Source organism: Sesamum indicum, linkage group LG4 (genome assembly GCF_026168435.1).
Source record: "Sesamum indicum cultivar Baizhima isolate 11 linkage group LG4, ASM2616843v1, whole genome shotgun sequence".
NCBI classification, from domain to species: domain Eukaryota; kingdom Viridiplantae; phylum Streptophyta; class Magnoliopsida; order Lamiales; family Pedaliaceae; genus Sesamum; species Sesamum indicum.
In genome coordinates, this window is record NC_142660.1 from 16,004,370 (window position 1) to 16,148,548 (window position 144,179).

The 144,179-nt window shown below is 31.7% G+C and overlaps 12 protein-coding genes, 1 long non-coding RNA gene and 3 other non-coding genes across 26 annotated transcripts in view; 9 read left to right on the forward strand and 7 right to left on the reverse strand.

Moving 5' to 3' along the window:
* Positions 1 to 1,733: 1,733 nt before the first annotated feature.
* Positions 1,734 to 4,527, forward strand: LOC105160984 (putative pectinesterase/pectinesterase inhibitor 59). Its single transcript, XM_011078532.3, has 2 exons — positions 1,734 to 2,740; positions 3,706 to 4,527. The coding sequence occupies exons 1-2, from the start codon at positions 1,858 to 1,860 to the stop codon at positions 4,398 to 4,400; spliced, it is 1,578 nt and encodes a 525-aa protein (XP_011076834.1). The 5' UTR covers positions 1,734 to 1,857; the 3' UTR covers positions 4,401 to 4,527.
* Positions 4,528 to 8,762: 4,235 nt separating this feature from the next.
* SKIP (chromatin protein family) lies at positions 8,763 to 11,332 on the forward strand. Of its 3 annotated transcripts, none has more exons than XM_011078425.3 (2): positions 8,763 to 8,921; positions 9,284 to 11,332. In XM_011078425.3, the coding sequence occupies exon 2, from the start codon at positions 9,323 to 9,325 to the stop codon at positions 11,120 to 11,122; it is 1,800 nt and encodes a 599-aa protein (XP_011076727.1). In that variant the 5' UTR covers positions 8,763 to 8,921; positions 9,284 to 9,322; the 3' UTR covers positions 11,123 to 11,332. The 3 variants fall into 3 exon arrangements, with proteins under 3 accessions (XP_011076727.1, XP_011076728.1, XP_088735682.1); XM_011078426.3 differs by having other exon boundaries at positions 8,806 to 8,955; XM_088879556.1 differs by lacking the exon at positions 8,763 to 8,921 and adding an exon at positions 8,958 to 9,062.
* A 1,390-nt stretch (positions 11,333 to 12,722) lies between these two features.
* On the forward strand, positions 12,723 to 18,398 carry LOC105160908 (26S proteasome non-ATPase regulatory subunit 7 homolog A). Its single transcript, XM_011078428.3, has 10 exons — positions 12,723 to 13,061; positions 14,073 to 14,165; positions 14,248 to 14,329; positions 15,758 to 15,854; positions 16,062 to 16,137; positions 16,280 to 16,338; positions 16,734 to 16,856; positions 17,032 to 17,089; positions 17,195 to 17,280; positions 17,937 to 18,398. The coding sequence occupies exons 1-10, from the start codon at positions 12,875 to 12,877 to the stop codon at positions 18,006 to 18,008; spliced, it is 933 nt and encodes a 310-aa protein (XP_011076730.1). The 5' UTR covers positions 12,723 to 12,874; the 3' UTR covers positions 18,009 to 18,398.
* Positions 18,399 to 24,737: 6,339 nt separating this feature from the next.
* LOC105160909 (putative acetyltransferase At3g50280) lies at positions 24,738 to 26,406 on the reverse strand. Its single transcript, XM_088879377.1, has one exon. The coding sequence runs from the start codon at positions 26,271 to 26,273 to the stop codon at positions 24,831 to 24,833; it is 1,443 nt and encodes a 480-aa protein (XP_088735503.1). The 5' UTR covers positions 26,274 to 26,406; the 3' UTR covers positions 24,738 to 24,830.
* An 8,372-nt stretch (positions 26,407 to 34,778) lies between these two features.
* Positions 34,779 to 36,539, reverse strand: LOC105160910 (putative acetyltransferase At3g50280). The gene has a single exon (XM_011078429.3). It carries the CDS (start codon positions 36,469 to 36,471, stop codon positions 35,029 to 35,031), a length of 1,443 nt encoding a protein of 480 aa, XP_011076731.2. The 5' UTR covers positions 36,472 to 36,539; the 3' UTR covers positions 34,779 to 35,028.
* A 12,763-nt stretch (positions 36,540 to 49,302) lies between these two features.
* Positions 49,303 to 49,884, reverse strand: LOC148788509 (uncharacterized). Its single transcript, XR_016065234.1, has 3 exons — positions 49,759 to 49,884; positions 49,556 to 49,674; positions 49,303 to 49,448 (listed from the first exon to the last, which is right to left on the reverse strand). It is a non-coding gene; the product is annotated as an uncharacterized LOC148788509 (long non-coding RNA).
* Positions 49,885 to 60,375: 10,491 nt separating this feature from the next.
* Positions 60,376 to 61,600, reverse strand: LOC105160911 (Calcium-dependent lipid-binding (CaLB domain) family protein). Its single transcript, XM_011078431.3, has one exon. It carries the CDS (start codon positions 61,476 to 61,478, stop codon positions 60,537 to 60,539), a length of 942 nt encoding a protein of 313 aa, XP_011076733.1. The 5' UTR covers positions 61,479 to 61,600; the 3' UTR covers positions 60,376 to 60,536.
* Positions 61,601 to 68,044: 6,444 nt separating this feature from the next.
* Positions 68,045 to 70,525, reverse strand: LOC148788510 (uncharacterized). Its single transcript, XM_088880111.1, has 2 exons — positions 69,290 to 70,525; positions 68,045 to 69,235 (listed from the first exon to the last, which is right to left on the reverse strand). The coding sequence occupies exons 1-2, from the start codon at positions 70,523 to 70,525 to the stop codon at positions 68,045 to 68,047; spliced, it is 2,427 nt and encodes an 808-aa protein (XP_088736237.1).
* A 3,032-nt stretch (positions 70,526 to 73,557) lies between these two features.
* On the forward strand, positions 73,558 to 78,599 carry LOC105160912 (uncharacterized). Of its 4 annotated transcripts, XM_088879807.1 has the most exons (5): positions 74,142 to 74,167; positions 74,557 to 74,672; positions 75,546 to 75,632; positions 76,054 to 77,037; positions 77,122 to 78,599. In XM_088879807.1, exons 4-5 carry the CDS (start codon positions 76,687 to 76,689, stop codon positions 78,442 to 78,444), a joined length of 1,674 nt encoding a protein of 557 aa, XP_088735933.1. In that variant the 5' UTR covers positions 74,142 to 74,167; positions 74,557 to 74,672; positions 75,546 to 75,632; positions 76,054 to 76,686; the 3' UTR covers positions 78,445 to 78,599. The 4 variants fall into 4 exon arrangements, with proteins under 4 accessions (XP_011076734.1, XP_088735933.1, XP_088735932.1 ...); XM_011078432.3 differs by lacking the exon at positions 75,546 to 75,632 and having other exon boundaries at positions 73,558 to 74,167; positions 76,797 to 77,037; XM_088879806.1 differs by having other exon boundaries at positions 75,546 to 77,037.
* Positions 78,600 to 100,759: 22,160 nt separating this feature from the next.
* On the forward strand, positions 100,760 to 106,722 carry COI1 (RNI-like superfamily protein). The gene is made up of 3 exons (XM_011078433.3): positions 100,760 to 101,595; positions 103,798 to 104,305; positions 105,539 to 106,722. The coding sequence occupies exons 1-3, from the start codon at positions 101,051 to 101,053 to the stop codon at positions 106,349 to 106,351; spliced, it is 1,866 nt and encodes a 621-aa protein (XP_011076735.1). The 5' UTR covers positions 100,760 to 101,050; the 3' UTR covers positions 106,352 to 106,722.
* Positions 106,723 to 116,784: 10,062 nt separating this feature from the next.
* Positions 116,785 to 119,109, reverse strand: LOC105160914 (transcription factor DIVARICATA). Of its 2 annotated transcripts, none has more exons than XM_011078436.3 (3): positions 118,865 to 119,109; positions 118,198 to 118,571; positions 116,785 to 117,397 (listed from the first exon to the last, which is right to left on the reverse strand). In XM_011078436.3, exons 2-3 carry the CDS (start codon positions 118,566 to 118,568, stop codon positions 116,938 to 116,940), a joined length of 831 nt encoding a protein of 276 aa, XP_011076738.1. In that variant the 5' UTR covers positions 118,569 to 118,571; positions 118,865 to 119,109; the 3' UTR covers positions 116,785 to 116,937. The 2 variants fall into 2 exon arrangements, with proteins under 2 accessions (XP_011076738.1, XP_011076737.1); XM_011078435.3 differs by having other exon boundaries at positions 118,198 to 118,585.
* A 5,803-nt stretch (positions 119,110 to 124,912) lies between these two features.
* On the forward strand, positions 124,913 to 124,985 carry TRNAR-CCU (transfer RNA arginine (anticodon CCU)). The gene has a single exon. It is a non-coding gene; the product is annotated as a tRNA-Arg (tRNA).
* A 1,919-nt stretch (positions 124,986 to 126,904) lies between these two features.
* Positions 126,905 to 126,977, forward strand: TRNAR-CCU (transfer RNA arginine (anticodon CCU)). The gene has a single exon. It is a non-coding gene; the product is annotated as a tRNA-Arg (tRNA).
* A 2,709-nt stretch (positions 126,978 to 129,686) lies between these two features.
* Positions 129,687 to 132,301, reverse strand: LOC105160915 (sedoheptulose-1,7-bisphosphatase, chloroplastic). Its single transcript, XM_011078437.3, has 8 exons — positions 132,115 to 132,301; positions 131,890 to 132,012; positions 131,587 to 131,772; positions 131,197 to 131,278; positions 130,895 to 131,116; positions 130,450 to 130,550; positions 130,298 to 130,369; positions 129,687 to 130,192 (listed from the first exon to the last, which is right to left on the reverse strand). Exons 1-8 carry the CDS (start codon positions 132,238 to 132,240, stop codon positions 129,911 to 129,913), a joined length of 1,194 nt encoding a protein of 397 aa, XP_011076739.1. The 5' UTR covers positions 132,241 to 132,301; the 3' UTR covers positions 129,687 to 129,910.
* Positions 132,302 to 134,207: 1,906 nt separating this feature from the next.
* On the forward strand, positions 134,208 to 134,279 carry TRNAE-UUC (transfer RNA glutamic acid (anticodon UUC)). Its single transcript has one exon. It is a non-coding gene; the product is annotated as a tRNA-Glu (tRNA).
* A 5,632-nt stretch (positions 134,280 to 139,911) lies between these two features.
* Positions 139,912 to 144,179, forward strand: part of LOC105160916 (uncharacterized protein At2g39920) — a 4,759-nt gene continuing 491 nt past the window's right edge. For 2 of the 5 annotated variants that reach the window (XM_011078438.3, XM_011078443.3), the window contains exons 1-4: positions 140,314 to 140,496; positions 140,594 to 140,747; positions 141,170 to 141,611; positions 142,041 to 142,241. In XM_011078438.3, coding sequence (XP_011076740.1) covers positions 140,678 to 140,747; positions 141,170 to 141,611; positions 142,041 to 142,241 — 713 coding nt within the window. In that variant the 5' untranslated portion in view covers positions 140,314 to 140,496; positions 140,594 to 140,677. The other 3 variants (XM_011078442.3, XM_011078440.3, XM_011078441.3) reach the window with 3 other exon arrangements.

Sequence of the window (144,179 nt, forward strand, 5' to 3'; positions counted from 1 at the left end):
TTTATTTTAGGGTGAATTTCAACATACTAGATCTCCTGATATTTATTATAATAATAAATATTTTTTCTCTTGTTTAAAAATTATAAATATATTCCTAAAATTAACGCCGGTCTAACAAAATTATTATTCCGTTCTCAAAATTATATTTGAATTTGATTTATTTATTAATTTAATTGAGCTCAAATGGGCTTTAATTAAATCAAACATGAGTCGAACTTGAAAGTTTATCAACCAAAATTTTTTATTTAGTTTTCAATTGTTAAGTTAAATAAATCAAATTTAAGCAAACTTGTATTACTCTATTTGAATTGAATATCAAATAGTTTAATTTTTATTTTTTATTTTTAGATACCACAGATGGAATAGATGTAGTAATTAGCAAGTGGGTATTATTCACCAAAAATAGAGAGAAATAATAAGGTGCAAAGTCAACCCAACAACATTTAAGCAAATCCCAATTGGATAAAAGTAGGGCGGCAGACACAAATTTCCAATTTTCCATCACACTCACGTAAAGTGTCATTAGTTTAGGATGTTAGTGCTTGTAAAATACGTAATAAATTTTAACTCCACTCGCTTTCAGACATAGAACTACTCGACTCAAATAACGTTTTTTTTCCCCTTCTAATTTTCATTAAGTATTTTAATAAAAATAATTAATTACATCACTCAATATATTAACCATCAGATGTACTAATGCATATTGGTGTTCAACTGTTAAGAACGAATCACTTGTAAAATTATTCCCCCTTTCCTCGAGCCTGATTTAGAGATAAAAGAAAAAAAAATCACATTCGACTAGAAGACGATAGGTCGATTAATCTTTTATGTCGGGGAGTAATATGTGAGTACCGTATAATCAATATCTGATAATATATATACATTAAATGCTAATTAAATACAAATTCTAATTAAATATTTAAATAGCATATTATTAAATTTTTTGTAACTATAAGATTCTAATCTTACAACTTAATTAGGATTCAGGGCGTGTTCGATATTAATCCAATGCTAGATGGTGGCTAACCAACAGGAATTCTAATTTAAATTGAATTTAATGTGATCTGACTGAATCAATTATATGACAAGTGTAATATACTTACAATGTGATTGATGTATAATTTAAAAAAAAAAGATATAATCATATATAAATAAGTATGCTACACTTGTTCAACAATTGATTTGGTTGGATGAAACCAACTTTGATTAAACCCAACCATCAAATTAAATGGTTGGTTTGAGACATGAACCTGGTTGAACTAATTATGAGTGTAGTTAAGCATGGTGGATCATTGAGCCGCTTACTTCAACAACACATGATTAACAGGTTGGTATGTATCTTGGGTACCAAGCCATGCATGCACATTGACAATTCCTAGCTCAGTAATACAACCAGCAACCATCACGTTAGCTGCCTTGTTTCTGTATGTATTTAAATTATTATTTTTTGCAGTGCACAATGGGTGAAGCCCCCCTCAGGGATGGGCCATGGGTGGTCGCCCTAGGCGGCCCAACCCTGAGAGCGACCCTGTTGATATTGCTTCAAATAAACGGCTCTTGACCCGACCGAGATACAGCAAAATCCGTGTGTGTCCGTCACACGGCCCAGCCCCCATGATGAGTGCGATGGCCGTGATCCCATACATAAAACAATCATCTCTTCATTTTCAAGACAAAGTAATCACACTTCTCCATTTTAAACTCTTACCACTATATTTTTATCAAATCTTTCTTTCACTACTCCACAGGTGTTTATATAAACCCAAAAACCCTGCCCAAATTCGTTCAAGAATCTTACCCCTAATTCATATCCGTGGCTAATACATTAAACCCTTCAAGACTATAACAACTACTATAATGTCCAAATTCTTCTTCTTTTTCTTTGTTTTCTTCGTTTTGGCTGATGGTGAAATTACGAATAAGGGCATTCGTTGGTGGTGCAGCACCGTCCCGCACCCGGAGCCCTGCAACTACTTCATGGGTCGAGACCCTGGGCGATTCGACCCCAAAACCCTCGAGGATTTCCGGGCCATGACGATCCAAGCAGCCATGGAGCGAGCCGTGGAGTTGAAAAGCCACGTCGAGAAGCTTGGCTCCACGGGAAAGAGCAGAAGAAAGAAGATCGTGTTTAGAGACTGCGAAAATCTCATTGACAGCACCATCGTCCAATTAAACACCACTTTGCACAGCATAAAAACGAACTCGAGCTTCACGGATTCCGACGCGCAAACATGGCTCAGCTCAGCCTTGACCAACATCGAAATCTGCCGGTCAGGTTCCGACGAGCTGAAAGTCTGGAAATTCAGCTCCCCGATTTTGTCGGGTAATCTTTCAGAGCTGATAAGCAATAGCCTCGCGGTAAATGGGGCTCTCTCGGGCAACTCCTCAACGAATTACGACACGAATAATCATGGGTTTCCGGGTTGGGTGTCGCCAGGTGACCGTAAACTTTTGCAGGATGTGGGTCTGGCTACGGCGTCGAAGGCGAATGTCATCGTGTCGAAGGACGGACCAGGCGATTTCAGGTCCATTCAGGAGGCAATAAACTACGCGGTAGAAAATCGGGTCGGGGACGGGCGGGTGGTTGTGTACGTGAAGAAGGGGGTTTACGAGGAGAATATATTGATAAACCGGACGATGAATAAGGTGACGCTGGTGGGTGATGGAGTGAGGTATACCGTGATCACCGGCAACCGGAGCGTCTCCGCCGGTTTCACGACGTACAGCTCTGCTACTGTGGGTATGACTGATCAGCACTTTCCATTTTGTGATTATATTTGAAATTTTGCATGAGACCAAAAATTGAATTTTTAAGTATTTTCAATGACATAAAAAATATATGTTTAATTAATTTTTTTATATCTCATGGAATTGAATAATATATTGCTAAAGGATTAGAAAAATGCTCAGCCGTTGATTCATAATCTTTCTATGAACATGTTAGAGAATCAAGGGGAGGAGTTAATTAGGATTAATGAAGAAAGAAAATTAAATTTCGAAAGTTTTCAAATGAAGAGTTGACATATTCTTTCACTATTTTTCTTTTATTCTTTTTTTTTTGGTATTTTATTTCGTATAATGACTCTTAAGGCATATATATTCAGTGCATCTTAACATTTTTATGAACGTATATACAATTAAATTAAACTACAAATGCAATCATCAAGTACTAGTTTTCGCTTGAATTTTATAAAATTTTAAAAGGAAATTTTTCATTTTATGTCCCAAAAATTAGTGATTTTGTGATTTTAATTACATTATTTTTTAACTCACCGAATTGCATTCAATAACTCTAAAATTCTTATTCAATTCCATTAAATTGTTTTGGAAATAATACGTGCATAGCACAACTTTCATTAAGTTTTGAAGAGAATTAATTAATGTTGTTTTCCTAAAAAAAATTAAAAGAATTAAGATTGAGATAAAACTATAAATTTCTTTGAGTCATGGGACACAATTTGATGAATTAAAAAATAATAAAGATTAAAATTACAAAAATATTAACTTATAGGATGTAAAATGCAATCTCCTGCATGCCAAACTTGATATCCACATATATTAATAAATAAATATTTTATGACGATGAAGTTCACTTCTTGTTATATAGTCACAAAATTTCAATCAATTTAGTTTTTTTTTTTTCAAAAATGAAAAACAATAAATGAATGAATTGATTAATCAGTCCCTTTATATGGGCTTTTCCAGGGGTTGATGGCTCCGAATTCATGGCCCGTGGAATCACATTTCGGAACACCGCCGGGCCAGAAGGCGGGCAGGCAGTAGCCCTCCGGTCAGCCTCTGACCTCTCCCTCTTCTACGCCTGTAGCTTCGAAGGCTACCAGGACACCATTTTCGCTCAATCCCAGCGCCAGTTCTATAAGTTGTGTTACATATACGGCACCATCGACTTCATCTTTGGAAACGCCGCCGTCGTGTTCCAGAGCTGCGTCATCTACGTCAGAAAGCCTTTATTCGGTCAGGCTAACATCATCACCGCCCAGGGCCGGGGAGACCCGTTTCAAAACACGGGAATCTCGATCCAGTACTGCCGGATCCTTGCTGCCCCGGACCTTAAACCCGTTTTGGGTTCGTTTAAGACTTATTTGGGCCGACCCTGGCAGGAGTTCTCCCGGACCGTAATCATGAAGACTTATCTTGATGATTTGGTCGACCCGGAGGGCTGGTCAAGGTGGGCCAGCTCTGACTTCGCATTGAGTACCTTGTATTACGGGGAGTACCAAAACTTCGGGCCAGCGGCTCCTACGAATAATCGGGTTAAGTGGCCTGGTTACCATATTATAACGAGCCCGAATGAGGCAGCCCCATTCACAGTTACGGGTCTAATATCGGGTCGGGGATGGCTGCCTGGCACGGGTGTACCGTTCATTGCGGGGTTGTGAGTGTGCGTACGTACCTGTTGATGTGGAATTTTTTTATTTGTTAATTAATTTGTAAATACAATGAAAAGTTTTCTCAATATCCGACAACGGATCAAGCATCAAGATTTGACTTCTTTCATTATTAAAACTTTCATGCAGCCCCATAAGAAACTACATCACATGAATAGATGAAGTAAGATTGTCAATTGCTTTATTAATTCCACAGGAACAGCCTCCATATTTGCATTTAGGCACAAACGCTAAACAACTAAACTCATTCCACAACTTCGTAACTTTCATAAGGTATGCTACTATAAGTGTTAAATCTTACTACGAAATTGAAAAAATCTCCCTTTGTAACTGATAAATCATAGGGTCATTACTTCGGACATACCTAGCTTGTATCGCGAACCATAACTCTCACGAAGTAGCACAGAACATAAACGATTCCACTATATCTTTAGACATAAAATTCCGAATCCAGGAGGTGACCGTTAAATCAACACCCCTGCATTGCTCGAAATTTGATGAACTAAGAGCTAGTCGTGGAAAACCTCCGTCTATGAAGCTTGGCTTCATCTTCGTGCGGAGAGATATATACGACACATTGCCATGCTAGGAAATTGGTACCATCTAATGGGGAAGATGTTAATGCAAGACGACAATGTTCAGATGGATGAGTGAATAGAATATCTGTTTCATATGGATTTGCAACTTCCGCATGTTTTTGTGTCGTCATTGTTGAGGAGACAGTTTCCGTCATAATTGCACCAATAATTGTCTGCTCTATCACATATAGATTCGATACAATGCTAGTATGCAGAGACCTTCACAACGAACACTCTAATACCACGTAAAATTTGCAAGAAGAAGAAACAAAGGAAAAACCATTGGTAAATGTTCTCTGCTCTCAATTATGAAAATATCTCAAGTTACAGAAAGGGGTTTTGAACCCCAGCTTAAATACACAACCAAAGCAGTAAAACAAAATGCTAACAAAATAACTGCCCAAACCAGCTACGTGACCAATCCCCCAACGAATAAATGACTCAACAGCCACATTGGCAAATCGGCTAAAGCTATACGTACAAAATGAATCAAAGGCACAATTCAAACATACGACTACACTATCCGGCATCAAGAACAACAGCTTCGTCATCTTCATCCTGAAGCTCCAAGTCGGCAACAACGGTAGAAGATTGTGATGGATATTCAACACATTTATATTCTTGATTAAATAATTTTAAATATTCTATTTTTTTCAAAGGTGACACCACATCATTTTAAAATTATTATACTATTTTTTTGTTATATCGATAATACCTTAAATTTATTTTCTTTTCTTTCTTTCTTTTTTTTTTTTGAAATATGATTTGTTGATTATATATTTATTTTTATTTATAAAATATTTTAAAATATGAAAGATTATTTATTATATGTATGTAAGGACGATACTTTACAACGATTAGTATATATAAAAAATATAAAAAGTGAATAACCAAATTAAGAATTATATAAAAATAATATCTAAGTAGATATATTAACATATGCTAGAACAAATATGTTTCTACACATAAAATAATATTACATATATATACATACTTATATATATGACAGAGAAGGCGAATTAGGGTGGGGTGAGGTGGCAGACGATAGCGGCCGAGATGGTGATTATGGGGGTCTGAGGGGGAGGGAGCGGTTAGAAATGAAGGGGGGTGTATATGACGGTGGCGAGTTGCAGCCAAGAAGCGCAAATTTGGTTTATGGAGAAGGGCGAGTGACTAGAGAGAAGAAAAAATCAGGTTAGCAGCGCAAGTGGTGGAGGCTAAAATATTATCTAGGCAAAATTACATATTGGGTTAAAAATGGGTCGGGTACAAAATGGATCCAAGTGAGTGGGTCTAAGACGATTTGGGTTGTGAATGGGTTGGGTCGGATTAGTATAAACTATTTTATCAATTTGAATTAAAATATTTCAAAATTTCACACAACGAAAAGAAAAAAGAATTATAATTGAACTACTAAAAAAGGTAACTACGACTAAACTTGTATCACACGTCATTTCTGACTATGATATGTATGTCAAGATTCAATTGCTAAATCATAAAGTAAAAAAATCTTCTAATATCTAGCAAAATACTAAATTTTATCAAAATAATTCATAAAATTTTAGATGTTCATCTTGAATGAATACCAAGTCGTGCAACCAAATTCTCTATACTTGTTGAGAGGCAATTTTCATTTTCATCACCTTCAGAATCATAAGTTGTAATATGAAATAAAAAAGTCACATAAAAATATTATAATTTAATTACAACGACCTCCCTTGAGGTTTGACATAATTACAAATACCCTTTAGTTATTTAAAAAATTACAAATACTGCCTTGATGTTTGATGAAATTATGTAATCCGTGGATGTAGGTATGAAATTGTTAACTATACCCTTACTGTATTTTTTTTTAGAAAAAAAATAAAAAAATTTGTAAAAAGATCTAACTGGTGGATAAAAAAATTAAAAAAAAATTATTCCGCAAGGGTATTTTGATTAGTTCACCACAAAAAAATAGATAAAAACTAACAAAAACTCATGAAATGGGATAATTAAAATCAGAGGGGTATTGATAACTTTTCAAACAATAAAGGAGTATTCGTAATTATGTCAAATTTCAAGAGGGATCGTTGTAATTTATCCAAAATATAAAGTATATGGAGAAAGAGAGTTGTGAGTGTGTGTGTCTAGAGAATGAGGGTTGTGTGTGTGTGTGTGTGGAGGATAAGGGTGTTTACAATTCAATTAAACTGGCCGAAATTGAACCGAACCAAAAATTAGGTTCGAACTAAAAAATCAAACCGAATTTATTAAAAAAAGTTAGTTTTTTTGTTGGTTTTTTTCCTTGTTCGGTGGCAGAACCAAATCGAAAAACTAAATTTTTTTATATATTTTTTAATTTTATTAATTACATATAATATATTCTGTATTATATAATATATTATATTTATATTTATATTATATAAATAAATATATTTAAATTGAGTCAAAATTAAGAAAGTACTTGAGTTGACTTGGCTTTAAAATATATGAGAAGTGAGAACCCTCTCTCTCTCCTCTAACTCTCTCTCTCTCACCATTGAAAGCTAGAAAAGAAAAAAAAATGAAATCATTTTTATTTATTTATTTTTTTAAAATCGGTTTTTCGTTTTTAAATTGAAAAAACAAAAAAAAAATCGATTATAACCAAAATTGAACTGAGGCATTTTGTTTTATGATTTTGGGGGAATCAGTTCAATTCGATTAAGTGAACTGAACACCCTTAGTAGAGAAAATGGACTTGTCAGTGCAGCTAATTGAGAAGACAAGATCGTGGGTTTGTTTTAGTTTTTTTTTTTTTGTAGTTTATGGGTTGAATCCATTAAGAACCCATTAATAACCCATATTTAATCCATACAAAATATAATTTTATTTTTAATTCAACTCGTATCAACTGATTTGAAAATATGACTATCCAGCCCAACCCAAAACTAGTTGGTTGGGTTGAACCCATGGATTTCAAACCATCTTGTCACTCCTAGTCCTAACTGATATAATGCATTGGTGGATAATATATAAATGTCTATATAAATGATTTAGGTTGGAGCGATACGTACCAACACATTTTAGATGGTGTTTATTTATTTAAAATTAATTATCATGGCACGTTGTATTGTGTGTGTATAATAAATAATCTTTCACGTTGTAAGATATATTATAAATACAATAAAATATACAAATCAACAAATCTCATTTCAGGAAAAGAAAGAAACAAACAATTCAAACAAAAGAAAACCAACTTAAGACATATATAACACGAGAAAAAAATAGTTTGGTGGTGTTAAAATAACGTAGAGTCATTTTTATAAAAAAATATAATTAATTTTTAAAATTAAATCATCATACTTAAAATTGGTGCAACGTATCATTAACAACTTTTTGTGAGTTTAGAGGCCTTTTTTCCAAAATTAATTATTGTACCACACCTTTTCTGTATTCATATAATAAACAATCATTCACGCTTTTAAATATATTATAAATATTAAAAATATATAAACCAACATATTAAGTTTCAAAAGAAAGAAAAAAAAAGGGAAAGAACAAGAAGAAAAACTAACTTAGATGTGTCATCGTTGTAATAAAAAATTAGTGTCGTGGTGTTATAAACTGATATTCAAGAAGTAGAAAGAACCCTTGTTTTATATATATATATTTATATATATATATATATTTATATATATATATATATTTATATATATATATATATTTATATATATATATATATTTATATATATATTAGTAAAAATTAGTAGATAGGTAATAATAATTGAGTTTGCACCCGGACCAATTTTAGAAGCCGCCTTATATTGATGAAACCAAAACCTGTTTTATATAATTCCTGTGTCCAAACATTATCTTTCACTCTGCACCCTTTTTGTATCGCCGCCTGATTATCCTCCAACTCAAAGGCTGAAGGTATTCTTGGACCTGTGTTTCTCTGTTCAAATCCCAGGTCGGTTTCTTGCCTTCTCTATACATCAATATGTGTAAGTTTTGACGGGTTTTCTTCTCGTATGATTATGGAGTTCGTTTGGGGATTCGAATCTTTGATCGGATAATCGAAACCGAATGTAGATCTTTGTTAGGGTTTGAGGTAGCTAAAATCTTTGAACTTTTCTTGTTAACGCGTGAACGTGTTAGATACTGTGATTTGGGCTTAGGGTTGTCGTTGATTTTATGCATTACGCGCTTCTATGTCTCTTGATTTTTTGGTTTTCTTCTTGGTTCAATTTTGGATCCCGGTAGGTATACATCTGTTATCAGCAATTAGTGTTATTGTTTTGCCTGTTATGACATTTTCTGGGATTTTTGTAGGGGTTAGGTAGTAGCTTATATTGAGATCGGAGTTTGAAGATGGTGGCCTTGACAGATATTCTTCCGAAGGCAAAGTCATCGGTGAACACTAATTATGATCATTCTAACGATCCATGGTTCAAAAGTAGGTATAGTTTGTCTGAGGATGGAGATACTGAGGCCCCAAAGGCTAAGCCAGTGCCTCCTTACTTGAAACGCGCGGGGTTCAAGCCGTCAAAGCCTGAGGACTTTGGGGATGGAGGGGCGTTCCCTGAAATTCACTATGCACAGTACCCGCTTGGCATGGGGCGAAGTACGAATCAGAAACCAGGTGGGAAGACTTTGCCTCTCACAGTGGATGAGCGTGGGAACTTGAGATATGATGCTATTGTGAGGCAGAATGAAAATGCGAAGAAGATTGTGTATTCTCAGCACTCTGACCTTGTTCCGATCTTTGCGAAGGATAATGAGGAAGAAGAAGATATGGAGGTGGATGAGAAGCAGAAAGAGATTGATGAGACGACCCAAGAGACTAAGGCTGCACTTGAGAAGATTGTGAATGTCAGGTTGAGTGCTGCACAGCCAAAAAATGTTCCTACACAGTCTTCAGACTCTAAGTTTATTAAGTACAAGCCATCTCAACAGTCAGCTGCCTTTAATTCTGGGGCTAAAGAGAGAATTATTCGCATGGTGGAGATGCCAGTGGATCCATTGGAGCCGCCGAAGTTTAAGCACAAGAGGGTTCCAAAAGCTTCTGGCTCTCCACCGGTGCCTGTTATGCATTCTCCACCTCGGCCTGTGACTGTTAAAGACCAGCAAGACTGGAAGATCCCACCTTGCATCTCTAACTGGAAGAACCCAAAGGGATATACAATACCACTGGACAAGCGTCTGGCGGCGGATGGTCGGGGGCTTCAGGACGTTCAGATTAATGACAATTTTGCCAAGTTATCTGAGGCTCTATATGTTGCTGAACAGAAAGCTAGAGAGGCTGTTGCAATGCGATCAAAGGTTCAGAAGGAGATGATGATGAAGGAAAAGGAGAAGAAAGAGATGGAACTGCGGGAGCTGGCCCGGAAGGCAAGATCTGAGAGAACTGGTGTTGCTCCAGCAGCTGCTGTGCCAATGCCTTCTGAGAGGGGCGGTGTTAGTGATGGTGATATGAATATTGATTATGAACGTGTCAGAGATGCACCCAAGGAAACAAAAGAAGAGAGAGAGGAAAGGTTGCAAAGGGAAAAAATTCGTGAGGAGAGGCGCAAAGAGAGGGAGAGGGAAAGAAGACTGGAGGCAAAAGATGCCGCTATGGGGAAGAAGAGCAAAATTACCAGGGATAGAGATCGTGATATCAGTGAGAAAGTCGCTCTCGGAATGGCCTCCACTGGAACGAGAGGTGGTGAAGTTATGTATGATCAGAGGTTGTTTAACCAAGAGAAAGGGATGGATTCTGGTTTTGCCACCGATGATGCTTACAACATCTATGACAAGGGCTTGTTTACTACTCAATCTACAATGAGTACTCTGTATAGGCCTAAGAAAGATGCGGATGATGAGATGTATGGTGGTGCTGATGAGCAGCTGGAGAAGCTGATGAAGACTGAGCGCTTTAAGCCTGACAGGGCATTTGCAGGCACATCTGAGAGGACTGGTCCAAGGGACAGGCCTGTTGAGTTTGATAAAGACCAGCCACCTGAAGAAGACCCATTTGGTCTGGATCAATTCTTGACAGAGGTTAAGACAGGTAAGAAAGCAATGGACAAAGTTGGGAGCGGAGGTACCTTGAAGGCTAGTGCTGGATCCATGAGAGATGGCTTCGAGGGGTCAGGTAGATCACGAATTGCATTTGACAAGGGGCGCTGAGTTTCCATTTGCTTCGATTGGCCCCCCAAGCTTCCAACTTTTGTTGCTTTGACACTTCAGGCTATGTTTTAAATGGAAACTGGATTCGAGATTGTACCTTGTCTTGCTGCCTTCAATGAGACAAGTGATGCTAATCGCATGCTGTATTTGATATGAACCATGACTTTGTTTTATAGTATGACCAACGAGTCTGTTTGTGCTTTTGCTTAATTGAATTTAATGTCTTTTTAAGTGTTATTCCTGATATTACTATATACTTGCTGGTAATTCCTTTCAGTTGAGAGTAGAATAATGAGATTATTTGAAGAATAGTGAACCCCTGATTATCCACTATAGTAATACATTGGCATTAAGGTTATTGGTTGATCTTGTTATGTCATACTACAAATTTGAAGAGTGATACTCCCATTTCCCCAACTTGTATGGTGGGTGCGTCGCCCCCTTTCTCTGTGTTGGGTTGCCAGAAAGCCTCCAACATATTCTCCTTTTCCCATTTTAGAAGTCAGTTGCCTTTGCTGCTGTCTGTCTTTATGCTGGCCTGCAGATAGGTTATCATGCTGAATTCTGTGGAAATGCTATTACCCAGTCATGGGGCCGAAGTTGTCGAGATGGTAGCACAGTTTGATTTCTACTTGGAACAAGTAGAAAGTTTTACAATTCAACTGATAAATAACATCAGCTGCCAATTTACGTTTTGTTAAAAAAAGAAGTCATTGATTCAGTTGCTGTTTTCTTAAGAACACAAAAATGTACGGAAACACGCACTTGCATTTTGTATTCACCTCCTTGTGACATGTACTTAGGGTTGGGAAATTCTCAGCATGTCCAAAGATTTCAGTGTTCATGTTTCTATCAAGAATGATTACTTCCATGGAGCCTCTACCCTCAATCCTTGTCCTTCAGTTAGACCAAATCACCACTTTTTTTTAGTTTGTACTAAAGATTGACAGCAACAAGAAACCAAGAAAAAAGCAGTTCAGTTATTAGCTTTCCCTCTTCACAATTCTTTCTTCCTTGAGGTACTGATGAACTTCCTAAAATTGCAGAAGCATTTTGCATTGTGTTATTGTTTTCCTCAAACTTTAATGATTATTCCAAACAAATTTCATATCATTCTTCCTTTGAGGTACGGAATTACTGATGAACTTCATCACCAATTATGCGTTGTATTTACCTTCTGATGCTCGACAGTCAGAAATCACAGGATGGATCAAGCCGAATTTATAAGCAATATGATATACGCAGCTGAAAAGGAATCAAACTTTTTGAACACTCAGACTGCAAAATACATGCTAACTGTAAGTATAATGAACATATTCAACTGGTAATTGAGTTATATGTCCGACCAATTACCGTAGTTTAGTGATCAAGGTCGACTGTTACTGCATTCACAATGCGGATGCACGTTGTGGTTGATTTTTTTATGTAGTTAAGTCACTGGAAGACAACTGTTGGAATTCTGACCTGGAGCTGACGCGTTCATGTATGTGGAGTCTTAGATGGCCTATTCTGGAACTGGGCCTATTGGGCTTAGCAAAATTCTTCCAAGGATTTTGTGAAATACAGAGCAAAAAGACTGCTGCTTTCTCAACTCTAATTGCTGAAATTGAAGTTCAAAAAGATATATAAACAGAAAAATACCAAATATCAGAATTTAATTTCCCTTTCCGCCCAAGAAATTGAAACTAAAATCCCCGAAAACCCCAGAAAGGAATAAGAAAACGAGAGGAAAACACAAGAATTGGAAGGAAAATGGACGTGATAAAGTCGCAGCAGATATCCTCGCGGCCGATCGAGAAGGTGGTGGTGCACCCGCTTGTACTGCTGAGCATCGTCGACCACTATAATCGGGTGGCGCGTGACACCAGAAAGCGCGTCGTGGGTGTGCTTCTGGGAACTTCCTTTAAGGGTACCGTTGACGTTACCAACAGCTATGCTGGTCAGTATTTCAGATCTGATCATTTCTCCATTTTTTGAGGGTTTTTTTTGGTATATTCTAGAGTTTTAGAGTTCATTGTATCTAATTATATGTGGAGTGACTCTACAATTTCGTGTTAAGAGTTTCTCATGTAAAGCCCTTGTTTTGGATCTTTTAGGGACGGAATTCGATTGGTTTTTATTGGATGGTCTAGGAGGGAATGAATTTCGGCAGTAGCAATTATAGTCTTTGTCGTTTACTTTTAGGGTGTAATAATTATGGAATGAGCAATATTTATGAGCGAATGAGTACCGTTCGTGTTTATTGTAATGTTCATACTAAGAAATTCGTAGTTCACTCAGCTAAATGTTGGATTCTATTTACAAATAATTTTTCAGAACTAGCAAAAAAGTGGAGTTTGCTTCACTTTACACAGATAAAAGCCTGGAACTGAAATTCTTAATATGTTGGTGCTATATGTTTTGCATCAGTAGGCGCATTTCCTTAAGAACTCGGCCTTTTGGCCTCCCTTTTACGTGTCTATTTCAACAAGATAGAATCAATTTACTAATTAATCCAATTTAACCCAATGGCATGCAGCAAATTATAATTGAGACCTTGTTCTTGAGTACTTCAGTGAGTTCTCTTTCATTTGGAAACTTCTCCTGTGGATTGCTTTTCACCTTCTATGTCTATACATGAGTGTTTTTTTTTATAGAAATTTGTAGTGGTTCATCTATGGTTATGATATAAGTACCTTGTTCTAAGTGTGCTTCAGAAGTTTGGTAATTTTGTAACACCTTGTTGATATATGTTCATTTGCTTCAAGCAATGCTATGAAATAATAATTTTTTGGAAGGCATGACCAAATTTAATAACGTATTTCATCTTGAGATTTCTTATTCTATTAATTATTGCATTATTTTTTCTTTTTGGACCTTTTGGAAATGTGTCTTTCAACTCTTGAATCTCTAGTTGTTTATGAGATGCATAGATTGTGCTTTCTCTAACATATTTGCCTGGTGTAAGCAGTGCCTTTTGAAGAAGATGATAAGGATCCAAGTATCTGGTTTCTCGATCATAACTACCACGAAGCGATGTTCTCCATGTTCAGAAGAATAAATGGTTTGCAATTTTCTGCAGACTAGATTCTGACTAAATATTGATCGAAGTTCGGGTATAATTTGATGTGTATAAATTGTGTCAGCGAAGGAGCATGTCGTGGGGTGGTATAGCACTGGTCCAAAACTGAGGGAGAACGACCTAAATATTCATGGACTTTTCAATGAGTAAGATCTCTGTCTTCATAAAGAAAAGAAATTTCTTTTTCATCTGTCCGTGGGAATTGATTGGATGTGTTTCTTTAAGCGGACAAGTGCTACTTTTGTCCTTGTTCCGGAATCACATGCAGTTCATTTTAAAAGTTTCCTGTCAAGCATTCTGTAATATGGAGCTTATTGTGAGGGTTTACTTGATCATTACTGAACTGGTGTTGTTTTCATGTTTCCACATTCCTTTGTATTTGAAATATTAAGATTGTTGCCTTCTTCATGAGGATAGGTCCCTTGAAGTTTATTTAATGAACAATGCTAATAGCATAGAAGTGGAAATACTGGATTTCTGTTGGTATGCCATCATTGAGAGACAGAATTAAGTACAAAAGATGATGTATATCTAAATGGAAGACTTGATTATGAAGAGTTTTGACTTTTCCATTATGTTGTACCCAGTGGTTTCATATTATGTTCACATTATTTAAGATCTTTATTATTCCTTTACCATCCTGAAGCAATTATCACTTTCTGAAATCACTTGTGTTCCTAGACAACTATGAGGTCTCTGTCCTGAATTTTTTTCATGCTTGAGCAGATGTTTCTGTGGAAAGTTGTTTGCTTGTCCTTATATAAATTTAACACTTGAGGAATCTCAGACTGCCGGGTCATATGCATTAGAACCAACAATATCGTCTGTCCTTGGAGTAGAAGTGATTTGTTGAGCGATCCTATTTGATCATTATTGTCCTCTGAGTGGTTTCAGTAGGTTCCTTGTTTCTTAAAAGGATCACTAGTACATAATTGAATTTTACTTTTGATAGGATTGATGGGGAGATGGTTTTGAGACATCTTAGTGAAATTCAGGCATCATCTCAAGCTGAGTTATTGATGGAAATATTGTGTATTCTCTAGAAATATATAGGCACTGTATCTTAGCATCCTAGGTTAGAAACAAATGAAATCTTCACATGGATTGCTTCGTTTCTTCTCGATGAATTGTTATTTCCAAATAAACAATATTCTATAATATTTTGGAGCTTATCGATCTCTGGAAATGTCATGGGTTGGTTTCAACGATTCAATTGCTTTTTGTATTTGTCATCAGTTCTTGTCCTAGTCTTTTGACTATAATATTATTTTTTTTTCCTTTCTTTTTCTACTTCTTTTTGTGCTCAAGACATGTCCAAGTGAGAAGTTGTCCCTTCTTTCTCACTGTTGCCATCTGCTTGATAGGTTATTCATATTTTCTGGAACTGGCCACACTTTGAGTAACATTTGTACAGTTCCAATTCTGAGCATGTCATGTCCTTCTGATACCACAACCAATGCCTTTCTTTAACCTCCCTGCTCCTTCTAGTTTCTTTTGCGAATTATGTCTAATTGAGTTATCATCTAACAGCATTTCGTCAAACCATGACAATTCAATCTTTCATGCTATTGCAGTTATGTTCCAACTCCGGTGCTGGTCATTATTGATGTCCAGCCAAAAGAGCTTGGTATACCCACGAAAGCATATTACGCTGTTGAGGAGGTTAAAGAGGTATGATAAGATTATATTGTTGAGTCTTATTTATGTAACACGTCCTATTCTTGTCACCTTGTCTTTGAAATTCTACTTGCTCAATGGTAACTATGTTTTCTTTCTTTTTTTTCACGTGTATGTACTGTGAAGAGGAACACCCTGAATACTACTTCAGCAGAACCCACTATAAGAAGATATTGTCTAACATTTTGAATGAATTTGCAGAATGCAACTCAGAAAAGCCAGAAAGTATTTGTGCATGTTCCTTCAGAAATTGCTGCTCATGAAGTTGAAGAAATAGGTATGCTTTGCACGGGAATTTGCGTTGGTGCTTGCTTTTGTTGTTTATCCAATGAATATTGTGTTTACATCAATTTTTTGGGTTCTCTGTTTGTTTCTCTTCTATAGAAACTTATAATTCTGGTTAATCCTGTTTATTATAGGAGTTGAACACTTGCTAAGGGATGTGAAGGACACGACTGTCAGCACCCTTGCAACGGAGGTTCCTTCTTACATCTTCACCCCTTTAAAGTGTACAGATGATTATTGGGCCTGCTATCCCATCTTAAGTTATATAGTTTCACTCAGCATGGAGATTTGAATCTGCCATATGTTTGAGCATTTGTCATATGTTAACATTACCGAGTTTGCCACATATGTTAACAATATTGCCCTGAGAAATGGCAAGTCATACTATTTTATGTGAGGTATTCTTCGGAAAAAAAATATTTTCATTTTAGGGAGTGGAGTCTTAGTTTGAATATCCGATAAAGTAGATAAATTAAATAGGAGGTGCATAAAAGTAGATTCTATGCTACCAACTGTGTACTGATGTCCCTTCAATGAAAACTGTGTACTGATGAAGAATAATAAACTTATTTTCTTGATTTGCCTTAGGTGACTGGAAAACTGGCTGCTTTGAAAGGATTGGATGCACGACTAAAAGAGATTAGGAGTTATCTTGACCTGGTTATTGATGGGAAGCTCCCCTTAAATCATGAAATCCTCTACCATCTCCAGGTATCATTTTTCATGTCTATTAGTAGTAATTTAACCTTAATTATATCATTAGGAATCATGTTTCCTTGTGGTTGTTATTCTTGATAAATCATTATCTGTTCATGAGATATAGTTCTCAATAAATAACAGAAATTATTTTGCACTCGATGCTGAAATATTAGCTGGCTTCTTTCAGGATGTGTTCAACCTACTCCCAAACTTGAATGTATCCGAACTTGTTAAAGCTTTTGCAGGTAAATCAGCTCAAAATTAAATGTTGGTTGTTATTTGCTTTAGTAATCAACTTTATCAGCGTTTAGGCTTCTCTTTGATAAAATTATTATCTACCTCCTGTACAGTGAAAACAAATGATATGATGTTGGTCATATATCTGTCATCCCTCATTAGAAGTGTGATTGCTCTCCATAATTTGATCAATAATAAGGTAAGATTTTCTTGTGTTTTCTTGTTCCTCTTGTTTCTAAAAGGAGTAACTTCAGAATCATTTAGATCTTCTGTGATCCTAGTGATACTGATCCAGAGACTTTCCTGGCTAGACTTGTAAATAGATGGTGGTTATTGTTGGTTTATAGTCAAGCACGAATCTTATACATGGCTCTATGACAAAAACAATTGACAAGCAATATGGCAAGGAGTTGCATTAAATTATTTTTCTTATTCTTATATGGTGAAAGACGTGTGTGAAAGTAATATTGAAGTTCTTTATCTTTTTAACATATCTGGTAGGGGATTGTAGCTTAAAAGCAGGTTTTGGAATTTTTTGTTAGCATTCGGCAAAATGAATGAACATTATGATTCAGGAAAATTGCAAAATGATGGCACATTGTGGTGTATGCTGCTGCATGAGCAGTCAGTCATAATAGAGCTTTTATTATCTTGTGTCCTTGAGTTGACTAGGCATGCATTAGATTTATGGTCACTCCATTACAATTTTGCAAGCATAGTGGCATATACTCTATCAACATGGCTTTCGGGATATGCACTGTAATTTTGTGATTAAATGATGTATTTGCAATCAGTCGACTTACTGTACAAATTTTTCTGAATCTGTGGGTTTGGCGTCTTTGACAACAATATCAGATGCTTAACAAAGAACATGAGAAGGCAGAAGATTCCAAGCCGGTTGCGGTGCCTACTGCTGCTGGTAGCTAAAGACGAAAATTTTATTGGAAATGTTTGCTTCCATGTGATATTCCAATCTCATGATGGAAGGTGATTTCGAACTCGGACTTTTGGCAATGCTGGAAAGGAAGATCGTCTGATGCTGTGATCAAGTCCTGACGCTCCTCATTGATTTCTTCCAATATTTCTTCCTTTGGATAGCTCAACACTGGAAAATCATCGGCTATCAAAACTTCAGCTGGGATTCATATGGACCGTATCACTTTTTCCAGCTGTACTTGAATAGGAATTACTTCTGTCTGAATTAGATATGAATTCTGGTTCATGGAAAAGACGGGCTTCAACGATAGACGGAATGTTCTTGATTAGATTATGTCTTCTTTCTCCTGTGATTAATGTACTCAAAATTCGATTGCATCACTTCCTTTGTGATCACTACTTCTTAACCCCCAATCTAAATTCCATCAGTCTGCTCCCAACTTGGAAAGTGTATTTAGTTCGAGATTTGCCTTCTCTGGGTTTACAGTATATTAACCCTTTCAGATCCACCTGCTCTTCTATAATTACATCGCCCACTGATGAATGAAACCGGACAGTGTCCTGAAGTTTTACTGCTTTCTTTTTTTCTCACTTCTCTTCAATTTTCTCAAACGTAGCCCTCTCTCCTCTCTCGTTTCACCTCCTTAATCTTTAAAATTTTGGTGCTTTTTTTTCTCTTCTAATTTTCTTTTTTCAATTATAATATTCTATTTTATTTAAATTTATCCTTTCATTTATTCACTATAAATTTCAATATATACATTTAAATAGTTATAAAAAGTTACATTTATTTTATCTAAAAGCACAAGCATCGAGCGCCCGAATGTAGTAACAAATGCACTAACTATTGAGTGAAGCCTAAGAGAAATGTGTGTCAGAGAATTGTCATCTGATATGTCGTTTACATGCATTTAATTTTAGAATTTTGATGAGATCCGATGCATTAGAAATTTAGAACTGATATGATTGCCCCCTTTTCTTCGATATGATGGGAAGTGTGTGCAATAATGATTAATATTATTTGGAAGGTAGGGCACAAAACATGATAATCCATAGAGTGAGACTGATTATTTGGACAGGATGGGATAAGTCTGTGAGGGGATGATATCATTCACAGGTAAAATGGTAATTTGATCAAAAGATGTTTTACAATATTGAAATTGATGGATTTTAATTTGAAAAAAAATATTTAAAAAGTAATAATTCAAATAATTCTATATTAGAACACTTTGAAATTTACCAATGTGAAGCAAATATAGTTCAAATTTATATCAAAATTCGATAAAATATAATTTAAATTACTGCAAAAAAGAAAAAGAATTACTCTGCTCATTGTAAATGACTAAACTTCAAAATTATAGTAAATAAATATTATCTAGCTTGGTTAAACACATTTGATATAGAAAATAGAATTTCGACCACCAGTTAATTAATATTAGCTATTATTTTAACTATAATTAAATATTTACTATGATTTTTAATTGTTAATGTTTTCATCTCACTTGTAGAGATAATGATTAATAGTTGTTCCACAGCTGTAGCTTAGCGTTTGCCTCATTTTTCACTTGTAACCGTAGTAATTAGTCGTTTCTAAAAGGGTCAATTAATATTCCTGAAACTTGAGCAAAATACACAAATATTTTTTGTTGTTTTGTAAAATTACAACTACACTCCTTTAGTTTATGTTGTAATTATAACTATATTCCCTATTTAAATACAGAGTTTACTCGAGCCGTTTATCATTACGATAGGTGTCAAGTGGAAGTGCAGTGATGTATGCAGCTGAGGCATCCTAACAGACTGGTAGACTTGAACATTTCTGAAACAACCCTAAAAAACATTACACTAACAACCCCTATGAGATGTAGCCGTAATTTTACAAAAGACATTGGAGTGCTTCTGTAATTTGACCTAATTTCAAGAAATGTTGATGTAATTTACCCTTAATAAAAGTAATATCTTTTCTATTGAATTTAGAATTACATATTAATATTCAACAATATGTAGTTCAAATTTGGAGTTATTCAAATAAATTCAAAAGATTTAGTACTGGGAATTTAAAATCCATAACTTTAAATCCATTAATTCAAATATAACCTTTTCTTGTGCGCGAAAGAATTTAAATTTGAACAAAGAATTTAAAAACTAATTCTCAATAACTCCACATAAAAAAGATTTAAAATCTCTCAAAAAATTCAATAAAATACAATTTAAAAATAGAGATAAAGAATTATGAGATCCTATCTAATATGAACCACTCAAACAAATGAAAGAAAATATAACAAAGAATTAAAAAATTTTGCTTTAAAATCCATCAATTTGGACGAAAATGAAAGCAAATTCTAGATGCAATGTTTGGTTACAGAATTTTGAAATGGAAATGAATCTATATGTGATGAAATAAATGGCTTGCATTGAATTTGGAGGCTGTCAGTGTCGTGCTTCTGGACACAAGTTACAATGGAGTTGTAGATCACGGACAGACTTTTCAGGTGAGGCCCTCCATCCTCAGTACTGCAATAGTGATATAACCATCAATTTTTCTACTATTTTTAAATACTGATTCAAGTTTATTACATGAGTTTTTTTCTATGTTATGCAATTTATTCAATATTATTTATTTAACAGTGATAAATAAAAAAATTTTACCACAGTTTTTAATCCATATTATTAAAATTATAGTCAATTATAATCATTTTTTTTAGTAATCTTTGGGCTAGAGCTAGTAATTTGGAGTATAAATAATCACTCCTAAACTATGTGAAAGTTATTTTGGATATAATTTTTCACTCATATATAATTTCCAATAAACTCTTAAAAAATCATTTGAAATTCAACGGCGGACAAGAGAAGTTTTTCGTCAGAATATTACAATTATCGGGTCACGTTTACATAGAAATATACAATATGTAAATGCAATAATGAATTTTCTACCTATTGTTCCAAAAAAATATAGCTAGGGCAACTTTTATTTGAAGAATTGCTACTCCAACTTAAATGGGCTTGCCTTAAATTTTCATACAATACCTATAGAACACGCAGTTGTCAGAACCGCGTTAGAGATGTCATATTCATGATATTTCGATACTTAAGTTAGTCCATAATTAGAGTAGATAATAAATAAAATTAAAAAGAGTAGGGAGCCTACACTTATACATGTCATGAGGGCTAATATTTATAAGGGAACCTAATTGTACGATTTTACATAGACTTTTGGAGGTTCATACGTATTAGGGTTTTTAGAGATCTTTAAGGTTTCTGTTATTGAGATGATAATTTTGTATTAAACCTTTAATACTTGGCCTGGATTGTATTATAAATAAAGTCTTTATTGGAGACCTTGATAAGATGTAAACTCAAGAAAGTCTTTGAAAAGCGACCTTGATAAGATATTATCTAATTAATAAATATAACCACTGGAAGGTCTTTGAAAAACTAGATAAAATATTCCCACATCACTACCTACTATTTTATCAATCTTTTTTCATAAACTCAAAAGGAATATATAAAGTTCTTTTTATCAGTATAATTACATGCGATAAATATTACTTAGATGCTATGATGTATGGACATAAACACTGCGATATGGATACGACACGATACTGACACAATTATGTAGAAAATTCTAAAAAAAATTAGGATACGACATGGCAATACATAACTATATATATTTATTTTATATATTATTAATTTTTATAAAATTAAAGTGTATATGAAATATAAAAATATCAAGATAATAATAAAACATAAAGTAGGGGCTTATTATTTTTTTCTTTTTTATACCGTCTTAGCTCCAAATTTTTTAAATTACAAAGAAACTCTAAACGTGTTTCAAAATGTGCCAGATATTGTGTTCTTTTTTTTTATTTTATATTTTGGAACACGTAATGCCGTGTCCGGCACATGTCCCTAATAATTTTTGAAGTGCGTGGGCTCATAAATATTTAGGTGAAAACGTTCTGAGCTGAAATTCATCCTTATCCTTCTCGTCTTCTTTCTCACTAATATTGGAATATAATAGATGATTAGTGCCTTAATCATTACACCAACCTATATAGAGAGTGGCGGACAATTTATATTCTTGAATTAGTAAAAGTCAAGCTGTATTAAATATTGAGATCACACAACAAAAATGTTGTGAGCTCGAATTTCATAAAAGTGGGTATATATTTATTTTTATAGTATTTTTTGTTTTATAAAAATATATTTATTAATTTAAATTATTAATATATTAACTCAATATATAAATTAAATATATTAAATGATATAATAACTCGTGGCAATGAAAAAATGTCAATCAACACCAACTTCTTTAACGGAAATACTCCGACCACAGTACCCAAATTGTTTATTCCCATCTGTCCCAAAATTTATTGATTTTGTCATTATTTCCATTACTTTTAAAGATAATGTTAAAACTGACCCAAAAACTTTTGCCTTTTAAGTTAATGTCTAAAAGTGCCTATGTCCAAAAAAACTAATATCTATGTATTTGAGAAAAAGGTATTAAGCACATACCTTATATCATAATTAAATTAAGAAATAAATTTATAGTAACCATCGATTGGTATATACACATAATTTAAAATTTTGTTATACTTTTTTATCTAATTAAAATAAATAAATAATTGACCAAATTTGACAAATTAAAGGAAATAGCATTATACAAAATTATTGAGAGAGTTAATTAATTTTAAAAATGGATATCATGTAAATAAATAAGTATGTTTAGAGATATTTTTGTTAATAGATATTTTAATATTCAAATTAATTACTCTGCTATCATATTTTTAAGGAAAAATTATAATTTTAGTCCTATAATTTAGGGAATAGCATTTTTAGTCCTGTATAAATTAATCTTCACATTTAGTCCTATAACTTTATAATTTTAAAAATTTTAGTCTTTTTTCGGCCAATTTGATTGAAAATTGCAAATTATTTGCAATTTTAGTCCTGTAAATAAATTCATGCAGGACCAAAAATACCAACTATTTCAAGTTTTAGGACTCAAAATGTCCACGCTCTCTAAGTTACAGAAATAAAATTGCTTTTTAATTGCATCATATGTGCAAGTCACATGCAATTTTTTGGCTAAATTGATCGAAAAAGAATGAAATTTGACAAACTTTTAAAATTACAGAATTAAATTATAAAAATTAATTTATTCAGAAGAAAAATTACCAATCTCCATAAATTATAGGACTAAAATTGTATTTTTACCCATTTTTAATAATAGTATACATAGATGTACCCAAATTGAGTATCTATACTCTTTTCCTAATCACTAAAACAAGGTTGCGCTCTTCAACTTTCATCTTCCCGTCCACGATTTCCAATTAAAAAAATAAAATAAAATAAGTTTTTAGTAACCCATTTGTATTTATTTAATTATTGTTTTTTATTCTCATCTATTCAAATTTTTTATTTTATCTTTTAAAATTATTTACTATAATCTCAAAACATTATATTTTTCTCTTTTGTTTTTCTCTCAAATGCATAATTCTTACCCAAAGTCATATTTAATTATTTAATTATTTAAATATTTTTACACATACATACATCGATTTTTCCAAATTGAGGAGAAATCAGCTCGTGCAAAATTGAGTCACCATCCAATTTTAGTGGGCTATATAAGAACAATTGATTTGGACATTCTTGATACCTTATCTGGATCATTCTTGCTTTCAAGTGCAATTTGTTTGGTATTTCAATTATTTTATGCATATAATATTCTTACATCAGCAAAGTCAACTCATAAACACTTCTTTTTAAGACATCCAAAATTTTTTAAAATTACAAAAAAAATCCTAATGTGTCCAAAACGTGTTAGACATACCAATAGGTGTGTCCGACACTGTGTCCTATTTTTTCTTTTTTATTTTATACGCGGAGGCCGTGTTCGAGTCATGTCTATATCCAACAATACATCCAGTAATTTTGGAGTTTTGCTAAATTATGGGGGGAAGTTAATAATTGTGTTGAGGGCTCAACATAATTGTGTTGAGGATCTGAATGCCTGATTGATGCAATATCGTAATCTATATCTATATTATATATAATTGAAAAGGTGGTTTTTATGTCCTATAGTTTTTTAGTTTGTCATTTTTATTTTTATTTTAAAATTTATTTATTTATTTTATTTTTTCACTTTCACATTTAAGTTACTACTTCTCCCCTACTTATTTTTCGGCATCCATATTTTTCTTTATATATGATTTTTTTAATCCATCTCTTCTCTTTATTTTATTTAATTCAATTGCATTTTGATAATAAATTATTAATTTAATAAAAAAACTATTTTCAAACACATCGAGTTTTGACTCGTTGTATTATTAAATCAAAATATTTTTTTGATCTCTCACTTAATTTTGAACTGTCATTTATGTTTAAAATTTTTTGGTTTCTCGCACATTATTTTTTTTTTTTCAATATTAATTTATAAATCAAAATAAGAATATATTCTTCTAGGTACTTTTCTATTCTACAAAAATTAATAAGACAATTTATATAAGTATTTTATTTTTTAAAAAATTATACGCATACATGAAATATACCATACTTAGTCTTCTATTGTTACACATTTTTTGAATTATTATAATATGTAAAATCTTCAATTTTGCCCTAAAAAAGAAAAAATAATTCACATACTACCTAAATTTTATACGCATAAACACATGTAGATAATATAATAAAAATACAATAGAAAATGAGAAATGCAACTTCGTCAAACCAGAATCTTTATATCAAACTCTCCTTCACTATTGGACTCAAATTAAACACCCAATATTATATTAGATACATGCTTTTAATTAACTAATAAACGGACACATATTGCATGAATTCCGGGTCGGACTCTAGACCCGCCATAGTTTCGGGCGCCAAGATCACCTCAAGATCAACACACCCGCCTCCTTCCCTACCCGGAAACGCGGAAATCTTGCCGTCAAATTTATTAGCCTGCCCGCTCCGAACTGCAACGGGTCGGCCCCACCCGAAATCGTTCTCGAACATTGGGAACCTCGGAGAGCTACCCATAGTGATCATCGCGCCATCAAAATTCCCCAATGGGAAGCACCGTGGGTCCCGCTCCCAATCCTCTATGTATTCCCTCACTGCACCGTTACCGTGCGCCGCCACGCTTGTGTTCAGCTGCTCCGCGCACCACCGTAGGCTCTTAGCCAGCACGTCGCCAGCCAATGCGTATGTAGGGATGCTCTGTATCGCGTTTCCGAAGTACAATGGGTCAAGCTTCGGCTCCAGCCTGTGGCGGCAATTAATAGCCATCCTGAACGTCGTCGTTTTCGAGGCTGGTAACTTCCTCGCGCGTGTGATGCCGCGCCACAGCAGCGCGCAGAGTGACTGGAAGGATGAGATCTCGACCGTTGGGTTTGTATGGCTCGTCTCCCTGGAAATGGCATTTCTCAGCCAGGTTAACGGTGTCAACTTGCCGTCCGGAAATTTCAAAGTGTCGTTGCTGTGCTTGCCCATTAGCTCAGCGACGTCAATCCCGTCGTTATCTTCCCAATTACTGTTATTAACTTTGGCTTTGAGCTTCAGAATTGATTCTCTGCTGAACTTGAAAATCCTCTCTCTTATCGGAGCCTCGCCGGAGAAGGTAACCTGTGGGCCACCGTCCGGCAGTTTGAGCACTGCCGCAGAAATCAGAACTGAATCACGGCTGAAATCCGGGGTCCGCGAAATCTTCGTCACCCCTCTGCTGAACTCCGCAAAAGTGTTAAAGAAGTTCCAGAACGAAGTCCCGTCCACTACGGCGTGGTTGACGGAGCAGCCAATAAAGATACCATCAGCCAGCTCCGTCACCTGAACGGCAAGAATAGGCCTGAAATGCCCTTCATAACTCACCGTTTCGTCAAACGCGAAGCAGCCCTTCACCGCTTCCGGCACATCATCATCAGCCGACCCCAACAAATCGGCGACGTGGATGTGGGAGCCATCAGCGTGAATGAAATCGACTCCGGCGTCATTGCAGGTGATATAAATGTAGCCGTCAGCATCAGTGACGAGGCGGCCGGCGAGAGGCGGGAAATGGGCCAAGGTCTGAGAGAGGCTGCCTTTGAGCAAAGAAACAAGTTGAGAAATCGGAAATGGTGGATTGGTGAACAAGATTCCTTTCTGAATGTAGTGGCAGGAGAGCATGGGGAGATCAGAAACAGAGAGCTTCAGCTCTCCTAAGGTGGATTCTTTATCAGGGAAAACAGTAAACTTTGATACCACAGGTACAGATTTGGAAACCATTGTTGATAAGCTGATGATGATGAGATCAGCGTTGAAGGTAATGAGAGGTGATTATGGGAAGTGGGATGTCTCACTTGAGGGGAGAGGGGGAAGTGATGAGGAGTGAGAGTGAGAGAGAATGGGGAGGGAGAGTGGGGGGTATATATAGGAGTTAGGGTTCATGCATTTGGGGAATGTGTGATCGTGTTGTCATTCAGATGATTGGGGTTGAGTTGACTGTGGGGAACATGTTGTGTGTAATATTTTCGTTGAAGGGATGTCCAAAATATATATGATTGGAGGGCACGTGGACTCTTTGGCTCCTTGTAATTTTTTTTGCCAACAAACAGGGAATAGTAATTTTATGCAATTTGCAAGAACATCAAATGTGTACAGGGGATCACAAAATATCACCACGCATTATATCGATTTGCGTTAATCAATTACAAGAAACTATCCACATTTATTTTTCAAACATAATTCGACAAAATTATAGTTTTTATTCATAGAATAAGGGTTTAATATTTTTAATTTTTTGTTTGATGGGATCTTTAAAATAATTTAAAATTAAAAAAATTGACATATTTAATCTTTTCCTTTACGAAATTTGTGGAATTAAATATATTGAGTCTTTCAATTTTTTAAATTATTTTGAAATTTCTATAAAACATAGGACTAAATACTTCGATTTTTTTTAATTTTTGAACCATTTTAAAAATATGACTAAAAGTGTTGAACCTCTATACTATGAGATTAAAAAGTATAATTTTGTCATTATATTCCTATGGTTTTATAAAGATAATAATAATAACATAATTATTAAATTAGTATTTCAAAAATTCGGTCAATATATATATTCATCAATAATTAACAACCAAACTACAGAAGAAAAAAAATAATTTAACAATTAATTCATATATATAAAATTAGACAAATATTATACACCTCTAATGTGACGCAAGTGCCTTTCAATTTGCTCGTACCAATAGTTACGGTCAAGGTCCGGGTCGCTTCGTTAGGTCCTATGAATATAAGGGTAGAAAATAATTCACAGAATTCGTTCTTCCCATTTCTCCAATATTTTTTTTTATATATATTTTTCTCCCCAAAGCAAACGTAATAGATATATAGATTAAAGTTTGGAAATAGAGTTCATACAAAGAGTGTAAATAATTCTACTAGTTTCAAAATACATATCATTTTCCAAAATATCCTTCAAAAACGGCCGGGCAAGATTCATAGTACTCGTCAACTATGTTAGCAACTGCATTTTGAGCCAAAAGGTCGGCCAGCCGATTACATTTTCCCTGTAAGCTAACTGTAGTGTCATACTTTTAGACTTAGTCAAGTTACTCCCGACGAGCCTCCTTCCTACTGAAAATATCGTTGATCATAGGTTTAAATTTAAAATGCACGTGAAATCGTACAATGCTATCAGCATTTATTAATACGGGCACTCTACCATCAAGTATAACTTTTGTCACCCCAGCTATTGCTTTCTCTTTGACTAAAATCTTGAATCGGAACTAACTTAAATATCGGAGCGTTTTTGCTGGAACCCCTTCTAGCCCAGCACTAACCTTATATATATTTTGCAAGTCTTGCTCGTATCATTGATAATTTACTAAAAGCATTTTGAATGGTAGAATGCCTTCAAGCTCGCACTAAATAACTTAAACACGTGCTATACCAATATTTTTCGAAAAACGAGATATGAACTTACAAGATTGCCTTCTGCTTCAGCGTCTAATAGGTCAAAATTAGGTAAAAGGAAACAACGAAGTTGGGTAAAGATGAGGATCTCTTGAGGGTTGGGAAGTAGCAGGTTGCATGGGTATATCTAAATTGATGAGATTAAGGTGGATCCTTTGGGATTTTGCTGCAAATCTCAGTCAGGAGATTCAGCAGACTGTTAGTCAGCTTATAAGATTTTCCTTGGATTACTCAATGCATAAACAAGATCACTGGCTAGCTACTTGCGTGATTCCTTCAATCATATTGATATAAGATCTGTTTAAGAATTTATATAAGATAAAAGAGTTAGATCTTTATTATGATTAATTATCATGATTAAAAATAAATAATTATGATAAGTATTAATTAGTTAATTATGATTGCGTAAATTATTTTTAGAAGCGATGTCAAAACATTAGATCTACAGCTAAAAGTTATTGCAAGTATTTTTAATATAGGTAAAACTACGATGAATGTTGATTAATTAATCGGGTCAAACTAAGTTTTTACATCAATTTTATTTGAAAGTGGTAGATAATATTAATTTATCATGATTTTTAACCTGTGATGAATTATAGCGTAGGGAATAGTTAATCCTGTTTTTGTGGTAATCTTTGAAAAATCAAGAATTGCTTTCATTAATAATAGGGTTTAATGCAATTTACACCCCCTCTGAGATTGAAAAATGAACAAATTATTTTCTTATACAAAGAATAACGTTTTACACCCCTGTGTTTTTTAAAATGAAGCGATTTACCTTCCTGTCTAAGGAGCTAATTAAATTGCTTCAATTTTAAAAACATGGGAGGTAAATTACTGCATTTTAAAAAATATAAAAAATTATAAATTGCTATTTAATTTTTTATAGGAAGCTAATTTGTACATTTATAATATCACAGGGGTGTTGCTTAAATTTTTTTCATTAACAATAATTATTTTTTTAGTATGTACCGATTATGACAAAGCAGTGTTAAATTAGAATCCTTGTATTATCGAAGGGAGAATATATGTGTTCTTAATTTTGTATAAGTTTTCGTGTGCAATATGAATACATTTGAATTAATTAATGAGATTGTGTTTTATATTAAATCGCAATGTCAAAATCAATATTTTTTTAATAAGAATATATAAATTATCTTGGGTGCTGTCGCAAATCGATGAATTTCTTATAACAATTCTTATTACATCTCCTATTTTATTTTATATATACACGATCAATATGTCGTACGTTATGTCATACCTATGATCTGTATATAAAAAATAAATTAAAGAAACATATGATCTGTATATAAAAAATAAATTAAAAGATACAATACAAATTGAAATAAAAAATCCAATCTAGTGAGAGTGTTTTAAACTTTCGGACAAAAACGCTTTTTTGCACCTTAATGTTCCCAAAAGTATGCTTCCTGGATTTATGAATTAAAAAGTTAACAAAAATAATCTCTCAAATAAATTGATAATAGAGAATCAATACATACATTGCAAAACTCAAAACTTGTTATCCAATATTCCAAAAAAGAGCTATATATATATATCCAAAATCTAGCTCGAATAATATCTTAATTTCATCCTTGAATTGGGGAAAATTGCATGCCAATTGCCACATGCACATTTTTTTTTATCATTTTTGTTTTAATGTGCTAAATTAGAGAAATAATATTTTTTGTTCTGTAATTTAGGATATTTTTACTTTTAGTCCAATTAGTTATCGAATTCTTGCATTTACTTTCATAATTTTTAAAATATAGTACTTTTGGTCTTATGGCGAATTTTTATTAGATATTTTAACGAAAAATATCACGGGCTTTGCATGTGGCTGTTAGGACCTTTACACTTTTAATCTCACTGATTACAGAATTCTCACTTTTGACCCTCATACTTTAAAAAAATAGCACTTTTGGTCACATGCACTTAACGGCCACGTGACCTTTCTATTAATTAAGTATCTAATGTAGAGGTGCGCTATCGGACCAACCATGCTAATCTTTTAAAGGTGTTGGACTAAAATTAAAAATTTCATAATCAATAATTTTAAAAGTCGGAAGACCCTAAGTTACATGAGATAAAAATGCTTTTTTCTTACAGGATTTTAAGATTATAAGAAGAAATTGTCAAATTATATTCGTATGAAACCAAAATGATCGATTCTTATATTTATTGGGCTAAAATGATAATATTCCATCGAATAATCTCCCGAATCCAAGAATTACTGTTTTCACAATTTAGTACTGCCATTAGAAGAATTCAACTAAAGTCACCACCAAATTAAAATAAAACGCAAGTTGGTCATGTTTATAATGTACTTATGTTTAATTTAATTTGCATGCAACTCTCTCTCTCTCTCTCTCTCTCTCTCTATATATATATATATATATATATGTTAGTCAGGCAGATTGAGGATCCCCATGCAGATACATACAATGAAGCAGAAGTTGAATATTGCGCCGACTATTTACATTCTATGAGTTGGCTGTCATTCCTCTAATAATCTTCCCCCTCTCGAGTCGTCGTGCATGGAATCTCTGAAGTTCTTATGTTTAAGGTTACCAGCTGGTTGGAGAAATCTCAGTATAATAATAATGACAAAAATTAGATAGTGTAACCGTCTTTTCTGATTTGTCGGCGGGCAGCCAATCATTTAAAATGCAAGAATAGTTAAATAGAAATATAATTTAACTAATATGGTTTAGCACGACTGCTCGATTGCTGGTATGATTAATATAGTCAAATCTATACGTATTTATTTGGTTTTACTTAATAACAAGTCCATTTGCTCCTTTGGCTCTTCAATATTTTTTAATAGGGATTTTTAATTAATTAGTCTTTGGTAACTGATACGGCTTGTGACTCAAGAGGTGTTTGGGAGGGGCACATGACCTCTTTCCCCACAGACAACGCCAAATGATGTGGTTTGTGACTCGATTGATGCTCCGTTATACGAGATATTGTTCACTCTAATTTTGTTCGAGCTTCAACGTTTATCTTGAAAAAGCACCTCGTTAGGGAGAGAGGTCCTGGAACTTATAAGTCGCTCATACTTCCCGTTCGCAATCAATATGGGATGCTTACTAATATCCAGATGAGAGACTTGAGAGGGGCACATGTCCTCGTACCCACAAACGGCGCCAAAATTTATCTTATTAACTGATCTTAGACCCCAACTTATACTAAAAATATATATATCAAAGTAAGTACCTTGGTAACTCAATTGTCCAAAATTCATAATAAAGTTAGTATTCCGCTATATATCCATATCATCGATTTGATTTGCCTTTTATTATAATTTGTCTACAAACAAATACTTGTGAGTAAAATTTTGGAGAATTTATCCGAAAGTGCCAGACAAAGGCATGTTTGGAAAGGCAGAAGATGCTCTGATGAAACATGATTTCATGAAAATACTTGCCATCGAATTACAGCCTTACAGCTCATGATAACAAGCAAGCATTTAGCATTTCATGAGGATATCAGATACCCCTTCATCACAAACCATTAATTGGCAATTCTAACTCAGATTCCTTATCTGAATGAGAAAATTAAGAAATGAATGAGACTACCACATCGTCATCATCATCTTCAACATCATTTCCACTCAAATCCCTCATTTTTGCGAGTAACTGCTGTCTGAATTATAGCTAGCTAGTTAAAATTCCATCACTTTCTACCAACTGGATTTTAATTTTTAATTTTATTTAATATGTACATATTATGCATACGTATGAAAATTACGTACGTTATTTATTTTATTTTATTAAAAAAAGTTACATACAAACGCCTGTATATATCATATAATATAGAAAATACAAAAAAAAAAAAAAAAAAAAAGGCACACAAACGTCCGTGAATAGGAAATTTGAGTTTGTAAGATCAATTTTACTTCACATTTTTAAGGGGTGTTAGTGTAATATATATATATATACTTTTAAGAAGTGTTTTGTATAAACTTTTGCCTCCGAATATGAGATGTATTGTTTTAATTACAATATTTAAACTCAGGAGGTGTCAATATAATATATTCGAGTTTAATGCAATTTAGCTCCCTATCATATTGCAAATAAGCAAATTACCCCTTATGAAAAAAAAATAACAATTAACCCCCCATATTTTTTAAAATAAAACAGTTTAACCCCTATCTAGACAAAATAACTCGATTTTATGGAGTGGATAATTATTCCTAAAAAACTACCCACTTACCGAGTTTAGAATCGCACGAGCAACTATAGTCCAAAAATTTAAAGAAATCAAAAGTATTATACATCTTTTTTATCAAACTTCTAATGATATTTTTGTTTTTTTTCTTTTCTTTTCTTTTTTTTTTGTTTTATAAAAATGATACTTATATGATTATATTAATGTTTCAATAGATGAAGCGCAATTGAATAATATATCAATTCAATTAATACATGCATTAACATAATTAAGAATTATGAAATAATAAATTTATTTAAAGTGACACAAATATCCACGCCTCCATAGAGATTCAAATCAATGACATTAAACTAGTTCATGAGACCTCAATCTTAACCATCATGCTAAGAAGTCATTGGTATGAACCTTTTTGAATTATTGCAAATGTAAACATGAATATATTTTTTAGTTGATGTAGTACCTTAAATAAATTTATAAGAAACTACACAATAATTTGATTACATTGCTTTATATGTTTAATGATGTTATGATTTTTTTTAGCATTTAATTAAAGAAAGAAAGAAAGTATAGGCGGTTATATATATATATATATATTATGCGATTCATTACATCATTTAATACATTTAAATTTAAATGCTGATTCAATACATCAATAATTCAAATCAATAAATACATGTAAACGAAACAAAACAGAAGCATACACACCCACATTTATAAGATTCAAACTCACAACTTTTCGATTGTGAGATCTCAACCAAATCAATCAAACGAAGCTCCATTGGTGAAATTGGAGGAGTTTTGAAGAAGCTCAAGGGCCAAAAGCAGAAGGAATCAAAACATAATCATCATCTTCTTCAATTTTTTAGAAGAAAGGACACATTCATGCGTGAATAATATTCATCATCCTCATGTATAGTGGGATATTTTTCAAGAGCCCAAATAAAAAGAAAAAAAGAAAATATTGATTAGGGCATGCAAAAGATTAATAAAATTAGGAAATTATATTTTAAAGTATATATATATATAGCTAGAGTTCCCCTTTTCTTGGAGAAATGCATTGCACAGCATCTAGTAGTTGTTGCCGTAATGATATCGAGGGCAATGATAGCCATATTCCAACACTTGACAAGAAAGAAATATATATATAAGAGAAGAGACAACTGAAATAAAAGCATAAAGTTCATGTTATCTAGTGCGAATCTAAGACAAAACAAATTTTGGTTAAGTGCAGTGTCGACGATCCCATGAAAATGTTTTGATAGTTAGATTCGGAAAGAATGATGAAATCTACTTTAGTCAATGCATTTTCAGTGGTGGGCATTGTTTTGTGTGAATGTATGTATGTATATGTATTGCTTCAAATAAAGATATTGGAGAAGTATTTAAATTTTTATATCAATATTAATTAAAGTGATTGTGCTTATTATATATATACACGAAGAAACGGGTGAATAACAATTTATCCTATGTGATATTGAAAATGAGCACATTACCTTTCTACAAAAAAAATATAGCAATTTACCTCTCTATACTTTTTAAAATGAAACAATTTACCTCTCTATACTTTTTAAAATGAAGCAATTTACCTCCTTATATAGGGAGGTAAAATTGTTTCATTTTGGAAAACATAGAGAGGTAAATTATTGTATTTTAAAAATTACAGGGAGGTAAATCGCTATACATTTTTTCATAAGAGAGTAATTTGCTCATTTGCAATATCACAAAGAGGGTTGTTTGCATTTTTACTAAAAAAGAAACTTTTGCCTCATCTTGTGCTATTTATTTATTTATATAGTTTCTTTTATGGGATTAGATGCAAGAGGACTTCATGTGAAGACAAGAACGGGCCTATAAAGAAAGAAGGAAAAAAAAGAAAAAAGCGCAGTGTGATCCTTTGAACGGTTACTAAGAGAGCAAAGCAACTCTTTGATTTGGGACGTAGTGAACTTCTTTTTTCTAAAACTCAGGAGTTGGATTTTGTAATTTCTTTTTTCTTCGTTCGGATGAGTTTATGTCTATTATTGTTTTCATAAGGGTTTGAGTAAAAGATAAATTAATTCTTTTTATATATTGTAATTCGAAATGGAAAAAAGTGATCGTTCTGCTCATGACTACACATCTGGGTTGTGGACTATATCTCCTTCCCATTATTACATGTATAAATGAAAAAAAATGCAAGCAACGGTCTTGTGATATTCTAGATGAGAAAATTGTCTTTTTATAAAAAAATAAATATCAATTTATCTCTCTGTGTTTTTAAAAATATAACAATTATTATCTTGTATTTTTAAAAATAAAGCAATTTAACTCCTTAGACAAGAAGGTAAATTGTTTCATTTTAAAAATATAGGAAATTAAATTATTATTTTTTTTCGTAAAAGGATAATTTGCTCATTTACAATATCATATCACAGAAAGGTAAATTGCATTAAACTTCATATAAATGTGAATTATATAACAAAAAAGTAATGCAATTTCCAGACAATATAAATGTGAATTATTTATTTATCCAATATTCTCTTGTTTTATTTATGAATACTTACCTTATCCAAAATAAAATAGCCAATTATCAAAGTTTACACTCCCACACGACGTTACCAATCACCAAATAAAAAAAAAAAAAAAGCAAAGAAATCAAGGTACAACATCTGAAACTAGTTGTACTATAGCTGAAGCAACAAATACAACCCCAACTATTACATTAAACTTTGATCATCATATGATTAGATCACTTGAACCAAGTAACTGAACCCCAAGAAATACTCAGGCCGTAGATTGGAATTGTAGGAATATGATCAGAAGACCTTCATACACCAAGTAACAGGGGAAAATCCTCTTCATTTACCTCCACTTCATATATTTATAAATATAACAATAGTATACTTGTTGGTTAATAAATGGAGACATATTGCATGAACTCTGGGTCGGACTCCAGACCCGCCATTGTTTCAGGCGCCAAAATCACCTCCAGATCAACGGATCCTCCCCCTTCTCTCCCAGGAAACGCAGAGATCTTGCCGTCGAATTTATTAGCCCGCCCGCTCCGAACCGCAACGGGTCGGCCCCACCCGAAATCGTTGTCGTACATTGGGAACCTTGGGGAGCTGCCCATCGTCACCATCGCGCCGTCGAAATTTCCCAGCGGGAAGCATTGCGGGTTCCTCTCCCAATCTTCTACGTACTTCCTCACAATAGCGTTATCGTGGGCCATCACGTTTTTGTTCAGCTGCGCTGCGCACCACCGCAGATCCTTAGACAACACGTCACCAGCCAATGCGTAGGTCGGAATGCTCTGTATTGCATTTCCGAAGTACAGCGGCTCAAGTTTCGGCTCCAGCCTGTGGCGGCAGTTCACAGCCATTCTGAACGTCGTCGTTTTCGAGGGTGGCAGCTTTCTCGCGCGGGTTATGCCGCGCCAGAGCAGCGCGCACAGTGATTGGAAGGATGATATCTCGACCGTTGGATTTCTATGTTTCGTTTCCCCGCAAACGGCGTTTCTCAGCCAGGTTAACGCCGTTAATTTGCTGTCGGGAAATTTCAACGTGTCGTTGCTGTGCTTGCCCATTAGCTCAGCGACGTCAATCCCGTCGTCATCTTCCAAACTACTATCATTAACTTTGGCTTTCAGCTTCAGAATTGATTCTCTGCTGAACTTGAAAATCCTCTCTCTTATCGGAGCGTCGCCGGAGAATGTAACCTGTGGGCCACCATCCGGGAGTTTGAGCACCGCCGGAGAAATCAGAACAGAATCACGGCTGAAATCCGGGGTGCGCGAAATCCACTTCACCCCTCTGCTCAACTCCGCAAAAGTATTGAAAAAGTTCCAGAACGAAGTCCCGTCCACGACGGCGTGGTTGACGGAGCAGCCAATAAAGACACCATCAGCCAGTTCCGTCACCTGAACGGCAAGAATAGGCCTGAAATGCCCTTCATAACTCACCGTTTCGTCAAATGCGAAGCAGCCCCTCACCGCTCCCGGCACATCGCCATCAGCCGGCCCCAGCATATCAGCGACATGGATGTGGGATCCATCAGCGTGAATGAAATCAACGCCAGCGTCATTGCAGGAAATATAAATATAGCCGTCAGCGTCACTGACTAGGCGGCCGGCGAGCGGCGGGAAATAGGCCAGGGTCTGAGAGAGGCTGCGTTTGAGCAAAGAAAAAAGTTGAGAAATCGGAAATGGTGGATTGGTGAACAAAATTCCTTTCTGAATGTAGTGGCAGGAGAGCATGGGGAGATCAGAAACAGAGAGCTTCAGCTCTCCTAAGGTGGATTCTTGATCAGGGAAAACTGCGCACTTTGATACCACAGGTAAAGATTGGGAAACCATCTTCGATATTTTCGCAGTTTGAAGTGAGAAGTGAAGAGTGAAATAGAGAGTGAGATGGAATGGGGATGGGGAGGGGGAGATGGGGGTATATATAGGAGTTGAATGGGGAATTGGGGTTCATGCATTTGAGGGATGGATGACAGTGTTCTAATTGGGGAGGCGTTGCTGATTTGGTTGATGCGTTGACTGAGGGAAACAGTGCATGTTTTTAGAATGATTGGAATTTGGATAACTCGTGTGCAACTGCAAAAAAAATTAATCAAATCAAGTTTCACATAATTAAATTAATTATACAATAAATATATCTCAAATAATATATTAATTTATTATATAATTAATTCAGATCTGACCAAATCTAATTCGAGTTAGAATTTTTTCCACACCCACCATTTTTTCTATTCAGCGTTTGTCTTATCATTGCCTGCGTTTGATCGTTCATTAACTTGTCAATAAAAATTTATTTTACAGATTTAATTCTTGAACTGCTCAAATTAAACTAATTTAAACTAAAAATAGTCTCATGCCAACTTCTACAATTAATGAAATTGTAAATATTAAATTATTTTTTCAAACACTTTAACGCTCACAACTTTTATTATTGTTTACCTTGCAACTTTTCTTACAATTTATTACAATTAAAAAAATAAAATTTATTACATACACCCTCAATTAGATTGAACTTTCCATACAAATTTTAAATTATTTTTTTATTACATATTACATTGTAGATTTTGTTAATCTACATAAAAACATAATCTCTTTTATAAAATTACAAGTATACATTCTAAAATCATTTATCTCGTGGGGGTTTCAAAAGAGAAAAAAAAAAGTCATTTATCTCCTCACTGAATACACGTATAATTGTATAAAAATAAAAAAATAAAAATATCTATATAATTAAATCTAATTTAGGGGATTCCACAATTTATTTTGGATTCATATTAATTAAGGATAATTACATTTACACCCTCTGATTTATGGTCTATATACACAAATTATTTTTATCTTTTGAAATATTACGCATAGACTTACTGAAACGTCAACATCATTTACACAAATCATTTATATCTTTTGAAAAATTACAATACACCCTTAAAAACGTTAACATAGCTGCATAAATTTTTTTATTTTTTTTTTTATTGTTATGAATAATTTTTATAATTACCCAAGAAATAGGAGTAAATTGTATAAATATATCATAAATACAAAAATATAAATGTAATTATCTTTATTAATTATTGAACTGAAATGTGGGAAATGACAGACCTCTCACGTCTGCCGGCCTGCAGTCATGTCGAAATTCCGGCGGTTTTAAGACATGAAAAAATTGCAGGGTCAACTTAGTGGTCGTACGTTGGACGAAGTCTATCTTTAGGCACTCGTGAAGAGAAACGATGGCGACGAGTTTGCTCTTTGCGTGTCATGTTGATATATCCATCAAACTAAAGCAAGCATTTCCTACCGATGGAAGGACAGGCGTGGAGTTAATTATTTAAATAATATTAAAAAAATAAATTATATAAATATAATTTATTTAAAATATATCGAGTAGTGAATGTGACCCGCGATTCGACTTGAAAAATATTTTCTTTAAAAAAAATTATCAAGTCGCGGATCGGATCCATGACTTAGTGTCGTGGACCCAATCCATGATTTTATATTGTGGATCAAATTCACGACATGAATTTGGCAATTCACAATTCATGCGTCTATAAATTTTTTTATTTTTTGTTTAATTTTATTTTTTATAAATTAATTATATTTAATTAACTTTTTACAACATATTAAAATTTTAAAACACATAATGATAAAATTGTATTAATTTTAAAAATATAATAAACAATACAAATGTAATAGTGTATATTTTTTATACAATTTTAAAAAAATACAATGAACTATACTGATAAGTTTGTGATAGTGTTGGAATCCTTCGATTGAAGCTCGAGACCAAATTCAAAATTTAGAAAAAGAATGCAAGTAATTCCGTGATATTATAAATGGATAAATTATTATCTTATAAAAAATTAGCAACTTACTTTCCTTTATTTTTTAAAATACAATAATTCATAAAGCAATTTATTGTATTTTACGAATTATTGCATTTTAAAAATATAAAATAAATTGGTTAGTGAATTATTATAGTTTCAATTAATAATTTATTTTGATTAAATTAGATCGTAGTGAATGATTGGTTATAAAGTATGATGCATGTTAAGCTCGCGATGTGCGAATAATAGTTGATAGTGTATTATTATTCGATCGTGTCAAATCAACCGAATATGTGTCAATCACTACACTAACATGTCCTTTGATGAAACGATGTATATATTATGTTGAAATGATACGTCTATTGAGTGTAATGATATGTGTATCGTAACATTTTACAACTTACACGTATATTTTCTAATAAACACAGCCCTCCATTTGCATTTCATTCGTTCAAATCAGATTGAAAGCATTCCTAATAATAGCAAGCATTATGATATTCTTTTTCGAAGGACTCCGAAGTATTATTTTGGTCTGGTTCTCAAAATTTGTACTTTTGCTACTTTGAGAATACAAAATCATTGTATTTTGAAAGACAAATTAACATTGCCATCGACAACATTGTTAAAAATTAAGAATCTAACTCTTGTCTTAACTTTCTGATCGTATATATATCTTTTATAACAAGCTTCAAGTAGGAGTCAATAATTTTTTATCCCAATTTCTAGTTGACTTGCTTATTTTTATATATCTACACTCAAAAAGTTTATACTTTAGTTAAAATTCTTCAATATTTAAATAAGTGATGTTGGTACGAGAATAATTTTAGAACTATAAATATGATAAAAAAAAAAAATTACATAACGTCTATAAACTATGTATTTATAAAAACGACATATAAACATTGTAATTTTTTTTAATTTGCGGGATTAAATCTGCTAAGTCTTAAAATAATTGAATAAAAAATTTACAATTTTTCTAAAATTTTCATTAAAAAAAAGGTTTAATTCCTAAAGTTCAGAGTAAATAGTATAGTTTATTCGTTAAGTTTGTATTCAGGATCACTTTAGTTCACCAAATTTATTTTTTGACTTAGTATTTTTAAACTTTAATTTTTATTTTAATTTAGTCCTTCTGACCATTTTTTGACAAAAATACCGAATAATGGTCATGTGATTGGAGCATGGCTTAATTAGTCTATAAAAACAATTTTCTTGTCTTTTATATTTTAAGAAAAAATAAACAAGCCTAGGCTGTGTTTATGACACGACCTTGTTCTTCAGTGTAGAACTTTAACTCAAAAATACACCTAGGCCTATTTCACACTAGTGATGTGTTTTCGTCCCAGAGTCAAGTTTTTACTATAATCCTTCTCCTATCGCAATTTTATTAACTTTTTAGCTATTTTTAGACGCAGATTCAACATTTTAAGGGGGAATTATTATTATTTTTTTTAAAAATGTTTATTACATTACATCATATACATCATTTAATACAATAATTAGTTCACATACAATATGTACTTAGTACAACATTTGCATTTTCACTCCTCCCATTACATTTTTCACACGATAAATTTTTAGCTTTACAGGGGATGTTGACTTAAATTAAAAGTTATAAGCAACTCCCTATCGATTTCTACAATTCATTAATAAAACATTCTCATTTCAACTTTTTTCCCCTTTCACTTTATTTTCAAACACTTCAAACTTTTATTGTGCTTAATTAAATTATAACTTTCCTACAATTTATTCCAACCACGTAGAAGGTATTACAAACACTATCGTACGTAGTCTAAGTAGAGATGAATAGAATACAACATAAATATTTTTAATTCATATGAAAGGATACTTTCAAAATTTAAATAACGTTAAATTTCAAATTTTATTGAACTTACATATAAAATTTGAGATTATTAACAAAATGAGGGATAACTGAAAAAAGTAACATAATTTGAAGTGAGAATTTTCACTTTATTCCAAATTCACTGCAAAAAATATAATATCTAATTATAGTTAAATGTATAGTTAATAATAAATACTCATAAACTACGTCTACGCAACAGTTGTCGACCGTGTTTTTTACGAGAATAGTTAAAATGTTTAGCCATGACAGTGTTTTTACCATGGCTCTTGGTTGCGGTAAACAATCTTTTTATTTTAAAAAATTAGGTTTTTGTATCGATTTTATTTCACTATAGTTAATCATAATTATTTATCATAATTTTTAGCTATATTTATTAATATTGTAATCAATAGTAATGTTTTCTTTCTTGTGATTTACGAACTAATCTGCGATTTCTGTCTTAGTTCAAATTAGTCTGAAGCAAATGAAAGTCCCCATCAAAAAATTTGGAAAGGATAAGGAAAGAGGACTTATAGACCTTTGGGAACTTCCTTTCCATACGAAGGGTGTAACAGTAATATTAAATTATTTCTGAGGGTATAAATATAATTTTGGATACCCAAAAATACTCCATAAATACATACATTGTATCTTGTCTATTGAGCGCTGCGCGCATGCACTGCAATCGTCTGCCTACACGTATGAGTAATCTTGTCAATGAATAGTAATTTGTTTTACTCCACAATTTTTGAATTTCTTCTTCTTGTTAATTCAATCTATCTTTACAGACTTAGGCATAAAAGAAATCATAAATGAAGTCCACCCAATACATCCCTAACTAACTATGCTTGTAGATGTAAGACCACAGTCTAAATTTCGGACAGTGCAACACCCAATTTTTGTTTGTTTGCTTCTCCAAAATATTAGTACAAACTTAATTTGCTGGTAAAAGTTCGGCCAGCGTTGTCCAATGTCGTGTAGGGAAATTTGAGTTTGAACCCTATCGGTTAAACCTAAATCAATTATATGATAAATATAATATATTTATTATAAAATTAGTATTAATTTAAAAAAAGTGATCAATAATATAACAAGTATAATATATTTATTTTTTAATTGATTTGATTCGAACAAAAAAATTATGATGTGTATGTTGTACATGCATGGAACCTTCCTCTGATTTTTTGCTTAAAACAGAGGGACATTGCCTTTTATGTGGAGGCGTCAGGACAAGCCGCGGATTCATGTCGACTTAATTACACATTAATGTTATGTAGTTAATGATGTCCTTTCCCCGATGTATAATAAAGATTAAATTAAATTAGGAATAATTACATTCTCCTATTTTGATTATTTGATATAATTATACAAAAAAAAATTTATAATTTGAAAAATTACATCTAGTACTAATTTAGATTTTATTCCGTAATAAATGGATCTATCCATTATTCAAAATTCACTAAATTTGTTGATATTAACAAAAAAAAAAAAACGTGAATGAAAAATTAACATTTACCCTCAATTGACTTATTATTAATTTATTATAGGTCAACCAATTTTTTTCTAACAAAACTACCCTTATAACGATGAAAATATAACTTCTCGCATGCATTAATGCGTAAAGATGTATAAGTATAATTTGATAAAAATAAATTATTTGACCTTCAATAAATCAGTAATAAGTCAATTCGACGTAAATATAGATTTTTATCGGACTTTTTTATTAATATCAATAAATTCGGTAAATTTTAACTAACAGATGTACTTATTTGTAAATAGAAGCAAACATCAAAATACTAGACGTAATTTTCTAAATCACGCGAATCATGTTATTGCACTGACTATGTTTTTTTTAAATACATCAATAGTTCTATCTCAGCCAACTATTAGTATAATATTCATAATGCAGCACATTAATATTTTCAAATCAATCAACAAAGTCAAATTAAACTAAGAAATAATGTACTATAATAAAAAATAAATTAAATATCTATAAAATGCGAATTTATAATTTTTTATTGTGAAACTTCAATTTTCCGGTTGGACTTTTTGTGCGTGGGGCCGGAGAGCTTGGCCGGTGCGCCGCCGATTCACATTCTGTAAGTTAACTGGCGGTTGTTCCTCTTATGCCTACGAAAGTTGGCAGAGAATCTCTTGATTCTGTTTACATACTTAATTAAACAGTATTTAATTATACGTCTAATTGTGATAATTTTTTAATAATTACTTGACTTAATTATGTATAAGATACATAGTTTAAATAAGTGGTGGAAAAAATTAACTATTTATAGTAATAAAAAGAATAAATTACATAACACCCCTTGATAAATATACAAACACTCCATATTTCTTATAGTATTACAAATACATCCCTTAAAGTTATAATTGTAATTACAACTAAACCCTCTATTTATAAATACTTCCTAAAAAAAGTTTCCACTAATACTCTCAAAAAATATAGTTATAATTTTTCACAAATAATAAAAATTATTTATATATTTTAATTTAATTTTAAAGATGTCGATGTAATTTACACTCCATAACTACACAGAAGGTCTTCTTAATAAAAATTAATCAAAACACAACCGTCTTTTCTAATTTTGTCGGCGCCAATAATGATTTAAAATGCATGAATTATAATAATGGAACAAAGGTGATATTATTTTATTAAGCAAATTTGTTGCTTTATAAATAGTCAAATACGTATGAATGTGATGTTGGTTAATGCGAAGGTCGGTATAGTAAATTCGTAATTAATTAACCTTTGGATTGATTTTTTTCAAATAATAAATAGTTGAAAATTGATAAAATTATATTTTTTAACTCATAGGATAGAATGTTATGCAACTAAAGCTTTTAGATTTGTGGGCTTGAAAACTTAATTATCAAAATCCAAATAAATTAACACTTTTCGCCCTTTTTTTGCAGTCAGAAAATAGATGAAAAATACACGTGCTGATCATGTGCAGGTTAGTCAACACGTCAGAAGGGAACAAATATAAACTTTCTTTTTCTTTTGTTAAGTAATTCATTCATTCGAGAAACATATCAATATAATTAAGACCAGTAAACGATTCAACAAATAATTAAAAATAAGTAAATTACAGTAACTCATAGAAAATGAGATAAATAAGCACACGTCCGATAAAATTCAAACCCATAATCTTAAACATATCTTTAGACCTGAACTTTAACTTTAACTATTAGACTAAAACATTATTGGTGGAACAATACAGACTTACCGACTAGTAGTTGCATTCTAGAGGGAATTTTGGCTCCAAAAATGAATCTCCCACCCTTTGTCACATTATACAAGATAACAAATTTCAACTTTCTTGGTAGAAAATTAGGGGAAATTCCCAGGCAATCGAAAGGAGCAAAAATTTGAGAAGAATACGGTGCGCAAGGAAACATTTCAAAATGTCACAAATTTTGAATTGTACTTTGAAAAGTGGTCCATTTAAAGACATGTTCCAATTCAAAGAGGTTTTTGATTGTTCTTTGAATAGTGGTATAGGTGGGCATAAGTTTTTTATATGGCTAGACTTATAGATATGTGCTAAATCTATCTTAATAGTTTCAATTACTCGATTAAACTCACAAAAGGAAGAAACACACTAATCATCCTTATATTTTGAAAAATTATACATACACCTATCAGAAACTTCAACATCATTACACAATAGACATTGCATATATTTAGAAGAAAAATCTTAACCTAAGCTAAATAGGTCTTGAAACGGGCTAAATTTTGGATGGTAAAATTACACTTTTAACCCCACAAGATAGGGGAGAGAGTGTCACCTGAAGTCCTTAACTTCACGGGTTTAACAATTTAAGCATCAAAATGAAAAAAAAAAAAAGAAACATTTTTAGTCCATTTTTCTACAGATGAAAGTGGCCGAAAAATACATGTGTTGATCATCTGTACATTAATCGACACGTTTGGAGGGGGGAAATAAACTTTTAGCAGCTCTAAGTTGCGTTATAGAGGGAATTTGGGCGCAAAAAATGAGTCTCCAGCCCTTTATCACATTATGCAACATAAAATGGGGGAAATTGCACTATTGTTTACAGAAAAGTATGGGACATTGTTCTTTATAGCTAATTTGTGTAAATAAATCATAGGTTAGGAGGTGAAATGTAATTATCCCAATAAACAATGATGATTACACTATTTGTCTATTAGAAATTAATTTGGGCACTAATTTTCAATAACAAGTACAATTTATTGTGAATTTCATATTGGATGTCGAAGCACCTCGTGTTGATGATCTCCTTCATTTAAAAGTTTAAACTATTAATATTTAATATTTTAATATGCTTACGCTTTATGGCATCTAGGTTTAATCACGCACGCACTCATATGGCATGTTTGCTTGGTAAAGTTGGTACGTATCAGATTTAATTAAATGATTGTGGGTTCAAATTTTATATAAAAATTATATATATTGATACATAAGTTTTAAGTAGACTTATAGTTTGGGAGGCATGAGCTTACATGTGATAGTGATCAAAGACAAAAATAGTCAGGGGCAGGTTTTTGCCCATAAATTGCATGTAAGTGATTATGTTAGATATACATAAAATACGCATGTAAAAGAGTTGTCCGAAGCAAATTTATAGTTTGTCTTAATCTGTGCTTTTCTTCTATGTCATGATTGTACCATTTTCAAGTAATGAAAAAATTATTTTATGTGTCACTATGATATATATTTTAATCTGTAATTTGACACATTTTATAAATAACTATTTACTTATCATTCAAATTTATATAAATTATTGGTATTTTTTAGTTTTATGATATTCCATTTAAAACTAGTGATTTTGGTGATATGGTAAGTTTTAAATGAAAAATATCTATTTTGTTTTTGATTGGATTATTAATTAGTCATACGTTAAGTACGCCTTCATACATGCGCTACAAAAAAATAGTTTAATAGCGACGGAAATTTTCGATAGTTGATATTTATCGGTGTTATAGATGGTCTTTTCAACGGATATCAGACAGTATTGCCTGATACCTTGACGATGTTGCAAAATCCACTAGAAAGAATTTATGGAAAAGTACCAACAAAATATCCATAGGAACATCCAATGGATCACAATTTTTCCATCAAATGGGATAAAATCCCCAATTACTTGGGCGAAGTTCAAATCAATTTTCACCAAAATAATAAATTCTAGAATTAAGATTTCCGAGGCCTTAGTTATAAGATCAAGATTGCCGACCCCCCACCCACACCCCACCATACTGAACTAAAATTGCAATTTTTTCCTCCATTTTCCATGTCAATGATCTAGGTGGCAGTTGTCCCAATTTAAAAGTCCTAAAATTGGCCACATGTTAGGAAAATATTATTTTTGATAATGGCTAATTACTACTATTAAAAGTGAAAAAGTATGATAAATACTAAGTAGTTATAACTATGCAACAACTATTAACCGTTGTTTCTGCAAGCAAAGTAAAAAACATTAATCCCAACCAAACACAATGACAAACATTTTTGTTATAATAATAAAAACCATGACAAATATTAATTAATCGCGATCAAAATTTAATTTTTTGTATCAATTTGGTTTGACTCTGATGAATAATATTGATTTAACATGATTTTTTTTTGGGGGGTATTTTCAGCATTTATAAATGCGCTTGCGGTTGTATTTTTGCCACATATATTAGTCGGTAATCAAGAGATCCAACTTCACAAACTTCAAACTCACGGGCGGCATTTTCACCAATAATTACAGCAAACATTCATAGGACCTATACATATTACGTACTTAGTTTTAATTCACGTATCACATTTTGCATGACCTGATCATAAAGTCAGCAAATGCTTTTAGTTCAGCATTCATGTACTAGAGTAGCTGAGAGTTTGAAAATACAGGTAGATTCCCACCAGTATTCCTTGAACTTGGCTTTCCGCAGAAAAGGGCCGGCCAGCCACCCTCCCTCTCGATGATGTAAGGTTCAGATAACCAAACTCCTCCAGAAGTCAACAAACAGAACACAAGTGTTCATAGTATTTTGTTACAAAAAAGACTACTTAACAGGTTTCACTCCAGTTGGATATTCATCGGGTTTGGTCTGACTTGAGGTCGGTACCACCCCTATGCTGTTGCATGTCTCAAGCTGGGGTGGACGGAACCTGAGAAATACCACTAATTGTTCGGCTGGTCGAGAGATTCCTAACTAAAATCATTTCATACTTAAATTAGTTCGAAAAAGAGTTTAAAAAATTATAACACATGTATAATTACTCAAGATTATCGTATCTGGTCCAGAAAAGGTTGTAGGATGTATTTATAAGAGACAAGTGTCCGCACTTGTATAGACTCACGTGTCAAGATTCCCGCCATTCAGATCTCCTGGAATTGACTGTCCTGTCATTGAGTTGAGTCCAATCCGATCCAGTAGACAAAAACGTGGATCTTGTCCCGTTGTGGCATTTTGAATCCTATGAAAGATACTTCCGTCTTATGAGGAATTTTTCTTGTTTTACCCGATTAGAATTTAAAATAGAATCTCAATTATTTAAGGTACTAGTCAGTAGAAATAGTACCATAATTTTTAGGTGTTTGTGGTCTAGAATTGAAAGGAAAACCATTACTCTTATTGTATCAGCTCATCACTAAAATTTTCTAATACTTGAATCGGATCGAATTCAAAGACATAACATCGTAAAACAAATTGTGAAAAGTAATAAATACAAACAGTAATCACGTGAACTATTTTTAGTACAACTAGATGTAGCAAATGGGTGGTTGGGTCGGCCTTACAAGGTGTCGAGTCTAATACAAATTCAAATGTATAGATCAAGTTGAAAATGAGTCGATTTTGATACGATTGGATTCAATTCAATAAGATTTTCTTTTCTTTTTTTTTTTATTTTTCTTGTGATAGATTTTGAATTGCTATAAAATCTTATTTATTAATTGTTAGTATATAATGTGTGTTATTACAATATGAAATATAATTATATATTGTTAGTTTTTAATAATCACTTTTGTCAAAATATTGCACCGGACTTATTTACTGAAATCTCAGTTCGATTATTTTATTTTATAAAATGAACAGTCTACTATTGGACAAGCAATCTGATTTGCAATATAGAGTGGAAATGTAGCACCCTCTACAGTACTGTGCTAGAAGGTACAAGGAACCAACAGGGAATCCTTTTATTTATCTTCTTAGATAGAAAGATAAATTATTTTAAAAAATACGGGAGAGTAAGTTGTTGCATTTTAAAAAATATTGAGAGAAAAATAATTTTTTTTTTATAAAAAGATAATTTACTCATTTATAATATCGTATGAGATTACTTATATTAGTGTTAACAAACCAACCAAGGACGTGTAGTACATCTTACGTGCCGGCCTTTTCTTATTTTTTTAATCAATTTTGAAAATAATATAAAATTAAAATAATATTTAATTGATTAATTAATACGAAATAAATGTGATAAAACTCATTTAGCACCCATTAAAAACCGTATAAGACCTATGATCTAGTTAGAGTTGGTTAAATACACAACTCATGTCGAACTCGTGATTATAGTAACTGGGTTAAATGTATTTTTGGTTCTGTAATTTAGGTAATTTAGCATTTTTATCCTTTAATATTTCAGGATTGTATATATTTTGATCCTACATATTTTTAATTTTTAATATTTCAGTATTTTATTTTTATCGGAGTTCACCTCTACTTGCAAGAAGGGTGAATTACGATCAAAAAATAGCTGAAATTGTAAAAATTAAAAAGATTCAGAGTCAGAATACTATCCTAAAAAGTTCAAGGACAAAAATGCTGTCAAAAATAAGTCAGTAGAAACAATAGCCCCAATTTAAAAAGTAGCGCGAGGTGGATACGTATTTCTCGGGCGAGAAGAGTGAAATTCGATGGGGAAAAAAATTGAAATTGCAAATATTAATAAGACGTAATACTAAAATGTTGTCTTCAAAAAATTAAAGAATGAAACCGCCAATTAACATAAATTACGAGACCAAAAAAAACACTTCAACTTATAGTAACATTTTTACAGGACCAAAAATGCACTTAAACCTATAGTTACATTTTTTATCAATTATATAATACTATTAAAAAAGACCTTCGTTGGACTAATAAAAAAAAAATGATGAAACTTATGTTGGACTTGTAAGGACCCACGTTGAACCCATAATATAGTTGAATTTAATTAAACGTGATTCAAAATTAAAATTCTTTTAACTCAATCCAACTCAAAGCTAATTGGGTTGAGTTACAATTGTAAGTTGTGATGCAGCTTGCGATTCGACTCGTATCCTGTTGTGCGAGGTATTGTTTGTTCTAAATTGTACGAGCCTCACGGGTTTATTTTAAAAAGGCGCATCGTTAGGAAAAAAAGACATTAAGCCTATAAACTACTCAAATTCTTTATCCGCATCAATATAAAATATTTGCATCAATATAAAATGTTTGCCTACACGATCAAGTTGAAACCTATATTACCACTGCTATTTGCAGCCTATCCTATGTGTTAGAAGATATACGAACCACATGGCAAGCCCTTGTCCGTTGGGGATCCTGGTGATCTACTATCCCCATTCTAGCTCATGTTTGGATTGGGTGTTATTACATATTTTTACATATTTAATGTTTACGTATTTAATTTTTCCAGCTCCCTTGTGGAGTTAGATGAGAGAGAGAGAGTGACCCTCGGGTGAGCGGGACGAACGAAGGAGCTAACCAAAGGTCTATAAATAAATAGATGGGGTTAGACGTAAATGTGTTGCTATTTCTTATATTTTTAAAGAAAAGTTCGATTTATTAATTTTTGAATCAAAATATCGAAACTGGTTCAATTATCGAAAAGTTTTAATTGAGGATCTCTTAATTAGCCTAATGTGTGCCCATTTTCTCAGGTTAATTTACAGTACTCAACTTGGATTCTTGATGGAGTAGAAGCAATTGAAAGTAAAGAATAACGAGAACACGTCTTCAATTTAAAAAGTCAAAATAGTTTATTGCTGAATGATTCTTTTGATAGAATTATCAACTATTTAAAAAAAAAAGACTCATCATCCTTGTTAGGCAGAATAGGCATAGAACTAGCAAAAATTTGGATTGCCTCAAAAGCTTGTGAGACTCGGCCAAGAACACGGCACTGCAATAGCAATACTCTTTAAAAATATTACGCCAAAAAAATAACTACATAAAATAAAAGAAAATATGCAAAGTTCGCTAAAAAATAGAAAAATATAAAGAATCGACCTGACGCTGGTCGAAATGATGGAATTGTGCAACAATCGACAGCCCCTCACAACAAAAGTGGTGAGAGATTGGATTCTCCTTTCAAAAACTATTGAAATGGTGGATGGCACGACCTGAAACTTTAATCGGATTAAAAGTACGTTATAACTGTTTGAAGTTCCATCATCAAAACACGCAACTGAAACACCAAATGTTTGACTTACGTCTATCCAAACGCTAAAAAATATATCCGTCTCTTGTTCTACATGAATTTCACTACCCGTGTGGTCAGCACAACCTCGACCTGGATCAGCCTACATAAACTCTCGCGGGATAGGTCCTCCAGGTAATTTCTATTTAGTTTCTCTTTTTTTATCCCACCACACATTCTGATAATGATAATATAGCAGTCCAATCCTCAATCCTCAGCAGCTAGTGAGGATCAAAAGTTGTCCCTGAACAGAGTTGCTGAATCATGGAAGAGAAGGACAAGCATGTCGTGACAACATTAGATACCCTCTGCTCAAGACCCATTCACCTGGAACCTTTTAGTCCCATCATCAACTTGGACTCATATTCCTCACTCGTCTTTGTCTATGAGCAAGCTAATTAAGACTCCTACGAATTTTCCACTAGTATAGATAAATTATACCCGTGCATGCTATGCCATCACGCACTATTTTGAGTTTTGATTCTTGGTCATTACACAGTTTTAGCTCTATTTTGGGTAGATCACAGTGATAGTTTTTTGATACTTAAGTTAATAAAAATCAGTTCGGGAATGAAATTCAATGCAATTGAATGTAAGATGAATTACTTACTTGGCATTTGCCGTTTCGGTGGTTTTATACGCATGGAAGCTTGGGCTTAGTCATATTAAAGGGGTTAAATGCAATTTACCTTCTGTGATATGTGTAATGAGCAAATACCTCCTACGAAAAAAGAAAACAGCAAATTACCTCTCAGTATTTCAAAAAATAAAGCAAATTAGATTAAGGGTAATTTGCTTCATTTTTCAAAACACAAGAGATAATTTGCTATTTTATTTTTTACATGAATTTTTTCCTTCTACTGTAGTGAACCTATAAAACTCGTGCAGGAGTCGAGTTTTAAATCAAGTTTTGCAAATCAACTCGACTTATTTATCACTCCTAATTACACTCTATTCATCTAAGAATTTTCATCATCTTCCAATAATCCAATAATATTGGATAAATTCAAAGTATGACATAATATTCAACCAAGACTTCCATTGCACCACACCTATGAAGACAAATATCTGATATCAAATCAAGAACAACAAGAAGACCATGTGAATCATATTCACTATGACATACTGAACCTGTCTTATCAAACAAAGTTGCATCTTGTTGATTTTGCAGCTTTTATACACCGAAACGAAAAAATAATATTAATAAAAAAAAAATTCAAATAACATTTTTAAAATTAAACCGAAGATATATATACATATATATATATGATCCACCTGAATATAAATATTAATAACAAGAATCACGCATAATAAATTATTATTATAAATAATTAGTGATATGTCTATAATAACACAAATATTGTCGCTATGGCGCTTATTACTACATAAGATTCATCAATTGTTTCTAAATAATGAAAATTTTATACATAATTATGCTTATTACATAATTCTTTCATTTTGTAGTATTCGATCATTGGATAATTTAATACATTAAATTCAAAAGTTGATTCTATACATCGTTATTTTTCAAAACAAATTTGTTAAAAAAATAAAAAATAATTATAAAAACAGACTATATACCTACATTTTTTTTTAATATTTCAAACCCACAATCATTTTATTAAGAGGCGTCAATTCTACCACTCAAACAAAACTTCGTGGACAAGATGATAGCTAGATTCATGCACGATGGTATAATTTTGTGGATCTCTTTCAAGAGTCAATTGAGCACACAAAAAGGAGGATAAGGGTTGCAAGAATAAATGCACTTAAATATACTAAAAATAAAGTGTAGCTTTTTTGAATATACGAATCTTACAAGTATTAGTACATTAATGTTAACAACTCAAACTCTTTTCTAGGAGAAATACATTGCACGGCATCTAATGTTTTGATTATTTGCTTTCATAGTGTCAATGATAGCCATCCAAAAAAAGGGTTTGGAATCAATTCAATTCTTTTTATTTCAAATCATATTATATTTTTTATTTTATATGTGTGATATATATATATATATATGTTATAAGTATAAAAATTATGTTATTTGTTTTATTAAAAAAATATATATTATACACGGAATGTGTACTTATTAAATAATAGAAGATGCAATAGAATTTTAAATAATATAGTAAAATATAATATTGGTGATAATTTTTAGTTGTCACTAAAAAACTTATATCAAGTGACAGTAATTTTGATCTTGTTCTTGTAATTGTACAATTATTAGTGACAATCATTCCATGTAAAGTTGCTATAACAGATAATTATTTGCGGTAAATCTATAATCACAATTTAGTGACAACACAGTATAGCAACAAAAGTTATTTATTATCATTAAACCGTCGTTATCTATATGTCACTAATTGTCTTTATCGGTGATTTTATGAACAACTTTTTGGCCTTATTCTTGTTGGTTGCAATTTTTACATAAATAATGGTCCTACATATGAAATTCAATATTGTGATAAAATAAAATTTGTGTTACTATACATATAATTAATAATATATTAACTATCACCTAATTTATTTTATTTCATTTTTTGTATTGCACAATTTATCTATTTTTGTTTTGAAATAAAAATTTTAATGTAAATCAGAAAAGGGGAATATATGAGTGAGGAGAGGAGACAATTGATGGTTGATGTCAACTTGTCTAGCACAAAGATATAGGAAGAATTTTTGTCAAGTACGGAATCCCCTGCATGAATTTGACACCTTTATCCAAAAATTTATGTCGTTCGGATATTCTATCACACTTTAATATCATATAAATTAATTAGAAAAAATTGGATATGGGAAGAATGATGAGTTTTCACTTTAGTGGTCAAAGCAATTTCCATGGTGGGCATTTGCTTGTCCTATTGTCATCATTTGATCCAAATAAAGATTTGGGTACTTTTGTACATATATATGAAGAAAAAACTATGTAGCTCACCTTGTGTTAGCTTTATTATTTGGTCATGTTTATTATTTGTTTACTTTTATAATATTCAACACGGGATTAGTTGATGGAGTCTGAAATTATCAATTTTTAAATAGAATAAGATATGGGTTATAATTTAATTTATATTGAGTGAATTATAATTCACCCAAGCTCGTAAACGACGGATATGACATGATATGTTGCAGTAACGAAAAAGAAAGAAGGTAGAGGAAGACTTGAGCAAAGATCGATATTTGTGCCTTTTTTGTCTTATTTATGAATATTTTGGTAAACGGCTTGAACAATCAATTTTTTAAATCCATTTTGATATGTGTGGGATTATTTTATCAATTTTTAATAATAATTTTTATCATCTTAAATAAACAAAAATATAAAATTATCCTATCAAATAAATCACTATTGTAATCCCATATTTATCTATCACCTTTTTATCTAGTTAGTAAACATGGTCAGAGTATGAACCCTCACATATATAAAAGTTATGATAAATTACGTCGAGACCTCTTTAAATTAGATGTAGTTAAGTTACTCTCTATATTTTTTTTTTCTTTTTTTGAAGAATTATGAGTTCAGTCCTTAAAGGGGTGTCATTGTAATTTATATTAGAGGGAATTTGTGTGAATTTTTTGCCTTTGAGAAAATGTCGATGTGAACTATTATTATAAATTCAAAAAATGCACTTATAATTTTATAAATGATAGAAAATATTTATTTAATTCGACTTCTACTCAAGGATATTAATATAAAGTACCCTATAAATGAAATAGATTACATGTGTCTATCTCTGTATATTACAAATGGATTAAATGCAATTTACCTCCCTGTGATATATGAAATGAGCAAATAATCAAAAATTGACAAATTAGCCCCTTTTGTTTAAAAATATAAATTAAATTATCACCCTGCCAATGGTTTAGAAAAGGGATAATTTGTTTCATTTTTCAAAACATAAAGGATAATTTACTATTTTATTTTTTACAATAATTTTTTTTACTCATTTCTCGTGTCGAGGGAAAAGCAACTCATAAGTACCACAATTTGTTTTTATAAATAGTTTAGATAATATACACTAGGAAAAAAGTTTTATCGACAAAATTTAGATGAAAGATTCTATCATTGATTATATTATTAAATATTAAAAAAAATATTTTATAACAATGAATTATAATTTTAACAGTGATAATTGTTTTGAAAAGGTTGTTATTAGAAAATATTAGTGACAAGTAAAAGTTGAATAAAAGTGTTACAAAAAAAAAAAATTAGGATACATATTATTGACACTAAAAAAAATTTAGAATAAAATACATTTAAAAGACCCGATGTAAATTGGCTAATAATTGAATTTTAAATTAAAAAAATTTGCATGAGTGTTTATATTAAATTTGGATTTTAGGCACCTTGATCGATTGATTCAAGATAAAAGTATAAGATTATTTTTTTTTATTTTGAATTGATTAAATTGATCAAATTATATTCAAATACGGTCCGTATGGACACTAGTCCATAACAAATCCTGTGGTGTTAAATCCCGACAAAAGTGGGCCCAACCACCTAAAATCCTACCCACACACCTATGAAAATGGGCATTCACCATCCAACAAATCATTGCATCCATACAACACACAAGACACAAATCACAATACACAGCAAAATAGAAGGACTCAGTCCGAAACTCTTTGTCATAACGAAGTTCTACAACCGCGAATATTTATAATTTTCAAGTCTTGACACCATAGTTTAAAGAAAAATTATGCACTTCAAGCTCTTGGATCGAAATTTGAAGCAAATAATCTTCACTTGGGATATTGTAGCAGTTTTGATTTGACTTTACTAATCGTTGAACACACGCAGTCCCTGGCAGCCTAAAAAAAACTGTGGTGTGAGATAAAAATTTAAAATTGAATTATTTTACTAAGTTTATTTACTGAACCATATTTTATAAATAACCTTACACATTATCATGTTTTTGGACATTGAGAAAAATTGTGTTATAAATTTTTAAATACCATATAGATATTTTCTTATTCAATTAATGTGTTTTTAATAATAATAGTCCAAGATCTTGATGGGCTTCTGGATGTTTTGTTTGCCTATCACTCATTGGGCTCTTCTTCGTCTCCTCACCTTTGGGCTCCATGGTAGAATGGGGTTGTATCAAATACTAACAAAATTACGAGTGTATTTTTATTTATTAGATTAAATATAAAAAAAATTATGAGATATTTTACGAAAAATTGGATAAAATTGGTATTTTTTTAAAAACTTATAAAATTCAAAGCATTCTATTTTAATATTTTATAAGGTTTTCAAAAAATTATCAAACGATTTTCAAAAGGTTATAAGTTATCAAACATCTTATAAGACATTTTGAGAAACTTATGAACTTAGCTGAGATCATATTTTCACGAATATATTGTATAACTAATTCTCATCTCTGATTTAAGAGAGAAACGTTGAAATCAAATGTTATGTTTCAAGGTCTTGGATTTATCTTATTTTGCTATTATCTTGATTTATTATTTATGGAATAATAATTATTAATAGATTTGGATAATTTGATTCAATGTTAATTGTTTTACTACTATAAATGAATTCAATTATAGGCAATTGTCGTTAATGATCGGTATGAGTAGCAAGCAAATTTATGTATTTTGCATTATTTATTTGTGGGGACAAGAAAACTAGGTTAGATAATTGTAGTTATCTCAATTATATTCTTTAGGTTTAACTGTTTTCACGAATGCAAACGCCAGAAAAATAATTTAGCTCATTTGTGATTCTGATCTCATTGTTTTACGACTCAGTAGATTTAATCCCACAAGTCGAAAAAATTTGCAATTTATGTCCCATTACCCATTGTCGTGCACGTGCTCTTTTGGTTAACAATTTAACGAAAATAGATAGTGGGACGTAAATTACAACTCTTTTTCAGTCTAAATCTGCTTACATAAGACAATGAGACTAAAATCACAAATAGGGTCATTGATGTGATGTAAATTGCAATTTTCCCTTCAAATGTCATTATTGAATTGATATGGAACATTACTTTGCCCAGTTTATGCGAAACAAACACATGATCAATGTATCAACTCCTGCAATGATGAAGCTTCAAGGCTCGATTTATTTGCAGAATCCGAGTTCTAAAACTGGGCATACAATAACACGAGTTTCTTCAACTTGCTTGGTAACGAACAACACCAACAGACGCCTATTCTCATTTGTTCACTTTTTGGTGCCATAAAAACCTAATCTTGATGTGTTTAGAATGATATCCATATATTTTAATATATTTAGTTTTTATTTTGTATAAGTCTAAGATAAATAAAAATTAATTTAGATATACTGAATTGTGCTTTTTACACATAGTAAAAACATAAAAACAAACAAAGCCATAATTCTCACAACCAAGCCCAATTGTAAAGGGGTAAATATACGGCTAGAATTTGAAAAAGCACCAGATTTTGGACTTCTGATTTACATTCTTCATCTTCAAACTTTGATTATTCTATTGCGTGATAACAACATTACACCCCTGATTTTTTTATTATTTACACAACCTCTTATTTTTTCTATATAATTAGTAAATATTAGCACATCCTATGTATGTGCATAATTTTTAAAAATGAATCAAAATAAAATATTTATATAAATTTTATTATTAGTTTTTGTAGATTAAAAAGTACCTAAAAGTATGTATTAAGATAATAAATTAATATAAATATCTTAATTTATTAAAAAATTGACAAATATATATCATAATTAATGTAGGAAAACTAAAAAATTGCATGAAAGAAAATAACCGCCAAAAGGTATTCATGAAAAACCATAATAAATGAAGAAGTTAAGAAATAATTAATTAATTAATTTAAAATTTTAAGATAAATGACATATATATTAAAAAAACCATTCCTGACAGTAAATAAAAAAAGAAATAATTTGTATAATAATATTAATATTTTTGGAGTGTATAATTTTTGAAAAACAAAGATAATTTGTATAAATGATGTTGATGTTTGTTACGAGTGTATGTATAATTTTTCAACAAATATAAATACTTTGCGGAAAGAAACCACTGGCTAAGAGGTATACATGTAACTATTCCTATTCTGTTTTATCACTGTCTCTAATCTGCAAGACATCCTATAAAATGTTGCAATGAGACCAAAAAGAGACAAGAGTTGCAACCTTAAATCCATAATATACTGAAGGAAGATGCAAATCTACTACATTGGAGCAAAACTGCTTTCATTGCTTAAAAGCTCCATTAAAACAGTAGAGAATATCAACTCCAGCATTTGTCTGCATTCCTCCTTTGCATTTCTGCTAAAATATGATCATCAAGGTCCCCACCTTGAAAACCGAATTGTGATCCATAGCCTTCTAAATGATTAAGGACAACTCCACTCCATTACAACAAATTAACATAAGAAGCAGACAGATGGTAAGGCCACGAGTCAGAGCATTCGTTTAAGGGAACTGAACACGAGACCATAATATGCTAACACTATGAGAGATACTAAACGCAGATGTAGAAAAGCACGAAAATATAAAGGACAAACTGGATCAGCGGATGAGGAGGACGCAGAGCTAGTCTCTAGAATCAAATGATTATGAGACAGGCAATGAGAGATGCCTTTCCGGTTCCATTATGTCATTACAAACTTCCCCAACTTGCACCTACCAACTCTAATTAAGGTATACAGTTGCCTATTAGAATTATTTAATTGGCAGAAGATAAACACTGATGGCAATCAATTAAAGGCTAAAATGAGGGTGGTTTGGAAGAGAACGTCAAGCTTCAGCTTGCAATTATACCCACACCCCTATGCTTTCACCCCCCCCCCCCCCCCTCTTCACCCAAGGAGATTTCCACTCCATTTGAGCTTCCATCATACAACCCCTATCACATTAATACCATTGCTGCAACCACAGAGCTGAGGGCAATGCACCAAGTAATGAGGATTTCCCCCACTTACCTTCCATACTTGAGGGAAATTCCATCATCCTGCCATGTATTGGAAAAGCCTCAACTACTTTGCAAATTTGTTCTCTGTTCTCTTAAGTTATTTAAATGGCATTCTTACCCTTCTGACTATAATATGCTCTCTCTGCTTTAATAAGTGTAACTAACATATTAGTTGAAGATAAGAGTTAATTAAACAAAATATTCAAATAACGCTAACATAACATAATTATAGTACTAATATTACCATTACTGAAGGAAGCAACTGTTTTCGTATCAAATTTTACTGTAGCTTAAAATATGAAGATAAGCTCGTTGAGAAAGGGGCATACAAACATTTACTTTACAAGCAACTTTATCCTTTGAAAGCCAAAAGCCCTATGAAAATTTACTGAATATGCTAAAAGGTAGTTCAAATTAAATAAAATCAAGGTAGAACTACAAGTTAGATTTGCATTCTCATCTTACAAACATCATTTTGTTTGTGTGGGAGGGGAATTAAGATGCTTATTGCTGAATACATTTTGATTTCTTAAAGAAATCACCAAGCCTAAACTTTTCAAGTAATCCTTCATCAGTGCTTGTGATGACTGATCTTTTTTTTATTTCAATTTAAATCAGAATACTCTAAGTTCGTCATAAATTGACTGTTTATACAATCTTTTATGAGAAATTGTGTTTTTCTTGCCAAAATTTAAACATAATCCAGAAATCCGGTAATCCCCAAGAAACAGTCAAAGAAGACCAAGAAAGTCTATGAAACTGTCCAAAGACTTAGGGAGGCATCTAGGATTCATCCCAAAACTCATGGAGGAACATTTCACCATACAGTCATTAATAATATATTGATCACAGAAAACTGAGTGTAAAGTAAAATATGCGAGTTCTACATTGTGACTAAGGTACACACCAAGTCAGGTGACTCTACAAAATGACAAAGATACTTAGTGATTCACAATATTTTTTTTGTTGTGTCTAAAACGACACTTCAAAATTTTGTGAGGTAGCACTACACTATGCCAAAAGATGTCTAATTTGATTGAGCAAGTTATTTCCACCATATTTTTTTATAGAAAGATCTGACACTCATCAATACCATAGTTATTAAAGGCACATAACATGGCACACGGCGAAGCCAGCGCCATCTCTAGAAAACGGCACTGGGCTTTGCTAATGCAGCGGAAAGGCGCACCTTACTGCAGGACGCTGCGCTCTAAGGTGCGCCTTCTGCAAGCGCTGAAAGAAGTTCAAACAAAGGGTGATGCAGATGGTGGTAGGGAGGAGGGGCAGCAAAAGGGAAACTACAAGGGCGAAGAGGCATGGGGGCAGGGCAATATCTATAACAATTTCTACCCCCAAACCCAATGCTCTATTTTGTCCGTGGCTCCAAAATTAACCTAGACAACACGCATAGCAAAACATTTGACAAGAAGATCCGACACTAGTACAAGCTGAGGCAGCAAGCCTTCTGAACTCTGGGCGCCAATATTTTTCATCAAAATCTTTGCCTATTCTCAGCAAAATCCACATAAAGCCAAAGGAGATCCTTATTTGAAAGATTTGAATCAATTAATTGTTTAAATTTTTTCTTAGATTTTGACTCAAGTTTGTTCAAATTAAACACTATCATTTATCTGTAAAATGGCTGAGCAAAAAGATCTGCGCATTGGAAATGCTTCTGTCAAGGAATAGATAGAGTTCTAGAATGTCGTAGTTAGAAGTCACATTGCCGTTAAATGAGTTTCAAGTAGGCTAAGATGAGTACATTTGATGTTGCCAAGTAGCAAGCACGAATTGGCGACACCAGCAAGAGTGTAACATCTAAATGTGCAAAATTAGTCAACAGAAAATAATGTTGGATGAATATGCTCGTATACGATTTACTTTCATTTTACCAGTCAGTCCAGTATTATATTGTACCATTAAAATGTAGTACATTCTATGGGGGACTATGGCAACGAAGAGAGAGGTTTGTGAGAGAAACTGAAGTTTCCGTCAGTTCAGCAGTCCAGCAAAGAAGGTTTTGACCAAACAATCAGACACTTCTTTTTCTTTTACCAAACAATCAGATACTCATGCAGCATACTTTTACAAGCATGAAGACACAACATAAAAGGAACTCCTTATTCAAATGAAACAGTACATTAACACTATACAAAAGTAAAAGATGACAAAACTCATTACCCCAACAGCTTATACTGACTCCAACAGTTTGAGATAACCTAAAATATATCAAAGCCGCAAAGCTCAATAAGACTCGACACGCCTTCCATGTAAGTTTTCCTATAATCACCAGACACAACAACTGCCAAATAATATGTTTAAGCATGTATGAGAAAAAGAATACTTATGAACTTTAATTTGGACAGCATAAAGGACAAATTATATCAAACTACAAGATGGTTTATGCCTTTGCCAGGGGCAACCATTAAAGAGGTTAATATAGTAGCCATGCGGTAAGGGGCTCAAATGTCCAATATAACAGATCAAGCCTTCTAGTTTTGGCTAATGTACCGTATTATACTACAATGAAGTCTAAGAACAAGTTAAATTGAACTCATGACTAATACTTTGAACCTCAAAGCCACAACGCAGTTTAGCAGAAATGCACAATCAGATAACAAGAAACGGGTAGAGTTCAGGGAATTACAATATCAACAAGGTTCATACAGAGGGTCAAACCAATTATAAGGAACAAAAAGGCTTTCAGAAATGCAAGGCAATTAAGTAGAATAAAGTTTACTCCTTGCAACATAGAAATTCATATACATGAATCAATACATATATTAAAACGAAATTCAGCAGAAAGACAAGAAACTTTATATACATACTTCAACACAACCACATTCTAGAGCAAACAAGTTAGAATTAATCAAAGCTTACATCAATAATCACTTCGATATTCACTGTATCGATCATCCCTTGCAGTAGAAGCCAAATCATTCTCCACTCTGTCAGCAATCTTCTCTTCCTCATACTTAATGCCATCTTCCAATGTCAGCCCTCCCATTGCTCCTGCCACTGCTCCCACTGCCAAGCCCGTTCCTATTCCCATTCCCATTCCAGACTTCCCGCTACTTCGCTTTTGGTAATCATAAGAAGTGTAATCTACGGGAGCACTTGGTCCTGGCCCACCATAGCTTGACTGCCTTTCGAAAAAGGGCCGGTGAGGAGGTGGGGGCGAGTAATAAGATGAATAGTACCCTGAGTGCGGATCGGAGTACGAGTAATAGGGTTGCGGAGGCGGAGGTGGAGGTGGAGACAAAGATGACGACGGCGGCGGCGGCGGCGAAGTATATGGCGAAGGAGTGTATCCTCTGTACGGCATAGCCACTGGAGGGGCAGATGAGTAGTAATAGCCCGAAGGAGGGGTAGTATGGTAATTCTCCACAGGGCGTTCGATCAAGCAGAGCTTGAGGCGGATCTTGCCCTGGGGACGGCCGGAGGGGCGCTGCAGCTCAAACGTCCTGAGTCGGACCGCCGACTCGTCGGAGCCAACCAAGAGATCTCCAAGCTCGAATCGGAGGGCACCGACCAAGGGTTTCGGAGTCTCCGAGGGTTTGGAGTGGAAGATTTCCAGTGTGAGGATGGAGTCTCTGGGGTGAAGGGTGAGCGGCAAAACGAACCTTTCGTTCCATACGGGTCGGGTCGAACCCGAATCGTCCGGCTTCGTGGCCTGGCGTCGTTCCGGTTCGACCCACAGGATCACGTAGGGTTTGAGATCGCCATTCCTCCAGTTGACGTTCTTCAGGTGTTTAGCGGAGACGACTGTTACATCCAGATCGTAGAGCTTCGGCGGCGGCCGAGGGGCGGTGCTGGTGGCCATGAGTGAGAGGTTTGGTGGCGAGTGCGAACTTGTGCCGCGACGAACAGGGGTGTAGGCGGATTTGTAGCTTTGGTATGAAGAAGGAAAGGAGATTTTTTGCGTCTTTCCTTCAATCCTAAAATAATTTAAATAAAATGTTGGAATATGGATTAGGTGCAAAAAGTGGGTACGTGGGACCACAAAATAGGAAACTATAATAATTTAATTAATTAATAAATGGGTAATTTACATTTTATCGGTAAAATTGTATCTTTTTTTATATTTTCACATCTAAATTTTTATATCAATTTATTATATTTACTTTAAAAAAATTTACTTTGTCATATATGACCCTTTTTTATTGATTTTTTTATTGAAAAAACATCACTTGCTATCCATATATAAAAGTATCACATCACATAATTCTTAAATATCGCATATGTACTATATGCGATGTTTTTTCGATAAAAAATTTGGTGAAAAACAGTTATAAATGCAAAGTGTAAAATTTCATAAAATTAAAATGATAAGTTAGCAAAAAAGAATGTAAATACCAAAGTAAAAAAAACGATCATAATTTAGATGGCAAAATATAATTTACCCTTAATAAAATATTGAAATATTGGTTAAGACATGATCAATACATGTCTTATTGGTTAATATAGACAAATTAAATTTGGCCCAAAATAAAATTGAGCCACCTAAAAAATAATATAATAAGTATTAATTTTTATTTATATTTGAAAAATTATTTTTTGAAATAAAAAATTAATATTTTTTAATAAAAAAAATATAGTAAAGGTAAAATTGACTATTCTAATCCTCCATTCAATCATTAAATAATTTCATCAAACATCAACAGGTATTAATAATTTCTCGAAGCGAGAAATGAGATCAAAACCCTAACTTCTTGCCCTTTTTCTTTTTGATAAATAAAAAGAAGATGCATAATAAAAATCATGAAGTTTTGTATGATCAAACAGTCTTTTCTTATTACATGGGTCGGTGGGATTTGTCTTATCAGACAAAAATAACCTTTGCACAAGTTGTGGGTCACGGGCTAATGAATTAAGAGTTATTATTTAGAATTTATAAGAGACAAGAAAAAAGAATAAAAAAGCTAAAACCCTGTGGGTTGCCTCCCATGAAGTGCTCGTTTATAGTAATTAGCGTGTTGATCCATTTAAGCATATGTAAGTTAGAGAGGAGGCGTAAAGTAAATCTAGTCTGCCCCTTTGACATAGTGTTTTAATATGATATACTTACAAGGCGAGCATATAACAACAAAATCTTGCATCTTGGAGCACAAACTTCACCAAGAGCTGGAGATAGTTATCTTAGAAAAGAGACCTTTTGGATGGCAAGTAAAAACACATTGGCTTCAGAATTGTGACCAAAATTCGGGTTTCTTTCATTCCAAAGAGAGCCAACAGTTTTGCACTAATTTCATTAGCAAATTAAAGAATGTATCGGGCAATATCAAAGATGTTCTGGGGCTGCAATGGATTATTCAAGAACACTAGAGGATATTTTTAAATCTAACCAACCTACCATGGAAGCGTTGGCCTGAGGTATTGGGCTATCATGACAATAGGGACGAAGGCATGAACTGAACTGTACTTTGCGGAGGAGGTGCCTCTAATATTTTTCAGCATTACTCACATCTCTTGATAATGATATTTGTCATTGTGCGCTTAGTATAGTGAAAAATTTGCACTTATTTAAAAATGATCACTCAACATCATGCATATTTCAAAATGCAAAACCCCTGAAGTCATGTCCCAATTCCGATTGATTAGCCTATGTATGTCATTTATGAAATAACAGTTAAGACAATAGCTAATCAACTAAAAAAATATTTGGTCATAACATATTCCCTGTATAGTTTGTATTTATTCCAAATCGACTTATTATTGAAAATGTGCTAATAGCTTATAAGATCAACCACTTCTTAGAACAAACTAAACTTGGCAGCCAGGTAGGTACGGGATCGAGTTGGATAGACCTGGATCCCACCCTATCCCAATAATTTTTTGGCCGGACAGGTCAAACTCGTTTGATTCAAAAAATTAAAAAAGATATTATTCATCTCCTAGATAAAACACAAACACACCCCATATCAAATGTATATTAATCATTTGATACTAATATTTCCTTTGTTTCCAAACCCATACAACGTAAAATAAATAATATCTTCTACGTCAAAGCAAGAGAAATAATATGAAATAGAATGAGGGAACATATAATCAAAGTAACGGAGTTATAGAACCAAGATATAGGCAGGATGGCAACAAAAGGCAAGGGGCATGTGGACGTCGGGCACAAGTTGGCTGCGAGCAGTGTAGTGGGGCAACAGTTTAGACTTGAGCTTGAGCCTTGAGCCGACAAAGGTTTCAACTTTTAGATCTCGAGGAAGAATGATGCATTGAGTGAGAGAGAGATTGAGAAGTCAAAAGGATTAAACTTGTCTAGTTTATTTTTCTTTAAATTTGAAATTTTATAAATAATAAAAATACATTCTTTTTTTTAAAAAAAAAAAAGTGGGAGGTGGAACTTTTATGGGCCCAAAACTCGCCCTGATTCCGAGCGGATCCTATTGTATAGGCCCCACAGCTTCAGGGTGAGGACCTGGATAACTTAGTCCCATTGCATAGCCTAGGACAAACTCAAAAGGTCAAAATAATCGCATGTTACTAAAGTTGGATATTAGCGACGCGTATGATAAAGTTGAATGGTGTATTTTGGAACATGTGCTTCTTGGCAATGGCTTCCATAAGAGTATTGTTAGGTTAATCATGCTATTAGTGACTATTATGTCCCTTTCTTTTTTACTTAGCAACAATTTCTTTGATTTCCTAAAGAATAGGTGAATCATCGTGAACCTGTAAGTTGTGTATGCCATACAGATACGGTCCCTCCATCAAACCATCTCCCGATCAATGTCTTGAGCATGGAATTCGTAATCGGTTCTCATCTTAAACTTCGATATCCATGTATTTATTCTATTTGAATGTCTCCTTAGTCAACATAGAAAACCCCTTTTCCTATTTGAGCGACAGCCGTCGCTACAGACTATTGGAGAGTACACAACATAAAAAACATAGGAGACCACCATCACCTCATAATAAACAATGGATCTTTTCTTGAAACACACCAACCTCCATGCACGTTCTGATTGCACTGATACAGGGTTTTTGGGTAACCACGTATTTATGGAGTCACGTTAGCCATGACCAAGATACAACCACCCCGTACAAAAGATTACTGTGGCTCCTCAAGTCAAAGGACTAATTCTTGTACTACTGCAGCCAAGGAAAACCTCTATCTCTATTTTTGTTATGCATATCGACGCTCAATCAACTATTATAGCATGCCAAATCTAGTGGGATGATTCAGGAGGTGGAGTCTAAGTGGGGATTGCTAGAAATCTCACATATGCTCTTCATAGATGATGTGATCAGGGTTGGGTAATGATGAGTGTCGAAGTCACCAAAAATAATTCCTACTACACTTGTGAAAGTGGGAGTAGGGTCGATCCACAGAGATTGGCTTTAAGTTGATTTCTTTGAGAAAATAGAAGATAATGGGGGGAAGGTTGTGATAAATAGAAGTGATTAAAAACTAAATAATTAAAAATACCTGATAGAGATATGAGAGAGATATTTTCCGGTTAAGGCTAGGATTATGCTTGATTCTTGTGAGTTGATCATTGATGCAAGAATAACACATGTGTGGACAAATAAACCAGTTATGGTCGTTGGTACGACCTAACAACCTCACCTTTCCTTACCTTTTCGTTAGCCAAGGTACGACCGTTGGCTAGATCTCTAATTAACAGACAACCTTGGGAACGTCCACAAGATTTAATCTATTAACAGCATTAAGAATTAGAAAGGCCTGATTCTAATCAACAAACTCCTACGAGGACAATTCGTTTAAACTAGATCATGCATTCCCCATAACATAATTAAATACTGTGACATAACTAATCATGCTACGTTGCCACTAAGTATTGAACTAAATAAACAATTACACGGATTTATAAAGTTCAATTAGCTAAGCAAACCTTCTTGATAATGAACAACCGGCCGAATCATTCATAAATCAGACGTTTGTAATTAAAGCACAGAGAATAGCATGAATATTTGTTTGACAAGTGTAGAACGCAGATTAGATCTCACAACATAATGGAAATCAAGCAATCACCATACCTTAACCAGAAAATAAGGAATTTAGCCGGACATGTTAATGGAAGAACACACTATAAAGTGGAATTCCATTAATTCCGGTAGTAAAATAAAATAAAAGAGAAGAGATGAACAAAGAATTCTATAGAGTTCTAAGATAAAAACTGAATGTCTTCTAATGAAGAGATCCCCCCTATTTATAATAAAAGTCCCCTACGAATCTAGACGTAGTGGGGGATAGATACGTGATAAACTCTAAAAAGGTAAATAGATTACAAAAGATAAGCTTAAAAGAATCCTTTCTAAATCTAAACACTTGATTCCTTTATTTCTTGGGGAAATCGTTCGTGCTTATCCTTATCCCGAGTTGACTACTCCATTAAACGTGGGCGCACTTTGTCAATTTTGCAGAAACGTCCTTGTAATCTTCCTTTTTGCTGAATATGCAATAAAATCACACAATTAGGAATATTTTGGCCTAAAAAGGAAGATTAAATTGCTATAAAATCATTATAATTGCAGAGTTATCAAATACCCCCACACTTAGCCATTTGCTTGTCCTCGAGCAAACTCAAGATGTATTCAAAAATCCCTCCAAATTTTAAACTACTCAAGGCAATTTGTAATCATGTGCAAAGTAAATGACATATTTTATGAAGGAGATAATTCAACATGTATCAAACAAGTTTTCACATGATAACCATTATCAAAACCAATCGCATAAAACTAGTGGACTATTTTCTCTCCACTTTCTATTCTCTCAAGTGTATATATGGCTCAAGTGTATCTCTCGACACTTACTATGACAATGCTTCACCATAGGCTTGCCTATACACCACATCTCCACCACTTTTGAAATATGCACATATAAGGGTCAAAAGGTCTTTTATTTTGGTTGTAATGAGGCTTTGGTTTGGGGTAGGATAAAAGGATAATGAGGTTAAATTCCAAGAAACTAATTAGAACACCAAAAGAATTTGAGTGAACAATAATTCGAAGCTCTCAAAGTTTACTCATCTCCCTTCAAGATCTTTCGACAATTCCTTGAACTATGCCTTTCTTATTCATTTTGGAGAGTTCATACATTTTTTTTTCTCTTTTTTTCTTTTTTTTCTTTTTTTTTCTTTTTTTCTCCTTTCCATTTTTTTGTGATAGGCATAGATCAAGACAATTGATTTCGGTTCCCACAAAGTAAAGAAGAACATAATTTTGGAACCCCCACACTCATTTTGAGATACATCTTTTAAGCATGTAAATCACAAAGGTTTTGAAAATCTCCCATTTTGAGAACTTGTTCTTTTGAACATAAACTCATTTCCCTTGATGCTCTAATAGTTCTTAGAGGGATCAAAATTTAAGTTTTAAACAATCGACGGGATAGATTTGTATATGACGGGTTATTCAACAAAATAGGTCAAGAGGCTCAAAGGGGTTCTCTAATGTTAAAAATGTGTTGGGTGGTTAAAGAAGGCTAAAAGTGATTTCTAATGCCTTTATCATATCCAGATAAATGCACATTTGTGTGGCCTCGATGTGGTTCAAGGCAAGTTCTAGGAAGACAAAGCCATAGAAGTGTTATTTTCTCAAGAAAGAATGAAGATTTTTTTTTTTTTTTATGAACATATCAAGCTCAAAATCTCACGAGGTATGTTTTAGTCCACTAATCCTATATCAAAAGATTTTAACTCAAGTCATTTTGGTGAAGACAAGTTTTCAACTAGTAAATTATCCTCAAGCATAAAACATGTATTCTTCTTACACATAACATCATCAAACCAAGATTAGTCCAAAATTGAAAGTGTTTTATCATGCCAAGAATTATCATGTATAAGCTCAACAACCACACCCCCACACTTAAAATTCACATTGTCCTCAATGTGGACATTGACATGCAACTCAAGGATTAAAAATTAAAATGAGAGAGAGCTTAAGGAAGCGTCCCTGAGTGCATGCCACGAAGAGTTCATGGCGTGGTTGGGCTGGTGGCAGATGATGGCGGCAACTTCCGGTGGATATGAGGGAGAGAGATCTTGGTGGTAGGTGAAGTTGCTGTGAGAGAAAGTGAGAGAGAGAGTTAATGAAGATAAAGATGAAGTCAAAGAAAATCTTGGTAAAATATATGAATAAAAGTGGAAAGATTTTCTTTTGATTTTTTTTTCGATTTTCTAATTTTTTTTTTAAAAAGAAAATGAAGAAATAAAAATAAATAAATAGATGAAGATAGATGAACGTAAATAACAGCCTACGAAGTGCGACTAAGCGTGGGCACGCTTCGCAAAGTTTGAATAAAAACACTAAAACTAAAATAAAATGAAACGAAAAAGAGAAGGGATAGAAATTCATGGGTTGCCTCCCATGCAGCGCTTTTCTTTAATGTCTTTGGCTAGACATTGCTGTGCCTCAACTTGAATAAGTTGGACACTCTAAATCCACTTCTTCTATGTAATGCACCCGGTGATGGTGTGGATTTAGGGGAATTTGGCAGTCCATGGATGACTTCTTCCTTGAACTTATTTTGTCATGAAAGACTTTTTTCTTGTAAGTTCTTCGACTCGATCTTTTGGCAATTGTTGTCTTGAATGCTCCTCTACCATTGAACATAGCATTTTTTGGCAATAAAGGATCAATAGAATCAATGAGAAAAATAGAATGCACATCATTAGAATATTTCATGGCACCATCAATTTTAAAACTCATAACCTCATTATCAAATTCCATAGAAAGAATTCCGGCATCAACATCAATTTTGGTTTTTGAGGTTTTAAGGAATGGTCTTCCTAGTAAGATGGATGTAGAATTGGGAGAAATATCCCCCCTCATATCAAGCACATAAAAATCAGTAGGAAAAACCAATTCATTAACTTGCACAAGTACATCCTCAAGAATTCCTTCGGGGTAAACTACAGAACGATCGGCAAGTTGAAGAATGACCCCCGTTTCTTTCAATGGGCCAACATTCAAAGATTCATATATAGTAAGAGGCATAATATTGATAGAGGCACCTAAATCACACATCGCTTTTTCTATTCTAATTTTTTCAATTTTACAAGGGATAGAAAACGTACCTGGATCATTGCATTTTGGGGGTAATTTTCGTTGGAGAATTGCGGAGACGTTCTCCCCCATACTTACTCGTTCGTTTCCCTTGAGTTTACCCTTGCTAGTGCACAATTCTTTGAAAAATTTCGCGTATCGGGGTATTTGCTTGATGGCATCGAGCAGCGGGATGTTTACCTCCACTTTGCGGAACGTTTCAAGGATCTCTTTTTCCTCCTCTTCCTTCTTCGCTTTGGTGAATCTTTCTGAGAATGGTGGTCTAGTTACCAAAGGCTGCGGATGGTCCACTTCGTGTTTGGTTTGTTCTTGTTGGACCTCAATTTCTTTTTCTGGCTTTCTTTTCACACCGAGCCCACGTTTGGTGTCATCTTCGTTCACATATTCCTGCAATTCTTTTCCACTACAAAGCGTAATAGCACTAACATTTTGTCTAGGGTTAATGACAGATTGAGAAGGTAGCTTACCTTGAGACTCTAGCTTACCAATAGACGACGCCAATTGACTGATTTGAGATTCTAGATTTTGAATGCTCGTCTGAGTCTGTTGTTGAAATTGTTGTGTCTGTTGTTGGAATTGTTGGAAATTCGCCTGGGTCTGTTGCTGAAATTGTTGTGTGTTGGTCACTAACGCTTTCATTATGTCTTCGAGAGATGTGTTTGGCGTGGGGTTAAGCTGTGGAGGTGGTCGGTATTGAGGTTTTTGAAAGTGTTGGTTGCCGTAATTCAGATTCGGGTGGTCCCTCCATCCGGGGTTGTATGTGTTGGAGAAAGGATCATATCTTTTCTGTTGTTGTCCCGCGAATCCTTCTACGGCGTTGGCATGTTCGGTAGTTGATTCTTGAAGAGTTGGGCACATGTCGGTGGCGTGTCCCGTTAAGGTGCAGATACCACATGCTTTGACTTGTTGATAAATATTTGCAACAACTTTTTCAACAACAGTTGTTAGTTGACTTAAACGTTCTTCAAGATTACTTACCTCGTTGCTCTTCCTAGGTGGATCATCATGTCTAACCCCAAATTGTTGCGTGTTGGACGCCATAGTCGAGATTAGTTTACGCGCCTCGGTGGGGGTTTTGTCGAACAATGCTCCACCACTTGCCGCATCTATCAGTTTTCTATCCATATTTGATAGACCTTCATAGAAATACTGGATCAACAGGTGGTTCGGGATTTGATGATGGGGGAAACTCTCCACTAGTCGATTGAATCTTTCCCAATATTCGAAAAGACTTTCTCCCGTGAATTGTCGAATTCCGCTGATCTCCTTCCGGATTGTTGTGGCTCTTGAGGCAGGGAAGTATTTCTCAAGGAACTGTTTTTTGAGATCGTTCCATCTTGTAATGGATCCTGAAGGTAGGAGATACAACCAATCTTTCGCTTGATCGGCGAGAGAGAAGGGGAATGCTCTCAATTTGACTTGTTCCTCGCTTATGCCTTGTGGTCGCATTCCGGAACACACCACATGGAATTCCTTCAGATGCTTATGTGGATCTTCACCTGCGAGACCACGGAAAGTAGGAAGTAAATGAATTAATCCAGATTTCAGCTCAAAATCTACCTCTAAGTCGGGGTATTCAATGCACAGTAGCTGCTGGTTTAGATCGGGTGACGTCATGTCATTGATCGATCTTTCAGGGATCAAAGCCATCGTCTCTTCTTCGGATTCGCTTACGGATTCTTCAAACTCAAAAGTTGGGTCTTCTTTATCTTCGTATGGAGCGGATGTTCCTTCCAGTTGTTGCTTAGTCTCCTGACGAAGTTTTCGTGCGGTCTTTTCGATTTCGGGGTCGTATACCAATTCACCTGTACGAGAAGACCTTGGCATTAATGGTGATAAAAATCAGGTAACTAAAAATAAAGAAATATACTTAAAAACGCCAATCCCCGACAACGGCGCCAAAATTTGATGAGTGTCGAAGTCACCAAAAATAATTCCTACTACACTTGTGAAAGTGGGAGTAGGGTCGATCCACAGAGATTGGCTTTAAGTTGATTTCTTTGAGAAAATAGAAGATAATGGGGGGAAGGTTGTGATAAATAGAAGTGATTAAAAACTAAATAATTAAAAATACCTGATAGAGATATGAGAGAGAGATTTTCCGGTTAAGGCTAGGATTATGCTTGATTCTTGTGAGTTGATCATTGATGCAAGAATAACACATGTGTGGACAAATAAACCAGTTATGGTCGTTGGTACGACCTAACAACCTCACCTTTCCTTACCTTTTCGTTAGCCAAGGTACGACCGTTGGCTAGATCTCTAATTAACAGACAACCTTGGGAACGTCCACAAGATTTAATCTATTAACAGCATTAAGAATTAGAAAGGCCTGATTCTAATCAACAAACTCCTACGAGGACAATTCGTTTAAACTAGATCATGCATTCCCCATAACATAATTAAATACTGTGACATAACTAATCATGCTACGTTGCCACTAAGTATTGAACTAAATAAACAATTACACGGATTTATAAAGTTCAATTAGCTAAGCAAACCTTCTTGATAATGAACAACCGGCCGAATCATTCATAAATCAGACGTTTGTAATTAAAGCACAGAGAATAGCATGAATATTTGTTTGACAAGTGTAGAACGCAGATTAGATCTCACAACATAATGGAAATCAAGCAATCACCATACCTTAACCAGAAAATAAGGAATTTAGCCGGACATGTTAATGGAAGAACACACTATAAAGTGGAATTCCATTAATTCCGGTAGTAAAATAAAATAAAAGAGAAGAGATGAACAGAGAATTCTATAGAGTTCTAAGATAAAAACTGAATGTCTTCTAATGAAGAGATCCCCCTATTTATAATAAAAGTCCCCTACGAATCTAGACGTAGTGGGGGATAGATACGTGATAAACTCTAAAAAGGTAAATAGATTACAAAAGATAAGCTTAAAAGAATCCTTTCTAAATCTAAACACTTGATTCCTTTATCTCTTGGGGAAATCGTTCGTGCTTATCCTTATCCCGAGTTGACTACTCCATTAAACGTGGGCGCACTTTGTCAATTTTGCAGAAACGTCCTTGTAATCTTCCTTTTTGCTGAATATGCAATAAAATCACACAATTAGGAATATTTTGGCCTAAAAAGGAAGATTAAATTGCTATAAAATCATTATAATTGCAGAGTTATCAGGTAACTCCCGGATTCATCTCCTCTTTGTTGCGAACTTGGCTCAGGACCTTCAATCATATGGAGATCAACATTTAAAGCCAAGGATGTAACCCAAACAGGACGCAGGTGGAGGGTGGCGTAGGTAACCAAATCCTAGTATGGCATGATCTATGAATCCCCAGATTAAGTACCTTCAAAGCTCTTACTCACCTTTCAGATGGACTTGAAAATGTCTGTGTTGCAGCCTTTATCAACCCAAAAGCAATAAATGAGATCACAAAATTGTTGATCAAATATTCATGCCAGAAAACTATATAGATGCTCTCTATACCACTTGGTTGATGAAGCGCTCACAATATATTATGCTGGTATACATCACAGGCAAATGAGGCTCTTCACTAAGTTGAAAAATTTAGAGCTACGACTTTATGTGTTATTGCATTTGTCCTAAATAAGGTTCAAATGTTTGTACGGAATGCTGGCAAAGTAGTCCCCACTGCGAGTTATCTCATCAAGTGATTGCAATGACACACATTTTCTGGTCTGTTGTCCCAACCACCAAACCAAAAACATTCAATCCCCTTATCTTGTCTTTGCTCAATAAAATTTATCATACAAAACAAATACCACACTTTTTTTTATACTTAATCCATTAAAATAAATATTTGGGTAAGATACACTTTATCTCCATGAACTATTTCCTATGTAATATTTATGTCCTTAAATTGATAAATGTAACACTCACCCTCTTGATTGGACAAAAATATCCCTCATGATTTGAATGATTTTATTATTCACAATATATTTTAATATTTTGTACATTAAATTATCACCAAATTGTCATTTAATAAAGGAAGAATTTAAATTAACGTGGATTATAAATTTATATATGTATAATAGATACACAATAAATATAATATAACCAACAATTCATATATATATGTTTTTTAAAAGAAATTGATAATATATATATATATGCTTACCTAAAAGTTAAATATTTTTAGGAAAAAAATGAATATATATAAATATTTTATTATATATTTTAAAGAAAATATATTTAAAAAACTATTTAATTATTTATTTTTATCTAAAAGAATAAATTATTAATAACTTAATTCTATTACCAAATTAATAAAATCTTTTTATGAATTTTTTTTGTGTATTTTCAGTACTCATTGTTACTTAACTTTGAGTCTGTAAAATATAATAAAATTCAAACTATTTAATTCACATATTATATATTTTTTATTATAATTAAAAAATATTTTTTTAATTAAGAAAATTTTAATTAAATTTAAAATACAAAATTATTAGAAAAAGAAAATTTTGAATTCTATATATAATATAAGGATAATATTATTCAAAAATTTAATTATAAAAAAATAAGTGTCATAGTTATTAGTTTAAGGGATGAATATTACATTAACAATAATTTAGGGGGTAAAGTGTATTTTACCCTAAATGTTCTATAAAATTTATTAAAACGAGCCTCCAACCTCATCTCAAATTATCAAGTTCATATACTGGCCAATGAGACGGTACCCCTGCACCTTGCGGGCCCCACGGGCATCCAGTGGCCCCACAGCTATGCATTGCTGATGTGTACTTTAACCTGCATGATTGTATACGTGTGGTTTAGTTCCGGACCTCAGTCCTCCATTTAACGAATTTGAAAGATAGTTTTCTAGTCCGTGTGCTGTCCATATGTTTTTCCTCTATAAATGTAACGTGATGCTCGCTTGACTTCTCGTTTCGCCAAGGGTGCGATTTTCTGTGAGAGGGATCTTCTAAAATCTGATTTCATTTCTCCTTCGGTGATTGCTAGATTTTTGTCTCAATTGAATTTGTGTTTCCGTCCGCATATATTCCGGAGATTTGGTTGTGGAAGCGAATTTGGACTGCTGAAGGAAATATCTAGTAGGGTTTCTTAATCGATTTCGGATTTTTGAACGGAGTTAGCGTTAGTTAAATTGAGAAATTTGAGAGGAAAATGGTTAATCCGGGGGAACGTCATTTCATGAATGATCATAGGATAAATGACGTTGATCAAAATTCCGATGGTGAGGAATCGATTGATGTTTCCTCGAGCGGTTCTGGAACTCTGGCCAGCGGCAGTTCGTCAATTATGAGGAGGTTAACGGAGGTTTTGGTGGAGGATGGTGATGAAGATCTGCTGCTACAAGGGAGTTCTAGGGAGGACGGGGTTCTGCAGTGGATACGAGCGCTGGATATGCAGGTTATGGGGGCCTGTCGTGCTGATGAGAGGTTGAAGCCTTTGCTGAAGCTTAATGTCTCAACTGGTGTGGCTGAGGATCGTCTGCTAGCTCACCTTAGTCAGGTATGTATGCTCGTTGAATTCAAATCCGGCCCTTTGTTGTCTCTTTGTATGTAATTCTTGAGACAGTCTTTTTCCGGGGTCAGATAAAGTCATTAACAAAGCCTGTATTGTGTTAGCTTTATCATTGCATGTGATGATTTTTTTTTCCTTCTTAATTTTGATTGTCAATTAGGCTTATGCTACTGAAGAATCTGAATGTAAATGTATTGGGATGGTGCAGTTGTATTGTTTACAGAAGTGGTTTGTTTGGGCGGAAATTAATTGTATCAATTTGTTATCTGTCTTAGTGGATGATTAGCCTTTGTTGGATGATTTTGAAACTTCTCTCACGTTTCTTGAGCTTTCTGGTTTGTATTCTACTGTTATCTTACCTATTGTTAATGAAGCAGCACTTTGAGCCATCAGAAGTTGGTCTGCTAGCTAGGTGCTTGTGTGCACCTCTTGTTGCTATTCGCGTTGGGAAGATCAAGAAGAAAGGAACACTCCTGTTTCCAACATCAATAAGGTAGTTGCAAGCATTTGTATTCTCTATGGCAATTACATGGTTTTGTGTTCATATCTGTGAATATTTGCCCTTCTTCATTATCTGTTCTCAGTAAGAATATGTGATTTACTGATATCTAAGGCAGTTGACAATGGAACTTTATGTTTTATTTGCTCTGAAACAAATAAGAGTTTGTGGAGATGTTTTGGAAGACTTGCTCTTAATGATGATGTCATTTATAATCCATCTAACTTTTAATCAAGTAGAACTCCATTTCTTGTAATTAATTAAAAACTTTTTACTATTTCTCTTTAATGGAAGGCACTGAAGAAATATCTCAAGATAGTGACTCCTAGAACAAACATAATGAATGAACTTAAGTAGTACTGACTCTGCACGAAAAGGAGTATTTGGATTGGAAATGCTGGGAGGGATGTGGATTGAATGCTCATCAAATAACATGCAAAATTGTGGAATGCTATTATCAACACAAAAGAAACCAACCTATTTCACTGTTGCTTCCTTAGTTGTGCATATATTTTCTTTGGAATATGCTTGAGTTTGTGTCCTTTAGCTGTATTGAACTATAATGCTGCTTTTTAAGCTTGTTTATGTACTTGTAAATGCTTTCTTACTGTTAATTAAACTATATATTATTGTAATTGTTGTAGGAGACTAGCATTACATGTTAGTTTCATCTCTTTATCATCTATGTTTGCTTATGGATGCTTAATGATGTTGTTCTTGACTAGCAAATGCTAATATTTTTTAACTGGTCATTATTTTTGTTCACCCCTGCTAAGTGACTCATAGGAATAGATTGTTATATTGTCATGCCTGATCCGTAGACTTGTTTAGGGTTCATATTTTGAGTGTCTTGTACGTGAATTGCAGACATCCCTTAATGATCTCTTGATCGGCACTGCATGCTGGATCCTCTCTAGATGCTTGCGTCTTGATATGACTGTTCATAACTAGGAGGTGAGTATGACATGTGGAGACACCATAGAAGGTTGGTGTGGTAAATATGTTTGTCATATTGGTAATAGGTGGAGACTAAGCAGCTTATCTTATCTGATAACCTTATGTGGTATTGATCACCATGACATATGCAATTTAGTAAATTCACCTGCTTCAGATTGCAAGTATTGCAGGGTAATATCAAAGTTTATTGTAACATTCTTCATTCGTTGACGTCATTAATAAGTTTGTAATTTTCTGTTCCTTATTCCCTGCAGCCATTAAAATGCCATTGATTCTTCTCTATTTAGGTTACAGTTGACATAATTTTATCTGTTCTCTGTATATTTTCTGATCCTTAGTTATCAAAGAATGCTGTATTTTTGTATGTTAATGGTAACATTGTTCATCTTTCCAAGTGAAAATATCTTTTGATTTGTAGGGAAATGGGCGTATACTATTATGATCTCTGAATACGAAGTAAAGGTAGCTTCATGCTCCTATGTTAATACATTGTTCGCTCTTTGCCAGAGTTTGTTGACTTCTTTCATGTTGAATCACTGTTTTCCTAGTGTGATACTTGTTATTCTTGTTTTTCATTTTAGTTTATTAATTTGCATCTTTGCTTTCTATTCATTACTTCTCCTATTTACTTTTGTTAGATTTTACATTTTATATTACTTCTAATATCCGTCAACTCAGTCTTCTTCTCACTGCTTTATAAGTCAGTAAGTTAGTTTCAGATACTTATGTTGGGGCTTTTGACTATATAGCAAGGAAAACCAAGAAAAGTTTGACTGGATGCTAAGCTTTGTAGCCTTACTGAATCTTGGGATGTATAGGGAAAGAGAAGAGGAAAAATGAAGACGTGTGAATATTGTAGTTCATATATCTAGAAAACTAAATCTTTTAGTTTGTGGTGGGTTGTCTGGAATTTACATATCCTGCAGTGGATGCATTAGAGCAAACATTAACTATTACTACTGAGGGAGCCTAAATGGGTTCGCTGTTTGATATACATGCTCCCTTGGCTACATCATCTTTTGTGTTATTACTGGAGGGTTAGGCGAAAAAAATGTCGAGCAAAATCTTCAATATGCACGAATACTGCTTTTACTTTAATCTCCTTCTGCACACTGTTGGTGATTCTTTTCTAAACCTTCTATTGGTCTATCATCTGAACAGAGGGAATTTGTGTCTCACACTTCTACCAACTTCTGATTTGTGCATCTCATTTAATGGAGATGACGGTTCTGTGAAGAGGATGGCAACATTAAGCTCTCAGGTTCAATGTGCTGCTATAGAGATTGAAGAGATTTCTGCAGACAACTCTGGAAGGTCCTTCTTAATAAGAAGCAATGGTGTGGATTCATATTTTTGGTGCTCTGAGAAATCTAAACTTCATGGAATTGAATTGCTCAAAAAGGTAAGATCAGTTAGATAATTCATATCAAGTTCGCTTGTGTAGTTGAAATATTTCCTCATACATTCCATTTCTTGTTTGACATAGATGAAGGATCTGCTTATGAGAAAACCTTCACTGGCTGAATTATCTGGAATTAGTGAGGGACGTCTGAACTGTTTTGCATCTAATCTTCGAGCATATCTTGCTGGACCAACAGTAACTAGTGTCAACACTAGTGGTGTACTGTCTAGCCCTCCTTCAGATGGCTCAATTGATTATTCTGATTCGCATTTTCCTCTATCTTCATTTAATGGTCGGGACAGTTCATGCTTCCAGCCATGCTGCAGTCGAGGATCAAAGACAAACCTGATTTTTCAAGGCAATCTCTGTCCCAAGTCCAGTTCATCTAAAGAGGGCCTGCTGGAAAGTTTGTCTTCTTTTAGTATTGCTGCCCGAGAAAAATCAAGGCCGACTGCAGATGATTATGTTTCTCTTGTTGACAGCTTGTCTCTTACTTCAGCTAACTGTGCTGATCTATCTAGGTCTAATTGCTTTGACAAAGATGAACTCCCTGAAACAAATGGTATTCTCCCATTTGCTACATCGGATTTTTTGGATTCATTCAGCAAACCTGTGGAGCCTCTGCTTGCTGGCCGAAAGATGCAACAGATTCCCTCAGGCCTGTCTCATATTTCTCCTCACTACTGCTGGTGTCCACCTGTTGCATCAATGCTGCAGTACACACTGAGAAATCCCCAGCTGCCTTCATCAACTGAGTCACTATCTTTGCCTCCACTTTCTTCTCTGCTGTCAGCTGCTGGACCATCCACTCTTTTGAACTCAAAACCGTCCCTAAATGTGGGAGAAGTTCCACCTCTAGATTTTCCGAGTCTTTTGCCTGAGCCTTTAGGCAGATTAACAAACTCGCAGCAGATCCCAACTTTTACACCTTTGATATGCGACCCAATTGTCCATATTCCAGTAATTGATGTCTGCTCATCTGGCCCCGGGTATTTGGTCAGTGCAGGCCCAGCTAGGATTCCCCCAGTAAACTCAAATCTTGTCGACCGTCGACTTCCAAAAGCTGAATGCACGCTAGAACAAAGTGCTAGAGAGACGCTTCGCATGCTCATTGGTAGCTCCAATCAACCCAGCTCACAGCTGCTTGAGGTATTGCCTTCTGTCTTGAGTAGCAGCAACGACAAGCAAAACATTCTAGTTACTGGAAGCAGGGGTCTGTATAGTGGAATAAGAGATATAGATGCTACCTCAAGTAGCTTGACCACTATGGAGTTGGTTTTCTCGTCAGAGAACTCATTGGAAATTGGCATTGGCAAAAGATGTACTAGAAGCGTAGAAGATTCTGTTGCTAACAAAGAGAAGCCATCTGAGTCTGGGCGATCCAGTTCTGATGCTGGATTGGATTGATTTTTATTTATAAAAAAAGACAAAATAGCTTTTTCTTGTTTGTAGATCTCAGTTTTTGTCATAGATGTGTAGATATGTGGGTGTAGCTCTTGTACCATGTGATCCTCTTCTTTGTGCAATGGAAAAGAAAAAACAAAGGTTTCTTTGTTTCTTAATTTCTGGACATCTTTGATGCACTTTATGCGTCCTTTTATTTATTATTGTTTATTCACGACTGCCTGATTAATTTTGATATGATGAGAAATTGATAATATGGCCAATTTGAGCGACCAAGCACGATGGTTTACTCATGATCCTAAGATGTTAAATCCACTCATTTTGCCAGTAGCAATATGAGCTTTTACGTGAGGACAGACTTCATGTGGAGAACAGGGGAGCCTCGAGTGCCTACCTTGATCCAATCGAATACCTACATGCATACTACTTATACAAGATTGGCATGTCCTAATCAGGCTGTATTTTCAGGTATTTGAGCTTTCATAACCAACAAATGTCGGCTATAGCTATTTATACAAGATTGGCATGTCCTAATCAGGCTGTATTTTCAGGTGTTTGGGCTTCATAACCAACCAATGTCGGCTTAGCGCAGTCTTCTTCGATGCATCATGGAGAAATTTGTAGGAGCTGTGAGCACCTGGTGAGTACTTCTCCTAACCAGCTATAAATACTGGTATAACACCCAACCACTTGAACAACTCCATGGTCAAATTACAGGTTTGATTTCATGTCTTCCATACATCAATGTTCTTCGATTTCTGCCCTTCCTGCTGGTTCCAGGAAATTCATCGGCTTTCTTGTAGTGCTTGAAAGATCATGTGGAACAATTTGATCGGACAATCCAATCTTTCCTAGGAATAAACTAAGACTAACAAAACAGTTGTTTGCAACAGATTGGTTATATAAGTGTGGCAGCTGAAGTGGGTCATTGTACTAAGAAAATAACTGTGGAAGGTGAGAACAAAGCTAAATAAGTAATAGTTTTTGTGGCCATGCTGTTTCAAAAATATAAGTCAGACAACCCTATGAGCTGGGGATGAATGAAGTGGTTGTGGTTGGTGTCTCAATTACATCTGAAGACCGCATATTCCAGAAACACAAATGGAAATGAGGCCCCATAAGTTAGCTGGAAATGAGGCCACCTGCATTACATTTCGCGGCATCATTATCAAGTTTGGAGTCATTTACACCACACATCCATCCTGTTTTCCACATCACTGTTTTTCAGTTTGCACTAAAATACAAGAAATTGACCGTCCCAGTTTCCAGGTCCGTTAGTGTCACAGTCGGTTTTCCTTGTGAAGTTTTCACTTGTATAATGAGGATCTTGTCTCCAGTTTCTTGTCTTGTATCGGCCGATTAAATAAACAGGTAGGGGTCCATCTGATTCGCGTCTAATCAATATACAGTGGTTTACAGCTAAAAACAAAAACATATTTGACCACTTTACATCACGAATTCATTAGTTCCCATTCCTGTAAATCCAGGATTTTTCTTTTTAAAACTTAGATCAACTACTTACTTCCAGTAAAGAGTGTTGGTTCAAATGTCTATTCTCTTCCCTCTGATGGGGTGTGTTTGTAATTGTATGAACACCCAATATACAAGTTGCAACTGTTCCGTGTCTGGATTTGGACTGCTTAGTTTAGGTCTAATCTATTTAGAAATACTCCTAAAGTGCTGACATAAATTGGAAATCCGATTGCGTGTCCTACAAGAAAGAAACACACAAAAACAACACCCAGAAAATCCTGGTGATAGTCTTTCGATTTTTAAGTTAGTAAGATCATAAAGGAGAAAGTATGAAGGTCGTACAAATATTTAAGGTGTCTACAATTATACTTGGGACAAAGAAATATTATTTATAGGCATTCTCAAGTTGTACAATGTTTCATTTGAATTATTGATTTAGAAACAATCAAGCAGTCATCACGAGGCCGTATATGCTCAAATTCAAGTCGGACCAGAGTTAGGTAGGTACAATCCAAATAGGAGACATCCGAACCTTGACCACTCTTGAAGTTATTTAAGCGCTTGAGGGCATTGTGTAAATTTGCAATACTATTATGTAGCTCCCACATCAACAATCCCTGGAGAACAGCAACAATTCTAACGAAACCAAATCAATACATACAAACTAAGAGCAAAAGAACTGGGAAGGTGCTCTTTGTACACTTAAATCGTATTGATTTAACAAGTGATTGATTGAGCTTGTCGTATTATATTTTTAGCATGGACAAATTTTTCTTGAACATGACATATGTAAAGACCAAAAATAAGTGCATATAATAAATTCAAGGCCAACTGTCAACTTAAATTCTGCATGGGGAAATGGGGAAAGAGATTCACCAACGTTTGCTGTCGATTTTTTCATGGATTTTTTATTGCAAAATTTATTTTTATTTTTTATTTTATTCGATATATACATATATCGTATATATAAAAAAAAATTAAATAGAATATATGACACCATCTTTATATACATAGCTTGTGAACTTACAATGAAATAAAAAATAGAATAAAATCTATAGCAAAAGTTTCAATTCATTCAAACTTAGAATTAGTTTGGCTCAACTGCCGAAACTTTAAGCACTTCAAACGTTAAAAATTATAAATTTAAAGCGTCTGAAAATCACTTCTATTAACATTTCATGAAAAGCCAAAATTTGAAGCTTTTATAGAGAATTTATGATTATGTTTTTATAAAATTAATTACTATAAAAATCGTAGGCTGCTCCAAACTAGTCATAGTAGAGTCTAGACCATTCTTGTGCAATTTAGATCGGGTTATGTATTTTTTTTATTATAAAAAAATTATATTAATATAATTTTTTTTAAATAATAAAAAAAAATAACCCAACTTAGACCAATTTTTCCTTATGAAATTTCCTTAGAATGAAAACTTGGGCACTTTCCAAATTTGGAGAAAAATTTACTATTTGTAGCTCTAAAGGACCAAAACTAAATTAAAATCATACATAGGTTTGAACAGTGATTCTTGGGACACATCAGGAGCCAAAAAGTCATGTGGATGACCTCTATATTTTATATATATACATATATTGGTATTATCCATATCTGACAGGCTCTTGTGCATAACATTAGAATCAAAAAAAGAAGATATGATTTTCTATTGCAGATGAAACCAAATGATGAGCTCATATATATATGTTTTTATCTACTTAAATAATATATTATATATATGTGTGCTGCTCATGACACCCATTCCATGACCAAATTTGTGGCTGTCAACCTGCAGTGAGGACCATATGCATTTAGATTTTTAGGGTTGATTATATTTAGACACCCCTATATATAATTGTGTTTTGTTATTTGAACTTCATAAAATTGTATTTTTAGACCCTTTGTGTGGGAGTATTTTGTCTTCTATCTTTTCAAATCTCTAATCAAATTCAAATTCATTGTTCCAAATGTAATTTAAGTGAAGTTTTGATTTTATTTCTCGTCCCTATATTTCATGTAAGGTATATATGTTTTTTTTTTTTTTGAAACGTATATATGATTATATCAATAAATTGATTAATACACAGGCTCAATTCGTACGTTATTTTAATTAGAAGCAACGGAATAAATTACAACAAACTTGTGTACAGCGAGAAAAATTAAACCACTATTTTCGTGGGTTTTTTTTAATCATTCTGTATATAGAAAGAATTATCAATCGTTTATACACTTATTTAATAAAATTATTTTATTTGACGTTGTTGGCATATGTTGTAGATCATGTGTCTATATTGACTGTAAACGAAGAATTTAAAGAACTTATAAATTTTAAAAACTCTTTATCTGAATAAAATATCTTTTCAGTACAAAACCGTAAACCTCATCACACGCCATTTTATTGAATCGAAATTCACATTATTATTGAAACACTTTCAACTGTTGCATGCGGACAAGAGAATTTAGAGGGCACTTATCAAATAAAAATATCTCATAAAAAATAAAGTCCACAAACTTTAAAAAAATAAAGAAAAGAAAAAATATAAAAAGTTTATTCATATATTCAATGAAGGGAAATTTTGAGCAAAATCTAGAGAATATCTAATTGGAAGTTCAGGACAAGAATCTAATCTAAGATTTTGTTCTAAATCATGATGGAGGAATGCCAAAGATAATAAAACAACAATGAAGAGCCTCCATTGTCTTCTCAAGGGTCCGTGGCCCCAGACGAGCCGTAGGTCTGGATGTTAGTAGCGGGTGGTCAGAAAGGGCCGAGTATTCAGTCTTAACTCCGAGGTCCACCACTCGATTGCTGGACCATCCTAGGCAACCCAATCAACTGCTCCCTTACCCTCGCCACCACAGCCGCAGCACCCCGATATTGATAATCGGATGTTACAGCTGCAACGCCTCGATATTGATGATCGAATGTTGGCACTCAAGCACCACATCAAAAGCATTGATCCCAACTGGCCCGATTATCGAGCGCCCGAGCCTCCAGCTGATCCCCCGGCACCCAACGACGACGATGAACACATGGCTGCTGGGGATAAAATTTAGATTAAGATTTTTCAGTATTAATTTTTTAATTGGATTATTCTTTTTTGTTATATTATGTGTTTTTTTATTTAAATTTATTTACTCAATTTTACAAAAATAAATATAAAAACATATTAAATAAAATAAATTTTAAAACATATTACACAATTTTAAATAAAATAAAAATTAAAATATATTAAAAAATAACAAATTTTGTAACTGCATTTGTAATACACCAATAAAATGTATAATCGCCAGGCCGTTACAAAAAATGTGCCAAAAATAGTTCCAGATTAAAACCCAAGCAGTTCCAAAAATCATTACAAATTAAGTTGAAAAAAAAACAGTTACAAATGCAGTGCCAAAAACAGATACAAATATAATACAAAATAGTTATAAAGTATGTTACAAAAACCATACCAAATATCTAGCAAAATTATACCTAAATGTGTTGCAAAAGCATTACAATAACATTTATATCAAATTCAACCTAACAGGTACAAAAAACGTTCTAACTTTTTTTTTTTTTCATGTCACTATTTTTGTAACAACTAGAACTGACCGTCACAAAGGCCATTAAAATTTGTAAAGGCTTTTGTGCAAGCCATCACAAATACTTTGTAACGCATCGTTTAGCCGCGGTAGGTCTAGCCGTTATAAAAATTTTTATAAAAAAAATGTGTTACAAATTCAAAAAAAAGCCTGTTCTAATAAAATAAATTTTTTTTAGTGAATCAATGATCGGATCTTCCACCAAAATTAAACTTGTGCTTTGATAATAATAATTCATGGATTTCGCACCACAATCACAAATTAAAAGGTTAAAATTTGATGATCTCCATAGTAAATTCATTGATTTATTCGTTAAACAACATGAATCTTCTTGAATTTAGAAATGGCGTGTTTCGTTAGCCCTTTATAATTTGTTTGAATTTAATTTTTAATTTTACAAAATATGATTTAATACTTCATCTTGATTGCCAAAAATATGATAACTTGACTAATTCAACACCAATTCAATAAAATTGGGTATCCGACTAATCGAGTACTCATTAATTTACCTGATAATTTTTTATAATTTAAATGTGAAGAAAAGTAGAAGGCCAGTAAAAAAAATAATTAAAAACGTATTTTTTATAACTTTATAATTATAAATTTGCAATTTGTATTTTATTTTTTTTAAATATTATACAGAAGTTTAATATCAGATTACAATATCAACTAATTTAAATATTAAAAAGATAGTATAACATCACAATTAATTAATTCAGAATAATAGATAAAATAATTCAATTCTTAATACCAAAATTTGATAAATAAATCAACCAACCCATATATCATTCATTCTCTTTCTTACTTCATTATTTTCCTAGCAACAACAATTTTTTTTCTTTATTTATTTTTAATTTTTAATTTTTTATTATTTTTTAAATAATTCAAGTACCCAATAACCATCCTGATCTATTTTAAATTGGATTTAATTAACCTAATTCCTAAACATTATAAAAGTTATATGACTCGATCTATTTGACCAATAGTACGAATCTGGTTGGTATCCGAACAATCCGATCTGTACACCTACCCCTAGTTGGAAACATCAACAATAAATACCCTAATTCAAGAGATCAAGTACTCTCATACAAGCGTCGAGGGGGAAAAAGAAAAACTCAGACTTAGGAAGTGGGAAGACCTGTTATTGTAAAAGGGTGTTCAATTAAACTTATTTAAAATATTTTATAAGATATTTTTAAACTTATAAGACATTAGATCTTATTTTTAAATAAAAATTTTATGATGGAGTTTATAAAATATTAGTAAGAACAAACTTTTATTTTTTCTAAAAAAACATTATTAACTTTTTTTTTAAAAGAAGTTAGGGTTTTCTTACATTTTCCAAAAAAAAAAAATTGCAAACTCATAACATCTTACTTATTATAACTAATTACCACGGTTAAAAGCAAAAAAAGTTATAGCGGATACTAATTAACCACTTCTGCATAATGGTTATTAGTCGTTGTTTCTGTAAACGAGGCCAAAATACATGCTATAGTTAAAAACTGTGGCAAAATATTGAGCCCATCGGTAAAACCAATGTTGATTAATCGTGGCCAATAAATTTTCACATCGATTTTCTCTAACCATGATATATAGTATTGATATAACTACTAACTCAGTTAACTCCTAACTCAGAGCTCATAGCTGCAATGGGGATAGAGCAGTAGAGTCTTATTGCATTCCTTGGCTTGGTGCCCTTCGGAATGCTCGGCTCGAGATTAAATAGGTAGTGGCCTTGACTATGATTTTTGTGCGAAATAATTAATTTCTGTTTTTGCAGTATACTACTTGAAGAAACTTTTCTTTAAGAAAAGAATCATAGAAATTGCACAAGAAACAAACAATAATATGGACAAGATACAAAGAGTGGAAGTTAATGAATATTGGTGAATGGTGACCACCTCATTAAATTATAAGTTGGGCGTAAGCATAGTGTAGTTAATTGCTTGCAAGGCTAAGGAGGATCTATTTAAATATTATATATATATATATATGTACGTATATAGTGAGATGTGGTCTAGTAGGTACGTGGTCCACTTCACTTCCTCAACCACCCTATTTTATTTATTAGGGATAATTACATTTTTTTTAAATTGAAATTTGATGTAATTATATATAAATTTTTTGTGACTTGAAAAATTATTCTAATATTCATGAAGTTCGCTTCCGTCTAATAAATAAGTCCTCTCGTTAGTCAATATTCACTGAATTTACTGATATTAACAAAAAAAAAAATTGAATGAAAATACATATTTAGCCTCAATATACTGATTACTGACTTATTGCAGATCAAGTAATTTTTTTTCGAATTAAACTGCCCTTGTGTAATAGTGAAAATATGCATCCTCGCTATAAGAAACTAGCTTAACAACAACAGAAAAAAATTAGTGGCAAGGTAATTGGCAAGTAAAGTTTTTATTGCTAAATCACATTATTTAATACAAGAAATTACTTGCTAATATTTAGCAATGAAAGTTTACTTGCTAACAAATTGAGCAACGAATTATTTACAATATATATTAAATAGTATAGATTATCAACGAAAATTTACTTGTTAATTAGCTCGACGCTAACTTTAGCATCAAATTTTTTGGTTGCTATTGAGATATTTTCTTGTAGTGTCACATACATTGACGCGTGAAGACGTATGGGGGTAATTTGGTTATAAAAAGATTAATTTGATCTACAATAAGTCAATAACAAGTCAATCAAGGATTAATAAATTTTTTCTGATTTTTTTTTAATATCAACAAATTCGATGAATTTTGACTGACGGAGGGATTTATTTGTTAGCTAGAAACAAACTTTAAGGGTGCTAGTTGTAATTTTCAAATCACAAAGAGTTTATGTATAATTACATCAATCATTAGGAAAAGAAAGTATAATTAGTATAATTATCTCTATTTATTATTAATAATAATTAGTACCATGTATCGAGGCACGAGAAAATCTTATATTTTTATAATTATTAATAAATAAAAATTATAAATAATTTAAATTTTAGTATAAAAATAATCAATAGTAAAAAGTATTGTAGATCTAAATATAATTTTTAGATTACATTATTAACTACAAAAAAATATTGTATCTTGGGAAAATAGAATATGAAGAGGTAATCTAAGTATAGGTATACGTAGAACTTTCTGTTGGTGAACTTAATGTTTACTAATATATAATTGCCACGTACTCTATATAGATGTATAATTTCTTTTAAAATTTATTTAAAATAAAATATTTATATAATTTTTATTATTTGAATCTTAAAGATAAAAACATACTTAAAAATTATCAAAAAATAGTTATACAATACCATGACACAAATTTCAGTATTTTACAATTGTATATAATATAGATTATGTATTTTTTTAAAAATAATAAACTTCATTTTTGTTGGCCGTTCTAATATGTATATAATAAATAATATTTCATATTTTAAAATATATTAATTATAAATAAAAATAAAAAATTTATTGAATATAAATTATATTTTAAAAAATAAAAATAAAAAAATTACTGGCTTATTATATTTAAAAATTAATACGATATTATCATTAATTATCGTTTATGTTTTTTATTTTTTTATATTTCCATAAATAATAATAGTTACACACTCTCTCTCTAGCCGTCATGTCAATGTAACATTTCATATTTCGAAACTTTGGTCTTTGGACATGAAATGATGGAAAGAGACTTTTAATGATTGCTGCAACAAATCTCATTTATTTATTAATTTTAGAAAATAAAAGTGAAAGTTTCCGATTTTTTTTTCCCTATAATTTTGTAGTCAACAGTGAGATAGATATAACTCACTAAACCATTTAAAATAATCTCTAATTAATTTTTCATATTTATCGTACCTATAATATAATATACAGAAAATAGTACAAGGACTCCATTAGCTCCCGGATCAACATCAGAATCTAGCATCCCCGTCATGCTAGGTCACATCAAAGGCATTCATTCCGGAGTTCTTTGTTGGTAGGGAAGAATGGCAAGCAGGTCCCCGGAACAGTCTCGGAGTACGCAAGTCTGACTTTGATTGGAGAAAGATGTGGGATTAGGCTAGTAAGGCTAAAGTTGCTGATGAAATTCGTAAATGCACTGAGGTTATCCCTAACCAGCTCTCTGACATCGATAACTGCATTTTTTTGTGAGTTTTTTCAATTGTTGGATAGATGGTCGACACATCTAATTTTACTTTAAAAAAAGATAAATTGAATCAACATCCCTTAAATTATATCTAATTATATAAATACCTCTGTATTATATAAAATTACAGGAATACTTATTTTGGGGATGTTAGTACAATATACTCGTGGGTATTTAGAGTATTGAATAGTGAGTGTGTTTATGATTATAATTACAACATCAAAAAATATATAATTTTATAAAAAGTAGGAAGTACCTATGTAATTAGATCTAATATCAATGAATGTAAATGTTATTTACCTTTTTATGAATATTTGAAAATATTATTTCTTTATAATGTAACAATCAGCAGTAGGTCAGAAATAACTCATCAGACCATTTCAAATAATTCAATTATATATATATATATATATATAATCGCATTTTCTTTGAGTTTTCTCGATAATTCAATGCAGTTCGTTTGATTTTTCTTTTTTTTGTTATTTTTAGAAATAAATGGATGTCTAAAAAATTATTTTCCTATAATTTTATAATCAGATATAACTCATTAGAATATTTAAAATAATTCATTTTTTCACATATACATATATATATAAATAATACAATTGCATCATTGTTGAATTTTTATTATCTTTTTTTTAAAAAAAATATAATAAGTGGTTAGTCTTTATAGCATATGTTGAAGAAGATAAATAGGGGCTATGTCAAATATTAATGAAAATATATCACTATTTTTTTCTTTTAACGTTCCTCTGAACTTTAAGTCAGTTCACTTAAATTATAGTGGGGTTTCAGTGCTAAATCTTACAATCGTAAATACATATATGGAGCCCCCAACTATTTATAAGAATTACGAATCCACATGTCCATGGCCTGCCCTTAGATGGTTCTAGAATCAATGGTTGGTATGATAGATTTTCGGGTTAGGCGAGTTAAAACTTTAAAATTATAACATCAAACTCTCCAAATCTTTCCCATCTCCAAATTTATAAGGACTTTCTTTAATAAGACTATATTGAGAACTTAAAAAAAAAAAAACAAATTATTTAGTTAAAATTAATTTAAAAAATTAATTTTATTGTATTAACCAAGTATTTTTGTTGAACTTACAATTAACTAATCATTTTTATTTCTAATTTAGGGAAAATTAATTAAAAATTTAAGATGTTAGAAATGATAATTTTTTAATTAATTTAAATAGTTTGTTAAGATTTTAGGAACTAACCATTACTTCGTCTAAAAAAGTTTATAAACTCATAGCATTTTATTTTTGGAGCTTATAGTAAGCTCTTTTTATTCAAATATCCCAAAAATTTTGTATCATATTATAAGTTTTTAAATATCTTATATATTATTTTAAAGAGCTCATAAACTCAACCAAACAACACACTCTTAGTTGTTAGGGTACATCATATTGACACCCCCTAAAGTTAGACCAAAATATACAAACACCCTCTGTTTTTTTGCAATATTATAAATATACCTTTTGAGATTATAATTGTAATTACTACTACACCCCTTTTTAGAGGCAAAGCTTACACAAATACCCCCTAAAAAAATATTACACCAACACCCCACGGACGATATAGCTGTAATTTTGTAAAAAAAAGAAATATTTGCGTATTTTAACTTAACTTCAGGGGTACTAATGTAATTTACACTAGTTTTTATTGAAAGCATGTTAATTACAATAATTACATGTGTGTGTATCTATATATATATATGTATTAGCTCTTGTTATTAGTCAACTATCTTAATTAATAAGCTAAAGCATTTTTGTCAAATTATGATTTGATGTTGTAATACCAACTTTTCAAGAACTCACGTACCACTATACCAAATTAATTAAAACCTTTTATATAATTTAATTAATAATTAATGCACTACAACCCTACTTCTATTTCCTAGGTACTTGTTAATTAGAAACATAACCCCTCGCTAAATATGAAATGATTATGAAAAAAAGGAAATATTATTTCAACTTACTAATTATCACAACTTATAATAATCATATAAATTCAAACAATTTATTTTAAAATTTAAAAAACAATATCAAACACTTTGCAACAATTTACAGACGATCAGAATCTTGCCAGATTCGCCGAACAAATGAGTTAAGGCCCGACCATTTTCACGAACATCGGAGAAGTTCGCCGAAGCAGATGATGAATTGAGGTAATTATATAATCTTGTACAAATCGAATGAGTGACTGAGAGCTCTTCAGTATTTATTGGTATGTACTTTTATATAATTAAAAAGCACTATTTTAATACGCTTTTCAAGTTTTTTGGCCATTCATCTTTTATTTTTCTAATTTTTATTTTTTTTCTCAACTTGCACATTCTTTTCCCTCACTCTTTTTCTAATATTTTTTCACAACTTTTTTCTATTTTTTTATTTATTCAATTAATATATATTTAAGATAATAAATTAATTTTTTAAATTTTAAATTAATTGTGCACTCATATCTAAGTGTGCCAATATAATAGCATATGTTTAAATTTGAAAAAATTAAAATCAATGTGACCTGCAAACCTCTGACAATCATGATGGAATAATCAAATTTAATTTGTAATTGGACCACTTGTGTGCCAATATAATAGCATATTATAAATAGTATTATTAATTAATTATTTATTATAAATAGTATTGTTAATTAATAATAAAATTTAATAAAATTATAACTATTTTAAAATATATGTATTTTAATTGAACAAACAAATACTTGATGAAATTGAGCAAGATTGGTCTTGTTGGAATCGTTTGGACGACAGGATTCGAACGACTATGGTCTTAATCTGTGATTTGTCTTGACAGTGGAGAAATGGCAGCAAACAGTTTCAACGCGAATTTTCGGTGGAAAAATCTTCAAATTTTCATATCTTAACAAATATTCAATAAAATTGAACTAGGTTGGTCTCGCTAGAACCGTTAGGTCGAGGCGAGTCCAGTGGTGGTGATTCGTGATCATGGGTCGCTCCGGTGGCGGCGAATCGACGGCCGAAAGGTGCGGTGTTCGTGCTAAAAATTCATTATTTACGATTGATAAAACTTGAAAGTGTTTGTGGGGAAATGTTCGTCTCATCAAGAGGAGTCGAATGTTATATTTGATGGTTGACAACTCGTCATGATGGTGCCGAAATTTTAACGAGAAGTTGGCAGTAATTCGTCGTGAAATAAAATAATTTTTTTTTAAAAAAAAATTGTCATCGCGATTTCATATTAAATTTTTTATTTTTTTAAAAACAATGTCACCGCGGTGGTTATAGAGAATTTTTTTTTTAAATAAAAAATACTCACCGCGGTGCCTCTTACTTTTCTAAATTTTTCCAAAACACATTACTTTTCTAATTTTTTTTCCTGCATTTTTTAAATAAATTCCCCACTTGAATGTGTTCCAAACACAGTAAAGACAAGTTGTTATATGCTTTAATCTATGTAGGACAATCCTCTATTTTCCAGGGATTTCAGAGGAATATGCAACCTTTTTCTTTTTAATATTTATATACATATAATTAACATAATATAAGATTAATAAAAAAATTATAAAACTAAAACAAGTAAATATACTACAATTAATTTAATTAAACACAATAAAGTATTAAATTAGTCTATATTACCTGGTTAACCAACTTAAGTGATGATCAACACTAGTTGACAATCCAAAATTCGAGTAATAATCTATCTACAAACTAGTCAAATGTATATGCACGAAAATCAGGGTGTTGAGTGTTTGTGGTTAGTATAAGAATTTTTACAATTATCCGTTACAAATATATTGTGCTTCCATATCTAATTTTGCATGTCTTAACTTGAAATTTTTTTAACCTGAATCAGGTCCCTTCTAAGTCAAACAGGTGATATTAATTTTGCTTATCTTAACTTGAAATTTTTTTACTCAAACTGGATTTGGTCTATCGAATCAATCACATAATAGATGTAATATACTTATCATGTGATTGATTCTCTACCTAAACTTAGAATTGAAAAATAAATCAAACTATTTGATACTCGATTGAAATTAATTCATAAAATCTCATTTGAATTCGATTTGTTAAACTTAATAAACCAAATTTGGACAAAATTTTTCATTCATTAAGCTTTCAGGCTCAGTTTGAACCCGATTCGATTAGTGCAAAATAACAAAATATACTACCAATTTCTCGAGCTTGATTCATGTTTCATCCAATTAAAATTTGTTTAAGCTCAATTAGATTAATAGTCAAACCAAATTCAAATATAAATTTTCACGCTCGATAATAATTCAAAAAAGCTTAAATAATAATGTATTCGACTTGCTTTGAATAATTTACAGCCCTACATAAGATGTAGGATAAATTATATTTTTTCATACGAACTATCCTCGTTTTTACACTTTGTCATCTAAACTTTTTTTTGTGTCAACTTACCATCTCAATTTTATAAAATTTTGCACTTTGTCATTTATAACTTTCAACCAAGTTTTTTGTCGAAAAACCACCATATGCACTGCACATGTGATATTTAAGGATTATGTGATGTGATAATTTTCATATATGCATAGTATATAATGTCTTTTCTGCAGAAAAATCAACAAAAAGATGATCATATATGGCAAAATACAAATTTTGCGAAGTTGAGATGGTAAGTTGACCAAAAAAAAAATAATAATAATAAAATATAAAAACAAGCATAATTTAAATGACAAAACGTAATTTACCTAAGATATGTGCCAATTATTATATTACACTTATTATATAATTTATTTTCTTGTTAAACTATACAATAAAATAGATAAAATATATCAAAATTTATTGTATAATTAATTTAAATTTCTAGAATTTCCCATCTTAACATAATTTTGTAGTCTATCCTTTATTGAATAAATTAATAATTAAACCCAGTAGCTAACTGCACAAGATCAAACAACTTTTATGGGACACATCAAAAGTCCAAGCTTCAAAGGTGGGCATAATAACTACTAATTAAGTATGATTATTTAAAAATTTTATTTATTCATCATAAAAATTATTTTTATTATATTTTCTGTTATAACAAATGTATTAGCCATACTCGATAAATTTACAATCAATAATTATTGTGTGATCGTGATTAATGACTTTTATTGTTATTGATAGTTTTTAACCACGAAAATTCATCATGACTAATTATTATATTTTTTATAACGAGTGTTTTGGAAAAAAGGGTCAAACCGCCAACAGTGTAAGAAATTGCATTTGCATTTGAAATGCAGGATCAAACAAAGAAAATTATTTTTAATAGATAAAATAAAGAATGACTAAAATAATCTAACTTATATTTATTTCTTTCATAAAAAACTATTTCTTTAATTAATTAGTTATATAAATTTATTTTCTGTTCATATAAATTCAAACTTAATTTATTTTATTAATTGTAATCAATTATTCATTTTACTTTTCTTCAATTTTATTTAAGTAAACAAATAAAAAATTAATTTACGGAGATTGATTGTGTTTTGGCCACTAGTACGTATGACGTATCCGCCCCTTAAATTGTTCACCAAGTCAAGATACATATATAATATCGGGACAATTACAGTTTTAGCTCTTATATATTGTCACTAATTCGTTTTTAGTCCCTTGACATATTGAAATTCTATTTTGGTCTTTCAACTTTTAAAATATTAATAGTTTCGGTCCTTAAACCTAATTAATAATCATTTTCTCCTTTTAAAGAAAACATATAGTCCAATTATCTTTTCTCTATGTTCATAATCAGGCCCAACATGCTTTTGAAAATAAAATTAAACCTCCATAAATTCATATTTTTCTTTGACTGCCTTATTCTTGGGAATTTCAAGTTCTCAGTATTTCCGGGTAGTGTGATTGGAGAAAGTCCGTAAAATCGAGAACTTGAAATACCTTGAAAACAAAGCGGTGAAAAAAAAGGCATCACTAGAAGAATTATAATATTTAACTGTGGCTAATTGTCATGGTTAATAACAGAAAGTCATAGTAAATAGTTATTAACTACGGCCACGCAATGGTTGTTGGCCGTAGTTTTTGCAAAGGTGTCTAAAATATTTGTCATAGTTAAAAGCCATGGCAAATGTTTTGACCATTGCTCTTAGTCGTGGCAAATAATTTTTTCAAGATGGAAAAGCTAGTTCTTTTCATCAGTTTTGTTTATCTATAGTTAATATTAGTCATTTACCATGGTTTTTAGCCATATCCATTAATATTGTAGCCAATAGTAATTTTTTCTAGTGTATGAATCTATGGGGACTTGATTTTATTTTCAAAAGCATGTTAGGTCTGATCATGAGCATAGGAAAAAGATAATTGAACTATATATTTTCTTGAAAAGGCAAAAGGATCATTTATTAGGGCTAAGGGCATAAACTGTTAATATTTTAAAAGTTGAAGGAAAATAGAATTTTAATATGTTTAGGAACTAAAAATAAATTAGTGATAATATATGAGGACAAAAACTATAATTTTTCCTATAATATCAGTAAAAGATGTTTTATTTCGTATTACATATTAATATATCATCTATTCACGTACTGTACGTTATTTCATTTTAAATTACGATCTAATTAATTATATTTTTAAAATTTTAAAATGGACACGTATCAATCGTATATCAATATGTGCCATTAAAGTGTGATCGAAGATCACCAACATGTATGATCAATATATATATATATATATATATATATATATATATTTAATGTTGAAGATAATACAATGTTAGAACACTAGACTGCAATTAAATGCACCTTTTCGGCTCTGTAATGGGAAATCCGTGCCCAAAAAGCGTACATTATATTGGTTTTCTACCCCTTTGCTTCTTTGTTGACCAAAAGAAAGTAAGACAAAAATATAATATTCCTGATAATTTTAAAATTATTGGGGTTTTGTTATAATATAATTATTAATAATGAGAACTATATAAAAAATCGTCATTATAAATAATTAGTGGGATAGTTACAGTGACAAAACAGATATAGTAAAAAATATATTTGTTATCACCGTATACCTGTTATTAATTTTTTCTAGTTATAATTTTTAGGGTGAAATACACTTTGTACCCTGAATTATTTTTGATGTAGCATTTACCCCCTAAGCTAATAAATGTAACACTTATCTCCTATAATTAATTTTTTGAACAATCTTGCCCTTATATTGCATATAGTTCAAGAATTTCTTTTTCTAACAATTGTGTATTTTAAGTTTAAATAAAATTTATTTAATTGAAAAAATATCTTTTAATTATAATGAAGTAATAGAAAATTAGTAAATTAAATACTTTGAATGTTGTTGTAGCTTCCAGACTCAAAGTTAAGTAATAAATGAGTACCAAAAATACACAAATAATTTCATAAAAAGATTTTAATTTGATAATAAAATTAAGTTATTAACTATTTATTATTTTAGATAAAAATGAGTAATTAATAATTTTTTAAATATATTTTATTTAAAAAATATGATAAAATATTTATATTTATTCATTTTTTTTAAATATTTAACTTTTGGTTAAGCATATATATTTATCAATTTCTTTCAAAAAATATATATGAATTGTTGGTTATATTATATCTGTTGTGTATCTATTATATCTATTAATTTATATTCCACGTGTAATTTAAATTCTTCCCTTATAAAATAATTTGGGGATGATTTAATATGTATAATACTAAAATATATATTAAAAATAATATAATTATTCAAAGAATGTCCTTTTTCAGTTTTAGTACCCTAAATTTTCAAGTCATCAGGTTTAGTATCCAAAATATTTAATTTTCATCCGCCTCATTACCCTTCGTTAGGTTGGTCATTAAAACTAACGGTCAATCCAATTTTATAGGAAAAATTAGACAAGAGCTTGCATATTTGACTAAAATTTTATTCAACACACAAAAAAATTATATTTTAATTAACTTTGATTTCAATTTTATAATTGAGGACAATAATACAAAAAAATCACATATTTAATCTAATTTCTATTATTTGAATATAAAAAGTAAAATTATCCCACACCAACTTTATTTAAAAAAAATCATGATACGAATCTTATATATCAAATAGTATGATACTAAAAACACAATTCTCTCTAAATTTTTTATATAAACAATTTATATATAATAGAAAATAATAAAATTTAAAATAGAAAATCCAATCCGAGGGTAAACCACGAGACATCCTCTATTGAAATTCATAGAGATGATTGATGAGAATGTGTCAATGGGGGCATTTGTGATGGACAGTTGTTTCAAATGGCTACAAATAGAACTAATTCACTTCAAGTGGATACTTTTTATATGTGTGATTAGAAAAATAAAGCCAACTAATTAGAGTTAAGTTAGAAAAAAGCAGCTGCAAGTTGATTAATAAAAGATTGCTTTTGTCTTATTAATTGCAATTATTATTATGAGGTATAAAGTCAATTTCACTATGGTCTAAAGTAGGGAATATTTAAAATAAAAAATTTAATTAATTAATTAATTAATTAGCCCACTTTGATAAAGATTATTCGTTGTGATGCGGACAAGAAATATATTCTCAAATTCAATAAATTTAATTAGGATACAAATTAATTGATAGGGTCCACCATGTCTTAAAGTCTTGCCTAACAATTTTTTTTTTTAAAATAAATATTAGGGATCGATGAATTTATACTATTTATTAAGAGAGAGGCCCTTAGATTAATCATCGTGGAAAAAAAATGTGATTTCCTAAGCTACACCTAATTATTAATTATTTTTCTCACACATAATTGTATTTTTTATTAATATTCTTTTTTTCATATTTGTTTTATTAATTTTCAGAAATTATTCATTTTATCTGCTTTTTCTTCATTCAATTAAATAATAAATATTTAATTATGTACGTGTATCGAGTATGTTTCAATAGCTAGTATTAAAATAAACTCTACAAGGGAATCATATATGGTTACTATTTGTATAATTGTCAAGACAACAAATTCATAATAATAATAATAATAAAAAGAAGAAAGACGAGGAGGATACACCGAATTGGTAGTCTGAGTTTTCTATATTAATTATATATATATATTATTCATTTTGACTTTGAATATGTATTTGACGTATTATGCTATTAGAAAATTGTAAATTGTTTTCTCAATTTGCATTATTTTCTTTTTTATTAATGGTTAAATACATTGTATCGTTCAATATATTTAAATATAAAAAATTGATTAGATACATCAATAACAATAAATATACAGCTACATTCATGAAATTTAAACTCATTACCTTTTGATTATGAGGTCCAAACCCTGACTTGAATAAGGGCTCGTTGGTCAATTTTGCATTATTTCACGGGAGCAAAATTTTTTGTAATTGATATCCATATTTCGAATAGAATAATTTAAGATAATAAATTTTGAGTGTGATTTAAAAATATAGTTATTAAATTATTTTTGCCTATTTTTTTTATTTTTTTTTTTGCTATTATCTTGTCTATCAATGAAAAATTTCGAAATATTTCAATTTTCTTTTATAAAACTTAATTTCTTCCCATATGATATATAGTTTTCATCCGAAAAAATGTGCGCATGCAAAATTAATTCATTAATTAACTTTTGAGTAGACAAAGAATAATATTTTCGATAAAATTCACTTTCGCATTTAATGCAATAAATATTGAGAATTTCTTTTGTAATAATTAAGGACAATTATTAATAAATTAATGAGGAAGAATCAATCACATACATAATCTCCCACCATTGTATTTTTTTTTAAAAATATTCCCACTAATTAGATGCATAAATTCTTGGTGGAGTGAGATGTAATTCAAATCTATTATTAATTAAGACAATTCTCTTTCATCCATCATTTTACAAGCTTTGAAATTAAGATATGATAAAGTCAATAAGAAAAAGGGGCACATCAACTACAGATGGAAGCGTATATAAATTGCATCGAGTCGAACGCATTATTTATGATAAATTGTTTGAATTATTATCGAACTTAAAAACTATATTAAAGTTTAATTTGTTATCAAGAGAATCGAGTCTTGACGAACCTTAATTGAATTGAACATGAGTTGAGCTCAAGCAATTTGATGACAGTCATAAATATATTTATTATTTTTTCACCAATCAAATTGAGTTTGAACTGAATTTAGAAGATTATCAAACGAAAACTTTGTTAAAAATTAAAATTGTTAGGTTCAATGAATCATACATAAGAGAATTTCTATCGATCGATCTGAATTGAATATCGAGTAATTTTGATTTGTTTTAAACCCTAGCTAGCTGGTATAGTCAAAATTGTGGGCTACGTACATCCTCTAAATTTATAATTTCAAATAGAGGGTATAATGTCAAGAGTTGGAATATGTAAATGGGAAATCGTATGTTGTCATTGTGAAACATTTTTAGTCAAACCCACAAAATAAAACATTCATGATTTGACGTAAGAAGTTCTAGAGAACATGAATGGGCAAAAAATAAAAATAAAAAAATAAAGAATAAGATAATAAGTCGTTTTCGGTGTCATTTTACTTTGAACATTTTTTTAAAAATATATTCATTTTCGTCCCATATCGAATCTCTCATTTTTTAAGTGGTATTAAATTCTATACTATAATTGCAAATATATATATATATTTTTGCATGAATATATTCTACTCCTAAAATTAATTATGAAAGTTTAGTGGTTGATTTCTGTTTTGAGCTAGAGAATATATACTTCTAGAAGTAAATTCGTATCTTTGAAAATGAAGCATTATTTGTGAACGTTTAAAAAATATATTTAATTTGAAAACGAGATTCTCTTTTTTTCCGAAAAAATTATATTTTTAGTCCCACATGATAGAGAGTATTGTAATTTTTGTTCCACCGTTTATAGATTTAGCACATTTATTTCAGCAATAAACTAATAAACTCTTATTATATGTCCTTTCAAACACCTTATTTCGTAAATGTATATTTAGGTGAATTTTTCTTTATCTGTGGAATCATTTGTGACGGTTGAGAAAATTAAATTTTTTGCCTAGACATTAATTTGATGTAAATATCTTTTATTGTGAAATGAATACTTGCAAACGAAATTAGGATCATTTATTTTTATTTATATTTCGCTATTATAATTTATTGCCACCAGCCAGCACAACACAGTAAAACAAAGTAAATTCCAACACAGTGAAACATTATAATTACATGTTTTGCTTTTGAATTAAATTACAGAGTAAATCCCAACAGGCTCTCTTGAGATTTGCTACAATTATAATTATCTACGCGGCTGAAGTCTGTAAGCCGAGACCAAGCCCGACCCGAGCATTCCGAAGTCCGACAAGGAATGCAGTAAGGCTCATACTGATCTATGACCATTGGACTATCTGAACTAACTGCTCTGAGCTTATGAGTTATGAGCTAGATTAACGTTAGAGTTGGCAGCTATGAGTTCTGAGCTAGTAGTCCTCTCTAGTCCCTCAGTCCTATGACCTTCACCCTGAATCAAGTATTTAAAAATTATAAATACTTCTCGATATTAATGATCTTCTAACGAGTACCCTCCTAACAGTCTATTGTAGGTGGTATTTGTTAGACGATTATTAATTTCAGGGGGTATTTGTAACTTTCAATCAAGAAAGAAGTATTCATAATTATGATAAATTTCAAGAGAGCCCAATATAATTTACTCTAAATTAAATGTAGTGAAAATTAAATTAGATATTTTTCAGTTGAGTGGAATAAACAATTGATTTTACTATATATAGCTAAGAGATGTGTATGTATGTTTTTTTATTCATCCTAGATTAAATTATTTTTGCAAGAACTAAATAAGTATATAAAGGCAATATTTTTTTTTCAGTATTTTTGCACAACTATGTGCTATAATAATTTTTTACTACTTATAAAAAAAATAATTTTTTACTAAATTAATAAAATGTTATTAATGTACAGAATAAGAAGATAAATAAAAATAGAGAATAATTTTCAGTGTTAATGAGTGTTGGTCTATTTTAATAATAATTAATGATTTACTGTAATATTGATTGTTAGTTAGTTATAAATATTTGTATTGGTACCTAATATATTGATTGTTGATAATTGAGGCGACGGGGGAAGGGGTAGCGACGAGAAAAGGAAGAGAGGGGAGGGGCGTGGAGGCGACAACATGCAAAAATATCTTAAGTTTACTATTTTTATTTTTTAACTGCATAAATTAAATAAATTTAAGCTCAAAATAGTGAACAACTTCCTACCAATTTGTAAAAGTTATTGGTAGCATTGCAGATATTATTGTTTTTTTTTCATAAACTCCAATTTCAACAATTTTCACTATTTATTTTTATTTCAAACACTCCAAATATTCAATACAATTATATTTTAAACTTTTGTTTCTTTATTATTAATTCGCATCATAACAATAGAAGTTATTAAAATTTACAAGTATCATCTTAAAGGGTTGATTCTTCATCTTATTTTCTATATAATAAAAGAATTATTTGTATGAAGAGAATTCTGTTTTTTTTTTTTAATGAATTTGGTAAAATTCTGTTAATCAATGATATCATATTTAATGCGAGCGAAGAATGATACTCGGATCCACTAGAAGTGGAGAGTAGTGGAATAATTACACTTCTCTCCTTGGAGGTTTGGTATAAGTACACGTAGATTCCCTACAATTTGAAAAATTACATATAGTGTTCTTAAGATTTGCTTTTATCTAGCGAATAAGTCCTTATATTAGTAAAATTCACTGAATTTGCTGATATTAACAAAAGACTAAATGAAAGCTGATATTTACTCTTTATTGACTTAAAACTGACTTATTACAGATTAAATAAGTTTTTTAGGACTAAACTACTCTTATAACGACGAAGGTATATATTTTCACATGCATTAACGTATTAAAACGTATAAGAATAATTTTATTATAAAAATAAATTATTTGACTTGCTATAATCAGTAATAAATCAATTAAAAATAAATATAACTTTTTATTTTTATTAATATCAACAAATTTAAAGAGTGTTTAGAGAAGAAATGAAGACGTAATTATAGCTTTTTATGTTTAATTTGAAAATTCCAGCACTCATTTAAATGCAATAATAAAGAATAGTAATAAAGGAAAAATGAAAGTGCAGAAGGATTTTGGGGGCAATCTGACGTCCGCTTCCTCTATTGGTTGCACTGTCTCTCCTTTGTCTTTTTCTCTTCACCCCCACCAAAATCCGCCCTTTCATTTCTAGAGCCGCACAGAAAACCCTCTCTCTCTCTCTCTCTCCATCTCTCTGATCTCTCGCGCAACGTACACACTTATCAAGAACGACCTAATCCCCAACCCCTTAGGGGGGGTCCCTAGGATCCAATCTTCGTTTATCCATTCCTCACTCTCCGGTCAACCCCTCCCACCTTCAATTGATCGCAGCTGTTTTCTATGTTATTCTGCTCGATTTCGAGGTGAGAATGGATGAGAGGAAATCGAAGAAACTGAACGGTTGTAGTAGCAGCAGCAGCAGTAGTAGTTGGAGCCGTGCGAATAATGGTGGCATTAGCACTAGTGGGTCGTACGACACCGTATGGGAGTGCGTGATCCCGTACGTGCAGGACCCGAGGGACCGGGACGCTGTGTCACTGGTGTGCAAGAGGTGGTACGATATCGATGCCATCACGCGGAAGCACGTGACTATGGCGCTGTGCTACACCGCCACTCCGCAGCGGTTGTCGCGGAGGTTCCCACATCTGGAGTCGCTAAAGCTTAAGGGCAAGCCACGCGCCGCCATGTTTAATCTGATTCCTGAAGACTGGGGCGGGTATGTGACACCGTGGGTGGAGGAAATCGTCAGGTCTTTTGGGAGAATGAAGGTGCTGCACTTCCGGAGGATGATTGTGAAGGATTCGGATCTCGTGTTGCTGGCAACGTCTTTTAGGAAGGTACTGGAAGTCTTGAGGCTGGATAAGTGTTCGGGTTTCTCTACTGATGGGCTTTTGCAGATAGGACGCTTGTGCAGGTAGTAAAACGTAATATTATGTCTTAGCGTTTTGTTTGATTTCATATAGTCTCGCTTTTGATTTTTGACTTGCTATTTTCTTGATAGTTTTTGGTGTTTTCTTGATTGTGTTGTGTATTTCTTGACGTGTTTACAATACTTTGGTACTTGAGCGGCTTATGTTTGATCTCTGTCTTTAACCGAGACTGATGGGTTTCAGATGATTCACCATATGTGTGATTATTTGTCCTCTTTTTTATTATTATTCTTTTTATGTTTTTCGTTCCTTCTATATTTCCCTTCCTTTTTATTTTGTTCTTTTGGCGAATTGATTGGAGCTTAGGTCTAGTTTAATTTTCATTTCTAAAGTTCAAATCGTCACTTTATCCTAAAGTTAAAATTTTATTACACAACTGACCTTCCGATCACTTTCCAGCGACCTTTTGGCTAGAATGGCCATTTTCTAGCTGCATGCTATTTTTGAAGAGCAAAATGCCAAAATAGAATTATATAGCTGCAGTTTAGTCCAATTTCGCATTACTCCAAGAGTTACATAAATTACATATTTTTTCATTTAATTTTATACACATATAGAACACATAATTTTAGAGCTTACTTATAATATTTAACTTAATGAAACTTTATTTAGTTTTATTTTTCTTAGTTCTAGTTATTGAAGTATTAATTTTGTATCATCGTTTAAATTATAATTATAGTTAAAAAATTTGTTTAATGTTAAATGTAATGATTTAGGTCCAGGCTTTTTACAAAGTCAGCAACTTTTTTGGATTTAGTCTTCTTAAAAGTGAAAATTCAAAGTATTTATAATTCAAATAAAAAATTTTCATTATAAACATAGAAAAAGTTGAAATAACAAATAGTAAAAATTACTAAACAGTGGGAGTCCTTTTAGACAACTTGACAATAACACAAGCTGATAAGAATCACTAAAAGCACCTTGACAATTTTCTTTTTCGAAAAAATCATGAAAATATTTGTCAATCCTGAGAAAAAACTTTTTATCTCAATAGTTGTACTATTGTATATGCATTGTATAACTTTTCATTTTTTTGTGAACTTAAAATAAGACGTTGATCAACATATAAGTGCTCTTTTCTTTTTATTTTGAGTTTAGACTTAACATCACAAAAAAGAATAGATTTAAATCCTCTATCATATTAGATTTTTTGATGCATATTCTTAAAGTATGGTTTAGTATATAATTCAGGAAGCAATGTGAAAATTATGTGATAAATTACAATTATAGACCTCTAACTTGACCATTTTGCACAACAAACATTTTAAGGGGCATTTTGAAAATTTAAACAAACTTTGAAGAGGTGTAACCATTCACAAGAAAAATTAATGCTGGGATACAACAGAACTTTTACTATCTGCTTTTGCTGAAAGTATTTGTTTTCTTTATGATGAACTTAAGTGAAGGGGTACTTGTAATTTGATATCATGTCTCAAATTAAGTAAAAGTCATTGGACATAACACATGAGAGGTTCCTTTATATTGGACAATATATACAACTTCAGGGGATGTACTTGTAAGTGACGCGTATATATGCGATATTAAACAAAATGGCTTGATGTGATACTATTTCATCACATTCTCATATCAATTTGGAAGCAGTAATCCATCCTAAGTTCCTGTCCTCCTTGCTTGTTAAATCCATTTGTTTTCATTTTGCCAAAATGCAAAGCATTAAAATATATGATCTGCAGTCTTATCATATTTGTTTTGTTAGTTGGTTCACTTATCTCATTCAAACTCTTCTACAAACTAGTGGTTAAGGGGGAAAATGATAATTATGCGTATGTGTGTAAGTTTTTAAATATCCCATGACTTAAAGTAGATTGTGTATCTAGGCTTCTGGAGTATTCATTGTTCTAAAAGAAGAAAGAAGTTGCACTCTCTTGGTAGTATGTTCCAGCTTTTCTTCAAAAAAGAATACTATATGTCAATCATAATGGTTTTTAAGGTTGTCTTGGCTGACTTCAGAATCTTCCATTTTTCACCTTATTTGACAAACATCTAAGGAGCGTGAATGGACTTGGAAATATGTAATGGTTGTGCTTTAATATCTAATAAATTTTCATCAAATGTACTTTCCAATTTGGATTATGCAAATATCATGAATTTTTTAGAGCAGGAATATTGTTCTTACGTTGCGTCAAAATTTTGTATTTTCCAAATTTGATATTTGTTTGTCACAGGAATTTGAAAATTTTGTTCATGGAAGAGAGCTCGATAATGGAGAATGACGGAGAATGGCTGCATGAGCTTGCTTTGAACAACACAGTTCTTGAAAGTTTGAACTTTTACATGACTGATCTCACGAAAGTCAGATCTAGAGACCTTGAACTGATAGCAAGAAGATGCCCATCTTTGACCTCAATGAAAATTAGTGATTGTGATATTTCAGACCTCATTGGTTTTTTCAGAGCTGCATCTTCATTGGAAGAGTTCGGTGGGGGCTCTTTTAGTGAGCCCCCTGGACAGGTTGGTGAAGGTGTCTTTAATGAACAGTTGGAAAGGTATGCTGCTGTTGTATTCCCACCAAAATTGTGCCGCTTGTGTCTGACTTACCTGGGAAAAGCAGAAATGCCCATTGTCTATCCTGTTGCTTCCAAGCTTAGAAAATTGGATCTCCTCTATGCGCTGCTGGACACAGAAGCCCATTGTGTGTTATTACAAAGATGTCCTAACTTGGAAGTTCTTGAGGTAAATTTTGAGGCCTTTTAACCGTTTGTCATTTCAGAGGTGCCTTTCCTTGTGCTAATTAAGTTTTTATGTGCTTGATCTGCTGGCAATTAGTTTCCTTATTGGTCATTGTTAAACTTCTTTGAGTGCTAATGGGTACAAATTCCATTTGACAACTTCACTTGTTTAATCCTTGCAATAATATGGTCTTCATGATGTGAAAGTTTCATTGATTAGTGTCCTCTAGGCAGTCTGTTTTTAGTAGAGATTATCCCAGTTTTCCCTCTTTACTCTCAAGTAATTTTCTCAGGTCACACTCATATCATGTTCTTGTAAGTAGAATATTTAGCTGGTTTAGGATATTAAACAAGATGAAGTTCATGATAAAATTCTATCTTGTAATTGTATATTTGTTGAATAATATTTGCCATGCAGTATAGCATGCTATCTTATAAATGAATTGCTGTCATCGTCGTGTGAAATTTTTGTGGTGCAATATGAGCATCAGTTGAATTCTCATGAAAAACGAAGTCATGTTATACATGAAGACAGATAAAAGAATACTCCAAACATAGCCAGGTTTATCATTATAGACGTACAAATTCTGAGCTTGTCTTCTATGAGACTGCTATTTTAAGACCAAGAAGTGACTGGGAAAAAAAGAAAATTTATATGCTATTTTTTTTGCTTTGAACTGGAAGAGAACATCTTTCTTTTAATCCAGAAGGATGAGCACTGATGGTTTTTTCCCAGATTTCTCTCTACTTATATTCCCAGTTGTCCCTTTCATTTCGTTCCTAATTTTTATCTGATTCATGGTGCTGGTCCTCATTTAGTAGCATTTCATTTCCTCTTTTGTTAATTTGGGGAGTTGAGTTGGGAGGTATGGTTTTCCTTCAGAAGACAGCTCACAACTGATTTTCTTGAAAATGAAATATTTGCGAGTACCCCTGGGTGGAAGTTCTGATTCTATTATCATTTATGCTAACATATTGCCAAACCAAAATAGTGGACATTTGGCTTCTTGCACTGACTAATCCCAACTTTTGGGTTCTAGTTGTTTTAGGTAAATCAAATAGCAATATTAAGGTCCTTTTTGTTTTCGGTGTAATGTTGTATCTATAGAAATGAATGGATAAGAGGATACGGACTCTTTTGACTTTTTGTTTAATGTTACATTTTCTGTTTTAGTTGATATATATAAATTGCAATGCTAAGTCTGTGACTACAACTATATTTCCATATGTGGAACAGACAAGAAATGTTATTGGAGATAGAGGATTGGAAGTTCTTGCTCAATACTGCAAGAGAATGAAAAGACTTAGGATAGAGCGTGGAGCTGATGAGCAAGACATGGAAGACGTAGAAGGTGTGGTCTCACAGAGAGGATTAATTGCTTTGGCTCAAGGATGCCTTGAGCTGGAATACTTGGCTGTCTATGTGTCTGATATTACAAATGCGTCCTTGGAATGTATGGGCACTTACTCAAAAAACCTATGCGACTTTCGGTTGGTCTTACTCGACAGAGAGGAAAGAATCACAGATTTGCCACTTGACAATGGCGTTCGATCTCTTTTAATGGGTTGCCATAAACTTAGGAGGTTTGCTCTGTATCTCCGGCCCGGAGGCCTCACTGATGTGGGTCTCAGTTACATAGGGCGGTATAGCCCAAATGTAAGATGGATGCTTCTTGGGTATGTTGGCGAGTCTGATGAAGGCCTTCTGGAGTTCTCAAGAGGGTGCCCTAGCTTGCAAAAGCTAGAAATGAGAGGCTGCTGTTTCAGTGAACGTGCACTGGCCATGGCTGCTCTGCGGTTGACTGCACTAAGGTATTTGTGGGTTCAAGGATATAGGGCATCCGGGAATGGTCGAGATCTCTTAATTATGGTGCGACCAAACTGGAATATCGAGTTGATACCTGCAAGACAAGTTTGTGTTGAGGACCAGGATGGTGGACAAATAATTGTTGAGCATCCAGCCCACATTCTAGCATATTATTCACTTGCAGGGCAAAGAACAGATTTTCCGCCTACCGTCAGGCCTTTGGACCCAAACATTCTTATTTAACTGATAAAACTGTATATAACCTTTTGTTGTTGTTGTTGCATACTCTTGTTTAGGTGCCTTGTTCATAAGTATTAACACGTTGCCGTCTTTTCCTCTTCATTTCCATCAGGTCTTGGTGAGAGCCTCTTCCACAGTTTGACACTAGTCTTGGTTTTGTATCTAGAGATTTTCATGTAATGAGTTTTGTACTTTTTTTGTTCTATGAGAAGCTACTCTTGCTATGGTACTTTACCGACGGGACGAATAACCTTCATTATTTGCAGTATTCTCAATTCATGTAGCTCAAGCAGAATGTTACCGACTTACTCTTAACTGTAAATACCTCATTGAGTGGCTTTCTGTTCCTATATTGATCATTTTCGTTTTTACTATTGGCAATGTTACTTATTCCTTCATCCCTTGACTGTTTATGTTGAGTGATTTTTCTGTGTTTGTTCTTTCTCCCTCCCTTCTGCTTCAAATTCTACTCAAGGTTTTTGAAATACTTTACAACGGGTATTTTGGTCAGTTTACAAAAATTAGATAAAAATCTAATGGAGATTAAAAGAACAGGCTCGATGTTAGACTAACGTTAACATCAATATGATGTTTATAATTTTTCAAACAAGGAGAATATATTTGTACTTATATCAAAAATTAGGAGATGTGATGAAAAAAATTCTAATCGTCCTCATAGGTAGGTAGAATTTAACCATTATTGGAATTTGATATTTTTGAAATATACAAAGAATAGTTTCGGTAAAAAAGTCACGAAAACCTGCAACTCATTTACAAAAATGTCGTAAGCTGTGGTAAGTATATCCTCACTAACTTACAACGTTTAGTTTATTTTAAATTTTAATTTAATTTTTCAATGGGAGCGTAACCAGAAATTATATTTTACCCGGATGAACGCGTGATGAATGTGAGAAGCATCGGCCCCGGAGAAGGCTGGATCGTAGGAAGCCGGCACGGATTTCATAAGATAGGTGTAGAGGAGTATAGCAAAGTGATAGGAACAAAAGGGCCTTTCGGCTATGATTACTTTGTCATCAAGGGGCAGGTTTTCTAAATGAGATTAAGTTCCACGAATATGCATGCTAGAAAGATGCTATTTGCTGCTATTCTATCTATTTGTGATCAATCACTTTCGTTTGACTTAATTTAAACTATATTTCAAAAATTACTTAATTTAAGTTTTTGCAAACAGCCTGGGGAATAGTGTAGAGTTCATCATTCTGCATGTGAAGCGACAATTTGATGAGTATATTGAGAGTCCCAATAATCGCCGAGTGGCTTCTAAACAAAATTCCTTTATTTATTGAGATAATTATATTCTCCTCTTTTGAAATTTAATATAGTTATATGTAAATTTTTTATAATTTGAAAAATTATATCTAGTATTTCCGAAATTTACTTCTATATAACAAAATAAGTCTTTTCGTTAGTCAAAATTCACTAAATTTAAAAATATTAACAAAAAATTGAAATTTTTTTTTATATTTGCTCCCGATTGACTTATTACTAACCTATAGCAGGTTAAAAAAAATATTTTTATGACTAAATTACCCTTATACGTCTGTACGCTTTAATGCATGTAAGGGAGTATATCTTGACTGTTACAATGGTAGTTAGTTCAAAAAAATTATTTTACTTGCAATAAGTCAGTTTTAAGTCAATTAAGGTTAAATATTAATTTTCATTCAATTTCTTTTATTAATATCAACAATTTCAGTGAATTTTGACTAATGGAAAGACTTATTTGTTAGATAAAAATAAACTTTATGGGTGCTAGATGTAATTTTTTAAATCATAAAAAATTTATATATAATTACATCGAACTTCAGGAGAAGAGAGTGTAATTATCCCTTAATTAAAGTTAGCGTTTTCATTAAGAAGGGATGTTTCTATAGTTATAAGTATGTTGGTGTTTTGGACTGATTGCAATAATGTTAGGGATTTCAATCTTATCTTATTTTAGTTTTACCAGTTTCTTTGTGTTTTTATTTTCAGATTTCGATTTTTCAGCTGAAAAATATGTGTTGTTAATCTTGTATAGATTTTCTTTTTATGCAAATTATTCTTGTCTTTTTAAAAATTATAAAAACCACTCCTGACAATCTTTAAAATCCAAAAATATCCCTATTAACCTGGTTAAACTTTGCTTTAAATTTTCAATGATAAAAATGCCCTAAGAGGTGTTTCTGTAAATACCAAAAGATAGAAGGGGTGTCAAAGTAATATTTATAAAAATGAATAATATGCCCCTCTATATTTTTTAATATCAATTTTTAATTTAAATTTAAGTTATTTTATTAACTTTTTTTATTGAATCTCTATATGAAATTATGTCTTTAATAATTAAAATATTAAATTATTTAATTAATATATTAATAAATTTAAATTAAAAGCTTTAAGTTTTTTAAAATTAAAATATTTATTCTCTATTTTTGTTAATAATTAAATTTTACTAAAATTAATAAATTATATATAGATATATGTATACATATTTCTATTATAAATATGTAATAATTGGAGACATTTAATTGTATACATTTTATACATATATCCTTTGATGGGGGACGATAGCAAAGAAGGGGTGAAGGATGGGCGCAAGTAGGGAGAGGCCGTAGGCCGCAATGGGATGGTGGGGGCGAGGGCGCAGACAAGAGTTCGGGTGGGCATGGTGGTAGGATTGGAAAAAGGGATAATTTTTTAATAAAATTAATTTAATAATTTAAAATATTTTTAATAAATAAATAATTTATTTTACTAATTTTAATATGATTTATATAAACTCTATAATTTATTTTATATTGAATTGTAGTGTGGAAATTTTAAAATGAGATTAGTACATTTGACTTATTGTATGTTGAGCTCCTCAGAAGAGGAAACATCTTCTTAGCTATGGATATATCTACATCTATGTCAAAGTTGAACACTAGTCATCAACTTCTCTCCATGTTGCTTCTTTTATTTATATATACCAAAACCATGCTCCATCAAAATTAACTTAATTTTAACTAAATACTGTTTTTCACTAATTTTTTAATTGTTAAGGAAAAATATTATTAACTAGAAACTACCAAACCATCTGAAATTGTATTTTTTTTAATTTTTAAAGTGGTAATTTAAAAATTATTTTATAGAATAATCAATGATAATTCAATTTAAAAATAGCTTAAAAAAATCAAAATCGCAATATTATTATAAAAATATCGAGACCGCACAACGTTGCTTATTTTGTTGTGGCTACCTTACATTATTTACAGCAAATTTTTCTATGAGAGAACTTGGCAGATTTATGAGTTGATGTCCCAACTACTGTCCGAATTCCAATGTAAATTAGACTAAAAGATTTGAAGCTATTGTCCAAAGCCCACATTGGTCTGTGAGTATAGCCCTTCGTCACTAGCCGGGCCTTGAAGGTCGCAACCTCACTATCACCTCTAAATTTCTTTTTATATATCTATTTCAACCCAATAGGTTTTACACATTTAGTTGGGTCTATCAAGGTCCAAACCTTATTCGAATTCATAAAGTCTATTTTAGATTTCATGACTTCAAGCCACCTTCACGAATTGATGTCCGGCGTCACTTCTCGAAAAGTGCCTTTGGACCATTCCAATTGACCGGTCATATCCATCATTTTGTATCTCATAGGCATATGACACTCTAGTTGACCTATATGGTGTTTGTATAAGGTGAAAATTGATTTCGCTTGCTTTCGGTCTGTATGCATCTGTCGTGTTTATTTTAGCCCATCAAATTATGTATTTTGCATATTTTTCTACCAATATATGCATGATTTTGGCTAGTTTTTCTCCTTGGCTTCAGCAGCTTCCTATATTGACTTAGCATTTTGATCGAGCTCTTAATCCCAAATTGACGAGAAGCCAACTCTCGCCTGTGGTTTGGTGTAATCGCTGGATTCAAAGTAGAGAAGGTGGTGGGGGGGGAGGGAGCAATTGGTGGAGCAATACACGATTGACTTGTCATATAATACACATTTATCAATTGCTACAATTGCATAAATGTATATAAAACCCTGTAAATAGAATGTTCAATTAATCCAACTAATTATTTTTTTTTTATGATTTTGTCTTTTTTTTTCTAATGTATTTTTTTATGTGTTATGATCTGTTATATTATTTGGCGTTTGTGTTACTTTGGTTGATTATATCTTAATTTTTCTGTTATCAGGATGTATAAAAATTTAAAGAAATTTGAGATGGCTATTAGAATAATTGATGTTGGTTGATTTTGAGAGTTTTCAGCATAATTTTGAACGTTTTTTTAACATATTTTTAGCTTTACTGTTATAGATAAATAACATTTCATTTAATAAATAATCAAGCGACGTATTCCTTGAATCAAGGGTGCGGATTTGGATGCTTTCGACAGTAGAAAACTTTTTTTTTAAATTATTTTCTTTTGCAAATTCATTAAAATTAATGGATAGATAACAAAAGGGATCAAAGTAGATGGAATCTTTAAATTTAAAGAACTAAATTTAATTAGGAGGAAACACAAAAAACTAAATTTAAATAAGTGGTACAGTTGAAAGACCAAAAGTGATATTTACGCTTACAGTAGGTTCCTGCATAGTTGGGAAGCACGATTTATTTGATTGTTTTTATAAAAGAGAAGCACGATTTGTTTACTTGTGTTTGGAGTAGTGTGGATTAATTTGCTCATCCACTTGCTCTCACAACGCCCCTTGTGAACCACATGATTAGCTATTAGTAATTAAAGAAACCCACAATACATGTCTCTTTCCAACTTTGCCTTTTGCTCTTGGATTTTCTTTCTTCTTTAATTCATTTAATAATATATATAATTACACTTATATGAAATTACATTTTCTCTTAAAAAAATTTCAAAATTATATTTACACCCCCATTTAAAAATTTATTATTTATACCTAATCTCCTTTTATTAGGATTTCGATAAAAAATACTGATATTAACAAAAATTTACATAAGTTTTTAATTTGATACTTCATTTAATAATCTCATGTAATAATTTGTACTTATAAAAAAAAAGGTATAATGATGTTAATCTCACTCTCTCTTTATATATATATATATATTATATTTATACCTTTATAAGTATAAAATTATACATAAAAATATTAAATGAGGGGCAAAATTAAAAATTTATGTAATTTTTTTATTAATGTAAGTATTTTTTATTCTAATCTTAACGAAAAAAGTTCAAGTATAAATAAAGAACTTTTGGAGGAAGTGATGAACGTAATTTTAAAATATTTTTGAAAAAAATATATATGATTTTTATCGACTAATATATATAGATATTAGAAGTGGGATTTGATGGATCCAATGTGGAGCAGTCAAATCACTTTTGCAGTGATTTTGAATGGAGGCTTTCCCTAAACCCTAATCCTAATCCTAATCAAATCTACCTTTTTGTCTACACATAAATTTGACAGCCTTAATAAGAATTTTTATTTTTTATTAAACCATCCTGGAAAAATTTTTGGAGTCTTCAGCCCTTCTTTATTAAGATCAAAAAGTGAGCAAATTTATAATGGGGAGTATTGACTCCCTATCATTTTTAAGAAGCTGTAGAAAATGAGTACTACTCCCTTATAAATATTCACCAAAAGTATAAACAAAAGGGTACTACTCCCTTATAGAAAATCACAAAGGCATAAATAAGGAATACTATTTTCTTGCAAAAATGAGACGTGCTAAGATGGAAGACATAGTTAGAGACGATGATCCAATGTGTCACAAATTTTCTGCCACTATACTCGAATCATCGATTCCAATTAACATCTTCAATTCAAGCTATACAAACAATTCAGCAATTGTCACAAAAAAAGGTGCACCACCAATAATTATAATACGATAAAATGAGAGAGGAACTAACTGTACATTTGCCACATGAGACCTCAGCTCTCTCATCAAAATAGTGGAGCAAAGATAGTTAAAGGATGAGCATCAAAGTAATATATATGTTTGCACGAAATTGAGATTCAGGCCAAGCGTGTTCACAAGACAAAAAGAGATGAGAGTGCTCCAAAAGTTGCGACCAGGAGTTAATATGCAAGATAATTAGCATATGCATGGAAAGTTAATCCCATGTTTTCTTTTGTTCTATTTTTAATTTTAAGTGAGAAATGTGTGTTTTCAATTGTGTATGTATAGATTTTTAGCGTAAAAATGAGAATATATTTGGATTAATTGATAAAATTCACTAGAAGAAATATTATATTTTGTTATGATTAATTATTATGGATAAGAGTAAAAAAAAAAAAAAAGTGAATACTAATTAACCACGACTACATAATAGCTATTAATCGTTGTTTGTACAAGTGAGGCCGAGATATTTGCTATATCTAAAAATTATGACAAATATTTTGGTTATAAATAAAATCATAATAAATGTTGATTAATCATGGTCAAAATTTAAATTTTCACATTGATTTTGTCTCGCCACGATAGATAACATTGATTTCCTATAATTTTATAGCCGTAGTGAATAATTATAGTGTAAGGAATAATCAATTTTTAGCAGAGTGATTGTGTTTTTTATTGTTATTGTTTGATGAAGATAATGGTTTTATTTTTTATTATCAGTGGTGTCAAATCAAATATATTTTTTATTTAAATAAAATCAATATATATATTTTTTATTGATTTATGATTGCCAGTGATGTCATATCAAAATATTTTTTTAAAAAAAATATATTATTAATTTATGAAATTTATGACTGAAAAACTTATAAGTATGTAAATACGTAGAAACTTAATGATTGAAGAATCAGAATGATAGCAAAATATTTTCAACTAAAATATGTATAATCAAATTATTTTTACTTTATTCAAAAATTAAAAATTAAATAAAACCAATATCACATGTCATTCGTTCCAATATTTTATTTATCTCATTTCAAATAAGTTAGATTTATATTTTAAAGTCCGATTGAAAAATGGACTAGTAATGAATAAATTGTCACTAGGACGTCGACTCTTAGTTGGTCTACCTCGTGGAATAATAGCTAAATGACATTTTTGTCCTTAAAAATAACAGGAAATTACTTTGGCTATTTCTTTAAGGACAAGCTTGATATTATGCTTCTAATATTTATCACCATCAAGGTAAATGAATTATTACATAGCACTAATTTTAATATATTCAAGTAAATAAAATATTACATATCCTAAACAGTAGAGTTCCATGAGAGGGTGTTTGGGTGAGCTTATAAGTTTTTTAAAATATTTTATAAAATATTTGAAAGCTTATATATAAGAGAGGACATAACACTTTTCGTCCTGTAATTTAGGGCCTTTTCACTTTTAGTCCCATTGATTATGAGAATATCACTTTTGATCCCGTAACTTTTAAAAAGTAATACTTTTGGTCCTATAGCATATTTTCGTTAGATATTTTTATGAAAAATGCCATGTGCTCAGTACGTGACTGTTATGGCATTTACACATTTGATCCCATGATTTTAAAAAATAACACTTTTGGTCCCATGTACTTAATGGTCATATAGCCTTTTCTATTAAATATTTAACAAAATAAGATACCATGGGACTAAAAATGCTATTTTTTTTTTGTTTTTTTAAATTGTAGGATTAAAAGTGAGAATTCCTAATCAATGGGACAAAAAATGAAAAGGCCCTAAGTTCCGGGTTGAAAAATATTTTTTCCCCTATATAAAATATTACAAAGAGTTTGGAATTTTTTTTAGGAAAATAGCTTATAAGCTCTTTAAAAACATTAAAAATATAAAAAATTGCCAACTTATAAATAAGATCTTAACAAATTATTTATAAATTCATCATTATTAATATTTTATAAAATTTATAATTTTATTTTATCCTAACGCGATGGAATATTTTATAAGCTCTAAAATTATTTTATAAGATATATGAGCTATAAAACCTTTTAAATAACCTTAGCCAAACGCCCTCTTAATGACACATTTATTAATCATCTAATTATTTCAACCACTAAAGTAAAGGACACCCTGCTCAAAACTCTCCCGAAATTTGGGTGCTAGGAAAAATGACAGAGGCCCTCATGTTCCTGCAAAAAATTGTATTATTTTTTACGGTATAAATGACTATATCTTAAAATTATAATAAATTAGTATTATTTATAATGATTAAATTAAATTAATATAAAAATTTAAATTTTAATCACAATTTATCAAAATTTCCCATAATTTTAGTCATGACTATAATACTTATCATATTTTTTTAGCTATTACTAATATTTCGATTTTATATGAAAAAATGACAACAAAATAATCATTGCACCACTGTAATTAATTAATATTTTTTTTATAAATTTTTATTTTTAATAATGATCATTAACTATGCTAAAAAGTTATATTTTTTTTAACATGTGCAGATGATGACCACACGAATTCTAATTAATTCAAGAACATGATAAAATCATTTCACCCCTTCTTGATATTTACTTGAGAAAATTAAAAAAAAAAAAAAAGGGAGAGAGAGAGAGAGAAATAAGAATCTAAAAAACTATGATATCTTAGGAGACTTTGGAAAGAAGCCACACACTATTCTCATGTGGAATATGCCACCTTTGACCAATCAATGTGAAAAGACATGGCATGTCCTAAAAAACATTACAACATTTCCAATCAACAACCAAAAAAAAATAAAGATAAAATGTGATAAAAAATTAAAGGTAAAGATGCTTCAAGTTAGTGGAATTCAGACTCAGACTGTACAATGCGATGTGATCATCCTTAGATCAAATTGCCCATATTCAATCAATTATTTTAATTAAATTATTGTGATGTATAATGTAGCAGCTATGCATTCAGTGGAAAGGGGCTGAGGAAAATAATACATGTAATTATATATATATCTATATATAAGAGATTCATCCACATCCCATTTGAAAAAAAGTATTATTATCTATACTTTGAATAGCTATATGCCCTAATTAATTATTATTAATCATGACAAGATAAAGTTGATATGACAATTTAATTTATCCACCATTATAGAAAATATTTTTTACTATGATTATGAGCCATGATAAATATTCTCGCTATATTTGTAAAAATTACAATCAACAGCTATTGCGTAACCATGATAAATAACTATTTAGTTCGACTATTTATTTTTAGTTACATTTCTTCTAGTGTTTCTTAGATATGGCTTGGCAACTTAATTGGCTCATAGTATTATGCCAAAAAATAAAAAAAAGATTGATTTATTTTGTGGTGCATCAAGATATCGAAGATTAAACGGGATAAATGCTCAATTTTTCTGTGATATTATAAATGTATAAATTGTCCTCCTATAAGAAAATAGCAAAATACATCTCTGTATTTTTTTAGATTAAACAACAAAGAGTATTGCTTCTTTTGAAAAATACAGAAAAGTATTTTGCTATTTTTTAGAGAGGATAAATTACATTAAACTCAAAATTAAATATAATTAAGAATTCAAAATTAAGGTATATATTTAATAAAAAAAATTAATATTAAAGCAGAATAATATGAATACAAAGGCGGGTGTTTAATTATTCAAGACGTTTTATTAATTAAAGAATTTCATAATCTCAATCTTACTATAAAGGAAAAACTGGCGTATATAATTATGTAGTTTGAGTTGTTTCGAGGATTAATTACACATAGATTTCTTCTAAAAATGAGAAATTATATTTTTCTCAATAAGAACTTTGAAATGACACTTGCACTCCCTTCAGAAATTTACTATTTACACTTGACTCTTTTTGTTAGAATTTGAACGAGAAATACTGACGTTAACAAAATATTGCATAAATTTTTAATTTTACCCCTCATTTAATATTTTTATGTAATAATTTTGTACTTATGAAGAGAAAATTTAATGATGTTAATCTCACTCCATATATATATATATATATATATATTATGTTTATCTCTTTATAATGACAAAAATTAATTTACATAGAAATACTAAATGAAGGGCATTTATGTAATTTCCTTTTTTTTTTCTTATGTAGCATTTTCCTTTCAAATCCTGATGGAAGTGGTTCATGTGTAAATAGGGAATTTTTAAAGGGAGTATAAGTGCAATTTTAAAATTTTTTGGGAAGAAATATAATTTAATATTTATAGAGAAGATTTAAGTGTAATTAATCCTTATTTTAAATCACCCTTATTAAATTTTTTTTTGAGATATATATATGCCCCAAATACACAAAAAGATAAATAAATAAATTCATTATGTCTTTTCTTGCAGTACGTATTAATTTACTACAACATTGATACACAGTTTCATGACTATTCATTTGGTGAACTTATATAACAAGGACATCGAATTTTTTATTTTAAATTATATTGTATTTTTTATTTTAATTAACATACACATGATATATATATATATAAATTATTTCTTAAATAAAATAAATAATATAATTTTCATACACATAATATATGTATTTTAATTCAAATAGAAACGTGAAACTGCATAAAGATTCATTAACTTCCCATAAAGATGCATATTTAGCATATATTGGTTCATGAAGCACACAGGCACAGTCACTTTCTGACCAGTAACCACAACATCAGGATTTCCAGCCCAACGTCCTTAACATAAGTTGTTTCCTCAGGCATGAAATCTTGGCAACTGCATGCAGAAACCTGGACCAGAACCAACATTGCTAACGACATAACGACTATGTGTGGCAATGTCGTGCGGATGTGCAGCGAAAGGGTCGACACAAGACGGGTTAAACACCATGAGGGCTTCGTCGTTGTTGTTGTGATTCCAGTCCAATACTACCTTTGGAGCACTTGTGGGGTTATGGTCGGATGTGATAAGTCCAACGTTAGATTTCTCCAAAGGAGGAGATCTGTCGCTCTCTGTTGGAGGAGTGCCGGTGAGACTGACTGTCGTTATGTCATGAATGCTAGGCCTCTTCTTGTCTTTGCCTCCCGAGAGCTGCCTTAGGTAGTACTTCTGCGCGTGGCTAGCAACTTGTGTCGGGGTTTTGGAGATCACAAAGTTCCTGGAAATGTTCCGCCAGTCCCCTTTTCCGTGCTTCTCAAGTCCTAATAGGAAACGTCTGCGTTTCTTGAACACGAAATGTCAATAAATCAAAAACATACATCACCTGGAAAATTTTCTCGGAGATTATTTCATCAATCAATTGAAACTTCATAGATGCAGAGAAATTTCAACCAATTCAGATGTAGGCACTAGCTTTACAAGCAGAACAAAAAAACATAAGACACCGACTAAGGCAGCGTTTGAGTGAGCTTATAGGATGTCGAAAAATGTCTGGTTACACTTTCGAAGAAAGTGTTTATAGGTCCAAATGTAAGATGATACGAGCTTATATGAAAACGAAATTAACAACTTATTTTTAAGATTTTAACGAACAGCTTCAATTTTGATCATATTAATGACAAGATTGTCGTTACCAGTAACTTATAAACTCTATAATCTTATTCTATCAAAATTGATTAAGAGTTTACTTGGAAAATAACAAGTAACTTATCATGAACTACAAAACATTCTTATAAAATGTATTTGTTTATAAGATGTCCTAAATGAGTTTAGCCCGACAGACACCATCTAAATATTGGTTTATTGCATCTAACACAAGCGGATAAAAACAAATCAACTTTCGCTCATCAAAATTAACTTGAACAATTAACAAAAATATGTTAAGAAAACTCCTGCAATATTGACCATCTAAATTACAAATTTGTCATTATTAAATCTTACGAGCTCCATAATCTTTTCATATCCAAATACTTTAATAATTTCTATTTAATAAGATCCAATGTCTTATAAATAAAAAAAAAATAAATTTATAAAATGTTTTAAATAAGTTTAGCATAATTTGGAAGAAAATTCAACCTGTGTTCATCTTCTGTCCAAGGCACGCCCTTCTTCCGTTCGTGATCACAGGGCCTGCCGGCCCTCTTCCTATACACATCAAAACCGCGATGATCCGCCAATTCCAACGTAAACGACGAAGCCAAGTAGCCGGGAATTGGGACCAAACCTGCCTCTATATCACTAACATCTGCCACTAATTCCCTGTACTGATTGATCACATCGTAAACCGACTTTCCAGGGATCATTGCAGCCACCTTAAACCATCTGTTGGGAGTTTTCTCATCGAAAATCGCTAAAGCGCTTTCGAACTTCTTGTTCTCCTCTTTCGTCCATGTCGTGCTGTGGCCCTGGTGGATCATCCACCCTGAACTCGGACACAACGTTTCCATCTCCTGATTATACCAACCTGATCATGAATATATATGCAGGTATAATATGAAACCACGACTTAAGCTACCAAAAAGCACATAATCAGAATCATTTACTGTGAGACACTATACATCTTTTCTCCAACTTTGAAGAATCGAAGAACACGACTTTAGTTACCTTTTCGGAATCTTCAAACAACATGATTTGCAGAATAAAACAAAGGAATTTAAGCACAGCCCAGATCAAGAATTTCAAATTAAACACAAAGTAAGAGCAGAATTCGCAACAAAAACACCTGAAAACTTGAACTACTTACTTGGGAGAAAAAGCTGCGAAAATGGCTCTGTTTCTTGAATAATTTCTGAGGCTGAGGAGAAGAGAAAAGACAAAAAAAAAAAAAAAAAAACTAAGTAATTAAGCTTTGAGAAAGGCAGCAGTGTGATGATGGCTGTGGATGAATCCGAAAGAGTGCAGAACTAGAAAGAGAAAAGGAGACATGAAAGCGCATATATGGGGAATATGGTTTTTAATGCGATTTTGGAGTTGATGTAATTGTAAATGGTTGGTCTCTCTAATTATAGTGAGAAATCAAAATCGCTTTTCATGTCAGCACACATGGGTTAAAAAGATTATGCACTTCTTGCTCCTTTTCCACGCTTTTATATACGTATCTTTTTGTCTCTAATTTTATTCTTCCTGCTCTTTTAATATTAACATCTGAGCACACACAATCTATGTCTCTAATTTAAATTTTTATTACAGTTTTTTAATTGAACAAAAAATAACTGATCAGATGGAATGAATAGCTTTAAGCGTATATAAATAAAAAATTATTTATAGAACTAATTAAATAAAATAAATGGTTATTTGTTGGGAAAAAAAATATAATTAAGGGTATTTCAGGCAACTCACATTTTGTCGGGCAAAGTAATTTTTTAATAAAATAAGAAAGAAGTGATCAGAATCGATAAAATAAATAACTTTAAGTGTATATAAATGTAAAGTTATTCATTGAACTAATTAATTAAAAGAAATGGTTATTTTTGGGGGTACAAATATATTATTAAGGATATTTTAGATAATTCATATTTTATCAGTTATTCGAAGTCGCTGAATTTTAGTAAATAGAATATATTTTAAAATAAATTGTTTTCTATCAATTCGTTATCTTAGTTAAAGTAATGATGTGACTTTATAAATTCAACTTCTATAAAAATTATAGTATAAAAGTATACAAACTCAAATACACTTTTTCCTTTTATTTAAAAATTGGTATTGGATTCTACAATAATTAGCCTCAAAATTTTGGGGGCTACAACAATATTAAAAAGAGCAATTAAGAGGTGATTAAATGCATTATTATTAATTAATGGGGTCTCAATAACTAAATCAAATTACACCGTAACAGCCTCATGAGTTTATATCCACATGAACTGTTACCCGTTGGATCATATATGGCAAACATCATATATTTTAATCCAACGATTCAGAACTTTTGTTGTAAGTATAAATCTATATATACGGCATCAAATTTTGACAAATTACACAATATATATATATATATATATATATTTGGCCATCGTTAATGTTTTGACCACACTTGCAGAAACAATGGCTAATGTCTGTCGCGAAGCTGTGATTGATTTGTATTTGCAGATTTTCTTCTTTTGATTATAGTAATTAACCATAATGAAAAATTATATTTTTCATTGACTTTTGACTATAGTAAATTGATAATTAACTATAATAAAAAATCATATTTTTTTAGTGGGTTGTATTTAATATAACCTATGTAAAACAAACATGTTTACATTAATCTAACAAAATATAGAGTATTCTTATTTTTCTTTTTTAAGTTTTAGTTTGTCCTTAGGGTTCGCAAAATTAATTATGCGAAAGTTGATTTTCAAATAATTGATTTAAAAAAAATAATTATGACTTTTGAATTCACAATTTCATAATTGATTATACAAACGCAGATTGTAACTAACAATTTCAAAATCTATCTCATTTTTAAGGTTAATGAAGGAATAAAAAAAGTTATTTAATGAATATAATTAATGAGTAATTATATAAAAAATATTAACTTAAGAAAAATATTAATGGAACCTAAAGGGTTGGTGTAGTGACCTACAATTCCGTCAATATTTTGGGTTTGGAAAAACGTGGATTTTCAAAAACGAGAATTTTTCCTATTACACTTACATATGTGAAGTCGATCTATTTGACGGGAAATTCCATATTCGAACTTCATTGCAATTAATTTCATTTTTAGCTTATAGAAAATATCACATTTTAAAATTGATTTCATGAATAGTATTTCTTATAATGGTACGTACCGAACCATACACTAGCGCAGCCATACCCTAAGAAAACCTAGCTATTGATTCTTACCAAGAAGCCAATAATATTTACTTCTAATTTAAATTAAGTAGATTGTTATGTATTTTAGGGAACATATATAGTATTAATTTATACAAAGTATGTTGATGTATGTAGGACTATTATCATTAGAAAAATATACAATTACATGCCAAACCTTATTCTAGCATACCTAACAATATTTTTAAAATATTTATTTAGCCTTATGACAAGAAATATGATTTTTCACTATAGTTAATTATTATGGTTAAAAATAAAAAATCGTGATGGATACTAATTAACCACGATAGTGCAACGCCTGTTAACCGTGGTAATTATAGCAAATGAGATCAGAATATTTGATATAGCTGAAAGCTTTGGCAAATATTTTAGCCGTAGGTGAAATTATAACAAATGTTGATTAACCACATGGTCATAAACTTAAGTTTTCATATCGATTTTATCTGACCGTAGTCCATAGTATTGATACACTACTGTTTTTAAGTCATGATGATTTATAGTGTGAGGAATAATCGACCTTTTTGTAGCGACTTCAAAACCACTACAAATATATATATATATATATATATATATATATATATATTAGCGGAAAAAATTGAAGTTATGATATTTTTAAATTAGGATAAATTACATCAAGACTCCTTCGATTAGGTCTAATTACAAAAGCATCTCCCACTCTTTGCATAATTACAACTGGTACACCCTTGAGAGGTTGTTAGTATGATGTACTTTAGGGAGTGCTTGTGTAGTTGTCGCTATTGAATTAGGGTATACTTATAATTTTATAAATAATTGGGATGTTTGTGTAATTAAATCTAAACTTCAAGGAATTGTAAATGAAATTTACCCTTAAAATTATCATTAATCATATGTATTATGTGACAGGCATTTCATTTCATTACTCTAATAATTTTAAAAGTTTTAATAGAGATAATTAGTGACAAGGAAATTGCGCATAAAGTTTTCACCATGAACAATAAGTACAGTATTAAAAAAAATAAGTTTTTGCTACACTATAAGTGACCACTAAAAATTATGGTAAATCAATACTATTAATCATAGTTAAATAAAATTAAAGCAAAAAATTAAATATTTACCACGATTAATCAATATTTGCTATGATTTTCAGCAATGGCCAAAACATGTTTGTCATGGTTTTGGCCATCGCTAATATTTTAACTACACTTGTAGAAATAATGAAGAATGACCATTATTTGATAAAAATTTATTCTTTCAACTATAATAATTAACCATATTAGAAGATTATATATTTTTTTTCTTGGGGTAACATACGCATGGTTACCAAACGTATGTATTGACAACAAACACGAGTATTAATATATTTGTGTTGTCATTAAATTATGACTATTGTCTATAATAATAATTTAATATATAATTTTTGTCATTAATAATTATCTTGTTACAATATTAATATTATCATAGATCACTTAATATATATATTTAGTAATAAATTTAAAATTATTACTCTGTATTTTGTTACTGAGATATATATATATATATCCTTGGTCGTAGCCAACCTTGATTCCTTTGTAACAATCAAATACTTTTGCCTTTTAAATCAGTTGTTTTGAAAATAAAAATGGCGTTTTATATTATATAAGTGATGCATCTACGACCACTATAAAGAAAATTGATATAAAGGATTTTTTGTTATATTAAAAATGACCACGACTTAAGAATTATGGTAAATTAATACTATTAAGCAGGTTAATAAAATTAAATAAAAGCCTTAAATATTTACTAGAATTAATTAATATTTGTCATAATTTTTAGCTATAATCAAAGCATTTGCATGGCTTTAGCTATAGTGAATGTTTTAACCTTATTTTAAAATAATAGCTAATGACCGTTCGGAACCATGATTAATTTGTATTTATTTCATAATTTTTATTTGATAATAATAATTAGTTATGGAGTTTGCTCCATCATTATATTCAAGTCTAGCGATCAGGAATCCAACTCCGCATGGAATTGGTGTGGGTTGTTAGAGAGTGGGCCCCTTGCCCGGAGGTAGGGGTTCGAGGGCTGGCCCTCAAAAGAAGTAAAATTATGATTTTATAATACTCTACATACATTCTCACTAGTATAGGTATTTAATGAGCAATCTTTACTATAAGTTATACTTAATTATCTAAAACAAATATCGATTTTGAACAACTATAAACATGAAAGAATTTTCAAAACCATAAAAATCTTGTTCTTGCAATTACCGTAAATTCATATTTTCTACACGTATTCACAACTACACTTGATTAATATCAAATAACATTCTTCACAAGTCCTATATATTGCATAAATGAAATTGATCTACCTTGCTGTTCATCTATGCATTTGCATTCTACTTCTAGTAATAAATGTGTCAACTTTTGTTAATTTGTATTGATGCGTACGAATTTCAACATCACCATAATGGTTGAAGAACTTTTACGAAAATGCTAAGATTATTAGAGGACTAATTTTGTAAAATAAGAGAGCACTCTAATGCTTAAGTCAGTAACGTTCTTTAATAAAAAATAAATGAAAAATTTGGATCAAAATGAGAATAATGGTTCAAAATAATGTTGAAGTAAAGAAAATTGTGTGGGGTGCCAAAAATATGCTGAAATAGCTTAGAAAATGAGAAAGAATGAGAGTTTGAGTGTGATAACTTGTGTTATCGAAATGACTGCATCATGCCTCAATTTATAAACGTCCATAGAGCAAGATCAGAGGGTTAATTGTGGCAAATCTGATTCCATTGGATAGCCGCATGTGTTAGCTTTGTAACAAAAAAAAAAAAGAAGAAGAATTATGACATTTGGACTTATCTAGACAAAAATATAACTGTTTGACCAAACATTGCTAATCTCCCTATGTATATAGGTATGCAGTTCCTTGCAAGACTAATGTTCCAGTCAGGCCTCTTGGAGTTATTTGAAAATTTTTTACTATAACATATCTCAATGTATCAGACACCTATAGGACGTGGCAGCCATGCTTTATGATGACTAGACTCGTTGAAATGGACTTTTTTTTTAAACCTATTAGGTTAGTAGAGATATTGTAGTCTTGTAAGATAAAGAGTTTGGCTCATGGTCTGGACAAGCTATGCTTGTTGCATTGTTGGGTTGGAGGACCCCCTCCTTGCTCTTGGGCTTTTGAGCTAAATATTTGAGGGCGCATTGTGTATAAAAATTAATAAGTTGAAATCTTTAAATTATTTTTAAAAATTGAATAATTAATTGATGAAATTAACTATTTAGATAAAAAGAAGCTCTGCAAAAGGAAATTGGCACATTTTCCTAGTGGTGGACTGTTACAGGATCTAGTTCAGCACATTTCCACGTAAGAAAGTCGGGCCAAATTTGAATTATGTATAAGTTCTTTACATATCAAAATCGTACATATATCTTTTTGAAAATACAGAACTGTCTGTCATAATATAAATTTAACGAGAACTAGGAAGATAGTTATTAAGACATTTCTTGCTCAAAGAGGAGAAACCCAAACAAAAAGTAGTTGTAATAATTGTTTCCTTTAATTGATAAAGATGGTGTGATAATTGAGCCCAAAAAGTTGTGTGTGTTTGTATAAATTGCATTTTGGAATGCAGCTTTAAATAAAACAGAGGGGGGAACTCAGGGAAAAGAGGGGAAACAAAAAGAAAGCAAAACCAATTAATCCCAACACACTTTATCATCCTTTAATTAAAGATGGAGACGATATACAGAGAGAGATGATTGTGCACTTTCAAGTTTGCTTTAAAATAAATGCAATTTACTGTTTTTATTCGCTTTTCGTATGCGTAAATTGTAAAGGTATGTATAATTGGAAAAAATGGTGAAATGATTTATACTAATAATCTTAAATTTTTTGAAAATATCTACCAATATATAACTTATCATTTCCATTAGAAAGAAAAGAAAAAAGAAAACTTTTTTCAAGTCGTCATATTTATTTTGTGATCTAATTTTGATGTAAAGCGCCTGTAGCTCAGTGGATAGAGCGTCTGTTTCCTAAGCAGAAAGTCGTAGGTTCGACCCCTACCTGGCGCGCAGTAGTGTGTTTGTTGGGGGTTTATGCGGAGAGAAGGGGAGTATGGGGAGCTATCTTTCCAATGTTGGGGCTTAAACTTTTGGAAGGATTCCTATTCGTTCGGGTACCCAATTTTTTTAAAAAAATTAAAATCAGGTACAAAAATAAATATATGTTTAAAATTTGACTAGGGTTATTTTTCATTTCTCGTCTTTTTAATTTTTTTTTTTTTTGATTGAGTAGGATTTTCCTTCTGATCAAATACCCGGTATATATTTTGAAAAAAAATGAGCACAAATAAACATATGTAAGTTAGTGTTTAATGTTTGATTTTCTTATATTTTTAGTTTTATTTGACTTATTTTGTATTTTTTGTTTAGTTGATCGAAGTTGAAATTTTTATTCTTTCTTCTCTTTATTATATTAGATAATTAAAATAGCATATTGAAATATTCATAATTTACAAATTTAAAATAATAATTTCAAATTTTCAATTGATTTGGTCTAAGTGAGAGAAAAATAAAAATGAAAAGGGGGAAGGAAGAGGGAAAGAATAATGAAGTTTTTAGTTGTTTAGTATCATTGAAAGAGGAGAATATCTCGAATACTTTCCCTTGCTCGATACGAGAAAAATAGATTGAGAAAAAATACTATTTTTTTGTAATTTTATGGACTAATTTTTCCCTTTATTTTATATTAAAAAATAAATAAATTAATATTGTACTAAAATAATTTTAATATATAAAAAATTTAAAAATCTTATTAGTAAAAATATCCATTAAACAAGAACAAAAATATTTCTTATTAATAAAAATACTCATTAAAATGAGTATTCTGTATTTATCCTAAATTATTCAGTTTAAATAAAATAAAATTAGTACCAATAATCAATGACGTAGCAGTTTTTCAAACGATTTGATTATCTTTTCTAAAAACAATTATACTCCAATACTATCAGCAGGAAGGAGAAGAATTGGAGGAAAATTATATGTGCGTAACAGAGTAAATAAAAATAAAAAATACAGTCTCATGTACATCCAATTTTACTTTCCTTCCAACTATTTTTCATAATCAAACTTATACATTCAATTTTTATTTTTATTTTTCTTATACACTCACTTATCACCCTAAACAAACAATCCCTAAACCAAAAAAAAAAATTCAGAGGCCATTTTATGATGTTGTTCAGCTTCTCTTAAGAACTAAACTGAATGCAACTTCTATTTTTAATGCTGTTTATTAAATTATTTTTTAATTTATTTGAACTATTTCGAGTTGCATTACACGACTCGATTGCCAACCCTAATTTGGAGGAAGAGGAAGTTTAAAACTTTAATATATTTAATGATTTGATAAATAATTGAACATACTCTAATTATTTAAGTCTTAATTTAAATAAAGTTATTTTAAATTAATTTTATTTTATAAAAAATAGAAGATATGAAAATGTAAAAGTTTATTAAATTGTAATTATAATTTGTTTATAAATTAAATGATAATAAGGTACAACACATTATTAAACGTTCTCAGTTTTTTATTAGTAATTTTTTTTTTTTGAAAAAAACTTCTTCATAAGATCAAAAAGTACAATTTATTTAATTTATAGTTAAATATAAATAATAAATAAATATTAATTTTAAAACAATGAAGTTCTTTTTTTATATTAAAATTTAAAATAATTGGTCTTAATAATTCTTGTGATGCCTTAAAAAATATAAAACTCAAGAAGAAACCCGATACAAAAGGAAGTTCAAGAAGGGTCTAAAGTTGGGTAAGGCCAATGATACTGAGATTTCAATCGCAGCCCTTGGAAGAGATCTAGAAGGGATAATTTGTGTAATTTCACTATTAGTACTTGTCTTATAAGGTAAACGGTGTAATAATTTGTAGATATAATTACCATATACATCAATGACTATCAGAAAACTAAGCACCAAAAGCGCCTGTAGCTCAGTGGATAGAGCGTCTGTTTCCTAAGCAGAAAGTCGTAGGTTCGACCCCTATCTGGCGCGTCAAATTATTTTTAAGAATTTTCCTGTTTGTGTTTTGCCCTTAAAAAAATTAAGGCATAATTACGCCGTCCTCCCCTGAAATTCAATATAATTATATATAACCCTCTTATAATTTGAAAACTTACATTTAGTACCTTGATGCTTATTTATATCTAACAAATATATCCCTGATAGAGAGAAGATAATTTAAAGAATAACGGCCTCAAACTTACGTTTAGTATCTTGATATTTATTTTTGCTTAACAAATAGACCTTTAAAAAGACAAGAAAATTTGAAGGATAATTACACCACCTTCCCTGGATATTTGATGTAATTAATACATTAACCTCATGTAATTTAAAAAATTATATTTAATATTTTTGATGTGTATTTTTATCTGATAAATAGATTTTTTTGTTACTCAAAATTCACTGTATTTATTAATATTAAAAAAACTATATAAAAATTTATATTTAACTTCAATTTATTTATTATTGATTTATTAGGAATCAAATTGAATAAAATATAATACGCACCTACACGGAGGCATTTCAGCATCTGTGTGAGTAGAGCCGAGCAGCTTCATCCTCCTCAACCCAATTTCTTTTTTCATACTTTTCGCAATATGTATTAATGGGGATACTACCTCTCTACCGGGCAATTGGGCGAAAATACTCTCTAAAAGTAAGAAAATAACAAAAATGTCACAGGATTCGTGCATTTTTTCAGCGGCCAGACCCACGCCATCCAACTCGAGATATCAACCGTTGAATCTTCCAGTAGATATTCTTTGAGATATCGACATATGGATCTACTGTGTATGGACATTTGGATTTATAAATACTACTGTTTGAAAACATTTATGGTACTTTTTGTATTTATTACTTATTCAACCGTATTGCAACTTCTAGATCGCTTTCGACCTCACATTACATTAACTTAAGAATCAGAGGGTTTTAGTTGGGGACTTCCCAACAAACATAACGATCTTCTTTATTCTCAGGATCCACATCTCCAAGTAGTTTAGGAATCCATTCGACCTGATATTTGTAGGACATAGTGTCCGATCCGACCTCACTTGAACGACCTGGATCATGTATATTTAGCATGCATTTTGCTCCTAATCTGTGTAATTCAAATTGTTAGGTAAATTACAGTTGTTTTTCTTGAGGTTCTTGTATAATAACAAATACCTCTCGCTATTTGGTAATTACAAATATTTTTTTATTGTAACAGTTGTCTAATAATGAACCAACTTCATAAGGGTTCTATCCAACTTTTATGATTAACTGATAAAAATATATTTTTAGATTATTAATTATAATTTTACTTTTTAAAATTTTAAAATATTTTTATGGACTAATTTGTCCTTCTAAACCTAGTGTAAGTATATTCATTACCAGATGATGGGTAGTTATTATGTTGATACTTACTATTGGATAAATTTGTAATATTTTTCGATCATCGCTTCTCGAACATGTTCTTCTATTTACTGTGTATGCCATTAACTTAACATAATGTCAAACGTTTAAAAGAATAAATAAATAAATAAGGGTAATTTAGTAATTTTATATTCATCGTTTAGAGACTTCATACTTAATTTTTTAAATTAGAGAATATTTATAATTTTTTAAAATAATAATAAGATAATTAAAATTATATCAGACCTCATAAAAAATAGTTGTAATTTATCCCAATTTTTATGCCGTCATACTTTATTTCTTTCAAGAAAATGGTCCCAACCCTTTAAGAAAGGGATGGCAATGAATCAAATTTGGAATGAGTTTGTCAAAATTTGAGACTCGACCCGCCAAGAATTTCACGGACTTGAGACGCTTAATCAGGGAGCTAGTAGGTTGGATGATTTAAAAAATTTAAAATTTTTAAAAATGATATCATAAGTTAATAAATACGAGAAAATAATATTAATAAAAAAAATTAATCTTTTTCATAAACTTATATGTGCATATTTTGGGATTTAAAATATAAAAAATTGAAAATATATGTTCCTTATACATATAGTTTACGGGAGGTTAATTAAGTGTTACAAGCATTACTTTAGGAGATAAATGGGACATGTGATATAATTGAAAGGGCTAAAGTATATTAAACCTTTTTGTTTTTATGAGAAGACCACAAAATTTTTCTTTTCTTTCATTTTATTAAACACTAGTAATTTATTGGAAACTTTATGTATGTGCAATTTCTATAAATATCATTTAAAATAAAATATTTGAATTTTTTTTATTATTTAATAAAGTATATATAAAATAATAAGTTAATATTAATTTATAAAAGAATGGTGAAAAATAATGTATGAGAAAAAAAGGGAAAGATAATATGGGAGTAGGAAGTTAGATGGAAGTTAATAAATAATTTTAATCAATTATAAATTAAATATTAAAATTGACATATCAAAATAATTTATTTGGATTATAAAATAAATCAGTGCATTCTAAATCCTTTATTTAATCCGTTAAAAGCTGAGTTATGATGGATGTGAAATCCACTTCACTAATTTGAAATTCTTGCACAGAAATTTCTTAAAATTCCAAATATGTGAAATCCATTGATTTTAAATTCTTAGCCAAATCCAAATTAATCATTCCAAACGCATCCTTATACAATTTGCAATAATAGGATACTATCACTGATAACTCAAAACGGCCAATAATATGGAGTATCATCTGATATTATCAGCGATGCATATAATCTGAGGTATCGATGGATGGATCAACACTTGAATACATATATGTTGAATATCGGCTAATACTTTAGACCATGTTAAAAACATCTTATATGATGTATGAGTTTATAACATTTTATAAATAAACTTAACTAAACACCCTCTGAAAAATCCCACAAGATGAAATAAATTCTCTTGCATCTATAATCAACTTCACACAAACAATGTGTTCTGCAAAACAAGAAAAATACCCCATCAACATTAAGCTCAAGCAGCAGCTCCAACTGGTTGAGCAACCTTGAGCCTGGAGGATCCATACAGTGTTTCTTCGAATCGGATAATCTCGTTCTTCGACCCGTAAGCCACTTGAGTCCTCTCGTCTAAATTCTTGATCACTTTGTCCAGCACGGACCGTTCCCCATCGCTGCTGAATCCGCCTGCTTTCTCGATCAAGAACCCCAAAGGAGCCACTTCGAATAGCAGCCTTAGCTTGGCTTTGGCAGATGGTGATGCCACATTTGTGAATATTCCTTTCTCCTTCACAATGATCTACAACAACGAAACGGCACTCATCAAGATAACGTTTCTTAGGCCTGTATACATGCTCGTTTAGTACTTGAACTTTTATATATGTGTAAGAGGACGGAAAGTTACCTGGTTAACATCAGGCACCATTCCTCCGGTGTATCGCAAGGTGTACTTCTCGCGGACATAGTAGTCTATCAACTGTGTTGGCAGTGCTACAGTCAGTACTGTCTCTACATTGTGTAAACATAAAAAGATTGAACATTGTTTTGTAATGAGACCTTGGCATACTCAGGGTTGTCTGTGGTAGCCCTCAAATTTCCAGGGGAAAACATTTTTCCTTCTCCAATTGATGTAGTGTCTTTGACATGCTGCCATTTTCCTGTATTAAGAGAAAGGTTAAACTGTTAGCGAGGAGAATCATTTAATATTTAACATCTCTATTACGCCTTCTCACGTGCAGGTCGTATGTGTTTTTTTATTAAACGCTGCATATGAATGCTTTTTCTCATAGACAAGCGGCTGTCCTGAGATTCCAACATAGGACATCTCGTTTGGTCTGACTCTAATACCATGTTAAATAACCAGCTCAACTAGTACAAGAAAAGAGATAGGCAGTGAAAAACAAATATTAAACAGGAAAGGGGCAGCTATATCTATCTTTGATAGAGAGCCTGGAAAATGTAAGAGAAAAATTGCATAGCCTGAAAAGGTGTGTGTTGAGACCTTCATCTAGTAGTAGGAATTCATGCGTTCCAGGAATATCCTTGAGCGCAAGAACATACGTCGTTCGAGGTCCGAAAATTCCCATGGCAGCAGCAACTTGATCAGCTCCAGTCACCCCGGTAAGCTTGTCTCCAGGCCATACTCCAAAGATCGTTCCCACGGTGAAGTTTGTGTCGACAATGCTGGAACCGTCAAGCGGATCAAATGCAACACTGAACCCTCCTGTTCAAATTTTTCACAGAATTAATTCTGTTGTTCTCTGAGGAAAGTTATAAACGTGAATTATGTTAATTGCAGAGTACCGTCCGCTGGTCCTCCCATATCTTGCAGCTCAGGGACCTCCTCGGAGCAAGCGTATTTGCAGACATGAGAATATTGCAAGGCCTAAACAATGACGAGTCGAAACGTGAAACTTTCTGTAAACAATCACAAGACCACCTAATTTAGGAGCTACTCGTTTTTTGGATAGCATTCAACATGATATCAGAGTCGGGCCAAACAAAAGATCATGTATTGGAATTTCATCGCCACCCGTTTATAAAAAAAGAGATGCACGTCCAACTCTTGACAAAGAAAATAAGACTTCCTGCACATGATGGGCATGCTGGAGATCTTAAAATACTATATGATTCTCCTCTATACGAGCTTAAATTTTTAGATGGAACTGCTGTTTAACAATAGACGGAGCTTACCTCAAATAAAAGCTTGTTAGCAAGTAGATCGACTGCAAGTTGCTCGTCCCCGAAAGAGTTAACGCAAGCTGTTCCTCCACAAGAAGCCGTTCTCACTTTGAAGGCGATGGTTCGCAGTGCCTCTCCCATGCTTATCATAAGGCTAATCAGTCCCTTATCCGTGGTTGATTTCGTAAGAAATTCCTCCTGCAATCAGGAACGAACAAACAAAAGAAGAACCCTTCATCTTATTTCCGTTACATATTCATCCAACTACATGATATTTAAGCAATTCTTGACTTGAGCAAATTCCGAGCTACTAACCAGGCTGTCGCCAATCTCGCACTTAGTTACAAGTGAAGAACTCTTGGGCGCCTTTGAAGACTTGTACGACGATCTTGGAGCAATACGCAACGACTCTCCAAACAGCGAGCTCGCTTTCAAACTCTGCATTGCATTTCCAAGCCATTATTCCAAACTATTTCCGTGCCCAATTCCAAACCTTCATCTTATATGATCTAAGATTCAGAGCATCAAGAAACAACAAACCTTGGGGCTAATAAACGACGTAGAGCCAGCACGTGGGGAGGCGAGTGCGGTGGGATGATACTGCTGGGAAGTGAGATTAGGCAGGATCGCTCCACGGGCGCAGCAAGCAATCCCGGTACTCTCCATGATTGCTTGATATCAATGCAACTTCAAGAGAGCTGAAGAGAGTTAGTTGTTTTCTGCTAAAAACTGAAAAGGGTCTTAGCCACTTAACTGATTCTTGGGGTTGGAGATAAGCGCGTGACACGTGGCGCGTGCTCATTGGGTTGAATATTGCTGATGTATAGTAGGAGGGGTGATGGTCGATTTGCATCATTCGTAGATTTGTGGCTCAAATATTGATGGTGATGGAATGCAAGAGATATGGCAGTTAGTGCTCATCATCATCTTGTTTGTAATTCAGCAATTTGGTGCTGACGACCGTCACTAGTAAATTGATGCCAAACGAGCTAGTAATCTACATATAATAGATTTCTGAATTTTTAGATAAAGCTGGTAAGACTTAAGCAATCAAGTGTATCTTTATCAATCCAAGTCCAAATGATCACCGGCAAATTTTTATGTTAGTTAACTGATTCAAAGGGTTTTCAAATGACACATGACTCTTACAACTAACTCCTCTATTCTTTTATTTTATAACGCTTATAAATAGAAGTTTTGTATAGTCATTTAGCAACATCCATCCTCACTCTCAAACTCTCACTTATTCCCAACCCTCTCTCCTTTTTAGGCAGTTTTAAGCTTATATTTTACGCTTCACATGAATATATATTTCACTTTAAAATCATATTTCACCATTATTCTCACTTTAATTTGAGTTTTCCTTTTTATCTTTTTTAATAAATTGTTACTGACTCAAACATTGGAGTACTAATCTTTGTTTTGTAAGATCAATTCTCGTTGATCCTAAGATTTCTCTAAAAATTCTTCAACCTTTGTGCCAACTAAAATTCGATATATATTATTAAGAATGTAAATTAGTTTAACATCATTCGATCCCTTTTTCTAATTTATATTATATAATAATTTTATTTATAATTATATACATATTTATATACAATTTCTTTTGTCAAGTCATTGCTCAGGTGGTATTGCCTATTTGAAAAAATAAATAATAAACAGTCAACAAAAACCTCAATTTTATATACAGAATAGTAAATAAAATTAACCTATTATGATATTGTAATTGGGGCTTCCAGCATCATAAAAGGATGTATTTTGTTACTGTATCATTCAATAAAAGTGATTGTTTTATGGATTGCCACTGAATTTGATGTTTGTTGATTGGGGTCTTGATGAGTTGTACGACACTCGAAAAAAATTATTTTTTATATTATAAATTACTATAATTTAAAATAGTTAAACAAAATCAGTATAATAATTTAAGTTTTGACGACGATTAATCAACATTCGCTATGAATTTACCTATGTAATTGTTATAGCAAATATTTTAGCTAGCTTGCAGAAATGACGGCTAAATAGTCGTTGCGCAACCGTGGTTAATTAATATCTGTGTCGATTTTTTTTTACTTTTAACCATACTAATTAATCATAATAAAAAGTCATATTTCTTCTAATATGAATGGAGTCTAATAGAGCTCTACCAAAAAATTTTGGGGATCAACTAGAAATCAAAGACGTGATTAGAATTTTCGAAATCATTAAAAATCCTTTCAGGTCCAAGTCAATAAAAGTCTAAAAAGGACTGTCACGAAAACAATAATACATGGATATGTTATTTGAAATTAAATAAAAGTATCACTAAAAGAAATATAACTTCTTGTTATGATTAATTGTTAAGATCCAAACAATGGAAAAAAAAGTGTATATTTATTTTTATAATAATTTGTGGTTTTTAATCTCGGTTAAACGTGTTTATTTAGAATTATTGATATACTAAATTGACCTTTAAATTTAAATATAATGAATGGCATGCAATCAAAATATATATATATATTTGATTTTACCTATAAAGGAAAAATAAGCTCCAAAAATCAGAATATTCATCATGGAAGAACTTATGATGCACATGGAGGGCCAAATAGAGCCCGGGAACCTCTAACTATTAATAGCGAAGCAACGGGTTAATGTCATCCGTTGTCGTCCAGCGGTTAGGAAGTCTGGCTTTCACCCAGGAGACCCGGGTTCGATTCCCGGCAACGGAAATTTAATAAAGTCGAAAATTTTTTTGAATATTTCTTATTAGTATTTGAAGGATATTTTATTATCAACTATTATTATTAAAAATTAAAATTATAGTAATATTAATTAACTACTGCATAATTACTTTTAGTTGTTTATTTTGTAAATGAAGTCATGAGCTATAATTAAAAATTATAACAAATATTAATTCATTATGATCGAAAATTAAATTTTTATATTAACTTTATTTGACCATGGTTAGTACTATGGACAAAGTTTTATTTTTTTTTTTTTGGTGCAATGAGTCAAATATGAAGTGTTGACATCTCATCTTTATTTGAATTATAATTTGGTTTAAAATTATTTTAATAAACTTTAATCATAAATTAAAATAAATAGAATTTTAAAATAAACATATTAGAGACAATTTGTTTTTATATAAATAACAAATTAGTTTTTAAATTATAATTAGTTGTAATTTTATATAAATTTTAACCTCTTTACTTTTTTTTTATTTGAATTATTATTTGCTTTCGAAAAAATCTTAATAAATTTGAAAAATAATTATAACAAATAAAGTTAATTTTTTAAAATAAAATAATTAGAAATAATTTATTTTATATAAATGATAAATTAATTTTTAAATCAAATTATTTGTATTTTAGATATACTTTAACCTTTTTTATTTTTAAAGTGAATTATTATTTGGTTTGAAAATATTTTCAAAAATATTTATAATAAATTATATTAAATATTTTTTCAAGAATAAAAATTAGAAACATTTTATTTTTTATTTAAATAATAAATTAATTTTTAAACTATGATGAGACCAAAAACATTATGAGTTCAGTTTAATGAGCCTTAAAAAGGATTTTGTCCTGCAAAAACAGCAAAGCTCAAGTGAGCTTTTCCCTACAAGTGGCCACGTGCAATGCATTTGCCTCTTGTCCTTACAAAATTTAACTATAGGATTATCTTTCCTCTTTTTTTATTTGGGTAAATTATATTTTGCTATCCGAAGTTGGGACGGTGTATTAAACCAAAAACAAAAATTAGATAATAAAATATAAAGTTTGATATAATTTGAATGACAAAATATAATTTATCCTTTATATTTTAATTGAACAAATGGTGTCGATTTTTAAAAATGTATTCCACGTTCTGTTTAATGGACTGAAAAGAAAGCATTTTGCCCAGTGGAAAGCCATGCAAAACCTGACAATCATTCAATATTTCGTGTTGAAATAAAATACGTCAAGGATTAACTTGACTGAAGTATGTAGGGCTCGGTAGGCGTATAAAAGGTGTGGGTTAGACTAATTTAGATAATTTTTTTGGCTCAATCTAATATTTATGATTTTAAAAAAGTTTAGCCTAGCCCGACAGTCATCAAAATCACACTTTGCGGTCTAATTAAGTTGGACCGAGTTGGTGTAGTTTTTGTGGTCTTTAATATAGAGTTAGTTACATATACAATCATATTAGTATTTATAACAACTTATGTTTTTGTTACGATTATTTGTCATAATAAATGTACTTTTCTAAGGTGAAAGTTAGCAAATATGTAAAAATATAAGATGTCAATTACATTGTGTAGAAAATAAACACTTATACATGGTTATATATGTAAGGTTTAATTACAGTTAGACTTTTTTGAAAATGCTAAATTACACTTTTTTCTAAAAATTTTTTGAAACTACACTTACACCTCCTCCGAAAATTCTCGCTTTACACCTGACCTCCTTCTGTTAGGATTTGGGTGAAAATTATTGATTTAAGCAAAATAAAATACATAATATTTTTAATTCTATCCCTCATTTAATAAATTCGTGTATATTGTTGTAACTATCATCATCTCCTTAAGGCATCCATTTCCTAGGTACATGGTTTTGAATACGCAGACCAACGTTGGGCATGCCACAATATTGGGCTTCGATATTATTGGTGATCATCTCTTATAATTATTAAACGGATAATGTAGTAATAGACATCTCAGAATGAGCAGAGTTATGTACAAAGTCATGCTTCGATGGAGGATTGATCATCGATAGTAGGAATGATGTCAACAATGTTCTACTCGTCATGGTAACTTAGTTCTTTTTGGGTGCCACAAGGCATTTGATGCGATGACGGTAAACATTGAATAGGAGAAAAAGATGCGGGACAAAGATGTTCCACAGGGTGTGCCAGAAATTTGTTTACAAAAATTTCGATTTTGTAAAATATAATTACGAGAATAGAAAAATATGAACAAATGAAATTTTTATAAATTTAAAGTCAGGTTACAGTTTTTGAGATTGAAGATTATCCCCTGATTCTTCTCTTTGAGTGTTGATCAAAGACTAGAAGTAGGAGTGGGGGTTCCAGGTATTTCGGATCCCGATTCGACCCATTCGAGTTCAGGTTGAATTTTTTGAATTTATTTCTAAAAAAGACGCTACCCAAACTTAAAACTTCGGATTGGGGTACGGATAAGAAAGTTCAATCCAAACTAGCAGAGAGAATATCCAAAAATTTTAATTAAAATATACATTTAATTAAGGACCGACTAAGAGTCTTTGACTAGGGTTTTATCATTCTTCCTCTTTTCTCCTACTTCAACGCTTTCTTCTTCTTCTTCTTCTTTTTCTTCTAACAAAAATCTCTCTTACATTTCTCTCACAAATCCTAAAATTTCAAAGAAAGAAAATGAAATAAAGTTATCAAAATCTAAAAGGTAGTATTTTTCTATTATTTCCTCCTCTTCTATTTTTTTGTTAATAATAAATTGAAATATTTTTAATTTATAAACTCAGAAAATAGAAATGTTTAATAAATAAATAAATAAGGGAAACCCGTTTGTTTGCAAAAACAAATGAAATTGAATGGGACAGAATTCAGAGGAAGTAACTAATGATTTGTTGGAGAATTTCGACAATCTCTTGGGATATTGAGCTTCATTTTCTTGGTGTTTGAGGGCTTGGCTTTAGTGGTCTTTGTATGGCAAGTTGAGTTTTTGTTCTTTGTTTGTGTTCAGTTGAAAATTTGGAATCATGACTTCATAATTTAAGATAAAATTTAAAAATTGAGTACCCTATCAAAATTTGAGTCAGAATCGGGTAGTTAATTAATTTGGGTACCCAACTCAAATTACTCAAACCCGCATTACGCGATTCGAAGCCCACTCCTAGCTAGAAGCGTATTCTTGAATCGAACTCCGAGATGTAAAGGAAAAATACGAATTACCTTAAAATATAACATCAACAGTTTCACAATTTGATGCCAAAGAAGACATGGGACCTTCTCGATTACAGAGCTTTGCCGAGGCATGAACCTGGACTTGCTTTAGATTTGAGTCGCTTGGATTGTTAGTATCTAAAGTTTTTGTAGATGCCTCTTTTATAGGTACGAGCACGACTTAGGTAGTTTGAGCTCACTTCTATTGGGTTTGAACAATATGGACTTTACATAGATCGGACTCTTATAGGTCGTACTTAAATATGGTTTCGCCCAACTAGCCAATCTAAAATAAAAAAAGATTTTTGTATTTATTTTTAATTGACCCGTCAAAATGCATAAAGCTCAAATGTAATATGGTGTTATTGCGAATTTATATGTAAAGTCCAAATTTACCATAAACTTTAATTTGGATCAGTTTATTGTCACTTTTTTTTTTTACTTTTAATTGGCAATTTATTCCAAATTTCGATATCAACAATATGAAATAAAAAATTACAATACAATTTGCAAAAAATAACATTTATATCCAATAATATTACAAAGTGAGAAATTAAAGAAGAATGTGAGTAACATTATGACAAGTATAAGCTTAAAATATATTTACAACGCTTGACAATGAAAATGGCTAGCATAATTATAGATCAATTTCGTTATTAACAATAGTAATAAATAATTAGTATAAAAATGATTCAATATCAATAAATTTAAAATATAATAATACAAGAAATACAACATCAAGGGACAACGTTACAAAAATAAAAAATGTAATTAAAAAAATATCAATAAACATAAAAATAAAATAAAAAATAACTTATCTTATTAAATTTGAATTGCTTATAAAAAAAAATCCAAACGACTTTGACTAATAAAGTATTTAGAGATAATTACACTCTCCTCATTGAGATTTGGTGTAATTACACATAGATTTTATGTGGATTGAAAAATTACATTCAGCACTCCCTGAAGTTTGCTTCTGTCTAACAAATAAGTCCCTATGTTAGTCAAAAATTCACTGAATTTACTAATATTAACAAAAAAAATTGAATGAAAGTTGATATTTATCCTTGATTGACTTAAAACTAATTTATTGTAGGTCAAATAAATTTTTTGTGACTAAACTACCCTTATAAAGGTGAAGATATACCTACTCACATGCATTAATGAGCTAAGATGTATGATGGTAATTTGGTCATAAAAATATTATTTGGACTTGCTATAAGTCAGTAATAAGTCAATTTAGAGTAAATATATTTTTTTTCTGATTTTTTAGTTAATATCGGTAAATTCGATGGATTTTAATTAACAGATAAACTTATTTGTTAGACGAAAGCAAACCTCAAAAGTGCTAAATTTAATCTTTCAAACTACGAAAAATTTAAATATAATTATACTAAATTTTAAAAGAGTGATCGTAATTATCCCAATTATTTATTAAGAATCATTCTTCGTACAGCAATAATAAGTAGGCGTTATTCTATATGTCATCAACAGTGATACTTTGTAGGAATTTTAAAAATTCTGAAAAATAAATCAAATGCACCTTAAAATACCGTCCATTTAATGTCATTTGAGAACAAATTGGTGACAGTTTTTTACACGAAACAATATGATAATTTATAGGGATAATTTCACTCCCGTCTCTTAAAATTTGATGTAATTATACATAAACTTTATGTGGCCTTATGAATTAAATCTAGCATCATTGAGGTTACTTTCATCTAACAAATAAGTTCTCTGTCAGTCAAAAATTAATTGAATTTGTCGATATTAACAAAAAAATTGAATGAAAATTGATATCTACCCTCGATCGACTTATCACTAGCTTATTGCATATTAAATATTTTTTTTTCAATATAAATTATCCTTATAACGATGAAAAATTACCTCCTCACATGCATTAACGTGTGAAAGACGTATGAAGATAATTTGGTTATAAAAAAAATTATTTGACCTACTATAAATCAGTAATAAATCAATCATGGGTAGATATAAATTTTTTTTTCTTATTTTATTCGTTAATATCAACAAATTCGATAAATTTAGACTAAGATAGGAGCTTATATGTTAGATAAAAACAGATTTTATGGGTGCTAGATGTGATTTTACAAATTACAGGAGATCTACATGTAATTCTATCAAGTTTCAAAAGCGGGAAGTGTAATTGTCCCTAATTTACAATATATTTTTTTATACGAAAAGACAGGATAGAATGAATTTTCTTAAATTTATGATCTAATCTTTCAAAAAAAGAAAAAATGGCCAACTAAACATAATTTTACAATTTTAAAATAGTATAAAATTGAAAAGATAATCCCTAATCTTGTATTGGTTGAAATGGGTGAATTCTCCATGTGACATGCCATAGATATTATCATCCCAAAAGTTAGCTGTTATTATCCAACTTGATAATCCAGTTGGACGGGAATATCTGCAGGGTCCCTCAATTTACATCACTGCTTTCACAATCATTATTCATTTTTGCTCATCTCTCATTTCATAAATCTCCAATTTCCTCCATCCAAAAGAGGCTGCTCAATAATGTATGCCAGGAATCCAATCTGTACAAGCAACAGCGAAAAATGGCGAATTGTCAGGTAGTGATGCTGCCCCTTTTCTCGCTCTTGAGCATTTGAATATTCAAATCGACGATCGCTCTCATGTATCTATCCGTTCCTCACTGTTCAAGTTTTCTTTTAATGTAGCCTGATTGGTTGATGCATTTGAAGCTTCTCGACTTTCTTAGCTGTCATCTTGACTGTGATTTTCTCACAATCAAGAAAGTCATCAGCTCTTGAAACTTCTTTTGTTATTCGGTCAATTTTTTCTGTGGAGGTATTTGCTTTCAGTATTCGACTGATAATTTGTGGGTCTAATTCACTGTTTTGGCTGAGCAAGATTATATAGTATTTGCAAAGTGTAACTTGTGCCCCTCCTTTCCTCTTGTGTGTGTGTGTGCGCGCGTTGTGTGAAAAGGAGTAGAGATTCGTAATCTTAGCTGGTTGGGTTGTGATGAAGCTTATGGTGAGTAGTAATATGTGTCCGAGAAGTGCTGTGTGCTGTTCGACGTCAAAATGCAGAACAAGAGCTTGATGCTAATCTGTTCATCTTTCTGATGCAGGTGAAATATGTGTTTTCAAAGGGAATGAGTGCGTTGTTTGATAAGGATAAATAGGCCTACGACCTGCAGAGCAATCGCAAGGAAATGTCTGCCTACGGACATGAAATGGAGCGGGAATACTCTGCTCAAAGTCTTTCGACCAGAGGAAGTTCGGGTATATATCTTGATCATGGTTTTTAGTAGTCTGCCTATTGCAAATAGAGATTCAAACGGTAATCTATAAGAATTACCGAAAATTATTCATAATGTGAAATTTGAGCATGAGGGCTTGATCTTAGTCGATTCCTATGTTAAATTTTAAGAATGGAATATATAAGCAAAAAGTTGCACGTTTAGTATGTAACTTAAAAGTAGCAAAATTGGGTCGAAGGTTCTTTATAAAAGTAATATGGTGTGTGATTCTCCTAAAAAGTTTCACCGTCTGACTGGGAAAATACATGGATTATCTGTATGATAACCCATTGCCACCAGGTGAATGTCAACGATATTAACATCCAATTAAAGTAATGCTTGTTCTGTCAACTTTCAGCTTTTTACATGAATGATTCATTGATTGTTATCCTTGGATTGTCACAGAAATGGGAAGCCATTATACTACCGAGGCAGGAATATACATGTCAGCTTCTGCTGCTACAGTCTTTATTTCTGGGCTTGTTACAGTTGGGATATCAGTAGTTTCGTTGCTGATTGCATTGACAGTGATGTTAAATTCCTGCCAAAGTAGGAATTCTGGAGTTCTTGAGATGTACAGAAATACACATGATTATGATTATTGCAGGAATTTTGCCCTGCATGCAGAGCTGAACAGCTTAGGTGCAGACCTTTTCCCTGAAATTTGCAAGGATATCAATATACAGTATATCAAAGAAGGACAATACAAGAGAGATTTGAATATTACAGTTGGCATTGCTGAGGGCTTCTTTAGCAGTTTGAGACCGCAAAATGATGGTCGAGATGTTGTTCTGATGGATGCCGATGACTTGTTGGGTTCAGAAACTTTGGTTGTTAATGACATGAGGTATCCGTAATTCCTCCTAATCTTAGCAAGTTCTATAGCCTATGTTGCTAATGTCATAATTTATCATATGAAGCTTGTGCTTTCTGGATGATTCTGAATGGTCACTGGCCACAGTTCAATGCTCAAATGAAACTACTGTTTTCAGCTTAAACTGAAGCTTGATTAATCATGAATTTTGAAAGTGTGTTTGATTCTCGATGTCAGTTGGCAAAACCCAACTGTGTCCTCCAATTTAATCCACTCATATTTAGCTTGTTTTTCATGAAAACACTAACATGCACATGGATTTGGAATGTGTTGGAAGAATAGCATCAACTGAGCTCTAACAGATAAAATCTGGATTTGGCAAAATAAATAGCCAGATTCATGTAGCTAAAGACATAAATTGCTTGATAAAAGTACTAAACTATCTCTTTCTTGGTGATGCAGGATCAAGAAAGATAATTTGCATGGAAGCATCAGAGATGCAAATTATTTGAAACACATTTTTGCCATGAAGTTGTGCTTGAAACTCCAATCCAGCAGATGGCCGTTGATTTTGTTCTCAAGGAGACCTGAGAAACTGAGAAACACTACTGTAGAGCATCTTATGTCCATGAGATGTCATGGTTGGTCTTCACTTATCATGAGGTAATTATTCTTACTTTTCAGTGCTAGAATTTTAAAATTTCATGATTAACATATCTCGTAGATATTTTCTTTGTCCAATTTCTATCTTAATAAAGTATCTTTAACATCTTTAATTTGTTTGCTGTCATTATTTAGTAACTTAGGGGATTGCTGGACATGCATGGGTGGATTTGGACTGGAAGGAGTGAATTTAGAAGAAGATAGTGGAAAATAATGAATTTAAGAATGAAATGGAGACAGGAAAAGAATGAATTCAAAAATGGAATGGAGATGGAAAAGGAAGGGTAATTGAGCCTAACATTTTCTACACTTGGTATGGCAAAGGAATAAGGAATTGAATCAAGATGCCTTATTCATTCCATTCATTTAAGTGATCAGTAGAAATGAAAGGTTGGAATGAAACAAATAGAATAAATGTCTAAAATACCTTTCATTTATGAAATTCGGATTCCTGAAGGAATAAAAATTCCTGTTAATCATACGATAGAATCAGGAATGAACATGGGAATAAGCATTTCATTTCCAAATCTATCCCATTTTACTTCATTGATCTGAAATTTCTGCGAGGAATCACTGGCTTGTTGATGTCCTTATAACCCTACACCAGATGATTAATTAAAACTTTGCAGGGTGCGCCATAGCGAATTAGCCCCTGTAAGATCTTTTGAAAAACCCATTAACCACAATCTTAAATCTCTTTGTTTCTTAAGATTATGAACATTGAAAAGATGTAGGCTGGAGATTTAGTAAGTGCTGAATATAGGTAGATGTACTAAGATTGTGTGGCAGATAAGTTAATTGATATCAAGGTAACTGTGTTCAAGTATAATTTTCATGGTCACCAATTTGTATTACTAGACTTCATAATATAAATTATAGATTACATCATTAAAAAACTCGTAGACTACATCAAGAGTTTTCATTTCTATGTGTGTCGAAGTGGAGATGAAGATACTACTATAAACGGCACAAGGGCTCATAAGAAATCAAAATTGATCATCTTTCTTGACAGGCTAAACTAATCGAGCATGCACTTATTTTCCTCTGATATGAGAAATAATGCAATCTTGTTTCACTTTCGAGACTACCTATGTGTTAGTTCTCCTTGAAATTTGAGACAATTTGTATAACGAGTAAGAAAGTGAAACAAACTAAAAGTGTGTAGATTGGTTTGAGTTTCAAATACTTAAGGGTAGATTGCTGATCAGGTCCTGGAAAGAGAGTTTCAAAATATTTAACCTCTAATCGCTAGACTAAATATAGCTACCCATTGTTTAACAAAAAAAAGGACTGCATCCAAGCGATTACATGCATTTGATCATTATAATAGCAATCGAAAAACAATAATTTTCTATAAGATTTCTCTTGAAATGAAAAGCTTAAACAAAATAAGTTTTATGAGATTTCTCTAGCTGAAATGCATAAGAGTTATTTTATCTTAAAAAATATTGTAAATAACGTCAAATTTACAACCTTGGTTTAGTGTGAATGTGAAGGAAGGTGTAATATAATGAATACAGCAATAGGAATCAAAAGAGAAGAAAGAGGGACATTCTGTGGAGTTGCTGGGAAAGGTAATTTATGCAACATTTGGATTCATTTTCATTCACTTTGAGAAAATACTTTTCAAAATATTACAAACATTCTCACTGCTTGATCACTTGGAAGTTAATTGTAAACCATGTAAATAAACAAAGTACATGTAAGAGTAATGATACTCCCATTACTGGATCATGTAGCTCGAATAGAATTTATATACTTCACAGCTTTGTGGCAATACAACACATAAATGTACCCTCGAGTGCCTTATCAACCCTGCCCACAGCGTTCCCTAGATGAAACTGATTTTCTGCAACAGGAGGTCGTACACAAATTCCTTTGGCTGTTTGATGTGTATATTTATACTTTGTGGTCTATTCTCTCTCTTTCAGTTTACCA

Bases quoted from the DNA above. Each gene is read 5' to 3' on its own strand.
- LOC105160984 (XM_011078532.3), top strand. From the start codon at position 1,858: ATGTCCAAATTCTTCTTCTTTTTCTTTGTTTTCTTCGTTTTGGCTGAT. The intron at 2,741-3,705 runs GTATGACTGATC...GGGCTTTTCCAG, and splicing joins GTACAGCTCTGCTACTGTGG to GGGTTGATGGCTCCGAATTC.
- SKIP (XM_011078425.3), top strand. From the start codon at position 9,323: ATGGTGGCCTTGACAGATATTCTTCCGAAGGCAAAGTCATCGGTGAAC.
- LOC105160908 (XM_011078428.3), top strand. From the start codon at position 12,875: ATGGACGTGATAAAGTCGCAGCAGATATCCTCGCGGCCGATCGAGAAG. The intron at 13,062-14,072 runs GTCAGTATTTCA...TGGTGTAAGCAG, and splicing joins CGTTACCAACAGCTATGCTG to TGCCTTTTGAAGAAGATGAT. The intron at 14,166-14,247 runs GTTTGCAATTTT...AAATTGTGTCAG, and splicing joins CATGTTCAGAAGAATAAATG to CGAAGGAGCATGTCGTGGGG.
- LOC105160909 (XM_088879377.1), bottom strand. From the start codon at position 26,273: ATGGTTTCCAAATCTGTACCTGTGGTATCAAAGTTTACTGTTTTCCCT.
- LOC105160910 (XM_011078429.3), bottom strand. From the start codon at position 36,471: ATGGTTTCCCAATCTTTACCTGTGGTATCAAAGTGCGCAGTTTTCCCT.
- LOC105160911 (XM_011078431.3), bottom strand. From the start codon at position 61,478: ATGGCCACCAGCACCGCCCCTCGGCCGCCGCCGAAGCTCTACGATCTG.
- LOC148788510 (XM_088880111.1), bottom strand. From the start codon at position 70,525: ATGCCAAGGTCTTCTCGTACAGGTGAATTGGTATACGACCCCGAAATC. The intron at 69,236-69,289 runs GCGAATTTCCAA...CAACAGACTCAG, and splicing joins AATTTCAGCAACAGACCCAG to ACGAGCATTCAAAATCTAGA.
- LOC105160912 (XM_011078432.3), top strand. From the start codon at position 73,820: ATGGTTAATCCGGGGGAACGTCATTTCATGAATGATCATAGGATAAAT. The intron at 74,168-74,556 runs GTATGTATGCTC...TTAATGAAGCAG, and splicing joins TGCTAGCTCACCTTAGTCAG to CACTTTGAGCCATCAGAAGT. The intron at 74,673-76,796 runs GTAGTTGCAAGC...TCATCTGAACAG, and splicing joins CTGTTTCCAACATCAATAAG to AGGGAATTTGTGTCTCACAC.
- COI1 (XM_011078433.3), top strand. From the start codon at position 101,051: ATGGATGAGAGGAAATCGAAGAAACTGAACGGTTGTAGTAGCAGCAGC. The intron at 101,596-103,797 runs GTAGTAAAACGT...TGTTTGTCACAG, and splicing joins CAGATAGGACGCTTGTGCAG to GAATTTGAAAATTTTGTTCA. The intron at 104,306-105,538 runs GTAAATTTTGAG...TATGTGGAACAG, and splicing joins CTAACTTGGAAGTTCTTGAG to ACAAGAAATGTTATTGGAGA.
- LOC105160914 (XM_011078436.3), bottom strand. From the start codon at position 118,568: ATGGAAACGTTGTGTCCGAGTTCAGGGTGGATGATCCACCAGGGCCAC. The intron at 117,398-118,197 runs GTTGAATTTTCT...CAAGAAACGCAG, and splicing joins TGGACAGAAGATGAACACAG to ACGTTTCCTATTAGGACTTG.
- LOC105160915 (XM_011078437.3), bottom strand. From the start codon at position 132,240: ATGGAGAGTACCGGGATTGCTTGCTGCGCCCGTGGAGCGATCCTGCCT. The intron at 130,370-130,449 runs GTCTCATTACAA...CTGCCAACACAG, and splicing joins ACAACCCTGAGTATGCCAAG to TTGATAGACTACTATGTCCG. The intron at 130,193-130,297 runs GTAACTTTCCGT...TCGTTGTTGTAG, and splicing joins TGGTGCCTGATGTTAACCAG to ATCATTGTGAAGGAGAAAGG.